Genomic DNA, 115,362 nt, shown 5'->3' with positions numbered 1-115,362 from the left:
TTGTGCATTTTGTCCTGTTCCACTCCAGGAATGCATTCCTTCTTAGGATTCATGTTAATTATATGCTTCACGCATAGTTTAACACTAATATAAAAAATGAGATTAATTGTAAGTTAATAAATATAAATCATAATTTACCTTTTAATCATGCTTTATCTTTTTACCCCATCCCTCATTCCTCCTATTCACCCTCTGTGCCTGGAACATAGTAGGTTCTTTACCATAGTAGGTTCTTTACCATAGTAGGTTCTTTTCTCATAGAATTATGAGATTAGGAAGATAGGAGTTAAGAATTTGATAAAATTTAGCAAATGTTCAGTCAGGGAGAGAAAATTAAATCCTAATTTGTACATATTGTGGAAGTCCCAATAACTTTGTCTCTGAGGGTGGGTAGAGGGAGAGAATGGCAGGAACCAAAAGCTTGCCAAGAAGTCTAGTACCACCTGGGCACCTTGGTCAAGTTGTTTAATATCCCTATGCTTCAGACACTTCAACTTGGGGGAACAATAGCACCTATATCACAATGTTGTTTTCATTGGATTAAGTTATTTAGTTTATGGAAAACTCTTAGAACATTCCTTGTTATATAATGATCATTATCTAAGTATTAATTGTAATTATTAAGGTGATGACAATCTGGGAACTATCATCTTTTAAAACCAAAGAAATGCAGGTTGGGTACAGTGGCACATGCCTATAATCCCAGTGACTTGGGAAGCTGAGTCAGGAGGATCACAAGTTTGTGGCCAGCCTCAGAAAATTAGCAAGGCTTTAAGCAATTCAGCTTGTCTGAAAATTAAAAATATAAAGAACTGGTGAGTGCGCTCAAGCGGTAGCGCGCTCCGCTCGCCTGGCATGCATGCAGCCCAGGTTCGATCCTCAGCACCACTTACAAACAAAGATGTTGTGTCCGCCAAAAAACTAAAAAATAAATATTAAAAAATTCTCTCTCTCTCTCTCTCTCTCTCTCTCTCTCTCTTTAAAATAAATAAATATATATATAAAGGACTGGTGATGTAGTTCAGTGGTAAAGCACTCTAGGTTCAATCCCTAATGCAAACAGAAAAAAAAAGAAAAGAATAAATGCAAGAAATATGAAGAGAGAGTGATATTGCAGACTGCAAACATTTGGCCATTTGAAAAATACATTTTTAGTGAATAAGGATGACTAAAACCAATAATTACTAATGTTGATTTTTCCTTTGTAATAAGTATTTTGCTAAAGATCTTTACATGTAAGAGTCCCTTCAATACTATGAGGTAGGCAGTATTTTGTTCACATTTCACAATTAACAAACCAAGCAAAGGAACCTGTTTAAAGACTCAGCTAATAACTGATGGAGTCAGTATCTTGAATCTGATCCCTGTGCTTTATTTTGGTGCTATGGTACATCACACTACTATTTACTTACTGACTGTATTGCCTGGGATGAAACAGGAAGTTGGGTGAAAGGAAGTTAACATTTCAGGTAATTCTGTGTATACTATAAAATTTGGATCATTGACATTTGTAATTCTGAAACAGTAGCTGAAACTAATTTAGAAAGAAAATTTTTCCATAATTTTTCAGAAGTATTGTCTTTTCTGGTCCTACTGGTCAACAATGACCTTTTTCCTAAGAGCACACTTCTACCCGTGTAGTGTAATTGATACCATTTGCTTTATGCTTAACCTTTGAAATGTACTGCATCAACTGGGCTTCATCCAGAGAAGCAGAACCACTGGGTTCATATATGTTCATTACAGGGAACTGGCTTACCCTGTTGTAGGAGCTGGATAACAAATCTCTCATTGTTGCTGAATCTGATGCTAGAGTTTGCAGTCCAGAACGTAAGCCAGCAGGAAGGGAAGATGGATATAAAGTGGAAGAGATCAAAAACAGGGTACAAGCCCTATACATAAGCTGGGACCCCAAGAAGACAGATGGAAACTCCTGTTAGTTTCTACTGTCTTTGATCCTAGGGACAGACAAGTATCCTGCAGAAGCCAAAACCTTCATCAAAGAGCTCACCATACACACCTGGCCCAGGAGTCAGAGACCAGTAGAGGAACCAAGGAAAGATAGAGCAGCTGGTACTTCATGCCCATGAGAAGATTTAGCAGTTCAGCCATAGAGTGTGTGTCTTCCTGTGGATTTTGCCTACTTCTTGTGAGGCCTGATCCATAGGTGTTTAGATTTTTCTAGTGATTTGTATGTTTTCACTATTGTGAGTATATTTTTCATTAAACTTTTAACTGGTAATTGATGAAATATAAGAAAGCTGTGGAGTTTATAGAAGTGGACTTCATAGCTTAACAAGTTTTCGAAACCTCTAATTCATTCTAATAACTTTTCAGCTTTTCTGCATTTTCTAGGTAGGTGACCTCATCATATGCAAATAATGATACTCTTTCTTATTTTCCTCCCACATTTTCACCTCATATCTTTGTTTTATTGCATTGGTTATGTTGAACAGTAAGAGTCCTCTTGGTCTTCTATGTATTTCCAGAGTTACCATTAGCTTTGCTATGTTTCCATTTCCTGTCCTGGCACTTATACCATGAGCTCCCGTCTGGTGGGGTATTTACTTTATGGAGAAAGCAATTTTCAGGGATTCATCATAGAGTAAATATGGCAGCTACCAGAAACTTAATGCACCGAGGAAGGGAAAAAGGCCTAATTGTCCCAACTCCTCCAAATAAAACCTTGAAATTATTTGTCCTAGTCATTTCTGCCAGAACCTCCTGCACTCTTATTTAACTCTGGAATTTTGTTAGGAATGCTATAATAGTAGCCTTCTATTTAGGGATTTGGGCTTATGATTTTTTTTCCTCCGGTAGTTTTCTGATTCCTTCAGCTTTTTATCATCTAGGAATTCTGACTCACTATCATTTATTTCAGTGGGATTTAGAGGAGAAGGAAGAGTGATATAAGGGAGTCCATCTGCATTTTGATTTAATCTCTTGCACCTTTCAAAACACATCGTTGTCTATCTATATTTGAGTTATAAGATGAAGCCAAAGCTTCCACTAATTTTCCACCTCCTTTCCAGTTCTTTACCAAAAGGAAGAGCTGTTCATCTGAAATAGGTTGGATTCCAGGACGCTGGTAAAGCCATGTTTATTCGTGGGCAAGTTACTATATAGTTATCCTTACAGAGAGCTTCTAAATGTAAGATGAAAACGACCAACAACCTGATATAAAAATGGGCAAAGGACATGACCAGATTATGCAAAAAGAACTCAAATGGCCCTTGAACATACAAAATAGTGCTCAACCTTTCCCCTAATAAGAGACATGCAAATTGAAAGTACTCAAATGCTGCTTCTTACCTATCAGCTTGGCAAAAATACAGAAGTTTCCCAGTATATTCTGTAGTCAATGTCATGATGATATAGGGAACATTATGTATTGTTACTGGAGTGTAAAAATGGTGTGATCCCTTTGGAGAGCAATTGGGCAATAGTTTGTCAAACTCACAAATTCAGTTTGACCCAGCAAGTCCTCTTTATGAACTGTATCCCACAAATAACACAATCAATAAATGGACAAAAGAACTACACAGACCCTCTCAAAAGAAGAAATATGAATGAGCAACAAATACATGAAAAAATGTTCAACATCTCTAGCAATTAGAGAAATGAAAATTACTGAGATTCCATCTCATACCAGTGAGAATGGCAATTATTAAGAATACAAGTAACAACAGATGTTGGCAAGGATTTGTGGGAAAGGGAACACTCGTACGTGGCTGGTCAGACTGCAATGTGGTGCAACCACTCTGGAAGGCAATATGGAGATTCCTCAAAAAACTAGGAAGGGAACCACCATTTGACCCAGTCATCCCATTCAGCATATATCCAAAATTTAAAATCAGCATACTACAGTGACACAGCCACATCAGTGTTTACAGCAGCACAATTCACAATAGCTAAGCTATGGAACCAGGCTAGATGCCCATCAACAGATGAATGGATAAAGAAAATATGCTCTATTTTGGAATGGAATGGAATGGAATATTACTCAGCCATTAAGAAGAATGACATTATGATATTTACCAGTAAATGGAAGGATCTGGAGAATATCGTGCTGAGTGAAGTATCTCTGAGTTATATGGTTAAATGAAAAAAAAAAAGCCAAACAGTGCATGATATGTGCTATGCTATGTTTGTATAAGAAATGAAAGAAATAGGGCTAGGGATGTGGCTCAGAACACTCACCTAGCACATGTGAGGCACTGGGTTCAATCCTCCACACCATATAAAAATAAATAAAGGTACTGTATTCATCTACAACTAAAAAAAATTTTTTTTAAATGAAAGAAATAACAATGTCCTTGGTTTTCATTAGAGAAAAACTGAAAAGCTACAGAAAAGACTGAGTTTCCTATGGATAATTGGGTTGGTGGCGAAGGGTGGAGTGCTATTTGGTGACAGGAGTGTTTAACTTTTCATATTGAATTGACTTTTAAAATTAGAATATAAAACATTATTTCTGTGATCATTGTTCCTACGAATCAGTTTGTACCCAGAAGAAAACACCTAATTCTGCTGATTGTATTCATTTTAAAGTCAAGACTTGAAACCCCAAGTGGGCCCTTGGAATTACAATCTATTTCCCTGGCAATCACACTCCCTCTCCTCTCTCCTCAAACCTCCTTCAAACCTTAGGGTCCTTCAAGGATAGCCTTGTTTCCTACTTCCTTGAGAAAAATGGTAACTCCCACAGATCCCCAATCACTCATTACCACTCTCCTTGTCTCCAGAGATAGCAAGTGTGACTGGATCAACCCACCTCATTCTTTCTAGCCTCTTTTTTTTTTTTTTTTTTTGGATTGTTACCTGTGAATGCATCCATCCAGAAACAATCTGTTCTGGTTTTTGCATATTATTGCTTTCTAAATGGAGGCATTCTCTATTTATCAATTTGTTCCTGATTTTTTTTCTCTTTCCAAAGTTTTCATTGGTACATTATCACTGTACATAATGATAATGGTATTTGTTGTTACACATTCATACATGCACATGATATAATAATATAATTTGGCCAATGTCACACCCTAGTACATCCCCTTCCTCTCCTGGTTCCTCTACTGATCTTCCTTTGATTTTCATTATGTTATTACTTTTTATTGTTTTGTTTTGAGGCAGCTTCTCTCTGTGCTACCCAGGTTGACTTCAACTCTGGATCCTCTTGCCTCAGCCTCCTGAAGAGCTGGAATTACAGGTATGAGCTACCACACCTGGATGTTCCTTCCTTCTTTATGTCTGCTTTATTTTGGTAAAATGTATCCACCTTACTGCATGTTGCTGTAACTCATTCATTTCCACTTTTAGTTATTGCTATAATTCAGACCTTGAATGTCCCTAAAGGTCCATGTGTTGAAGATTTGGTCCCCAACCCATGGCACTATTGGAAGGTGATGGAATCTTTAGGAATTGGGGACTGGTGGAAAGAAATTAGCTCATTAGGGACATTCCCTTGAAGGAGGTAGATATTGGAACCCCAGTATTTCCCTGTCTCTCTCTTTGCTTCCCATCTGTCCTGAGGTGAGCAGTTTCCTCTGCCATGCGCTCCCACCACAGGCCCCAAAGCCTGGTCGCCAACTGACCATGGACGGAAATGTCTGAAACTGAACGCCAGAATAAGCCTTTCCTCTTTTTCATTTGATGATCAGCTATTTGTTATGGCCATGCAAAGAGAATAATATAGTTTTTATCTCAATGAGTACATACACTACAGCATGATCTACTGTAATATAGACAAGCATTGGGGTTATTTCCACCTGGGGCTATTATAATGTTGCAATGAATATTCGTGGATATACTCCATGGCATATATGTGCACAATTTTCTCTAGCCTCTATAAGTCATAGTTGAACTAACAAATTATGAAGTTTACTTATCTTCAATTTTATTACCTGATATGAAACTGTTTTCCAAAGGGGTTGTATAAGTTAACATTTGCCCTAGCAGTGCATAAGAGTTCCTGTATTTCTACATCTATGACAATACTTGGTATTGCCAGACTTTTTAATTTTTGACAGGCTGGTGGTTGCCTAATGATTTGTCTTTCTTGATTGTAAAAGTAATGCATATTCACTATTAAATTTTCAGTAAAGTATACAGAAGAAGGTAAAAATGCTCTATAAAACCATCACCTAGAAGTACCCATTGTTAATGCTGTTGTATATTTTCATACTGTTTTCTTTGCATGTATTCCTGGTTCCTATGCACTATGGTTCTCAAAATGTGGGTCAAAGTGCCAAGAGGAACAGCAGTGAATTCACAGGAATATTTTAAATTTTCAGGGGAAAGAGTGGTGTTCTACGTCTGTCAGACACAACACCAGCTATCAGCTAAACACAATGTTTCGTGATTATATATTCCTTTTGAAGATACCATATCTCTGCAAAACTGGGTGTTTAGCAGTTGCTGTGATAAAAAGTGTGAAAATCAATGTGAAACGGGTAGTGAGGGTGGCATCGTCCAGTGTGATTCCAGAGTTTTGCAGTGCCCGGCACATATTCTTTAATTAACATCATTACAGTGGTTATGAGACAATAAAAATTTTTTCTTTCAATTTAAAAAAAAAAACAGCTACTAATCTGTTAGGATGCAACTAATTACTAAGTTAGTTAGACTTAACTCATTGATAAACAAAACTATAATGCATTTCTTTTGACCTAGAGGAGCCATGAAAACATGGCTGAAATTCTAGGGGTGCCTTGAATCTAGAGGGCTTGAGAACCCCTGTCATATTCATACTAAAAAAAAAAAAGAAAAGAAAAGAAAAAAAAAGAAAGAAAAGAAATTTGTGATTAGACTATAATACTCTATCTTTTAAAGTATGAAGTAATCTTCATTGTTATGAATGAAAGCTTTTTAAGGGGTCAAGAGAAGATAGAGGTATTTCTTACATTTTTTTCTATTGCCAAACTCCATATTTCTATTATAACTGCTTCCTTAAAAAGGTCTTGAATACTTCATGACCTTATGCCAGATCCTTTTAGTGCATGCTAGGAGCCAATTCTTTATTTAAAAAAGTAACTTTACTGTTGTCTTTTAAAAATGATAACAGCAGTCATTATTTTTAAAATTTTTTATAATATACAACTGTACAAGGCAAAGAGAAAAGAAAATCACTCTAGACTTTCCAACTGTGAAGTAATTAACATTGCTGACATTTGGTGGTTAGTCTAGACATCTCTCATACATTCAAACTATAAGGATAGAAAGTTGGTAAGTTTTTCAAAATTGAGGTTATCTATTGTAGTTTTCTAAAAGCAATTAAGTTTAATTTTACTTAAATTCAATAAAAATGTACCAAAATGAAAATGAATTGATTTATTTCAAGTGAGGCTTCTTCATGAGAGGTTATATTTTATTAAAATATCCCTCAAAATTAAAAAAATGAAATCATTTTAAAAGAAGTTAGAGTCTTGCTTACACTCCAAGTTTCTGTTTTTTAAGATGCTGGGGATCAAACTCAAGGCACACATGCAAAACAAGTGCTTTGCCACTGAGTTACACCTGTAGCCCCATATATTACAAATTGTAACCTTAAATGGCTTCTATAGATAGGAAAACAGAAAATTAGAGCACTTAAACTTTATCCCAAGGGGGAGCCCTTGCCCACTTAAAAAATAATTATTCTTATAGTGTCAAAGTTCACTGACATTTATATTCTATTCTGTAATCACAGTTGATTTTTCTACTGTTACATATAATTAGAACAAATAAAACAATTGATTTTGTTTCTTACTTATATGTTGCAATACCTTCACAATCCTGAATTAGTTTAATTCAGAAATCTTGAATCTTGATTCATGTTCTAGAACATCTTGTGTTCTTTTTTTTTTTTTTTTTTTTTTTTGCTTGTTTTTCAAAAAATAATCAGGGTTGTTACATCTGCCGGGTTATTGCATGTTTAAGGATATCTATCCATTGCCTTTATTTGTTATCTGAAGGACAAAATAATTTGGGGCTTTTGGATCCCTTCAGAAGTCTGTATACATTGCTATATTCCCTTCTAGAAAGAAATGTTACAATGTAACCAACCTTTTTTCTCCTTTAGAGATGATTTGCTATTTCTGCCCGAAATTCAAGAAAATGCCTTATTATTGGGGAAAAGAAATGTTACCAAGTTTTATCTTAGTATTGATTTTTTCCCCCTAATACAGAGTACCCATTCAGTTGTCAGACCTCATGTCATTATTTGTTCAAATTCATTTTCATCCATTCATTCTCTTCCTTTCTCTGAAGGACAACATTATATTCATTTGAATTACTTTTTCTGCCTTTCATCTTTTTATTATCGTGAAATATATATGTAAAACATAAATTGACCATTTTAACCATTTTGAAGCATTAGTTCAATGGCACTAAGTATATTCACAATATTGTACAATCGTTCATCATGCAATACAGTTCCAGAACTTCATCATCCCAAAGAGAAACTGTGTCCATTAACAATAATTCCCTGCTTTTCCTCTCCCTGATAACATCTATTCTACTTTCCCTATGAACTTGACTATCCTAGATACCTTATGTAAACGAAATCACACTGTATTTGCCCTTTTGTACAAATATCCTTGTATAAACCTGCATCTGATTTATTTTCCTTAAAATAATGTTTCAAGCTTCATTCATGTTGTAACATATATCAGAATTTCATCTTTTTTTAAGACTGAATAATACTCATTTGTAAGTATATAACAAATTTTGTTCATCCACTTAGCTGTTGATGGCCATTTGGATTATTTCAACCTTTTGGCTATTGTTGCCGCAGTGAACTTTGGTGTATAGGTTATCTATATACCTGGTCCCTGCTTTCAGTTCTTCTCAGCGTATACCTAAAGTGGAATTGCTGCAGCATATGATATTTCCATATTTATTAAAGATTCCACATACTATTTTCTATAGTGACTGCACCAATTTAACCAGAATGGTTACCTTTATGTTATGTAAATTTTGCCTCAATTTTTTTTTCTGAATGTTTTGTTCTATAGCACCCTATTCTGCCTCGTGGTTGTTATATTTTATATGAACTCTTTGAAGATGTTTTTGTCCCTGAAAACTCACAGTTTCTGTCTAGTTGCTTTCTCACATAATTGGCATTTCGGGGATATCCAATAATGCTAAATAGCTTGCTCACCTCCAAGAGAGGGAGATAATAAGCTAAGGCAAGGGCTGGTCACTGGGTGGCGCTCTGGTTTGGTTCTAGAATAGTCCCCAAAGGCCCAAGTATTAAAGGCTTGGTTCCTGGCTTGGCAGTTTTGGGAGGTGGTGGAATTTTTAAGAGGGGGGCCTTGTGGGATCTTTAGTTCATTGGGGTTGTGCCCTTTAGGGGAATAGTGGGGCCCGAGCTCCTTCTTCTTCCTCTTTCATATCTGGGCCATGGGTGAGCAGCTTGATGTGCTGCCACAAGCCCAAAAGCAATGGGGTCAAGCAGCCATGGACTGAAACCTCCAAAACCTTGAACGAAAAAAGCCTTTCCTCTTTATGTATTGATTATCCCAGCATTTGTTGTTGTTTTGTACTGAGGATTGAACCCAGGGTGCTCTACCACTGAGCTACACCCCCAGACCTTTTTATTTTTTGAGACAGGGTTTCACTAAGTTGCCAAGGCTGACCTTGAACTTGTGATCCTCCTGCTTCAGTCTTCCCAGTGGCTGGAATTGCGGACATGTGCCAACACGCCCAGACCCAGTATTTTTTATAGTAACAGAAAGTTGACTAACCAGCAGGGCTTTGAACGAGGAGCTCTGTTGCGAGTACTTGGTGGACTTTGTGTTAGGAAATAACCAATACTGGAATTTTAAATAATTTTCTTTTTGAATTGGTCAAATTCTTTCTTTTGGGTTTGTTCAGATTCTAAAAATCTCTGGCCTAGAAGTTGAAACATAGCTGTCAGTACTGTGGAAGCTGAGTCATAAAAAGAACAGAGATTTAGTTTTTAATATGAAAGCTGACACAAATATCTATTAAAAGACAAAAACTAAAAGTTACCTTTTTTATATTGACATTATTGCCCCAAATACTGTCAGCATACATTTTAAATTTTGAGGTATTTATTTTGTAAAATAAATACCTGAGATAGATACTCACTATAAAGACAAAGTGTATTAACCTAGATATACAAAAAAAGATCAATAATAATATTTTATATGACAATGAATCACTTTCCTGAACGAAGGAGGATATTGAATATAAGAAAGAGTAAAGAACATTCACAGTAGGAAAAATCATTTACATATTTAGAAACCATGATAAAGTTAACAGAGAAAACTATAAACTATATAGCTCCTTGGGGCAAAGGGTATATCTCAGTGGTACAGTGCATGTGGAAGCAGGCACAAGATCCGGTTTCAATCCCCAACACCAAAAGAAACCAACCAACAAACAAAAATTGTAGCCCCTTTCTTGATCTCCAATACGATGGTGTGATTTCTTGGAATAACCAAGATATCTTTTTATCCACCATGAAGAATGAAAACACTGTCCATATAACAAATGACATGTGATTATCATTTCAAGTTTGTTGACAGGTGATAATTCTTCTATTTTATCCACGGTCACTGAAAACTCTTACTAAAATTCCTGCTAAAAGAACAGCAATAGCCACAGCTAAAGCCATTCCACGATAGAGTATCAACTGTCTCACTGTCAAGACATCCCCAATGGTGGGCACTGCATATTGGTTGTTTTCTTCCAGTGACATGAGTTGGCTGATCTGGCTCTCTGGTCTGATGATATCAGGCAAAATCACTCCATCAGTTGTTTCTCTTTCAAGGTTTGGGAGATCTATTTGAAGAGAACAGTTGGGCATTTACTTAGGTACTGAGTTAAGGAAAAGGTCATTAGTGGAGATACATAGCACAGATTGAGCACAGGTTGTTTAAAAAAAAAAAAATGACCATTGATCCGGGCACAGTGGCACACACCTATAATCCCAGCGGCTCAGGAGGCAGAGGCATAAGGATCACAAGTTCAAAGTAAGCCTCAGCAACCTTGAGATGAGATCCTAAGTAACTTAGCAAGACGCAGTCTCAAAATAAAATATAAAAAAAAGGGCTGGGGATGTGGGTTAGTATATGTGAAATTACTTTACAAAGCATTTCAAAAGAGAGTCCAGAGTTGACCAGGCCAATTGTTATGGCTGAGACAAATTGTATTTAGTAAGAGAGTAGAATCTCATAAACTAAACAATGCTGCCACATTAAGTTTCAGTCTCTGTAAGGCAGAAATAGAGTATATTAGAAAATGGCCTCTACTACCTGTTGTGGTCGGTAGAGTCTCTTTAGTACCTTTTAGCCCAGCACGAATCTGTGCCTAAAAACAAAATCACATGAGTAAATGAAGTACAAATCAATTCAAGCTGGTAGTCTTTGATTAAAATTTCAATTTAAAGATACTGCTGAGCCACATCAATGTTTATAGCAGCTCAGTTCACAATAGCTAAGCTATGGAACCAACCTAAGTGCCCTTCAACAGATAAATGGATAAAGAAAATGTAGTACATATACACAATGGACTCTTACTCGGCCATAAAAAGAATGACCTTCTGATTTTTGCCAGTAAATGGATGGATCTGGAGACTATCATGTTAAGGTAAAATAAGCCAATCCCAAATACCAAAGGTCAAATATTCTCTTTGATGTGTGGATGCTAACACAACAAGGGGTAAAAGGAAGAATAAAAGTTCACTGGATTAGGCAAAGGGGAATGAAGGGAAGAGAGGGGGATAGGACTAGGAAAAACAATAGAATCGATCAGACACAACTTTCCTATCTTCATATATGAATACCCCACAGTGATTCTCACCATCAAGTACATCCACAAGACTGGGATCCTAATTAGAATAAGTTATACTCCACGTATGCATAAAGTGTCAAAATACACTCTATTGTCATGTACATCTGAAAAAACAAATTAAAAAAAAAACAGATACTACTGAAACTACTGCTAAAGTATTACAATATCTAGGATAGCCTTTCTTGGTCCAAAAAATGCCATTTACCCAAAGAACATAACATCAGGAAACCACAGGTTTTCTCCACATTGTTCAGCTCACCATCATAAAATAAAAAGCTGATTGTGACTACAGTTGCAAACATAATAGACTATTTATACATTGTGCCTCTTGTGTTCCTACACAAAGATAAAATGAATAAAAGCTAAAGGTAAATGTGTACATCACTGTCTAAAAGTATGGTCCAATTTCATGTCTGTATGCTCTATTCATTCAATATAATCAAACTGAGCATAGGAAAGATATACTACATCATTATTAGGCGAATCCAAAGGGATCTGAAACCCTTTGTGCAATAGCTGGTACATCTAAGCTTATTCTTGTGTCTCCTTTCTAAAAGTCCCTCCCCTAAGCCTGCCACCACCTCATCTCAAGCCTTGACACAATAAAAAGACCTCCCTGTTCAATCTACAGATACTCACATGGGTCAACACCACAACCCTCTTCCCCCAGTTACTTCCCACAGATCACATATACTCAACATCCTGCTTTGGGGTAAAAAATGGACAAAAAGTATTTTAAGAGAAGGCTGAAAAAAAGAGCTCATTGATATAAATAGGAAACCATATCACTAAGACTATTATACCAAAATAAGAATATTTCCAAGCAAATTCCCTTTGTTTTTTAAAGGTTAATCCCCTGGTTGGTAGAGTGGATCCCAATTCCGCTCTGAATTAAGAGAGAACTGTGCTGAAACAGACCTTTCTTCTGTCCTCTCCATCCCCCCCTGGCATGCCACATGCATTTCCTGACTCTGTGAGTCCTGGTAGCAGTGCTATTTTTTTCATTTTCAACCTTATAGATTCCTTATCACAGCATGGGATCAAGTAGATCCACATTTCTAAAAACCACACACAGACTGTTACCTGTTCTGCAACTCTATTCCAGTTTGTCCTCAGGATGTATATCAAGTAGAAAAGGGCTTGAAAGAAGACACAAACTATCAGTCCAGACCAGAGACCTGTGGGTATAAAATGAGCATAAGAATTGAGGTTTTCTTCAAGGCTGTTCCTATGATCATTACAATTCTTCCAATAATAGTCCATAATCCATAGATCAAACTTTCAAATTAACTTCCCTAAAATTTTACATGAGCATGGACCCTGGATTAGAAGCAAATCAACCACTGAGCTATTAATGGCAGCCAACCAGTTAACAATGCAAAACGCCTCCAAAACTGTTTGCTGTTTTATGTGCTGAGCTAACAAATACTAACTGCCTTTTTTTTGGGGGGGGGGAGGGGGCACCACGTATTGTTTTAAGGGCTAGAGACACAGAATCCAACAGGCAGACAAGGTCAAAGCCCTCAAGGAGCTTATACTGTAGTGATGGAAGTAAGATAATAAACAAGGAGTAAAATGTGGTGATTTTAAGAATGGCAAGTACCATGACAGACATTGGGCAAAGCCATGTAATAATGTCCTGCAGACAGAGCCTGAATGAGTGTCCTAGTGCTCTCTGAGATGGGGACCTGAAGAGTGAGGAGCAGGAAGAGAGATGGTTCAGGATGGCCACTGCAGGGTTCAGGCCCACAGGAGAAGGTCAGCTTGAAAGTCAGTTAGGAAGGAGGCTGGTGGCAGGGACGTAAGTGTACAGGAGAGGAGGTCAGAGAAGCAAGCTACCATGGGAGGATCCGATCCAGGGTTTACTCTCAATCTAATGGGGACCCAAGAAACTGCACCCATATTTGTTAAAACTGTGTGTGTTGGCACAAGGAGAAACTGTTTGTTAATTGCAGAATAATGGATTTTTGTAAAGTAACAAATTGATCACATTTAGAAATTTGTTCTTTATTTTTAAATCTCTATAGAAATGTTTGAGTAGAAGTTTAACACAGTGCTACATTTGAAATTGTTCAAATTATTAATTGAAGCATGGACTAGACTCCATTTCAAATTTCCTTTCAAAGGAATAGTATGTTTCAAAAATTGTTCTGGATACATATTTAAAGACATGCATAGCTCCTCAAAAGTGACTGGCATAAAATGTGTTGTATTCTGAGATGTTATAAGTTCTTTATGCCTGTTGACAGATTCATTATGGGTTGTCATTATGTATTTGTCAAGTTCATTATCACAAGCTTTCTGACCTCCACTCTCTCCCACACTTTTCCATTCTTTCCTTATGTGTAAATTTTCAACACTATATCTTCCCTTTATCATTTTTTGGAATAAGTGTATTAATCCCTGCTCTGTGAAAAGTCTTGGGTTTGATGAGACCATATGGCTGGGTATATGGCTACCGTTCCTTGTCTCTTCATACTCCAGGGCTCTTTCCTCTGCTCCAGAGAGGTGGCCAGGAATGTCTCAGAGACATCAATACCCAGGAAGCTAGGGTTTCTATAGTTTTCTCACATCACATCTCTATATAAATTCTACTGAGCCAGGTCTAGGCATTCCCATTCTTTTGAGAGAAATCAATAGCCTGAATATCCCTGAATGTCAATGGTTCCTTTACTGATACCCTGTGTTTTCTTGCTCTGAACTCCTGCAGCCAATAACTGTAGAGTTGGGTTTTTATTGTAGTTGTTTCGTTTTATTCACGATTTTCATTAGTTTTGCTGAGGAGTGCATTCATGGAGCTCTTCACACTGCCATGCATTTATTTTCTGGCTTTCAGGGTGCCCAGCTTTCTCCCTACAAATTTCTTAAATATTAACAGAAAGGAATTTATCAGCTATATAAAAGACAACTTAGGGCTAGGGATGTGGCTCAGGGGTAGAGCTTCTTGCCTAGTATTTGTGAGACACTGGGGTTTGATTCTCAGCACTGCATATAAATAAAAGAATAAGATGAAGTCCAGCAACATCAAAAAAAATTTAGGGGCTAGGATTGTGGCTCAGCGGTAGAGTGCTCACCTAGCACATGCGAGGCCCTGGGTTTGATCCTCAGCACCACATAGAAGTAAATAAACAAAATAAATGTATTGGGTACAAATAAAAAATAAATATTAAAAAAAATTTAAAAAGACAACTTATAGTCATGAGAGTTCAATATGAAGAAACTAATATTATTTACCTTTATAATAATCTAAGGATAAATATTATAGTATCATTTCTAATGGCAATAAAAAAGCATTTGACAAAATTATTAAATATTTGTTGAAAACATTCAATAAAATAGACTCCATAGGTACTTCCTGAACATAATAAAACACACACACAAACATACACAAAACATGTGTACTTCAGCCCCCAATACAGCAGAAACATTGAAGCATGATCGCTAAAGTCACAAATAAAACAAGACGTTCCACTGTTAACATAAAAATTGATTATACTACTAGAGGAATTACACAGGAAAAAGGAATCAGTGGAATGAAAGTTGGGGAGGAGATTTTTATAAAATTGAAATCATTTGCTGATGATGTGATTCTATGCCTGGAAAGCCCTTGAGGATAAACTGAAAAATACTGTACACAACAAGAGGAATTCAGAAGAGTAACAAGGTCCAACATCTACTTGCAGTTATTAACAGACTTCACATACACAACAACTAACAGATTTTATAATGAAGGAGGTTTATAATGAAGGAGAAGTCTGTTTTCTCTTGGTATAATAAAATTCCTGGAACTGGGTAATTTATAAAAGAAAGAGGTTTATTTTGGCTCATGGTTCTCAAGGCAAGATCCAAGCATATGCTCAGCTTCTGCTTAAATGTTAAAACCCTGAAATCTGAAACCCCCCAAACCACAATTGCCATGATAAAAAAAAAAAAAAAAAAGGCTGTTAGAAAGGGGTAGAAAGCTAAATTTTGAGGAAGGGGTTGGCCACATTTGGAATGACAAATGTATCATCTGTCTGTATGACATAAGCATTCCTTATCAGATTTTCCTAACTTCTAGCCATGCTTATGTGTTGTGTGGAGGACCCAGGAGTCCTCTACACGCACTCTTGTACAGACAGACCACAAATCTGGTAGGAAGGAACTGGTGACAGAACAGCAACACTGTTGGGTAATTGTCTTCTATTCCAATGGTTCACATAATTATTTTTTAACAAGTCACTAATTTTGCTGGCTTCTTCAGGCAAATGTGGCAAGTCATTAAAAGCTCCTGGAATTCCATCAGCTAGAGGGAATGCCAATAATGACAAATGGCTTTTTGTGTGTGTGTGTGATGGGGGGAGGTCTCATTATGTCATACATGTGACTTCAAACTTGTGGCCCTCCTGCCCCTTCTTTAATCCTAAGAAGCTGGAATTACAGACACATGCCACCACACATGGTTACATGCTGTATTACATGACCAAACCCTAACCAGAATTTGGCTTTCTCACACTATCACATAGCTCTCTTTTTTTCATGGAACAATGACCCAAACTTGATGAAAAACACACCTGAGCAGAAGCAAACATTTCTAAAATGTTCATCAGATAATGGAACACTGAAGCTATGAGTATCAGAGAAGCACCTATTTCATGAAAACACAGGTGACTTCCAAGTATTGGATGAACTGGCAGGTGGATTTCAAAGTCAGTTTCTAAATCTTTGGTGAGACTGTATTTATTCTGTACAGACAGAGATCTATTGGTACCATCTTGAGATGAATCTCAAGAGAGAAGAATTTCCTCAAGGAAGAAATGAGGTGTCTGGGGGCTGGGGATGTGGCTCAAGTGGTAGCGTGCTCGCCTGGCATGCATGAGGCACTGGGTTTGAGCCTTAGCACCACATAAAAATAAAATAAAGATATTGTGTCCACCTAAAACTAAAAAAAAAATAAATATTAAAAAAAATAAATGAGGTGTCTGGTAAAAAACAGAAGTTTCCTTGAGCTATATACTACCCTTCCCTTCCTTTGCAAGAAAACAGGTGCTGAGAAGTAACCTCTAAAGAGGGTAATAACAGGGTGTGGGAAATAATAGATGCTAAGATGAATGCTATTGCCACAGCCATGGTAAACTCCCAACTCTTTCTTTCTTGCAAGTGGGATAAATCCTTTGCAGATATGAAGGATATAGTGACACGACTCTTCAGGTTTGGGAGCATTGGGTGGTGCAGAGTCCTTGAATCTGAATGACTTACATATCAGCAGCTGGGAGTAAAGCCAAGACTTCTAAGGGGGAGAGAACAGAAGCATAGCCATCTATCTCCTGGCTCCTAATGAAGACCAACATCCAAGAGCAGAAAGTGGAAAAAATGTCAAAGCACAAGAGAGGAGTGAAAGCAAAGAGCAGAGAGTATGAAATTATAAGAGACAGGGACCTCGCTCGTTTCTTTTTATATCCCTAGATACTAACAGAGTACAGGGCCTGACATACAGGTACTCATGGAATGCTTATTGAATAAATGATGGAATAATGAAATGCAAATGAGTGAAATACATGAGAGCAAAGAGGGCAGATCTGAAGCCCTATAACCTGGGTTCAAATTCAGCCTCATCCCTTATTGCCTGTGAGACCTTTGAACAAATTATTTAACTTCTTCAGGCTTTAGGTTTTTTCATGCATAAAGTGAACCAATGGGATACTGTATATTTAAGAAACACAAAATACATAAAGAATGTAGCATAATTTTGACACATACTTTTTATGATTATTATCTCATATTCTATTACGTTGTCTCATACTGAAAATAAATATACTTAAAATATAGAAAAATTGTTAAAATACTACTGTAGAAGTTTATGCCAGAATAATAATGCAAAAAAAAAAGAAACAAAAGGAATGAAAATTAGAAAAGGAGTAAAATTATCTCTTCGCAGATGACACAATCATATATATAGAACCCTCCCCTAAAAAACTTAGATGTAATAAATGAATCCAATTGAATTTTAATATACAAGATCAAGATACAAAAAGATACAAAAATCATCCATGCTTTGATATAGTGTCAATGAGCAATGTGCAGAGAAAGTTGAGAAAATAAATCTAATTATAGCAGCATCCAAAAGAATAAAATATCTAGGAATAAATTTAGCCAAAAAAGTAAAAGAGTTGTACCTTTAAAACTGCTATCATTACTGTAAGAAACTGAAGACCTAAATAAATAGAAAGGTATTCATGTTTATAGATGGGAAGACTTAATACTGTTAAGGTGGCCATACTCTTCAAAGCAGTCTTACAGATTCAATGCAATTCTGGTCCAAATGCTAATGATCTTTCATGCAGAAATGGAAAACGTGATGATCAAATTCATATGAAATTAAGCCTTGAACAGCCAAAATAATATTTAAAAAGAAAAAAATCAGAGAATTCACACTTCCTGATTTCAATCCTTACTACAAAGCTACAGCAATTGAGGCAGTGTGGTACGGTCCTAAAGACAGACATATAGGCCAAAAAACAGATATGACAGTGCAGGAAAAAAAGCCCATACATTTATAGCTAAGTGATTTTCAATAAGATTGCTAACCAAGGTCATTCAGTGGAGAAAGAACAGTCCTTTCAACAAAAGCTGCTCATTCTTTCTGGGTGATTCTACCTGAGTTTTAGGCCTGATGAAACTACAGATGTTCCCTGTAGCTTCTCACAGGCCCTCCGTCCTTCTCTTCTGCCATACTTAGCCTAACAGAAATTGACTAGTTGTATAATTAATAATTTAATCTTGGGCTCATTCTGAGGACAGGAGCATGTTTATTTTGTCCAATACTGCATTTCCACTGTATTTATACAAAGGAGGCACTGAATATAAATGGGGGAATAATTTTTTCCTATTCCACAGGGCAACTTTCTAGTTAATTGCTTTATATTTCAAGCAGTTTATTTTAATATGACAAAGTGAGATTCAAAGTAAGTCCCTGAGGACTGAATCACATACCTATTATCCCAAGTTTAGCAGCAAACATCAGAGACACTCCAATTGGAAAACCAAAAATGTAGTAACCAATGGCATTCAAGATAGCACCAATCTTCTGTTTTCCTATACCTCTCAGCACTCCTCCGCAGGTGCCCTAAGGGGAGGAGAACCAACACCAACTTTGCAGTCACGCAGCCATCATCATATCAAGTTCAGAGTAGTGCATTAGTATCTCACAAGTCTGTTGTGCTCAAATAGTCTGTCTCAAAGCAGACCTCACAGACCTTTATGTAAGAGATAAAGGAAAACACTTCGCTTCTAAAATTATGATAACAGACTGGGGATGTCGCTCAGTGATAGAGCACTTGCCTAGCATGCAAGGGGCCCTGGGTTCCATCCTCAGCACCACAAAAATAAAGAATAAATAAAAAGAAAGAAATAAATTTAAGTTATTTTAACAGCAGCAACAACAAATAGAACCACAAAAACTTTACTCAGAAAAATCATCAGGTAACATAATTTAAGTTTCTTTTTATCTTGACTACTTGACTATCTTGCGAATCTGGCTACTCACAATAGCCAAATTATATAATTGCCCAGATGCCATCAATCGATGAATGGATCAAGAAAGTGTGGTATATATACCCAATGGAGTTTTACTCAGCCACAAAGAAGAATGAAATTATGATATTTGCTGGTAAATGGGTGGAAATGGATAATATCATGCTAATTGAAATAAGCCAGACTCAAAAAATCAGGAGTCAAATGTTTTCTCATATTGTCAGCTAGAGCAAAATAAAGAAAGAAAGGTGAGGAGGGGGTATGAGGAGGCTGGGGTGAGAGACATCATAAAGATACAGGGAAGATGAGTTGAGTGGAAGAAGATGGAGAGGGAGGGATTAGGAACAGGAAAGGGGGTCAGGAATATGGAATGAATTTGACAAAATCATGTTATATGAATATATAAATATAACACTGGGAATTTCACCTTTTTGTATATGTAGAAAGTACCAATCAAAAATAAACAAGTGAAAGGAAGATCAGTAGAGAAAGAACAGAGGAAGGGAGAAGGGGAGGAACAGGAACTGAAATCAAATTCCATGCATGTATAATTTTGTCCAAATGAACCCAACTATAATGTTCTAATTTTAAAAAATTAAAAACATTTGTTCTCTAAAGGAAAAAAAATAAATCAAAATAAAAATATTTTATAGTCAGGCATGGTGGTGCACATCTGAAATCCCAGTGACTTAGGAGGCTAAGATACGAGGATCACAAGTTTGAGGCCAGCCTTAGTAACTTAGCAAGGCCTAACCAACTTAGCAAGACCCTATCTCAAAATAAAAAAATTAAAAGGACTGGGGCTGTGACTCAGCACCTCTGAGTTTAATCCTCAGTACCAAAAAATTTTTAAAAATGATATTTTGTAAAATCATATACAAAAAAAGGATTTATAGGCTTCATTGATGGTATCTCAGCAGAAATTGGTCTAAAATTATAGCCAAAAAATATTAATGCAGTTGTGAGCTTCTTTTCCATACTCTTCTTACCACTTGCTGTGTTCAGTCACAGGCATCACATCTTCAGAGTAATATGGGAAAAATTCAAGAAATTCCATGGTGGGGTGGGGAGCAAGATGACAAAAGGGCCTAGGAACCATGAAGAATAATTGTTCAAACTGAGAAGAAGCCTTCAGGGGTGATTCTGCAGTACAGCCATAGATTCTTCAGATACCCATAGATCCAAAAAAGACCAAACTAGAGAAAGACCTTCTAGTGGGCAGAATTAATTTAAAGGCATCATGGCAGGCCTGAGAGGACTCAAGCAGGGGTCACCCCACCCCTTGGCTGGATGTCACTTAGGGCAGAGGAGGAGATGGAGAACTCAATCTCCTCCACCTTGTGAGGCTACACACTCAAGTAACTCATCTTTCCCTCAAGTGGCCCAGACTGCTTGAAGCAAGAGCTCACTCTTCTTAAAAATGAAATAGCAGATATTTATTTTTAATTAAAAAATTTAGAAACACAAAACACATTTTGTTATGTACTTTAGAGTAAAATCACTCCAAATACTCACTGCAAGTGCATCAAATAGATGAAAGGGAGCAAAAATCGGCATCACTTGGCTCACAAGGGAAATAATATCCCTGTTGGAGGAAAAGAAAGTAGTCAGTGACCTAAAAATCATAAATCTGACAATTCAGTAAAAAAAAAAAAAAAAAAAAAAAAAAAAAACAACAACAACAACAAAAAATTTCTTTTTGACAAATTAAGTATATAATAAAACCTCATTAATTCAAATTTTACTACATGGAATTTAGGTTAAAAGGGACATGGACTAAGCTGCCATTAGAGCATAATTCTTTTTTTTTTTGCAATTCAATTCTTATTACACATAAACAGCATAATTTTTTATATCTCTGGTTGTATGCATAGTATATTCACACCAATTCGTGTCTTCATACATGTACTTTGGATAGTAATGATCATCAGGTTCCACCATCATTAACTCCATGCCCCCTCCCTTCCCCTCCAACCCCTCTGCCCTATCTGGAGTTCGTCTATTCCTCCCATGCTGCATCTCCCTATCCCACTATGAATCAGCCTCCTTATATGAGAGAAAACATTCGGCATTTGGTTTTAGAGCATAATTCTCAAAGCTTCATTTATGAGGAAGTAAATATGGGGGTTGGGAAGAAAAAGCAGGTTTCAATCTGTGTATAGAAAGCCTCCTCTGTATAAAGGAGTCTTCCTCAAAAATGGAGTTGAAAGCAGTATTCATATAGGTAACATTTTTCTCTTCAGGGATGTCCTTGACTCTTCATTTATGAAAGATCTGCCTACAGCTTCTGCAGAGGACATCTTGGAGCTCTGAAGGCACAGCAGGGACAGGGTCATTATGAATGAAATTAATGGAACAGGCCACAGTACCCTCCTCTCCCAGAGAAAAGATTTCCTACTCTCTCCCATGAACCTTCACAGGAAGCCTGATGGTCATCCAGAACCACCAGATTAGGCAAAGCCTGCAGTCACTTCTCTCACTCAGAGGAGTGACCTCTTTGGAACAGACTGGTACGACTGCAGCCACCTAAATGTGCACTCCCTCCACTGATCAACACAATGATATGGTCTTTCATTTAAAAAATACAAACATGGCATTAATGCCCACCAGGAACTAAGGAAAATCAATAGCATATTTTTTTAAAAAGGAAAAATCAAAATAAGTATGATGACACAAAAGGAAGCAGGAAAAATGTAAGGAACTTGATAAAAAATTTTAAATTGTCATTACTATTCTTAGTGACATTCAGGAGCTAACAGTAGGGAGTTAAGGAAAAGGGAGCCATTGGGTAAAAATAATTGGAGATGAAAAATGTGAACAATAAAATTTTAGTTACAGACCAGAAAATGAATGGTCATGGCTAAAGACTAAATTCCAACTTGGAAGATAAAGTTGAGGAATGTCCCAAAACACAAAGAGAGATTAGGGAAAAGAGATGCTTTGGATTAATGAGTAAGTTCTATCATTTGTCTGAAAAGAATTCCAAAAGGAGAACAGAAAAATGCACAGGAGGGAGTAAATTTAAAAAAAAAAAAAAGTGCACAGCCAAGGACAAAAATATATGAAAGACTTAAAAAAAAAAAAAAAAAAGACTTCTACAAGAGAATGAGAGCCATATTAGCACTGGAAAGTCTACGATATCTCAGTGACATCATGGAAGATGGCAGAGAAGGAAGCTTAAGAATCAGCCTCTTCCCAAGCTACCACTGAACTGGTAAGAAATGTCAGAATCAGCCACTTCTGAACTCTGGAGTCCAGTCAAACACTTGCAAAATAAGAAGAGTGCTTGGTGAAGAGGCTGGTGAGAGCTGGTTGAGTCTGGCATTCAACAGAGCAGCTGTGTTTTCCCATTCTCCCAGTAGAATCTGGCAAATATTACCAGACCTCAGTTTTTTAGAACTCTAGAGCTGAACCGAAGGCGCTTTTAAGTGTCCTAATGGGTGCACTTATTCAAGACAAGTGGCTGAGGGGCTGGGGTTGTAACTCACATTCTTGTGTAGTTTTCTACTGCCAGGTTGGACAATAAGGGCCTTGTCCTTCAAAAGTCAGAGTTGAATGTTTTGATCTATCAGGTTAACTGAGGGACTGGCGCAGAGGCCCTTTGGACTGCTGTGCCTTCCCAGGCAGTGCCTGTCAAGGAATTTAAAGAGGCTGGGTGCCGTGGCGCATGCCTGTAATTTCAGAGACTCAGGAGGCTGAGGAAGGAGGATCACAAATTCGAGACTAGTCTCAGCAACTTAGCTGAAATTCTGTCTCAAAAGAAAAGTAAAAAGGGTTGGGGATGTAGCTCAGTGGCAAAGCATCCCTTGGTTCAATTCCCAGTATTGGGGATAAAAAAATCTTTTTAAAGAGAGCTTTCAAAAAAAATCCTCATCAGATCAAAACATTTATAGAAATCTCTTATGAGGTCATAGAGACTGTGTAAAAGCTAGTTTGGAAGGTTACCAAACAAAAGGACTGTAGCCCTCTACAAGCAAGAACAGCAATGCCTGGGGAAGAAAGACAATCTGATTGCCACAGTCACCTATTATAATATTCAAAATGTCTAGTTCTCAACAACAAAACAATTGTGAAGCATACAAAGAGAAAGGAAGAAAGAAAAGTAGAATCTAGCAAATATTATCAGACCCCATTTTTTTTTTCCAAACTCTAGAAATGAACCAAAGGCGCTTTAGGTGTCTGGGGTACTTATTCAAGACAAGCAGCTGAGGGGCTGGGGTCATGGCTCAGTGGTAGAGCATTTGCCTAGTACTTGTGAGGCACTGGGCTCAATCCTCGGCATCACATAAAAAATAAAATAAAGGTATTGTGTCTATCTACGACTAAAACAAATGTTTAACAAAAGTGGCTGAATATTGGTGAGAACAGCAGGCTTTGTGATGTTGTAACTTATCCTAATGTTTCCTGCCAACAAGGACACCTTGAACATTAACTGGTAACCCTGAACATTGACAGTTTATGTTCCATGACCTGAGGAAGAACAGCTGGCTCTTTTGAAGCCTTGTTCACAAAGCGCAATTATTATATCCCAGACAGACCACATGTCTGGTGGTTTCCTAGAAAACCCTACTTGGAAGGCCGTCTTTATTTCACCTGATTCAAACCTGCCCAGGGCTAAATTCAATCTTTGAGGGATTGTACATGTTGGAAACCTGTGCAGGCAAATGTTTCAGCTGACTCTGCCTCAGGCAGAGGATAACAGTTTGGGTTATAGGTGAGAAAGGAAGATTTTAACTCAAAATAAGGATGATACCTTATTGATATAATTGATACCAATCATTGCTAGCAAGTTCTTCATCACTGAAGTTATATAAGTATAAGCTGCAGGGTCTACAAAATATATTTTGGAGGAATCCCAGTATTAGATGGGTATTTACATTAAATAGCTCTTTGGATCTCTTTAATTCTAAGATTTTTTTCAAATCTGTCTAGGTTTTTTGACATTATGTTTTAAAATTTTCTTCTGTCAATAGAGGAGAGCCTCTGTTTGGGGAATTCTAATACATGGTTTTAAGGCCATTCACAGCCTGCTGATACTATCTATTTATTTTTCTTTCCAGTCTTTTCTATCTACATTTTATTTAGGATATTTACTATTGCTGTATATTTAAATTCCTTATTTTTTTCTTCTATGGTATCTAATGGGCTATTAATGTCATCTAATATTCTGTACAATTTGGTTTTATTTTGTTTTTTATATCTTTGATGTCTCACTTCAACATGCTCATATATTTCTCTTCTTTGTTTCATTTTGTTGTTCCTCTTCTACCTTCTTTTTTAAAAAATTTTTTTAGTTATAGATGGACACAATACCTCTATTTTATTTATTTTTATGTGATGCTGAGGATCGAACCCAGTGTGTCATATGTGTGAGGCAAGCGCTCTGCCACTGAGCCACAACTCCAGCTCTAATGAAGATATGAATCATAGTTTTAAAAGCTGTTCTAATATCCTTGTATAGGAGTAATTCAGTTTTCTGTTTCATTTCTGGGTCATTTTCCATTGACTGATACCTCCCTTCATTACAGATTTTAGTTTCTTGCTTCTATGTTTGCCTGGTCTGGTCATTTTTTTAGATTTTTTTTTTTTTAAGTTGTAGATGCACACAATGCTTTTATTTTTATTTATTTATTTTTATGTGGTGCTGAGGATCAAACCTAGTACCTCAGCCACACTGGGCCAGCAGCGCTCTACCACTGAGCCCCAGCCCCAGCCCTGCCTGGTCATTTTTAATTGACTGCTAGGTGTTGTAAATTTTACGTTGTTGGGTCCAGCACATCTATTCAAAACTCCCATTTTGTATACCCTTGAGCTTTGATGCAGTTAAGTTTCCTAGAAACAGTCTGATACTTTCAAGGTTTGTACTTAGGCTTGGGTAGGCAAGATCGGAGCACCTTTGAGACCTAGGACTAATTCTTTTCTTCTAGGCAACACCCTTCTGAAAACTCTACCAGATAGATGTCCTATATTGGGGCTGTTTCATTCAGCTGGTGGTATCACAAACTCTTCCTAATCCTTTATAAACTCCAGGGACTATTCTGCCTGCTCCTTTTGGCCCATTTTCCCTGAGTTATTTACATACACAACTCAGTGGTCAGCTCAAGATCTAGAAAGACCTCTGAGGATCTTGAAAGTGCTCTCCATGGAGCTCTCTACTCTCTGATGCTTTGTGAACTCCAATCACACCGCCCCCTTGAACTCCCAACTGTGTTTCTTCATCCTCAGGGGGACAGAGGAGCTTTGCCAGGACATGAAATGTCCCCACAAAAACTCATGTGTTGGAGACTTGGACCCCAGTGCAGAGGTGGAGCTTTTGGAAAGTAAATGGGTCACAAAGACTCTGGATTCATCCGTGGATTAATCCATTGGTAGCTGAATGAATTATTGCAAGGCAATGGAAACTAGGAAGTGGAACCTGATGAAGGAAAGCAGTTACTGGAGACTTGCCCTGAAGGGTATTTCTTATCCTCAGCCCCCTTCTCTGTATGTGTGTGTGTGTGTGTGTGTGTGTGTGTGTGTCTGTCTGTCTGTCTGTATTTCGGTTGGTTTTTCTGCTTGTCTCCCTCTCTCCCTCTCTTTTTCTGGCTACCATGACCTGAGCAGCATACTTCTGCCATGATGTCCCAAAGCAATAAATAGAGCCAAATGACCATGGACTGAGAACTCTGAAACTGTGAGCCAAAATGAACCTTTCCTACCCTAAGTTGCTTTTCTCAGGTATTTGTCACAGCAAAGAACAGCCGTCTGATACACCAGGGCTTTCCCCTTCCTGGCTTGAAAACCCTCTTCCAGTGAGCTGAGCCGATCGTGGCTTCTCTTCATTATATTTCCCTCTCAGGAATAACTCTTCTGTGCTGTCTACTGTCTAATGCATAAAAAACATTTTTAAAATATCTATTTTTTGGTCTAGTTTTTTGTTGTTTAAGGCATGAAGATAAAACCAGTCCCTGTTTCTCCATCTGACCACCTCCTTAGTCCTAAGATTTTTGTGAGAATACATTTATGCTTTTGTTTAAAACCATTGAGGTTGGATGAAACTGGGAGAGCACAACTTGTAAAAAATAAGTCTGAATTTCTTCCCAACCGGAACCTGAGGCAACTGGTACAAATTATTCAAACTCTCCATGAAAAAAGAATTTTTTTTTCCAGACTGGGGATGGAACTCAGGATTACAAGAATGCTAGGCAAGTGCTCTACCACTGAGCCACACCTGCTGCCCATGAAGTTTTTTTTTTTTTACTGAAAAGACACACCAGCATACCTTAAAAAAAAAAAAAAATTATTACAGAAAATGCAATACAATTGAGCCTAAGACAAAGTCAGTCATTTTTGCAAATACTGCCCAGAAAGAATCAGGCATGGGTACTGTCAGCATGCCCTAGACTGTAAGGTGCCTCTTTGGGGATGAGGATGTTACATGTACTCTTCCTGTATACATCTGAGCAAAACTCCACTCAGGTCTGATGAGTAAATGAACTGGGCATGGGAGGAGTGGGAATGGTTTTCTTGGGCTTTCTTCATTCAAACTCGTTCACATAATTCTGTTTCTCATTCCTGGCTGCATGAAGAGCTTTCCTATGAAATAAACTGCTATCCATCTCTCATAATCAGAAAAATATAGTGAAGAAAGAAAACCTAAAAGCAATGACATTTTTATCCATGAGTACATACTTGTCACTGGTGAAAATATAGGCAACCACATCCTTCAAAGCTGCTAGCAGAACTCCCAGTGCAAGTGCACAAACACCTGGAAAGCAAGGAAGAAGCCAACAGGAAGTGACAATTCTCCAAAGTGTGATAAATCCTAGGGCTGACATCTCACGGAAGACTCTCATCAATGATTTGCAAGGCTGAAGCAGGAGGATTGCCTGAGCCCACAAGTTTGAGGTAACATAGCAAGACCCCAACTCAAAAAAAAAAATTTATAAGGTGTCATTTTGCTGTCTATGAAAAGAACAACTAAGATCTGGCAATTCTGACTCCTTTTTCTAAGGGAGACTGATCCTCAATAAGACTTCAACTGCGGTAGTTTATGGATTAGGTCTCCTTGGACCTCTTTTCACCCTTCCGTCCCTTCTGCCATAGGAGAATGAAAATCAAGTCTCCAGCTTGGAAGCAAAAAGCATCCTTCACTAGACAGCCAAACCTGCTGGAGCCTTGACCTTGGACTTCCCAGTCTGCACTCTCTTACAGCAGCACAAACAGGCCAGGCCATCAGTGCATCAGAATCTTTTCCAACTGCTGAGATTTTAGGACACTGGAATAGCCAGAAAAGGTGATGGTCCAGGAACATGGAGAGTTAGTCACTTGGACTATACTATCCTCATAAAGTCTGACTGCATATGATAATTGCCTTGGAAATTATTTCAGTAGAACCAAGCAGAACATTATTTACTTGGCATGTAGTAACCGAAAATTATAATTAGAAGATTGACTTAACTCAGTAAATCGGAAAGAGCATAGTTGAGTGTATATGTATACGACTCAATTCGTTAAGATATTCTAATACATTGATTTTCACTTATCACACTAAATTCCTTAAAGACGCCAGGAGGTAGAAGCGCTTTACTCACTTGCACACAACAGAACAGAGGTACAGGAGCACCGAGCCTGCTCAGCATTCCCTGCTCCCAAAGCATTGCCCACTCGGACACTGGCGGCCACACCAAAGCCAAAAGGCACCTAGGAATTAACAAACATAAATCATAATTTTAAAAACCCCGAAAGTTCACACATTAGCACACTAGGGTCCATCTAGACTCAGCATTCTGGGTTCTAGAAATAACTATTTCATCCCGTCTGTGTAGTGGATGATAAAGGCTCAGCCTCCTTGACACCTGATTTCCTCACTGCAGCTTCACAAGTACCAGATGAGGACCTCTTAAGGAAGCCAGATTTGGGTGCAAAGCCCCTCCTTTACTGGCACAACACCTTCATCATCATGACTTAATTTAAGCTAGCTATGCTCTTAAATGTAAGATTTAACTTAATATAAATCATAAATTATTTATAGAATGGAAGGAACCATGTGAAAAACCACTTAGGACAAGAGCCTGGCACACTGTAGGAACTCAACAAATGTTGATGAAATCTGACTCCATAGCCCCCCATTGATGGTGGGATAGATGAAACACTCCATGTCTGACCATCCAGGCAGCTAGAATTTGCCCCTTCAAAGGCCAAAACTTTACTGTAATTATCAATTATGGAAATCTAATGCTATAAGTTTCTTTGCTTCTCACATAGACCATTCAACCTTCAGTCATTATCTTGCAACATAGTGTGCCTTCAGGCTATATGTGTAACATGGGTTGTATAGACAGCTTTGATTTTGGCTTTCATGTCTACTTTAGGAATTTATATATCAGCTTTAACTTCTTGTTTCTGCTACAAGCAGCATCCTCCCAACAACTTTCTAATTTGTTAATGTTTTGAAAACTAGCCTAGATTAATCTGTTAAGATTAAGAACTTGAGAAACAATAGATTTTGCTACATAAAACCATGTAAGACCTATGCCCTAAGTATGTAACCATTGGCTTTTCAGTTCAAGATGAATGTCAGGCTTACATGCCTGACTCCCTTCCCTCCCCAGACATCATTCATAGAAAATTAATTTCCATGCTTTGTAGAGAGAAATTTATTGACAACACTGTGAATAGCAAAACAGCTTTTGGAAGAGGGTACTAGTGCCATGATCCTGGGGTAGAACCACAGCCCAGAATACAACAGAAGGCTGGATCATGCTCCTTCTTCCCAGTGGATCCCTCAGGTTTTAAAGTCCCCGGTTCATCTTCGAGGCAGGGAAAGCAGTACCCAGGGAGATGCCACTGAGGCCCATCTGAGCTCCCTCCACACAGAAGGACTGGGATAACACAGAGAGGAACTGTGTGTGAGCTCCCTGTGTGCTCTGTATACCCAAAATCAAGCCTTTCTCTTTTGTTTTATGGAGTTGATGGACATGGGGCCAGGGTAGGACAGGAAGGTGAAGGTCAGACTACTTCTGCCTCATATCCACGCATTCATAACCCCTAGCCAGACACAGCAGCATATGCCTGAAATCCCAGCAACATGGGAGGCTAAGGGAGGAGGATCACAAGGTCAAGGCCCGCCTGGAAAACTTAGCGAGACCATGTCTCAAAATAAAAAATAAAAAGGCTTAGGGACACTGCTCAGTACCACAATCAATCAATCAATTAAAAATGAAGATGTCACTTGAGAGAGATCACCTTTGCACCTAGCTTCCCACTGGTCCATCCCATTCAGGACAAAGACCTGTTGGAGAAAAATCTCCAAGTCACAGAATGGGAATTCAATGCCAGCCATTTATTTTATGAATCCATGTATTCGCTCATTCGTAAGTATAAATGGTCATTAAGATCACCAGAGCTTTGAGGGAAATTAAAACACACATTCCTCCAAGAAGATCAGGATAAATAAAAGGCTACTTGACCTCAGAGGAAACAAAATTGATAACTTAAGGAGCAGAAAAGAATATTTGAAAGTTCAATTTAATATCCTCAGATACTTAAAGGTAGACTATAGACTTAAGTCATGAAGAAAAAGAAAGAAATTCTGGAATGATATCTGTGTAGCATGATAGAAAAAGTCTAGAAATCAGTGTATACAAATGAAAACAAGGAACCAAAGGGTCCTGGGGTGTTTAAGGAAGAAAAATGGATTCACAGGTAATGGTTTGTTTAAACCCCATATGATATTAGTAAGATGATGAAGGCATGTGCTGCTTTTATCAGTAAGAGAAAAGGGCTGTTAGAAATGCCAGAGAAATAAATAAAAAGCTGTACAAGAAAAGCCCTATCCTGCAGGCTGGGGTTGTGGCTCAGTGGTAGAGCGCTTGCCTGGCATGTGTGAGGCCCTGGGTTGGATTCTCAGCACTGCATATAAGTCAATCAATTAATTAATTAAAGGTCCCTCAACAACTAATAAAAACATTTTAAAAAATTCAAAATAAAGTCCTATCCTAAATAGTAAACAAACTAAAATATGACCAACTGATGAAAAAAAATCATCAATTTAATCTTTTGCTCATCAAGTTCTCTTTCCACAGTTGAAGAGTTTTGGTAACTATTTGGATAGCATTTCCTTCTCATGTGTTGCAAGAACCATCACTTGGATATGCGAATTATCATATTTATAAGAATCATATTGTTATTAATGTTGGTTTTTTCAGATGATCCCTAAAATATTAAAACATACAAGTAAAATGTAAGACATAATTCAAAGATTATAACCATCATAAAATAAAAACAAGAATATAGTAGCACAACATTGTGATTGAGACCAGGAACTCTGGAGCCAGGTCCCTGGGTTTAAATCCCAGCCAATTACTTCCTTGAACTAGGGTCCCTCTTCCTCATCTATAAATATAAGGATTCCATGAGTTACTATTTGTAATTTAGATTAGTGTCCATCTCATAACTTGTGGCTGGTTGTTAAATAGCTTGTGGAATTTGGAAGGCAAATGAGAAGAGATATGGAAAGAAACATAATGACAAAATATTCCTCATCTTACAATTCAAGGAGTCAAGATGCAGCATCTATAAAGTTGATAGATCAAGAAAAAGAAGCCTATGTTTATTATTTAAAGTCATAAAAGTAACCACTAAGAGAACTAGAAGAAAAACCATAATGTAAAGGAAGATGCTGTGGAAAAATGAGCTATATTCCTCATCTTTCTCAACAGAGTCTATAGTTATTGGGTAAAGGTATTAAGAAATGTAGGTCCAAAATCTGGTAACAATGATCAGAAAATGGTTAAGTGGGATGGCTCAGGGGAACAGACTAATAAGAGAGGACGCAAGTTTACTCTCACTTTTGTAAATTTCTGAACTAGGTGAACATATTATGTGTTCCTTAGTATGAATTGCTTTTATATTAATTTGGTTTCAAGAAAGGGGCTGAGGATATAGCTCAGTTGGTAGAGTGCTTTCCTTGCATGCACAAGGCCCAAGGTTCAATCCCCAGCACCACAGGGGGGAAAAAAAGATGGTTTTAAGAATATATATAAATTAAAATCTATGGGGGAAAAAAACTACTGAGTCCTGGCTTTCATTCCCACAAAAATAATTAATCAGTTAATTAAAATAATGTGAATAATTTGTTACAGATGCAATTGACAGAAAACTGATAATCTTCTGGTTATACAGACTTCATACCTAGTTAACATAAATATAGGCAATCTCACTGACAAAAATTAAGACAAAATGCCCACTTTCATATATCAAGTTACTAAATATTTTTAAATAATTGAATTGTTTTCTTCATTTTCAGATTGTTCACTGCTAATGTGTAGAAATGCAACAGAAGAGTGTGTATTGATCTTATATCTTACAACTTTGCTGAAATCATTTATTAACTCTAGTAGTTTAAGGTATATATGTTTGTATCAGATTCCTTGGAGTTTTCTATATAAAAGATCATGTCATTTTGCATATGGGGATAATTTTACTTTTTTTTCCTAATCTTTTTTTTTCCTTTCCAATCTGGATGTTTTTTATTTTTTTTTCTTGCCTCATTTTCCAAGCTAAAATCTCCAGCATAATGATCATTAGAGTTTTAAAATATTTAGAATCATATCTTTAATCATCTTGCTCTGTCTCTTATCTTATGTCCCTGAATACTGTGTCTATACCAGCCTCCTACTCTCTCCCCCTGCAATTCCTACACATATATAATGACCTACACCTTTCATACATTCTATCTCTCTACATGCCTTTGTTTTATTCTGAGTAATGTCTCTACATCTATCAAGCTCACTATTGATTCTTTTTAACTGTGACTAACCAACTACTTTTCATATCCAATATTAGATTTCAATGACTTTATTTTCTAATTCTCAAAGTTCTACTTGGTTCTTTTGCAAATATTGGGTTTTTTTTGTTTCAATTCTTTCTTTTATGTCTAATTATTTGGAACATAATAATTTTCTAGTCTCTTTCTTACTACTACATCATCTCAAAATCTGAACTCGAGTTTTCCTGTTTTATCTGTTAACTCTTGCTTTTGTCTTTTTTTTTAAAATAATTTTATTGTGAACTCACCACTAAGAAAGCTTGCTTTCCCCTGGGATTAATGAAGAATTACTACCCTCCTGTCTCTCACAAAAGGAAGTCTGTGACAAAACAGAGAGTAGGTAGTGGGTGCCAGGAGTTGGGGCTGGGGACGAGAGGTGGGGAACTTGATGGTGGATGCATAGTTTCCACGCTGCGATATGAAAAGTCTGTAAATGGTCACATAATAGTGTGAGTGTAATTAACATGCTGAGATGTAACACTTAACAATTAAGATAGTATTTTATGTTAGATATATTGTACCACAATTAAAAATAAAAATGTAAAGAAATGGGAAGTGTGTGACAGAGCAGATAGAAAAACAGATCTGAAGACAGAATTAGTAGATGTCTCCTGTTTATCAAATAGCTCTACTATCATCATTTAAAATCAGAAATAGCAGGGCATGGTGGTGCATGCCTGTAATCCTAGCAACTGGGGAGGTAAGAGGATCATGATGTTCAAAGCCAGCCTCACAAACTTAGCAAGGCCCTACATGATTTAGTGAGTCTCTGTCTCAAAATAAAAAATAAAAAGGGATGGGTATGTGACCTCCGTGGTTAAGTGCCCCTGGGTTCAATCCCCAGTACCAAAATACATACACACATACATATGTACAGAAGCAAAATCAAAGCCCTCCCCTGATAACCACACGTCCCAACTCTGACAACCAAGGTTAACATTTATGCAGAACTGTCTACCAGAGGAGCCTTTCTCTATTCTTTTACCTACCTTGAAAGTCTCAAATCTGGCTGTACCTCTTCATTGCTCCATGAGGTCCCTAATGGCCTTACCCCTAAACCCAGTGGATGTTCTCCAACCTCCCACTACACTACGTCCCAGTCTCCCTCAGCCGGCTCCTCTGTCTCTTTGGAGTTTCCTTTTGTTCCTGCCCTCTCCATGTTGGGCTGACTCCTGACATTCTTCATTTTTACTCCCAGCTGATCACATGAATACCCATTAAAATTTGTTTCACTTTTAAGATTAAAGAAAAACACAAGGAAACAAAAACGATCTGTAGTACAACTGCCCAGAGAGCCTCTTAATCTTTTAAAAACAAGAAGCAGCTGCTCACACCTGTAATCCCAGTGACTGGGCCCGTCAGCTTGGGACAGGTTGCTGAAACAGAGGTTCACAAGTTCAAGCCAAGACTCAGCAACTTAACAAGACCCTGTCTCACAATAAAAAATAAAAAAGATTGGGTATTTGGCTCCTCTGGGTTCAAGCACCAGCACACACACACACACAAAAAAGAAACAGACAAAACAATGGGAGTTTCCCAGTTTCCCATGTCTGTATGGGGTGGGAATATCAAAAAAGCATCAGAAGATAAGAGGCATTACCCTGCACAGCTGTGTGACTCTTCTCACTCTCTGCCTTGCATCCCACAACCAAACTCTGACCCTGGCTTTGACATTCTGCCTCCCCACAGACCTAATTCTTCCACTTCTCTTCTCTTTTACCTGGGCCATTCTAGCAGCCTCTTCTGTCCTTTCCACTCCCACCTACAATTCTTACCCTGAAACCAGCTTCTACACAGGCAAAGAATAGTTGTTCCTTGACCTGGGACCATAGGCCCTGTGTGCTCCCTCCAACTTTCTCTCAATAACCCTCAATAAGCCCTCAGCAATGCCAGGTACAGTTCCATCATGGGGCCTTGGCTCAGGCTGCACAGTTGACTCCCACCTGTGGGCTCCCCAGGCCAGCTTCTGTCATCCTTCATGTCCCAGCTTAAACAGTGACACACAGAGACCCTCCCTCACTACCTGATCTAAAAGGCATCTGCCTCTGTTTTCATGCATCTCAGACCATTTTTTTGCTTTTTCATGGTGCTTATCATACATAGATCATATTTGCAATGCTCATATTTGTCTTTGTTTATTTATTTATTTATTTCCTTCTTTATCTCTGTCTCCTCTCTGAGCCACAGCTACAAGAAAACAGAAGCTGTCTCCATCTCACTCACCATCCTAATCCAGCACTAATTCCACATTGGTTGAATGTATATGCCAGGTATCATGTTAAGTATCATATGCAGTATCTCATTCAATCTTCACCTGAAAAGTAGGTATTTCCCCCCGTTTTGTATAGGAGGAGACTAAATGTCAGGAAGGTTCAGTAAGGAGCCCATACCACATAGTCAGGGAATGCTATGGCTAGGACTCAACTCCATGTGTCTGGTCCCCAATCCATCCATGCTGTCTCCAAAATGCAATTCTCTCTCTCTCTCTCTCTCTCTCTCTCTCTCTCTCTCTCTCCCTCCCTCCCTCCCTCTCCCCCTCCCTCCCTCCCTTCCTCCCTCCCTCTCAGCAATGATGACGGCCCACAGGGTTCATGAAGTAGGGCTGAGTCTCACCCCGTAGGTCTTACCATGTAGGCTGCAGAGGCCAGTTCATAAATGACAGCCTGGGCTCCAAGCTCAGTCACATTAATCAGCCCTGAAAGGTTGACACATGCAAAAGACATTCAAAACTTCAATTAAAACAAACATGTTCCCTAGAAAACTAGGACCCATTTTAATTTGAGAGAAGCCAACCATGTCCCCAGAAGCATCATTTGAAGGTAGAATTCACTGTCAGATTGCTCCAAGGAGAACCCCAGACATCTTTTCCTTGGGAAGTTGCCAAGATTTCTGGCAGTTAAGATTGACATATTCATTTTACAAGCCTCTGCTCCACCAGGGAATAAAACATTGGGTTCAAAGTAGAAAAGGCTCCTAGTGTTGCAGGTCATTCCCAAGAGATGTGGGGTCATAGTGTGGGATGGGAAGGCAGAAGGGCAAACTCTATGCATAGCTGATAGGATCACTACTGTGTGCCACTGGGCACAACCCACTCTGTTACCTTGTCCTCTATTTGATCTATCATGTTACTAGTGATCAGATGGCTAAAATGAATACCAATGGCTTAAATCATCACAATTCAGTAAACATGCAGGTCATAGCTAAAACAGAGCCAAATCAATTATTCTGCATTTGTTAAGTCTTAAAAATTTGGCTGGAGCACATCAGTATTCAGGAGGCCAAGGCAGGAGGATGGCTTGAGTCCAGGAGTTCAAGGTCAGCCTAGGCAACAAAGAGAGACTTCAACAACAACAAAATAGCCAGACGCTTAGGAAAAGTCAAATGAAACACAAGGCAGTCCGCGGAGTCAGGAGAGCTGGGTTGGAGGTTTTGTTTTCCCACTCCATGACTCTTGGCAAACCCCTTGCCGGCTGCCTCCTTTTCCTTATTTACAAAGTATAGGGTGGGTCAATGGTGCTACAGTCCCATCCAATCCGAATTTGGTTGGTGAAAAGTTTATGCCTGTATTAAAAACCTCCACCACGAGAGCCTGATAAGATGGTGCAGGATGGAGAAGCAACACTTTAGTTTCTAGAAAAGCTTTGGAGATGTGACTCGCCAGGCTGGGCATAGGTGTCCATTGGACTGCTGACAGACCTGCGAGGAAAGTTCCGATCTCGAAGGTCCACCACTCGATGCACAGCATGAACATACTGGGAATAGCCAAGTGGATGTAGGCACCCCATTCCTGGAAGCACTCCCTCGTCCAACCTGCAGATCAGGGAACAAAACAGATATTTATTGTATTCTCTGATAATAACCATTCTATTCAGATACTGGCCTCTTCCACATGGTCAGAGGCTAGAACTAGCCTCAGTTCTCCAGCAAGAAATAAAGATGTCAAAAAGGACTAGGTTTTAAGATGGAAGGCACTACACTCTCAATGTTTAGTGAAACTAAAGTATGTTTATGCCCTATCATGTCATGAGCCATCCACAGGCTGTGTGTATGAACTATGTGCATTTGAGTTATATGAGGGGCATTGCATGCTGATTGGGGTGTGCGAAATAGTGTGCCTTTCCTCTTGCTCTGCCTGTGATTCCACACAGCACCTGAGATGGGTGTGACTTGCCAAGATGTCAATCAATTTGCCTGACCACAACACATCACCAAGCAAGACTCCAACTTTCAAAACCCTATCCCCTGCCTTATTTGGTGAAGAACATTCCATTGAAGCTCCTTTGTGTGTCCCCCCAATAAAATAAAGAGATCCGAGTGCATGCTCTCTTTCCAGCACTGACCAGCATGGAAGCTGACCCTTAAGGTCACAGAGCTGTCCTGCCCTCAATTTGAGAAACTCATGTCCATGTTTTGAGTGTTTTCTTCATCATTTTCTTAGCTTAATGTTGCAGCCAGCTCCTTTGAACCCAGCTCATCTCGTCAGCCTGGCCAGCTGGCGGGACTATCACCCATACATGCCACTCCTGGATATAAATGGCAAAGAAAGTTTTGTGGTACTCCATAAAAAATGTAGGCTACACATTGTACAGACTGTGGCTGTGGAGTGTGAGGGACAACAAGGAGACCATCAAGAGAGAACTAGAGAGGTAAAATTCAATAGATGCATACTATGGTTGAGAGCAAAACACTGCATACATATATGCCCACATGTATGTTTATTTATGTATATATTTGTGTGTGTGTGTGTGTGTGTTTGTGGTTGTGTGTGTGTGTGAGAATATGGATAGATCCCTCTTTTTTCTGAAAGGAGGTCCTGAGCACAAGCAGTCCTCCTGTTTCAGCCTCCCAACTAGCTGGGACTGGGTGCAACACCAGTGCACCCAGTTTTGAGTAGATCTTAAAATACATTTCGCTCACAAGCAATAAAAACGAAGATAGACAAAACAGAATGCCCAAATTAAAACTTTCTGTGCATCAAAGGACACAATCAGCAGCATGAAAAGGTAACCCACCGAATGGGAGAAAATATTTTCAAATCATATACCTCGTAAAGACAACTGGATGTCATAAAATCCATGACTCATAAATAACTTCTGCAACCCAGCAATGAAAAAAAAAACAATTTAAAAATGGGCAATGGATTAGAATAGACATTTATCCAAAGAAAATATACAAATGAGGGCTGGGGCTGTGGCTCAGTGGTAGAGCACTTGCCTAGCATATGTGAGGCCCTGGGTTCGATTCTCAGCACTGCATACAAATAAATAAAGGTCCATCAATAATAATAAAAATATTTTTAAAAAGAAAATATACAAATGGACAAGTACATGAAAAGATGTTCAACATCACTAGTAATTAGGGAAGTGCAAATCAAAATGAGTTATTACCTAATACTCAATAGGATGTCTATTATCAAAAAGAAAGGAAGAAAGGGAGGGAGAGAGACAGAGGGAAGGAGAAAGGAAGGAAGAAGGAAAGAAAGAAGGAAGGAAGGAAGGAACCAAAAACAAAGATTGGCAAAATTGTACAGAAATTGGAACCCTTGTGTACTGTTGGTGGGCATGTTAAAAAGTGTAATAACCATGGAAGAACAATATGCAGGTTTCTCAAAAAAAAATTAAATGAATTAAATACTATAAAATTAATTAATTGAAAAAATTAATGACCATATAATTCAGTAATTTCACTTTGGGGTAATTTTGGCAATTTTACCCCAAAGAATTGAAATTAATGTCATGAAGGAATATCTGTATACCCATGTTCCTAGCAGCATTTTTCACAATAGCCAAAAGGTGGAAGCAACCCAGATGTCCACTGACTGACTGATGAATAGATAAAAAAATGCAGTTCACACATTAATGGAATAGTATTCATCCTTTAAAAGGAAGGGAATTCTGACATGTACAACAGCATGATGAACCCTGTGCACATTATGCTAAATGAAATAAGCCAGTCACAAAAAAAGATCAATACCATATGATTCCAATTATATAAGGTATCGAGTGAGAGTACTCAAATTCATAGAGACAAAAAGCAGAATGGTGGTTTCCAGGATCTGGGGCACAGGAAGGGAGGAATGGGGAGTTGTTCAATGGGTACAGAGTTTCAGTTTTTCAAGATGAAAAATTTCTAGAGAGGGATGGTTCTATTGTTTACCTTAGTGGTAATCTGAGGTGGGTCCTTTGGAAGGTGATTGGGTCCTCAGGGCAGAGCTCTGGTGGATTAATGGACTAATGGGTTAGTGGACACATGGTTTATCTTGGGAGTGGCTTTGTCATAAAAGCAAGCTCTCTCTGGCATTCTTGCTCTGTGCTATCCTGTGATGCCCTCCACCATTTTATAATGCAGGAAGAAGGCCGGCACCAGATGCTGAGCAGATGCTAGCACCATGCTCTTGAACTTGCAAGCCTCTGGAACTATTCATTATGAATCATCCAGTCTATAGTATGCAATTAGAGCAAAAGAAAATGGACCAAAACATATGGTGTTGATGGTTTCACAACGGTGTGAATGGACTTAATTGCACTGATCTGCATACTTAAAAATGGCTAAGTGGTCAATTTTGTTATATATATTTTACCATAACTAAAAATATAAGCAAAAAGAAAACTGCTAAATCAGAAGTCAACAAACTTACAAACTTTTTCTGTTAAGGGTCATGTGGCAAAGACACGTCACATCATGGGCCAGATGGTCCCTGTCACAACTATTCAATTCTGCTCTAGAAGCACAAGAGCAGCCACAGGCAATGCATAAAAAATCAGATGTGGCTATGTTCCAATAAAACTGCATTTATGAAAATAGGCTACAGGCTAGGTTTGGTCCATGGGTTTGCCAACCCCTGTACTAAGTAAAAAAAAAGTTTAGGTTAAGAAAGAAATCTGAACTATAATATTATCAGGTAAATACAAATGTGTATGCAGGTCGAAAGAACGTGGCACAGTTTTCAAAAATACACATTGAAACAAATATCAAACAGAGAGAGAGAGTGAACTGAGACATGAAGGGAGAAATGTCCTAATGTGGGAGGGACAGAGGAATATGACATTGGTGTCCCATAAATTTGAACATGAGAAACTTAGCACTTTGCAACTGAGGTTCAGAGCAGGAGAGGGAGAGAAGGGGGAGAGAATAAGGCAGCATTGAACACACCAAGGAATTTCTGAAACATAAAAGATCAAAGAAAGGCACCAAGATCCAACTTGCCAATCACCACATCCAAAAACAATATGGTCTTCTCAGGGGAAAAAAAAAAAAAAAAAAAAGCATGAGCCTGGAACCCTACCCCATGCCCCAGATTTGAATATGGTAGTTTGATGGAAGAACAATACAACAAACTGATAGAAAAGGAGCCGCATAGATTGCTGGTGGCTATGGATGGTGAGAAGGGTAGGGGGGTCAAGGCATTGGCCCTAGTGATCAAAGAGAGTCAGGAGCCAGGAAAACACAGTTCCCTATCTGCAAATAAAGACAAGGCAGCCCTCCAGCGCTGGTGTCATGGGCACAAGCAAGCTGACTGACTGTCCTGAGCCATGAACAGAAAGGGTCACCACATATAGAAGAACCTGAAGTACAGTCATGGTGAGGACACCCTGAGCCAAGAGACTGCTCAGGCATAGCCCATTAGACCTGGGCAGGCACAGCCCTTCCACCAATGGTCAGGACATTGCGTATGACTCACAAGGAAGACAGCCCCTTGGAAGATAAGTTCACAAAGAACATCATGAGGAAATCGGACAAAAATCACAGTTTGAGATGGCAGGCCTCAACCAGACACTGGGCAGTAAGATCAAGTACTGTGTCTCAACACATATAAGGAGTCATTATGTGTCGGAAAGAATCTGCCAATTGAATTATAATATTTTAACACATCAATTGAAAAATAAAGTCCATTTTAGAGACATTAAGATATAAAATATATGAGTCTGAAAGTCAGTAAGTTACGAGTATAAGAAGTATGTTCCATGGCCCAGGATATAAACAAATAAGATGTCTCAGGCCAGGAAAAAGTGACACAAAACCAACAAAGAAGAGATTTCATCCCTAATGAAGTAGAAATACAACCGGAAATAAATTTTAAAATGAGCATTCTTAACATGTTCAGAGGCAAAAGATTTTAAAATAAGGATAGGTAGATATGAAAAAGAAACAAGTAAAAATAAATATGAGAAATAAAAATAAAAATATAAATTGTCAAAATTAAAAACAATAAATGAATCAGAAATTAGATAAAGACACAGGACATAAGCATTAGTTAACTATAACATGGAATATAAGGCTGGGGAGAAGGAAAAAAAAGGTTTGACATCTAGGAAGAGATCAGAGATGTGAAAATGCATATTTTAATATGTTATAGTGAGCATTTTGGTTGTCTGGCCAACCACCATGCCTCCTTTTCTTGGAAACTCCTGATTTTCTTTTGGGGCATGAACTTCCTTGAACACCACCAATACTGAGACACCTACCTTTGGATTTCCAGTTATATGAGCCAGTTAAGTAAACCTTTAATGGTTAAGCTCAGTTGAACTTTTTTTTTCTTTTTATTTCCTTTTATTACCTATTATTGAATGCATCCTGATATAATATGCATATGAGAAGTTTAAGAACAATCACAACCCCCAATGTAATCATTGATTGAATTAAGAACCATCAGTGGATACTAAGACCATTGGATGAAAAGTTATTGGAGAACCAATTAGTCAAATGATCTCCACCATCCTACAGATTGTATTCTAGTTACAAAGGACAAAATGCATATTTCCAGTGGAGAACTCTGGCTGTTACTGCCTCAGCCAAATGATCAAAACCAGTATTACTTGAAATTATATGCCTCCAGGGTGATGTAACAAGAACTCATCATTCCCTATGTACTTGCCCTAAAACTTCAACCTGAATCTACTCATGAGGACTTGAAGTACTTGCTAGCAAGGTCCTGGGTCCCATCCCCAGGCTGAGTGGAAGGGGGGAAGAAATAGAAAACACAGTGAAGAAACAAACTTATAGTTTGTTACATTCACACTTTTGTATTTATTTGTAGTGTGAAAATATTTGATTCATTTTATAATCATTATACATTTTGTATGTGTTATATTTTAAAACTATTTTTAATTATGTACTGTATTTTAAAAACTGTTTTTAAGGTAGCTTAAAGCATTTTTAAGACTGATATAGTAGACTTAAGATTTTAATTGAATGTTTAAAAGTGATACATTTGAAGTCAATGTTTAAATATTTAGGGAAATCTAAATTGTTAATTCTCGAGTTTTTATTTTCAGCTGTGCAAGTGCTGTGTGAATTTTACAAGAATGCTAATTATTTAAAGAATGTTAAATGGTTAGTAAACAAGTCAAATACACCAACCACTCCAAAAGCTCACTAAAACCAAAGGATCTATTAATCTGTCATAATTAACTGGATTTGCAGAGGATCCTTAAAATATGTATTTGTTTTTCAAAAACTACTTCCATATGACTTTTCTTCCTATGCCACTGAAACCAAGAACTGGGAGAGGGTAAAAAAGACATAAATTGATCAAGAAGATGAAAACCACCTTTGAACAGTAATTTAATTCATCCCTTCTTATTTAATTATTGGTAATTGGCCACCTCTGAAGAAGCCATTAATCTGTCTCACAGCTGGATGGTTTACTTATAACATAAAATAATTGAAATGGTACTCCAAAAAAGCTGATTTGTAGAGATTCAGAGTAGGTTAGTGGTTGTCTGGGTCTGAGGTGGGGAAATGGTTTGGCTGCATACTGTTAAGAAGAAGGTGTTTTGGGTGATAGATGTCCTGAAACTAGATTGTGACAATGGCTATATAACCCTGCAAATTTGCAAAAAATTCACTTTACATGAGTGAGTTTTATGTATATAAATTTTGCTTCAGCATAGCTGTTAAAAAATAAATGGATATCTTTCCTAATTTTGACTCTGAAACATAAATAATCTGAAACAACAATAGAATCTGGATGAAGGCTCCTAACGTTCAAATGTGGAGGCTGAGCATAGTGAAGCTGAGAAATTCCCTAAGCTTTCACTTATCCACATCTGCTTTTCTTTTATTAATTAATTAATTTTAATTATGTACATATTACAGCAGAATGCATTTTGATTAATTGTACCCTATTGCAGCACAACTTTTCATTTCTTTAATTGTACACAATATACCGTCACACACCTAGGGTAATGATGTCCATCTCAATCCACCATCTTTCCTGCCCCCATGCTCCCTCCCTACCCACTTTCTCCCAAATCTTCTTTTAAAAGTGAAAAGAGGGTTGGGATATAGCTCAGTGGTGGGGTGCTCGCAAGGCACACACAAAACCCTGGGCTTGATCTCTAGCACAGAAAAAGCTGAGGTTTAAGGACCCAAGCTTGTTCTTATTTTAAAACAGATTAACTTTGTTTTAAATGGGTATACAAAACTATTCTTACTGCAATAAAACTCTGATTAGTATCCCTCAGCTGGGTGCAATAGTACTTAACTATAATTGTAGTTACTTAACAGAATGAAGTAGTGGGACCACAAGTTCAAGAACAATCTAAGCAATGCCATTTCAAAATAAAATAAAAAGGGCTAGGGATGTTGTTTATTGGTAAATTGCTTGCCTACTAGTATGCATGAGACCCTGAGTTACTCCATAGCACCACAAAAGAGAAATTAGCCTCCCACTATTTCAGAGTATAGTAGATCACCCTTATGCACAGGGAATACATTCCAAGGTCCCAAGGAGGTACCTGAAACTGAAGATAGTACCAATCAATATACTATGCTTTCTCCTATACATACCTAGAATAAAATTTAATTTATAAATTAGGTGCAATGAGATTAATAATAATAACTAATAATTATGACAATATATTATAATAAAGGTTTGTGAATGTTGTCTCTTTCTCCCTCGAATATCTTATTATACTGCACTCACCCTTCTTGTTGAGGATATCTGAAACCACAAAGCAAAGCTGTATAATCCTTAATTGAGAAGTATTACTTCCATTGGTAACATGATAAAAAGAACATCCTTCTCATACATGCTTGAAATCTGGCAATATAAATTAGTATCTGAGGTGAATGTGTACAAATTAAGGAGTCAAAACCATTAGCATTTCCTCAGTGCTCCTTAGTTTTCAAATGTGACACAAGGCCACTATTTTTCTACCAAAATCCATTTCCCCATCTTTTACGGAAACAAAGACATCAAGTTTTAGAGACCACTTATACATTTCTTGCAATTTGGGATGGCCTTAAGGCTAAGCATTGGCCAAAGGGATAAAAATCAAAATTGGCTTAGGCAAAGTTCAGGGAATGTACTTAGAGTGTGTGGGTGTCCTATTTCTTCTTCCTTCCCACCAAATGAAATGTGATAGTAATGCTGGTGCCATCTTAGTCCATGACCTTGGGAATGGAAAATGTGGGTGGGGGCGAAACAAAATATAATGATAATATACTATGTTTCAAAATAACTATAAAACAAAATAAAATGAACCTCAAATCAAGATTTCCACTAATCTATACAGTGCCCCCACAGGTGCACACAACCCCTGGTGTGCAGTGTGACCAGAATGGGCACCTTTGTGATTGGTAAAGGAAGCAGCCCTGTGCTAGGTGCAGGGTGTGGCCATGGAATAAGGCTGGCTCCCTACTCCCATTCCAACTAGGAACCTCTGTGTGCTCAGCCAAGGACCCTGAAATTGTGGAGACACATAACAACCCTAGACAAATACCTCTGGATTTCTTGGAGGTACAAGAAAAATTAACACTAATCTTCTTTAAGAAATTGTTCGGGTTTTTTTCTGATATTTTAGGCAGAATTTAGTTCTAACACAAACTCTATGTGTAATGTTTAATTTCTTTCAAAAAATGGCAGATAAAAAGAATTTTAACATCTGTTAAAACTGGTAGTGCAAATTATGGATGTTTGTTATATTTTTCTTTATACTTCTCTCTGGGGTGTGTGTGTGTGTGTGTGTGGGTGGGTGTGTGTGTGTGGGTGTGTGTATGTCTGTACATATGCGTGCACATGTGAATGTGCATGCACTGGCATAGAATACAGGACCTTGTACAAGCAAGGCAAAGAGTCTACTGCTGAGCTACACTCCCAGCCCTACATGGCTTTTATTTTTAATTTTTTTTAATTTTTTTTTTAAAGAGAGAGAGAGAGAGAGGAGAGAGAGAGAATTTCAATATTTATTGTTCAGTTTTTTGGCGGACACAACATCTTTGTTTGTATGTGGTGCTGAGGATCGAACCCGGGCCGCACGCATGCCAGGCGAGCGCACTACTGCTTGAGCCATATCCCCAGCCCCCTACATGGCTTTTAAATGTTCAGTAATTTATGACTTTAATGATGCATTCTTGGGACCAAAGACAAAAGACATAGAATAAAATCAGATGCCATTTAAATTTGTGTCCCATCTGAACACTTTTCATAAGAAGACATACAAATGGCCAACAGGTTCATGATAAAATGCTCAGAATCACTCATTATTAGGAAAATGTAAATTAAAACCATGAGATAGAAGAGTTAGAATACCTTTTATTTAAAAAAATGAAAGACAACAAGTATTGGCAAGAGTGCAGAGAAAAGGGGACAAATATTTGTATGCTATTGGCAGAAATGTTGATGCAGTCATTATGGAAAAAAAGAGGGAGGTTCCTAAAAAAACTAAAAATAAAACTAACATATGATCCAGCAATTTTACTACTGGGAACATATCCAATGAAATTTAAATCAATATGTCAAAAGAATATCTGTACCCCATGTTCATTGTAATATTATTGACAATAGCCAAGATATGGAATCATATCTTCATGTCTTCAACCTACACATCTATTAATGGACCAATGAATAAAGCAATGTTGTGTGTGTGTGTCTGTGTGTGTGTGTACACATAATAGAATACATTCTTCCTTAAAAAGGAATAAAAGTCTGTCATTTGGAACAACATGAATAAAGGACATTATGGTAAGTAAAATAAGCCAGGCAGAAAAACAAACACCACATGATCTCACTTATATGTGGAATCTCAAAAAAGTAAATTCAGAAAAGTAGATAGCAAAATGATGGCTACCAAGGATGGGAAGCAGGAGGGAGAGAGGAGGAAGTTATTGGTCTGGAGACCACAAAGTTTCAGATTTCAGGAGGAATAAGCTTTGGGATCTACTTCAGAGCAGGGTGACTAGTCAATAACAATGCATTGTATCTTTCAAAATAACTAAGAAGTAGTTAATGACAATATACTATGTTTCAAAATAACTAAAAGTAAATTTTAAATGTCTTACCACAAAAATGTAAGGTGATAAGAGTTGTTAATCAGCTTGATTTAATCACTTCACATTGCATACATACACCACAGTCTCAAGGTGTACTCCATAAATGTAATGTAATTATGATTTGTCAATTAAAAATAATGTAACAAATTTTTTAAAAAATAATTAATTGGTATCCAGATGGACAGGAAGGATGTTTAAAGACCACACATTCCAATTGAGCAACAAGGATAAAGGGGGGAAATAAGAACTGCATAAGGGTGCAGGGCACCCAATGGAATGGCATGAAGGAAGGTGTCCTTAGAGCCCAACAGGGAGCTGGAGCAGTGATAAGAAAGAGGGAACTCCCTAGAACAGGTAAGACTGTGGTCAGATTCAGAATGGTCTAGTATTGTAAAGGTGATGCACAGATCACTTGAAACTCTAGAATAAGGATTAAAAGACAAATAGCTACAGTAATTTGTTAATGAATATTATAATATGAAAAGATACAATAGTAACATGGAAACATGAGTGGGAGTGGTAAAACGGAAGAGAGGTGTGATTGAAGTTGTTATCAGTTCAAAAAGGCTGTTATAACTAAAATGTTTCATGTTAATCTCCTGGTAACAACCAAGCAAAAACCTACAGTAGATAAACAAAAAAAAAAAAAAAAAAAAAAAAAAAATGAGAGAAAGGAATCATCGAAGCACAAAAGAAGACAGCCAGAGAGCAAAAAAGGAACAAAGGTCTATAAAAAGCCATAAAATAATTAACAGAATGGCAATCATAAGTTCTTAACCTACCAAGAATTACTTTAAATGTAAATGGATTAAAATCGCCAATAAAAAGACACAGAGTGACTATGCTCTATGATCCAACTATATGTTGATAACAAGAAACTCATTTCACCTTTAGAAACACTGATAGATTGAAATTGACAGGAAGAAAAAGTTGTGCTACCTGTGTGAAAATAAAAAGAGATGAGATAGTAATACTTATATCATACAAAATAGATTTAAGTAATAAACTATATAAAGAGACCAAGTCACTACATAAAGGTATCAATTCATTAAGAGGATATAACAATTATAAGTATATATGAACCCAACATTGGGGTACCTAAATACATAAAGCAAATATTAACATATCAAAAGGGAGAAATCGATGGCAATACAAGAATAAATAGTAGGACACTTCAGTACCCTACTGTCAACAATGGGTAGATCATTCACCCAGAAAATCAATAATGAAGCCACTGGACTTGAACTACACTTTAGACCAAACAGACCTAATACATAAAGAACATTCAATCCCACAACCAAAGAATATAAATTTTGCTTAAGCACACATGGAACATTATCCAGGATAGATCACATGTTAAACTACAAAACAAATTTAAGAAGCTTGAAATCATATCAGTGTCTTTTCTGACCACAATGGTAGCAAATTAGAAATCAATAATAGAAGAAACTAGAAAAATAAAAAAAATGTAGAAATTCAATGACACACTCCTGAATAACCAAAGAAACCAAAAAGGGAATCAAAATTATCTTGAAAGAAATGCAAATGAAAATACATATACAAAAACATGATGCTGCAAAAACAATCTAAGAGGAAAGTTTATTGAAGTGAAGTCCTACACAAAGACCTCAAATAAACACCCTAAGCTTTATACCTCAAGGAACTAGAAAAAGAACAAACTATGCCCAAAGTTAGTAAAAGGAATAACAAAGATGAGAACAGAAATGAATGAAACACACACACACACACACACACACACACACACACACACTAGAAAAGAGCAATGAAACTAAGACTTTGTTTTTTGAAAAGAAACAGAACTGACAAGCTTTGGCTAGACTAAGAAAACACAAGACTCAAATAAATAAAATCAGAAATGAAAGAGGAGACACATACCACTGAAATATAAAGAGACCAATTATTTGAAAGTTGAATAACTGAGAAGAAATGGACAAATTCCTAAAAACATAAAACCCACTAAGATGGAATCATGAAAAATCAGAATATCTGAACAGATCAATAACCTGTAAGAGGACTGAATCCGTAATTCAAAATGTACCATCAAAGCAAAGCCCAGGACCTGATGGCTTTATTGATGAATTCTATCAAACATTTAGGAGGAATTCTTCTTAAATTCTTCCAAAAACTGAAGAGGAGGGAATAGTTCCATACTTCATTTTATGAGGCTAGAATAATCCTGATACCAAATTCAAATAAACACATTACTATAAAAAAATACAGGTGAATATCCTTGGTGAATATAGATACAAAAATTCTTAACAAAATACCAGCAAACCAAATTCAACAGCACATTAACAGGTGCTCACCATAATGAAGTGGGGTTTATCCCTGGATATGATAAATACAAGTGACACCACATTATTACCCCAATAGATGCAGAAAAGATTTGATAAAAGTCAATATCCTTTCATTATAAAAACTCAATAGATTAAGTGTAAAAGGAATATGTTTTAACACAATAAAGCCTACACATGCCCACAGCTAAAATCATATTCAAATGTGAAAAGTAGAAAGCTTTTCCTCTAAAGTCGAGCACAAGACAGGTGCTCACCCTTGCCACAACCAAAGCAATGAGGCAAGAAGAATAAAAGGCAATGAATGAAAACTAGAAGGAAATGAAATCAGGATCTCAAAGAGCTATCTGACCTCCCATGTCCACTGCAGTATTTTTCACAATAACCAAGACATGGAAACAACCTAAGTGTCCATCAAGAGATGAACAGATAAAGAAAATGTAGTGCACACACACAGGAATATTATTTAAAAATTTAGCATCTGTGACTATACAGATGAATCCAGGGGACATTATTTTAAGTGAAATAAGCCAGATACAGAAAAATAAATATTGCATGATCTCATTTATGTGTGGAACCTGAAAAGTTGAACTAACAGAAACAGCAGGAGGGGAGTTACCAAGGGTTAGGAGGTAGGGGAAAGGGAATCATGTAGTTCAAAGGGTTCAAACATTCAGTTATAAAATGAATACGTTCTGGAGACCACAGGTACAACATGGTGAGTACAGTTAATAAAGATCTACTGTGCAGTCGAAGTTTTCCCAGAGAATAGATCTTGCATATTCTTTTTTTTTTAAGAGAGAGAAAGGGAGAGAGAGAGAGAGAGAGAGAGAGAGAGAGAGAGAGAGAGAGAGAATTTTTAATATATTTTTTTATTCTTTAGTTTTTTTCGGCGGACACATCGAACATCTTTGTTTGTATGTGGTGCTGAGGATCGAACCCGGTCTGCACGCATTCCAGGCAAGCGCGCCACCGCTTGAGCCACATCCCCAGCCCGATCTTGCATATTCTTGCCACACACAGAAGGGTAGTTGTATGAGGTGATGAAGATACACCAGCAATCATCTCACAAAATACATGTATATCAAAACATTATGTTGTACACCTTATGTATACTTTGTTAATTGCAGCTTAATAAAGATGAGAAAATAGAAAAACAGAAATAAAAACAAATCTAACATTATGCTTACCAATGCATTGCTAAATGCCCAAGGGAATTTAGCTAAGTCACAAATGGTTCTGATTATTTCACAGAGATTAGTCTACTCACTTGAGTTGATAAGACATAAATCAAATTTCACTTTCATACAACAGGATAATTTGCAAGAAAAAAACTAGGATTTTGTATTAGTAATTTTAATTTATTCTATATTAATCTTTTTGGGGGGGAGGCATACCAGGGATTGAACTCAGGAACACTCGACCACTGAGCCCCATCCCCAGACCTATTTTGTATTTCATTTAGAGACAGGGTCTCACTGAGTTACTTAGCACCTTGCTTTCACTAAAGCTACCTTTAAACTCTTGATCCTCCTGCCTCAGTCTCCCAAGCCACTGGGATAATAGGCGTGCACCACCATGCCCGACTTAAATATTAGTTCTCAAAACTCAATAGCTGTGAACAAAGCCACCTAAAGCTTCTATGAACAAAGCCACCTAAAAAAAAAATCACACATCACCCTGAAACTTTTATATTTTCAATAATTTAAACATTTATGTAATTTTCAATAACTTAAACATTTATGAACTCCTTGTGGAAAAAACAAAAATTCAGAAACCAGAATTACATCTACCTAAATATCAAGTGACATAAGGTAAGAAAGCAATGTCACCATACCTCCCCAGGTGTCGATGTAGATTTTTTTCCACCACACATAGAGGAAAAGAAGAGCAGACAGGAAGAACTGGGAGGTGGTGTTGGCCCAAGCAGATCCTCTGAAGGAGAAAAAGCCATCATTACCACTGAGTGGATCCTTCCAAGCATACACCACCAGGTGGCCCCTGACCAGTTTTGCTCTCTGGTGACAGTTATTAGATAAGCCTGGAGTTCTTGGGCTATCTTCTTTGGATGTTTTAAACACTAAATTCATTTATGATAGACTCATTTTTCTTTGCAGCAAGATTTGAGTTTTGTGGAATGACCCAATGTCACTAGCCATCGATTGGAAAATAAAAGGAGATGAAGACTTACCGTCATTCCTTGTGTTAACAGCCTTGATAAAAAAAAATCTGTCATATAATTTCTAAGATATAAGTAGTCAGAAAGGATATTTCAACCAGCAACTGTGTTCAAAATACTGATCCAGGTCATAGAATTTTATTTCCCAAGATAATAAACTTGTTTCTCATTAGAACCCAACCTTGGGGCATCTTCAATAGGTGACATTTTATCACCGACTGTGATAAATAAAAATGCCCTGTGCTAGCACAGGAACTCTGCCACCTTGTCTATTTTTGCATTTCATTCTAAGTTTCACCGTTAATCATTTGTCAAATCTATTCCTATATTTCTTCTTCCCTTACCAATCCTCAAAGTGCATTGACTATGTCTCTTAGGAGACAGTCTAGGAGACAGTCTCTGAGGTGAACTCCTAGGAGACAGTCTCTGAGGTGCACCTCACAGGAGAAGCTGTCTGGGTGGTCAATCCACTGTCCTCACCCTTGCCTGCTGGACTCTGACTCCCCCCCAGTCAATGCCTCTTTCAGCTTTTGAGCATAAGGTAGATGTCACATATGGGTTTTCACTAATGTGTTCTTATGTTCCGGTCCTCTGCTATTCTTTAACTGATAGCTTTTAACAGTAATAAATAGTTCCCATCGCTGTTTAGTACCCACATTATTAGCATCTGTACACTCACCTACCCATACAGAACTGAAAAGAGTCTCATAAAAAACACCCCCATAATAGTTGATGCACTTCATACTTTCTAGTCTATTTCACTTTATTCTGTTTAATTCTTAATATTTCCCTTTTTAAAAAGTGCTGGTCATGATCCACTAAAATTATTTTTCTTTATAAAGGAACACACTGCCCCGAAGTACCTCAAAAATATTGGGGCTTGGTCTGCACACGGTGGCATGACCACTCAATAGACACAAGTGCCAAGGCTGGTTCTGGGCTAGAGGTACGAGTCCTCAAGTGCAGGGTGGGCCACCAGGATGCCTACCAAGGGAAGCTCAAACTGACCATCTTTTCTTTGTGGAACCCTCATCTCCTCAAGCTTGGTAAGATGGCATTCGGCTCAATCTCTTAACACTCAGAGATACTGGGAGAATCCCTGTAGGCACCTGTCTCCCTCTGCCTCAGCCTTTAAAGTAGCAACTCCCTCCAAGCTAACACGACTTCCACACACAGCTTATACATCCATTCCTCCAAGACCCCTCCCTATCTCTCCACCTAAATAATCTCTACCACTCCTGCCAGAGCTGTCTGATCCCCCTTGGGGATCCCACACAGCAAGCCCTTACCTGTCATACAGATATGAACAATGACCACTAGGTGCTTGCTTACCTGATCATATTCCCTCTAAGGACTGCTTCACTCCCTGTATCTCCAGCCCCCAGGAGGGGAGCCAGCACACAGTAGACACTCAGTCTTTGCTGAATGAATAGGTTGCAACTTACACCACTCCAAGGTCCAGGGCATACATCAGGAGGGCGTTCATGCCCACGTTGACAATATTCGCTGCAATCCCAGTAATAACTTGGGGCATGATGATGCCCTGAAATCCCCAAATGGAAAATCATTAGTTTTTCAAAAACTAGTTAGCGAGGCCATTAAGGGAACAATCAGAGTTAAACAGGTGCCAATTTTAAATGATGGTAAAGTCACACAAGACTGGAATGGCCAGAGGCGGAAACAAGCAGAAGTGGCTCCTCTATTAGTGCAGCTTCTGGCCAAGCCAATGGAAGTTTTTAAGTGCTTCTAAAAGCCCTGGTAGGTCAGTTTTCAAATCAGACGCAGAGAGAGAAAAGAGGAGGGAATATTCACACGAAGAGCAAACAGGCCCCTGCAAGACATGTAAAAGAGAGAGCATCCGGGAGATGCTGGGGCCAAGCTGCTGGATTGTTCCCCAGGCGAGGATTAAGTTCTCAGGTGCAATGCACCCAGCAATGCCTGCTTCATAGCAGGTGTGCAGAAAATGTTCAGCCCTTTGTTTTATGGTGCCAGTTGCTCATTTCTTTGTTTACACTGCTCACTCCACACTAGTACTCAGATAAGCATTTTCTTTAGGTAAAACTTCCTCACATCCCTACTACCTCTGTATTTAAGCAGAGTAGACGGCTATCAAAGCAACAAGGATTCTGGCTTCAGTCAATTTTGCCTCTGTTTATTTATTTATTTATTGGATTTTTGTTTGTATGGTGCTGGGGATTGAAAATAAGGTCTTGTACATGCTAGGCAACTGCTCTACCACTGAGCCACCCCCGACTCCTGCCAGACCTTGACTTTATGATTAATGGCAAGCAGGTTGTTTGCCTATATGGATAGACTTGGAGGAGACAGTGAGGGGGAGCTCAGCCTCTGTCCCTACCCACCCACCTCCCACCCCTGGTGTACCAAAAGCATGGTGGACTCCATGTACTCTCAGGAAGGCGGCCTTAATAAATCCAGGTCCTCACCCTCTAACTCAGAAGCTTAGGGCCAGATCCCACATCAGATACAAAGCCAACACCAGCCCCTAGAAGAGTGGTTGGGTGTGGGAGCTACAGAAAGTAATAAGAGATGACCCAGAGGAACTAGACAGATTGACATAGGTATCTCTCTTGGGCTGGATGATACAAGGACCCACATCTCTCTGATAGAAAACTCCAGGAGATATGGAAAACAATATAGGAAAAATATGAATTACTTTTATTGAAGATATTTAATATACATTTCCAGTACTATAGAGTGAAAATATGAGAAGAATCAATACCTGACTTTGTAAATATCTTGTCTGCAGTTGGAACAGGAATGCTGCCTACAAGATTAAACAGAAAAACAAATACAATCACTATTCAGTACCCACATTATTTACTTCATTTATTGTTTTTGCAGTGCTAGGGATTAAACCCAGGGCCTCATGTATGCTTGGCTCTACCACTGAGCCAAATCCCCAGTTCCAGATTTGGTTTCAATAAGATATTTCCTCCTGATTATGTGATCTCAAACTCAGAAAATTAGAACTACTCTAATTAAATGCTAGGACACCCAATGCTATTTAGAACTTCCAGAGTAGATGAAAGATTACTTCCTAAAGAGCAGGAACGTAAATTGTAACTGACTGAAGAAGAGGCTAGTAACCTTGACATTTTGCATGGCTCCCCAGGGAGCTCAGGAAACATTCTGAATAATGTGAGATTAAATGGAATAAAGAATCAAGAAGGATTTTTTTTTTTCCTTCTTGATTTAAACCTAAACTGTTGGACATTAGAGTGGCACAAGTTCTGAGAATCAGCAAGGTAGGGAAGACAGGCCCAAGAAATAAATGTTGAACTTCTGTTTTAATAGTTCTTTGATAAATAAACAAGAGGTGGAGGAGGAAGAGGAACGTGCAGGGTGACACCCATGAGTTGCTTCAAATCAAACACAACAGCATTGAAACTTACAGGAAGAGCAGGAATGAAAATCATCACATAAATTTGGGCTATCCTGGAATAAACAACCAAAAGAGTCTTCTGTTAATATTGATAATATTAATAACTAATATTAATAATGATTTCTGGTCATATGTCTTCAAATTGAATCCACAGAGTATTTTCTAAAATTTAAAACTAAAAATAATTTATATGGGAGAAATTTAATCACAATTTGGATTAGTTTTCTGCAACCTACATCAACAGTGCTTGAGGCCTGTTAGATGTCTACTTTCTCAGCGGACTTTCCAGCTCCTTCTCAGCCATAATGGGGGACTGAACAGATCAAAATGAACTCAAACTTGAGCACAATTCAGAAGCCTTTTGAAAGCATCAGGACCACCTCACAGTGAGCAAGAGTCCTCTAGAAAGGATCCCACACTCCAGGACAACACCAGAGGCCATGCCGGAATTTATGTTAAATTGTATGTTTAAAAAAAAAAAAAACAACTCCAAAAATGAAAATGAAGACAACCATGTGGTATTCTACTTTTGTCAGGGGGAACATATTCTGTGCATTTGCAGGACACCAAAATAGAGGGACAATATAAAGGGAAATGGAGCCAAGGGCATGGCACCCTTATGCTGCTTCTTGTCTCTGGGTCAGGCAGTCCCTGCACCTGGGACTCTAGGGTCCACAGTCACAGCTTCCAATACCAAAGGGTTCAAGTCCATCTAATGAACTAAAAATACCAACACAGGTACAATGGCCACTGGACACTTTTTCTTGTTCTGCCTTGCACATGATGAGTGGGCTTTCTACCTGAGTTACACCCCCACCCTGGACAGCCACTTACTCTTAACCTAGGGATTCTGAAATGGAGAGACTGCTGACCTGGCCACTTCAGGGTCTTGTTTCAGGAGCAGGAGGAGGTTCTCGGTATTGATGAAGATGGCCCAGCAAGGGAAGCAACACAGCAGCAAGATGAGGATTCCTCTTTGAAGTATGATCCCAACACGTTTTAGGTTCTTGCCTCCAAAGGACTTGGAGAAAACAGAAAGAGTGCCACCGAATGCCACCGGCCAAGGCCATACTTCCAGTGGCCCCCTCAGCCCAGCAGTGAAGGCAAAGCTTCCGAGCACTGCCAATCAGTAAGCTAGATGGCCTCTGTGGCTTTCTATACCTCATGGGACAATTGGTCTCTGCTCCCAAGTACTGAGACTATTACCCGCCTTATAAAATCCACTATTCTGATATGGCCTGGTGAGAGCTCTTACTCTGTTTTGCAGAAGGTTGTGGTCCCCATTCACAAACAGCAAATAAAGGCCACTATGATCATAAACTAAATTTGTTGTATTTTTTTGTCTTTTGACATATTGAAGCCAAGCGTGCCATATTTACCATCATTAGCAGCATTGCATTTGACACATAAAGGGCCACAAACCATAGATGGATAGTTCTCCCCAGGCAGTCTCTATTAGGAAAGGTAATTGCCCCCAAAATTCTGTGGGCAAGGGGGTCCTCACCTGAGACATCAATGTGTCACAAGCAGAAGCTAAGCCAGTTCCAACTGAAATCCCTGTAACATTCACAACCTGCAAGACACAACAGGACAGTTGCAGCAGTGTCACCACCAAACAGCTCCCTTTACACCAAGGAACCACAGTGGGCTCAATTTTAGACAGCAACTCATAGTTGTATACTTAAGGTTCTGCATTCCAGATCAAATGGATGTCCACATGGTTCCTTGTCAACTAAACAAAAATGGACCTTCTAACCAAAGGACTATGATCACCCTGCATTGATTTGGAAAATGTAAAACCTAGAAAACGGGCTGGGGTTGTGGCTCAGTGGTAGAGCACTTGCCTAGCATGTGTGAGGCACTGGGTTTGATTCTCAGCACTGCTTATAAACAAATAAATAAATAAGATTTTTTTAAAAAAAATAAATAAAACCTAGAAAATAAGTTTTTTATGCAGCACATTACCATTTCCATATTAAAAGTTGTTAGTGCAGTAATTAAAATAAAAATCATAGAAGGGAGATCAGTAGAATAGAGCAAGTGGATGGGGAAGGGAAAAAAGAGAGGGAAAGGGAAGGTACTAGGAAGCAGATTGAGCAAATTATATTGTGTTCGTGAGCAAATATGGCACAGTGAATTCCACTCTTACATATAATCATAATGCACAAATAAAAATTTATAAAGTAAAAATAAAATAAAAGTTGTGGTTAGTGTCTAAAGGCCATGCCCACGATCTGCCAGTAAGATGTACATTTCAATATTAAAAAAATAGGCTTGAGGGTGTGGCTCAGTGGCAGAGTGCTGGCCTTATATGCACAAGGCCCTCGGTTCCATTCCCAGCACACCACATGCACACACAAAAATATATCTAAAATAATAAAAATAACAATAGCAAACATTTCTGAACATGGACCAGTGCCAAGCAGTCCTAAACCCTTCGCATATATGATGTTATGATCACTTTTCCTAATTTTTGGATAAGCTGAGTTACAAAGTTTCTGATACTTGCTTACTCAGATGGTGTGAACTGGAGCTGGGAAGTCTGACTCAGACCCCAGGCTTTAGTCCTCCAGTGAGAAACAGGACCTTACCCAGTCCCCCCACAACCCAGTGCACAGAGAGTAACCCCCAGATGAGGGGAGGAGCTTAGGTATGTGGTCCTTTAGATAGGGCAAAGAGGAGGGAGGGGAAAAGAAGGGGATGGGAGTAGGAAAGATGGTGGAATGAGATGGACATCATTACCCCAAGTACATGTATGAAGACACAAATGGTGTGACTCTACCAGAGACAAGAAAAACTGTGCTCTATGTGTGTAGTAAGAATTGAGATGCACTCTGCTGTTATGTATAACAAATTAGAATAAATAAATACATTTTTTAAAAAGAAGTAAACAAAGAAATGTGGTGGGGGTGGGGTCATGCAGTGAAAGCTTGGCCCTGTTCTTTTTTTTTTTTTTTTTTTGTACCAGGGATTAGCCCAGAGGTGCCGAATCACTGAGCCACATCCCTAACCCTTTTTTTAATCTTTTTATTTTGAAACTGGGTCTCACTCAGTTGCTTAGGGCCTCACCAAGTTGCTGAGGCTGGCTGTGAACTTGCAATCCACCTGCCTCAGTCTCCCAGGTCGCTGCGATTACAGGCTTGTGTCATTATGCCCAGCTTTGGCTTCCTGTCATACCACGTGAACTCTCCCTCTCACAGTGCTCTGACCATGAAGTCATAGACTTTATTGGGTTGTAGCCAGAAGGGCCTCACTGGAGCCAAGCAGAAGTCAGTGAATGTTCTTCAATTTCCAGCATTGTGATCCAAATAAACCTCTTTTCTTTCTAAAATTCCCAGTCTTTGGTATTTTGTTATGGCAAAAGAAAACAGACTAAAACACTAACCCCAGGAGGCCAGTAACAGGCCATACACACGGAATACCCAGTGCTTACCGGACAAGGCAAGAGCCAGGATCCAAATGAGATCCAGAGGGCTTATGACACAATGAAGACATGGACGTGAGGCATCAATGCCACAATGCTGAATTCCTCTAAACCCACTTCAGCCTTCCGTAAAAGGAAAAGGTGAAGTGTGCTAATTTCTGAAAAGGTTGTGGAGTTTTTTCCTTCGGTTTAGTTTTAGTTTTTGGTAAGCAGGCAAACTTTGTTGGCTTAGGATAATATTCTTCCTTCACGGCTCATGGCTCATCCCTGGTCAAGTCAGCTGGCCATAGAACTACAGTCAGAACCCCTTTGCTTCAGTTGTTACCAGCTTTTACTATTTTAAACTATTATTATGCCTCTTCCCTATCATGCACAACTTTATAACAAAAGATGGGACAAAAATTGCTACAGTGTCTCTCATGGCAAGTTGTCTAGGACACAAATGTAGTGTCCACTGTGTTAGAATCTATAAGAGAAATAGATGCCTCTATGCCTCAGTCTCCAGAGAAACCCTTCTTCCCTTGAATAAATGGTCCAGGTCATACCATCTGAGTAAGCAAGTATCAGAAACTTTGGATAAGATCACTTATCCAAAAGTGATCATAGCAAATAAAATAGTTGCTTCACTGAGAATCACACAAGCAAGGAGCTAAGAGTAGACCTGCAGCCAGTCTGGGGCTGCCCTTGCCCCCAGCTCCAGTCTCCCTCCATCCGTGTTCCTTCACTCCACTGCTACCAGCTATTTATTTATCTTTCCATAGTGAATGTATTTATGTCAATCAGCTCAAAGTCTTTGTGGAACATGTTGGAACATAAACAAATGTTCTTTCACTTAAAAGAATTTACCGATGTAAATACTTTTGTACTGCAAAAGTTTGACCTTATTTTTGACCTTATTGTTCATAAGGTCAATTTTTTTTTTCCTTTTGTGGTGCTGATAATTGAACCCAGGGCCTTATACATGCTAGGCAAACCCTCTACTACTGAGCATCAGCCAATTTTTAAAAAATGTATCTGGTTTTCATAAATAAAGTCATTGTATACTGTCTTCCCAGAAGTTAGTTACAATTTAATAACTGATTAAAAGCAAAGAATCCCCACCCAGTTGTCAAGAGCTGACAGCAGAGCTCCCAATCTACCACCTTATCTGCAAAAATTCCTGCCTGTGGAAAACACCAACCTTCCCACGGGTTGTCAACCATCTTCAGACCTTTCTCTAAAATTGTAGATCTGTATTTAGTCTATTTTTCTTATTTTTACATCAAAAACTAGGAAATCTTTTCTATTTCCTTTATCATTGGGTGGGATTTGGGATTTCACAGAAAGAGAGAAGAAAACTTTCTCAAACTACATACAACATTTTAGTTTAGTGTTCCCCCATGTACATTTTTAAATAATTTTAATAAGACAAATGAAAGAACAGGAGTCATAGAACTCTATATAAATATACAATAATGTTTTAAATCCTCACCATGTTACAGATGGAAATCATAAAAGGATGGGATTGGAGGTGAGAAGAAAAGACAAAGCAGGAGATGCCCAGATGAGAGTAATTCTCAGGGCAGGACACCTGAGCTATGTGTTTCTCTGAAATATTTGGTTGAACCAAATCTGTATGAGGAACCAAGCTGAGCAAAAATGAATGTAAGTTCTCAGATGGATCAGCAAGAGAGAGACCAGAGACAGAGACAGTGCATCCAGGGCCAAGACCCAGCAACCACAGAATATGGGAACATGAGAAAGGGTCTCTAGTCTTGGGAGGTCAGCACAGAGTCTGGCAGATGGAGGGGAATAGAAAGGATGGAGCAGGGTCCAGAAGAGGGGAGTGTAAAACAGAAGGAGGACAGGAATTCTAAGGAGTGATGGAAATAAAGTTAGGAGGGCTTGCTAGCTAATGCAAATTGGGGGTATAAAAAATAAAAGAGGGGTGCTGGGGGTGTAGGGGGTGCAGTTCAGTGGTGGAGAATTTGCATAGCATGTATGAGGTCCTGAGTTCCATCCCAGGACCACAACAAAAAAATTTTTTTAATCAGAAAGGCAGTATTTAGCAACTCCAGGGAGTAGCTTCAAACTCTCTGTGTTTCAGAAGTCCCTGTGTCTTCCAGTTGATCCATCCTGCAAGCAATGCTGTGCTGGAAGCCCAAGTCGAGGGTGGAGGTACCAATTTGGGAGACACCAATAAATAGGGGGCATTGAAAAAAGGAAGGGAGAGGGGAGGGGAGAGGAAGTAGAGTATAACTATCAGAGAGGTCACAGGTGAGCCAAGGTGGACCAGGATGAAATACAGATGGCAGGTTCCTGGGGGGCTAGGGGAGAAGAGTACAGGTGAGTCCTCGGGAGTCCCTGACAACTGTCAGAGCAAGTTAAATGGAGAAGTGGGAGAACAGAGGCTGGACTGTAATGGGAAAGAAGGAAATGAAGACAGAGTGTCAGCTTTCTGGCAAAGAACATAGGTAATAAAGGTTAGAGAGCAGCTGGGCCAGAGGAAGATGGATGGACAGGGATGTATTTATTGAAAAAAAAAAAAGGATCTTGATAGGTTTATCCTAATGGGGTGGTAATATATAAAGCTTAATAGGTTGGAGGAGAAAGGAAGGTTCCAGAACACAATGAAAGGTGAGTCTTGAAGGGGAAGGGTGACAAAAAGGTGTGGGGGGGTTGTGAAATGGGAGGTTAAGAGGTCAAGTGCTGCCTGTTTGGCAAAGTGCTGTGCAGGGCAGGGGGCCAGGTGGAACCAGAGGAATGAGAGAAGATGAAGGGACCCTGGCAAGGACAACTCCATGAGGTCAAGGGTAAGTAGGATGGGCATGGAGACTTGGTGGCTACACAGTCCAAGGGCTAAAAAGAGACTGAAAAAGTAAAGTTGAAAGTTCCTACTGTGGTCCACACTGAGGGATGAAAATGTGCAGAAAGAGGCACCCAAAGAGGACTCAGGGGTCCTGGAGACAGTGAAATACATGCAGGGAGGTCAAGGCACACTCCAGCAGAGAGAAGAGAGAGCATTCAGGGGCTGAGATCACTGACGGCCATGAGATATCATGAACAGGGAAAAGTGTAGGAGGCCCTGCCCAGAAATGAGCTCTGGAGGGAGTACAGGTTGGGAAACAGAGACAGGAAAAAAGCAGACCTCAATCCTGGCCTCCGATCATCACCCCATTAATACACACTCACATCCCATGGGTGACTAGGAGCAGAGAGTGGCCAGGGCTCTGCTGCCCTGTGCCATGCAGGGGCCAAGCTCATCTTTCCTGAAGAGGACACAGGGACATATATAAAAATCCATCTTCCTTCCTGACTTTCTGAAGGGCCAATCTAAACTTTCAAAGAAAGCAGAATAGATGTTCTGCACAACAGATCCGTTCACCAAATACAGTAAAGACCCCGTAAATAAAATGTGATTCCACGCATCCAGGGTTCCTCCAGTGAGACTGAATGAGAAACGTCTATAACCCTCCACAATCTCACTGTGCATTCATTCCCATCTCCTAGGGAGGACGCAAGGGAAAAAAAAAAAAAAAATGGAAGGATGGGTCTTCACCTTCTTTGAAAACCTGGATTAAATACAAGAGAAGCAGTTTTCCACTCTCACTAACAGACCCAGGAAGACATCTAAAGAGGTGTAATTTCAAGCCAGGGAGGAAGGGACACATTTCCCAGGGGTGAGACGGTGTGATCCAATTTTGTGAAAACAGCTTTGGTTTGATTTCATAAATTAAAAAAAAAAAAAAAATGCAGTTCTTTTCATTTTGGTAGATATGCCCAAATTTATCTACTTGTTACATTCCTCACAGGATCTGGTGCCTCTATAATTAGAGATCTGCTCAGAAAGCTTTGTCTACGTAGCTGACGCGATCTACTTCAAAACTAAAGATCAGGTAACAGTATCTGTAAGCAAGACCCAGATCCTCTAAAAAAGACACGGAGGACATGACACAATTTAAATTCTGAAGCTTGGCTGGGGCGGCGGGTGGGCGGCGGGGAGGGTAGTAGGTCCGTGGGAGAGCATCGGCCCAGTATGCGCAACCCCCGCACCACCAAAAAAAAATTTTTTTTAAATAAATAAAACAAAACAAATAAATAAAAATGCTGAGACTTTGTTGTTATCAGCTCAAATAAAAAGACGTAAACACCCACCGAGACAGCAAGTGTCACAGCATCCAGCTCGACTTTGCCCAGATGTCCGCAGAATATGGAACTGACGATGCTAATGAGAAAGATCATCAACTGTGCAAGGAACTGCCCGGGGAACAGAAAGGAAAGTGGAGTTTTACACCCACCCTCCCTCCCCGGGCTTCGCGCAGCCAGGTGGGAACGCGCTCGAGGGCGCTAAAGCAGCCCCAAGGGGCGCCCAAGCCTCGCGACTGCGGCTGCGGCGGCCGTCGGGCGGGCGCAGCGGGGGGCCGCCGCACTCACCACGGGGCCCGCGAGCGCCGCCAGCTCCGCCGCCTCCCGCCGCAGGTCCGAGGGCAACGCGCCCCGCAAGCCCCGCAGGCAGCCGCGCCGCCAGAGGACGCCGGGCGGTGGGAGGGCTTGGTCCGCGGGGGACTCGGTGGCGGCAGCGGGGACCTCCATGCCGGCTCTGGAAGGGGCTCCAAGCCCGCTCACGGAATGCGAGCGCGCGAGGCCGAGGCTGCCGGGCCCTACACCTACACCGCCTGGCAGGGCCCTTCCCTTCCCTGCTCCGCCCCACCCCGCCCAGCCCAGCCGGCCGATGGTCCACTGCCGCGGAGACCAGCAACCACCCCCCACCACCACGCCCAGGGCGCCCAGTCCAACCGTCAACACCCAGAACCCCGGGGGGTGGGGGTGGGGGTGCTTGCCCAGGAGGGCAGCTCTAGGATGAGGAGTTTCTATAAGGCGTCAAGACAGATTGCAAAAAGTGTGTGGAGGCAGAGTGGACTTTGTAATTCCCACATCCTCCACACCCATAGAACACTTTCGGGGGACACCTTTCTCCAGGCCGCAGCTGAAGGGATGTTCAGGCATTCCCCCATCCCCATCCACCGCCATCCTACGGTTCCCCAGTGTCTTGGCTCTGCGGGGACAAGGTACTGAATCTGCCAGCCAGTGTGGCTTCTAGTCAGTGTAGCCATGGCACCTGCAGCCAGAGGAACCTGTTATGGGGCCAAGGAAAAGGGCAGGGGTGTGAGACACCTCTAGAGCTCCAGGGGTATCAGGTTGGGGGGCACAAGGAGAGAGTTGAGGGCTTTCTAATAAAGAGCTGGGGGAGGGTCGGCCCTGTGGATGCCTCAGGCCCCCCAGGCTCCACCTGGAAGGCCACAGACACTGCACATCTTCTTCACCTTGGTGGCTGGAGAATGAGGATCAATTTAGGGACCCAGGAAGAATGAAGTCCTGAAGGCAGAGATCCCTTTTGATAATTCCAACCAAAGCAGGCAAGTTGGGAGGGCTGGGGTATGTGTAGCCATGTGGTAGAGCACATGCAAGTGCAAGATCCTGGGTTCATCCCCAGCAATGCAAAGTGGGGGGGGGGGGGGAATCAGCAGCTGGGTGGTTTTTATTAACAGTAGCGAACTTTTCTGATTTTGTTCATTATTTGTTCTTTCAGGGCACAGGCCAAGCCTAGTCATGTATCCATTCGAGTACTGTCCTTACTTAGTATGTAGAGGTTTGCTGAATTAGCAGTGTGTACTTAACACTGTGAAGGCTGTAAGAAGTAGGGTTACTACTTAATCTAAGGCCTTTATTAAAACTTTGTCATCTGACACCATCACCACTAGGAATTATAATTAACAGCTCTAAAGACTTGCCTCAATTATGCACCCACAGTGCCCGAGATCTGGGCCCCCAACTGAAGATTAACAATTTGCCATCTGCCATTGAATAATAATCTAAGACACAAAGAAAGATGTACTGTAAAATATATTTTTTTAAATAATTCACACAGTAAGAATCCTAAAGCACTGTTTATATGGAGTTGTGTCTTAGAAAACAGTGGGCAGAAGAAACATGGAAGCCCCAGGTGAATATGGCACACCGTGGTCCTTATTTAAGACAGTGAATTTTTCTCAAGCATCATCTTTCAGACATCACCTTGAACCAAGATAAACCGTTTACCTTCTTAGTCTCTCTGCTTCATTAGAAAAGTATATCTTTGTGTTCTCCATTCTTAAAATCCACAGACACAACTAAATTACATGATCTGAAAATGAACTGCCGCTGCTAAGCCTATGAATTATTTGTATGTAAGCTCAAAAGTACAGGTAGTCCCTGACTTAACACTGGTTCCATTTATGATGCTTCAAAAGTGATACACATTCAGTAGAAACTGTACTTTGGAGCTTTTCCCAGGTTAGCGATAACGCAGTATGATCCTCTCTGAGATGCTGGGCTATAGCAGCAAGTTGCAGCTCCCACAGCCCCACAATCACATGCCACCGTGTGCTGTGTTACTCACACTGAATGGTAGGATAGGTGGATTAAATGCACTGTCAACTTATATACACGTGGGGTTGGGGATTGAACCTAGACCCTCAAGCTAAGCATGAGTTCTATTACTGAGTTGCAACCCCAGCCCCAGCTTGTGACAGTTTCAATTTACAATGGGTTTGTCAGGAGGTAGCCCCATTGTAAGTTGAGGAACATCTGTATTCCTTGACTGACCCTCTCTCTCTTGGCACATCACTGAATTCTGACATACACTCTCACTAAAATCCCCAATAGCAAGATTAAAATGACGCCCAGGAGCAGGAGTCCTCGCCGTAGAACCAACTGTTGCACAGACAATTTATCATTGTTCTTTGGATGGACAGGTGAAGGTTGTTCTTGGGGCATCTGCTGGTCCAATTGAGTCTCATCTTTTTTTCCAACATCTCTCATTAAAATTTCTCCATGGTTTTCAGGACCTACTGTGGGAGAAAAAGGAACTTAGCTTCAAAGGGATTTTTTTTTTCTTTTTTGTTTGTATAAAAGGTGATGTGTACCCGTGGTAATAGCTGGGAGAAAGTTAATTCAGGAAGCAGTTACTACCGAGAATAAATAAAAGAAATCATACTTTAGCTGCTGGGCAAGAATGTTTAGAGGCAAGTTCCTGTGTGTGTAGGCAAGATTGAGGGTATAGGAAGCTGCTGCCTCTTTAAATGACTATTAATAGTTCTTCAAGTTGGTGTCTTTTTGTTTGTTTGGGGGAATTTTCAAGGTTCCAACACCCATCTAATAAGCATTTCAAAAAGAGAGCAAAGCAAATGGAGGGGGAAATAAACTAAGAGAAAAAAATTGAGGCTGTTCACAGAACTAAAGATGGGAATCTTCATATCTAAGGACCTATGAAGTACCAGGGTAAGGACTCACACTTTGACTTAGTCTCATGATGCTGCAGAATAAGAATATCCTAAAAACTTCCCAAGAGAAAAGTAAAATCTAATGGCACAAGAATAAGACTGGTATGCAACTTATCTTTTACTCATTTCTTTATTTTCGCAGTACTGAGGGTTGCATAAAATGTGCTAGGAATTTGAACCCAAGGCTTTGCACATGTGAAGAAAGTCCTGAGCTGCACCTCCCAGCCCTTTTTTTTAATTTTGAAACAAGGTCTCTCTAACTTGTCTAGGTAGGCCTTGAACTTGTTATCCTCCTGTCTCAGCCCTCTGAATAGCTGGGATTATAGGCCTGTGCCTCCATGCCTGGCTGGCATCCAACTTCTTAATAAACATAAGTAGATAAAGGTTGAAGATTCCTTTTCTGAGATGATTAGAACCAGAAGTGTTTCAGATTTCAGATTAGGGACGCTCACCCTGTATTGGAATGTTACATCCCCTCAGAGTTCTGAAAGAAAATAATTTTGAACACAATAATACCAACTCACATCTACAAAATGCTTACTCTGTGTCGGGTAGTTCTCAGCATTCACTTGACCCTCACAATAATAGTGTAAGTTAAGTACAATTATGATCCCAACTTTATAATTTGAGAAAGATTTCACTGATGGTAGAAAACTCAGACCAACTCTCAAGATAATTATAAAGTCTGGATAAAACAAGATCATCTTGAAGGCATCAGAGAGCTAACAGTGTAATAAAGAGATACCAGGGCAAGATCATGAGGAGGGTGTAAACCCAGAGGCACAAGCCTGGCTTTTGGGGCTGCTTTTGTGCTGTGAGTTTTCCATCTGGAACATGTGGCTCAGAGGCTGAGCAACACCAAGCAACAGTGGGCTGTGGTAAGCCTCTCTGTACTTGGACTTGAACTCCTCACCAAAGCGCTGCAATTAAGGACAAAACAGAAGTAAGCCAGCCTCCCATTGGCTGCCTATCATGTTCAGGTCAGCTGGGTAGTCCAGAAACCTCAATCTGTCAAAGTGCCCTAGATTGCTTATGAAATCCAGCATCTGACAAAAGCAAAATAAAATCCTATCTGGAACCAGAAAACTTTAACAGTGGCTGCTCCTTTTCAAGTTGCCCTTTGCCCTCTATTTGCCCTTTGCAGGGTCACTTTACCTCCCTATGCCAAGGTACCTAGTATTCTGAATTCTGAAGACAGGCTGTACCTAAATAAGTAAGATGTTACCTGCTCAATAATGTTTATTTAGATTTCCGGAACCCTGAACATCTGGTGACCTTCAAATAACATCAGATTGTATAACACCACTCCTCAGTCTTTAGTTCTGTCCGTCAACTAACACAAATATGTACTCTGTCATGAGGTTTAACTTGAAGAAAAGTAATATGTTTGGATAAAGAACTATAGGAACTAACCTCAGTATGTTGAGGTACATTGTGATGTTTCTGCCAGAGACGAAGGAAAAAGAAGACACAGGCCTGGGTGAGAAAGACCCCACTCAGCACAGAACCTTCTTGCCCTGCTCCTCCTTTGCCCTCAAGTTCCCCAAGGTGAAGCTTTGAAGACCATCACTCTCTCCATCTTCCAGGATGCCAGCCCTTGAATAAAACTAATTTCCTTCCAATCAACTCTTATCTCTTGAGTATTGGCTTTTGAGTGGTGAGCATCCAGACCTGAGCCCCAGTAACAGTTTTAGACCTCAAATGACTTCTAAAACAATGTCCAAATATAAAGTCTGTGTCATAATCAAAGATAAGCAGACACACAGACTAGACAATATGCATGAGAACTGAGGAAAAAGAAACCAAAAACCAGAAGTGATCCCTGGCAGACATTTAGCCATCAGAAAGTCCAAAGGGTTAAATTATAAAGGAGTGTTGGAGCTCAGGACATACCACCCCCAAAATGTGACTGTAGAAGACCAGAATATGCCATCCCACGTTTCAAGCTATTTTAAACTGCAGAAGGGGAGTACCTCTGAAAGGCTACCCTTTAATAAAAGAAGGGAGGATGAGACGAACTCTAGATAGGGCAAAGGGGAGGGAGGGAAGGGAGGAGGCATGGGGGTAGGAAAGACGGTAGAATGAGATGAACACCATTACCCTAAGTACCTGCGGGAGGACACGAATGGTGTGAATATACTTTGTATACAACCAGAGATATGAAAAATGGTGCTCTATATGTATAATATGAACCGTAATGCATTCTGCTGTCATATGTAGCAAATTAGAATATAAAAATAAACAAAATAAACTAGAAAAAAAAAGAAATCTTATATTAGTAAAACTATATCAAGAAGAAGGCAGCTCCTGAACAACTTTTATCATCTGAGAAACTTTCTACATAAGAAGATCATCTTTATTTTATCATGCATTTATTCCTCTCACCTTCTCTTGTGTAGCCAACCCCACCCCTAGAAGCCTCACACCCCTACTCCTTTCTGTTGTTCAAGAAGCAATATTAACTATACCCATCTGACCCTTCTTTGAGTCTCATTCTGTGGGATTCCCAAGCCTGTGCATGTAATTAAATATATTTTTTTTCTCCTGTTAATCTGCCCTGTGTCAATTCCATTCTTGGCCTAGCTGTAGAACCTAGGTGTGCAGAGGGAAACCACTGTTACCTCCTTTACAGTAACAAAGGACTAAAATGACTACCTGCCTAAGAAACTGGGAATGTAGAAGAATTACAAAGATGGACAGCAGAATAAAATAGACATTATTATTGCTGTGGGTATATACATGACTGCATGACCAATGTAATTCTGCAAATACATTCAGAAAAATGAGAAATTATATCCCATCTGATTCAAATGTATGATATGTCAATATCATTGTACTGTCATATGTAACTAATTAAAACAAATTTAAAAAAGAATTTAAAAATGGTTAACAGAATATAATAAACCAAAAGAGAGAGAGAGAAAAAAAAAAGAATTACAAAAATGACAGGAAAAAAATACATTTGTAGAATGTTCATCAGAAGCAATTGTCCAAACAATAACTTACTTAAAGCAGGTGTCTCTAATAAACACAAGAAACCTCACTAAAATAAACACAAATGGGTCAAGATATGACCCATGCATAGAATCTCCAAGTATTAGAAATATCTGTAGCCCAACACAAAGAAATGATAAATGTTTGAAGTGATGGATAAGCCAATTACCACTAACTGATCATTACACATTTGTACACATGTATTGAGATGTCACGCTGTGACCCACAAATATGTACAATTATTATGTCAATCAAAAAATGTATTTTAAAAGAGAAAAAAATGCCTATAGAATGGTTACAGAAATACCACAAATTAGCAAAGGAACTGAGGGCCGTTTAATCACTGTAGCCGTATGTCAATGTGTGGAATTGAAGCCAACAAACTTTACCCCAAAGTGGGCATTAACTGACTCTATCATTTATTTCTGAAACATTAGTACCTTATATCAATGAGAGTACACAGCAGTAAATTGAGCGAATGACCCCTCCAGTCCTACCTAGATAGGCCTAAGAGCTGGGAGCATTATATCATACCTGGGTAAACTGGATCTTGAGGGACAGCAGAATTCTCATCTGGGGCCACATTGACCTTCAAATTGGCATGTACTTGAGCCTAGAAAAATGAAATTCAAAGTTCACTAGTTGTTAGATAGTGTAGGTTTGACACCCAGTTTAGGAAAAGCCAAGCCCTGTTCCTCAATGGACATGTAAAGTTGAATCTTCTCTAGGTCATGGCTATAGAATCCGCTTTCATAAGAACTGAAATGAAGTCAGTGGGAGGGGGAAGGTTGGATGGACAGGTGCAGGGTGAGATGAAGGACCAAGATCACTTAGAACCTGCCCTTTTTCTTCACCTTCTTACTTCATCTCCTTTTTTTAGCCTCCTATTTCCAGACCTCACATTGACCCTGGAAAGGTGAAGAGAAGGAGGCACACAGGATCTGAGCAAAATATTTTGAGTAAACAGTAAACAGGGTTAGGATGAACTTTGACGCTTTCTCTCAAGTTTCCAATTCTATCCTGAAATTGGCCAAAGGTGAGATTCTGGCAGGAGATACAAAAATAAATAAATAAATAAAAGGAGGCTTGTATGTTTCTATTCATTGACTCCACAAAGAGAAAACAGATAAAGCCAGGGTCATGGAGTCCTTCGCTTCTGAAAATCTAGTTATAACCTAAAAATAGCATCAAAGAGAAAAGAACCTCCCAAAGCAAAAAAGAGCACCCCACCAGATCCTGCTTGTTTTCTAGGGAAGGAACTTTTTAAAAATTTTTTTTAGTTTTTTAGATGGACATAATATCTTTATTTTGTTTTTTTGTTTTTTTTTTTTTATTTGCTGAGAATCGAACCCAGTGCCTCACTGCATGCTAGGTGAGCGCGCTACCACTTGAGCCACATCCCCAGCCCCTAAGGAAGAACGTTTGCTGGGACATCCATCAGCATAGTTACCTGTTGACAGGCTTGTTTCCAGTTGAGACGAGCAATAAAGACGATAAAGCACACAGCTTGAGCGACAGTACAGATGATGATCCCCGCCCACAGACCTGGATGTGGAAATATTTAACAGAGGTGGTTAGCTCAGTGGAAAATGGCCACCCCTGAGAGGATGTATGCATCTCCTGTTACTTCTGCAGACCATGCTGGGAATCTGCTTCCATGGCTGAGGTGGGGTCCATAGTGGACCGTAGGACTCTACCTGCTCTCTTCTTGGGTTTCCAGAAGGCCAGCACCCCCTGAGACCACTTTCTGTGATTGTCACAGCAAAAGTTCAGAGGTTATCGCTAGCCATTTTTATTACAATGATTGGATATCAATAATAGTGCCAGTGACAAGAAAATTAAATTTCCCAGGACAAAACTTCTTCTGCCCTATGTTCCTCAAAAGAGATGAACGTTAAAAAAAAAAAAAAAAAAAAAGCAGAAATCATCATGGTCAATAAATGAATTAAAATATTTTTTTAAAAGAGTGAGAGAGAGAGAGAGAGAGAGAGAGAGAGAGAGAGAGAGGGAGAGAGAGAGATTTTTTTTTTTTTTAATATTTATTTTTTAGTTTTCGGCGGACACAACATCTTTGTTTGTATGTGGTGCTGAGGATCGAACCCGGGCTGCACGCATGCCAGGCAAGCGCGCTACCGCTTGAGCCACATCCCCAGCCCCCAAATTAAAATATTTCATTTTTAATTTGGCTGCTTCTAGTAGAAGCCTTTGATTTTGGATATTAGTTAGTTTACATGTTGGTCACCCGGAGATGTATTAAAAAGGAAAAAATGTAAGAAAAACCTAAGAATTATTTGTTCATAGTATTAGTCCTGGTGGTTCTTGTGCTCCACCAAACAAATCCGAGGAAGGATTAATGGCAACAGGAACAAGACTATTGGGATTTCTTGCTCCAGCAGAAGGGAGACACAGCACTAAACGAGAGACTGTCGAGCTAGCTCTTCAAAGGGAGCTAAGTTTTTATTCCTGTGCAAGGATGGCAAGGGTGGGCTAGATTCTAGGAATTTTAATTGGCTTTGGGCATATTTTCTAAGATTTTTTTTTTGTGTGTGTGTGTGGGTCTTTCAACCTTGAGGGAGGGGCCTTCAGTCTGGAGCAAATGTTACATCTTTCCCTATATAATCACCTCTGCCTTGTGATAAGGATGAATTGCTGGGACTGTGGAGAAAACACATGCAGATGGAGAAAAACATAAATCATGCAAGTAACAAGTTCAGGGTCCTTGGAATTTGCTATTTCAATGATGCCTCAATAGTTTTGACCTCTTTGTTGTTTGTTCTTGGAGAGTCATGGCAAAGGTATCCTGACTTTAGTGTTGCATCTGGTTTCTGGAGACCTATAAGACGGTTTGAGAGTGGGTGGAGAGGGAAAGGAACATACTGTGCTCTTAATAGCTAACAAGCCATGAATTAGTCCCTGGAATTCATTTGTTCCTGTGGGGCTCTGATTATCTCATCCCCTCCCCTCTCAAAGTTTTTACCACTTAACCTTAAGGGATGCTACTTTCCATGGGGGATCCCTGACTATACCTCAGTATTTAGGCTTCTGAAAGGGAAAGAAAGCTTTTTAGAGGGTGGCGGGGGGGACATGCTGGGGATTGAGTCCAGAGCCCTGTGCATGCTAAACATATGTTCTACCACTGAGTTACACCCCCAGCTGAGAAGCCATTTTAGAAATCAATGTTTGTATTCAAAAAGGTGCTTGTAACACCTGGATCCCATTTTACATTGGTTTTAAAACATTTTAACAGTTAAAAAACAAAATAATTTTCATAGCAAAATTCACCACACATTAAGAAGTAATGATATTCTCTACCCCCAGAGTTTCCTACTTGACCTCTACAGATTTTTCTGGAAGCTTGCAGGGGAGGGTTATGCACCCAGAGATGATTAGAAACAAAGAGGAGAAATTGAGTGTAAATGAATGATAGAGAAAGCCTGTTAAATCTCAAATTATTATACAGATTCTACCTAATGAACCTACACAGTGCCAGGCACAGTAGCGCACATCTGTGATTCTAGCTGCTCAGGAGGTTGAGGCAGGAGGCTGAGGCAGTTTGAGACCAGATTGAGCAACTTAGCAATACACAATCTCAAAATAACATTTTTGTAAAAAGGGAATGGGTCGTATCTCAGAGGTAGAACACTCCTGGGTTCAATCTCTGGTATCAAATAAATGAATGAATGAATGAATGAATGAATGAATTTAAAACCCTATATAAGGCATTGAGGAGATGCAAATAATGAGAGGCTTTGTCAATAATGAACTAAAGATAGAATCAAAAGCTCTAAGGTAGTCCATGGGAGGATGAATGTACAGACAGACAATTGCCAGGCTGGACATAAAAATAGAACTCTGACCCACATGCAGCAACCAGCCCAGGAAACTAACCTTTTATCCACAATAAGCAACCCAGGAAGGCAGCCTTCTAGAAACCAGACTTGCTGGAAGCCACTTTGGCATCTCTAGTGACAAATCAGAAAGCCAAACCATAACTTCTACAACAATCAATGCCAAATGGCCAGGCTTGGCTCATAACTGACAGCTTCCCTAATTTGGGTCCCTACTTCCACCTTCAGACAAATATATACCCCTAGCCAATCATGTAGTGGCCCCACATCTAGTCAGCCACCTCTAGCTCCCCCAGGCCAAGAACCTCCAATCAGGGCCACCTGAGCCATTCCTTTTACCCACTATAAAGCTCTCCCACTACCAGTGGCTGACTTCCCTGGGTGACAGGCTCAGAACACAAAGCCTTTACTTTTCTCTTTTGCTTGTTCTCGGTTTATTTCCACAGCTGTTCATATCCATGTAAGGATTAAGGGGGCTACTCTGGGTTCCCAGGTTCTGGAGGGGAGACTCCATGCAAGGTTTACAGCTCCTCTACTCCTCTTCACCAAACACCTTCCCACCACGTTTGTCAGGAGTGGCCAGTCGCTCTTCATTCACAATAGTGAAGTTAGTGACCACCTGCTAGTCCTATAATGGAGTAGTAAAAACAAGCCCCTCCTTCCTCTTCCAAATCCAGAGTTCCTAGTACACAGAAATTACAAGTTCACCTTATCTTCAAAAGAAAATAACTAGCTAGCTCCGGTCATAATTTGAAAATTATGAACTTGATTTCTAGTAATTTCACAATACATATTAAAAGATTTCTGTTTGACTCAACTAGGAACCCCACACAGGATTTTGGTTTTGTTTTGGTTTGGGGGAGGGGAGGGTACCAGGGATTGAACCCACTTAACCACTGAGCCACATCCCCAGCCTTCTTCTTCTTCTTCTTTTTTTTTTTTAATGAGATAGGGTTTGCTAAGTTGCTGAGGCTGGCTTTGAACTCACAATCCTCCTACCTCAGCCTCTCTTACCCCTGAGATGACAGGTGTGCACCACTGCACCCAGCCAAACAGTATAATTATTAGAATATCCTGGGCAGGACGTAGGAATTTGCATATTAGAAAGGCCTCCAAGGGAATTCTGAGGCTGTTACAATGTCTTAGGTTGCTCAGAAGAATCTGTGGTATTTTGGTATTCATCTGGGCATTTTGTACAGTTACACTGGGCACCCTACTGGGAGCAATATGACATTCTGAAACAATTCATGCTACACTTCCATCTAAATGGTAGGTGGGAAGAGTTGACTACAGTCCTTTCACAGTGTCCCCTTTAGAAATTCTCAAATCCCTCTACTTTGCACACAGTAGGTATGCTTTTACTAGATGAATGAAGTGGGACAAGTACAGCCCTTAGGATATAGAGGGATCTATATTTTAAAGTAAATTCCTCCTCTTCCAGAAAAGTTGAACTGAAAGAAGTAGAGAGTAGAATGACGGTTACCAGAGGCTGGGGTGGCCCCTTGGGGGTGGGGTGGGAGAGTATGGGGGAATTGTTGGTCAAAGGGTACAAAGTTTCTTGGGCCAAAGTGTGTGGCTCTGTGGTAAAGTTCTTGCCTAGTATGCATGGAGCCCTGGATTTGATTCCAAAAAACACAAAAGGACACAATGTTGTAGATTGACAAGAAGAATGAGTTTTAAAATCTACTGCACAGCAGGGTGACTATAATCAATCATACCCTACTGCATATGAGTAAATTTCAGATGTCTCACCATGAAAAATAAGCAAGATGGCAGGTATGTTAATTACTTTGATCTAATTGTATGCACATGAAAATACCACATGGTGCCCCACATATGCATACAATTGTGATTCGTTTTTAAAATTATAACTAGTGCATATTAATTGTACAAATAATGGGTTTCTTTGTAGCATTTTCATACATATATGTATGCTTTTTCAATTAAAATGATTTTTATAAAATGATACAATATAAAAAAGAATGTTATCTTTAGTATTTTATACTTATTGAATGTTTCAATGATAATATTTTAGATAATAGTGTTAAATAAAACATATCAGTAAAAAAATAGGTTCTTCTGTTTAATTTCCATTAACATTTTCATCAGTGAAGTCAAAGCCTGAATAATGCCAGAAACTCAGCTAAATAATTTTCTGCACCAATGAGTTCTGAAAATTCTATTCTTTGACCATCTTCTGTATTTTTAATTAAAACATTATTGAACTTGAGAAAAATGTGCTACACAATGAAGCACGTTGGACTGGAAGTTCTCTGTGGGTATCAGATGACTTCTCACCACCTCTGAGCCCGCCAAATACTAATAGATTAAAACAAACCATGCTTAAGTCAGTTACCACTTCACACCAAAGACAATGTTCCAGGTTTTAATATCATCATGTATTCACTGCCAATGCATTCCCAATTATTATTTTAGAAACCAAAGCTAGGCAGTCATATATTTCCCTACTTTAAAAAAAAATAGCTCTGGTAATTTCAGATCATGTAGATTCAGTTCTCTCCTCCAAATTCAGTAAGAGGATGTTATGGTTTAGATAGGAGGTATCCCCCAAAAGCTCATGTGTGAGACAAAACAAGAACTTTTAGAGGTGAACTGATTGGGTTACGAAAGCCTTAGCCTTATCAATGCATTAATCCACTTGAATGGATTAACTGGGTGGTAACCGTAGGCAAGTAGGGTGTGGCTAGAGGAGGTGGATCACTGGGTATGTGCCTTTGAGGTTTATATTTTGCCCTTGTTAAGTGGAGTTCTGTCTCTGTTTCCTGATATCATGCCCTGAACTGCTTCCCTCTACCACACCATTCCATTGTGATGTTCTACCTCTCCTCTGGCTCAGAGCAATGGAGCTGGCCGTCTATACACCGAGACCTCTGAAACTGAAAAGCCCCCAAATAAGCTTTTCCTCCTTTAATTGTTCTTGTCAGGTCTTTTGGTCATAGTGGAAAAAAAAAAAAGACTAAAAAAAGGGATAAAGAGATGTCTTGCCCCCACCTTTCTTCTGCACTGTCCACATTGATCCCCCCTCCCATACCCTATGGGAATACCCACAAGATATGGATAAGATATACCAAAGATTATGGCAGGTGGGAGGCAGAGGCTACAGAAGAAGGTAAGGATGATAAGGAGAGCGCTGGCCAGTTGCCATGCCCCTTGGTGAGCACAGAAGGGTGCTATTCTATGTCCTACTGGGTCCAGGTGCCATGTCGCTGACCAGCCACTTTCCCACTTCACCCCAATCTCTCCAGGATGCCACAGGAGGATGACCTTCCTTCTGTAGTTTCACTGCCAGGGTCTTGCCGACGCAAAGGGCTATCACTAAAAGAACAGAACAGATCTACAAAAGGGACATTTCCAAATGCTTCTTCGGTGGTCCTTGCTGTCACTCCTTTGAAGAAGTGAAAACTGGACGGGTAAATCAGGGAGAGGAGTAGAAAGGATATTTTGTTGTGCTGGGTATCGCAATGGGGACCATCACCTGCATGGGCAAGAAGGGCATGACCAGGCAGCCTTGGGCTCCTGGCTGAGGCTGGGGCTGGGGCTGGGGCTGGGGCTGGAGTTGGAGGCTACTGTGTGTCCAGCCCCAGCTTTCTCTAACCAAGGGTAGAACTGAAGTTGAAAATTCCAGAATTCCAGAGTCAAGTTTCAGTGTTCTCTGAGGGTCATTTCCTGGTCTGTAACTGCTCTGCCTGCCCAGATCTGATGGATTAAAACAAACCATTCTTAAATCAGTTATACTTCACCCAAAGACAACCTTCAAGTTTTGATAGAATCATTTATTGATTACCAGTGTATTCCCAATCATTATTTTTGAAATAAAGCTTACCAATCACTCCAAGCTTGGCTGCAAACATCAGTGCAATCCCAATGGGTAGACCAATCACGTAATACCCAATGGCGTTAACAATGGCTCCCACCTTCTGACTTCCAGTTCCCCGCAAAACGCCACCACTCGTACACTGTGGGCAGGTAACATCTCATCAGTGTGAACACTACTGCTGCTTTTGAAAGACTCCCCACCTCCCAAGCATGGACCAGATATTTCATGCCACTCAGACTTAAAAATCCATGAACATGTGACAATATCCTGCAGAAGGAACCATGACTAGTATTTCCTACCCTAACTCCTCTTCTCAGTTGAAGTTTACCATCATCAGAAGAAACACATAATGTAGATCATGAAAGTTCTTAAGGCATAACACTCACAGCAAGTCCTTCAAAGAGGTGGGACACAGCATAAATTGGGACCACCTGAGCCACCAGAGCAACGATGTCTCTGTTCACAAAATAAAGCACATGGTGATTAGTGGAACACAAATATGTGGGAGGGCTGGGGTTGTGGCTCAGCGGTAGAGCACTCGCCTAGCACATGCGAGGCTCTGAGTTCGATTCTCAGCACCACATAAAAATAAAACAAAGATATTGTGTCCATCTACAACTAAAACATAAAAAAAATATATATATATATATATATGGGAAAGGAGAACTACACAGTTCCCAGGTGGTGGGACTTTGCTCCTGTCTCAGTTCAGCAGCACAGTTCAGCTTTTGTCTTGCAGACATGGCCCACGCATTCTAGCCAATAGCTTCTATGCAGGGACAATTCTACAGGTGCTTGGCCCAAAGAAGAAGCAAACTGTATGTTGTAGGACATGACATTTTCTTTTCCCAATGCTGGAGATCCAACTCAGGATCTTGCACATGCTAGGCAAGTGTTTTACCACTAAGCTATACCCCCAGCTCTATCTTATAATTTTTAGGGGGAAAATTTTATTTATATATATAATTGCTAAATAAAAACAGACAAATGTAATTGAATGTAGTTGACCACATAAACCAATTCAATGACTTGGTACTCCACTGCCTGCAAAAACTAAAGCTTACATTTTACCGTCATCCTTCTAAAATGATTCCTTAGACCAGGCACTATGGTGCACCCCTGTGTTCCCAGCTACTCAGGAGGCTGAGGCAGAAGGATCCTAAGTTCAAAGCCAGCCTGGGCAACTTAGCAAACCCCTAATGCAAAAAAATAAAAAGAATAAGAAAAGAAAGTGGTTGGGGCTGTGGCTCGGTGGTAGAGTGCTTGCCTAGCACATGCGAGGCCCTGGGTTCGATCCTCAACACCACATAAAATAAAGGTATTTTAAAAATGTAAATATATATATATATATATATATATATATATATATATATATATATATATATATGTATGTATATGTATATATAGAAAGAAAAAACTGAGTATGGTGGTGCACAACTGTAATCCTAGTGACTTGGTGGGCTCTGAGGCAGGAGGATTACAAGTTCAAGGCCAGCTTCAGCAATAGAGTGAGGCTCTAAGCAACTTAGCAAGATCTTGTCTCAAAATAAAAAGTAAAAAGGGCTAGGGATGTAGCTCAGTAGTAAAGCCCCATCCTTGAATTTTGGTCACCCAACACCAAAATAAATTTTAAAAGTAAATAAATAAAATTTAAAAGTGTGTGCTGAGGATGTGTCTCAGAGGCAGAACACTTCTAGGTTCAATCCCACAGTGGATCAAGCATTACAGAGTTAAGAGTTAAGGTGCCCTCTATCGGAGCTGAAGGTATAGTTCAGTGGTATAGCACCTACCCAGCATGTGTGAGGCTATGTGTTTGATCCCCAGCATCACCAAAAAAATGAACAAAAAAGTGCTTTCCATGGAACCAAGGTTGGTAAGTTTTACAGCCATAGATACATTCTGCAGAATTATCCTTAGATCCTACAAATGGGCTCTAATTTCTAATGCTAGATTAGATGATTTCTGCCCCCTCCCCCAGAGAAGGAGGAGTCATAACCCAAGTGCTCTTTACCACTGAGTTACATCCCTTTTTATTTTATTTTATCTTATTTTATTTATTTATTTATTTATTTATTTATTTATTTATTTATTTTTGAGACATTGTCTCAGCTAAGTTGCTGAGACTGGTCCCGAACTTGTGATCCTCCTGAGTCACTGGAATGACAGGCATGTGCCACCGTGCCCCCTAGAGAGACAGATTTAAAAGCCCACATGTGATAGGAAGCAAGAAAAATTCTATCACTGACCTAGGGAGGGAAGAAATCCATCATACCCTTCAGTGGACTGGTCACAAATAAGCCCATATTATTGCATGACAATAAATATTTGTTACATGAATGAATAAATGTGGAATCTAGCACTGAACAAGATAATCACTTCTTTTTTTTTTTAAAGAGAGAGTGAGAGAGAGAGAATTTTTTAATATTCATTTTTTAGCTTTCGGGGGACACAGCATCTCTGTTTGTATGTGGTGCTGAGGATCGAACCCGGGCCCCACGCATGCCAGGCGAGCGCGCTACCGCTTGAGCCACATCCCCAGCCCAAGATGATCACTTCTTCAGAAAGGACAGGAACATAGTTCATTTACTAAAATTTAATGTCTGAATCGGGCAAATTTGCAAATGATTAAAGAAATCAAACAACAGGAAAAGGAGAGTGAGAAGCCTTATGGCCACAGTCTTCCAATCCACCCCATTACTACCCTGTCCTCCCAGGTAACAATTTTTTCTACTTTCTGTATTTGTCCAGTTTTAATGAAAATATAAGCAAATACAAATGGATAATCTTAATTTCTGTACACTATCACTTCACAAAAAGCATTCTGTACATGATCTGCATCTTGCCTCTTCCACCTATCATCTTCACCTTCCTATTCTACCAAAATATATTATTTTCAATGTGTTGTTCAATTCTTGCCTACTAATACTTTATTTTGGATTTTCATTTATTTTTCTTTTGGGTGCTGGGGATTGAATCCAGGGTGCTGTGCAGCCTAAACTTGCATGCTGGTCACACCCAAGGAGCACACCTCTGGCTCTTTATTTTGGATTTTTAAATCTATATTAATAAGTGAGAATGGTTTGATTTTCTTTTTTTTAATGTGCAAATTTTGTCAGATTATGGAGCCACTGTTATGTTTGCTTCATAAACAGAATGCTGAAATTCCATTTTTCTATGCTGAGGAATAGTTTAAACATGACTGGAATTTTATCTACATTTTGAAGATTGGATAAAATTCTCCTTTGGGACCCTCTGGAATTAATGCTTTTTTGGCATCTTAAGTTACTGTCTCTTATTTCTCATAAGGAAATCACCATGTTTAGACTTTCAATCCCTTTTTGGGGTAATTTTTTAATGTATATATTTTTCTAGTTGTTGATGAACCTTTATTTTATTTTATATGTGGTGCTGAAAATCAAACCCAGTGCCTCACACATGCTAGGCAAGTGCTCTACACTGAGCCACAACCCCTGCTCTTCTTGAGTAAATTTTGATCAATTATTTTCTTAGAGAATTGTCTATTTCTTCCAATTCTTAAAAATTCTCTTGCAAAAATAAAACGTGCAAACTGATTTCTCTCTTGGATTTTTTTTTTAAAAAGATGATGATTTGCAGTAATTCACTCCTTTCTTACTACTTTGTATAGAGGGACTTTCTCCTTCTCTCTCCTGAGATTAAACAGGCCCTGCTTCATTTACATCATGGATTTTGCTCATTTCAGTTGCTTCTTGGCTCCTTAGTGAGCAACACATTCTGAGAAACACTATTGTTAGCTGATGTTGCCATTGTGCGAACATCTCAGAATGAACAAACCCTACTACATACCTTGGTTAAATTGTGTGTGTGTGTGTGTGTGTGTGTGTGTGTGTGTGTGCAGTATAGCCTATTATTCCTATGGCTCCTGGGGCCATGATAAAGACAACAGCATGAGGTTAAGTCAAACATAAGAGAAAAGAATACAGTCAAGAGAAGCAAGGCCTAGGAGGTGCATGGGGCTCTGCTGACATAATATTGTTTCAATGGAAAGTTTTATAAGGAGGAGTGCATTCTAAAATAATGATTAAAAGTGCAGTGTGAAAAATACATAAACCAATAATATAAAGTCAGTTAATATAATTATCAAGTATTATGTAACATATATGTGTTCATGTTATACTTTTATACAAGGGGCAGAGCAGTAGGTTTGCTTCCACCAACATCACCACAAACATGTGAGTGGTGAAAGCTGTGGCATAGAGAGGCCATACAACAGGAATTTTCAGCTCTTTTATAATCTTATGGGTCATATATTCATATATGACCATATGTTGCACATGATAGTATTTTGATATTTGCATTTCCTGTGTCTCCTAATCTCAAAGATACAGTTTTTAAGTCTTTTTTTTTTTTTCATCCTTTTTCCTGCTCTGTGTGGTTTTCAGAAGTGGACAGAATGCAGTCCCCCACATTCCCAACAGAACCATCAGTGTATCCTGTATTTCCAGTAAAGTTAATTCTGATTCCCTCTGAGAAAAATGAGAACTATTTATGATTGCCTTCCCTACTCATCCCAAAATGGAAAATCTGTAATGCAATGGCAGAGGATGAAAAAAAAAAAAAAAAAAACCTATGGAATATAGAAGATAAATATCTGAAGAGTAAACTGAAAGTTTGTTCTGCCCACTCCAATGGCTTTTTGAAACCAGGAAGCAAAAGCCAACTTGTAATTTGGAATTGCTAACAAGGGATTCCAAATAAGAAGTACTCCCATGGTATTTCTGTATAGTTAGAATGTACCAGCTAGCCTCATCAATGAAGAAAGGAAAAAATCTGCAAAGCAGAAAGGTATTTATCACACTCCAGAATTCTTCAGCAATCAATCTAATACTGTGAATCCTTTTATCCCCAACCCTATTTTGTATTTTATTTAGAGACAAGGTCTTACTGAGTTGCTCAGTGCCTTGCTGTTGCTGAGGCTGGCTTTGAACTCATGAACCTCCTGCCGCATCTGGTCAATACTGTGATTTCTGAGACAGCTTATGAGTGAAATTTTGACTTCAATCTGATTTGGCAAAAATATTATGCATACTCTATAAATAACCAGGCAGTTTGGCAGATATAAAATGATTCATGTCATTGGAGCCAAGATAACTGTTGAGTAGCCCTAATCAGAAATATTATACCAGAAGTGTTCCAGATTATTTTTCAGATTTTAAAATATTTGCATATACATAATGAGGCATCTTGGTATGGGACTTAAATTTTTTTTTTTAAAGAGAGAGAGAGAGAGAGAGAGAGAGAGAATTTTTTAATATTTATTTTTTAGTTTTCAGCGGACACAACATCTTTGTTTGTATGTGGTGCTGAGGATCGAACCCGGGTCGCATGCATACCAGGCGAGCGTGCTACCGCTTGAGCCACATCCCCAGCCCTGGGACTTAAATTTAAACACAAAATTCATTGATGTTTCATAGATACCTCATATGCATAGGCTAAAGGTAATTTTTTTTTGTACCCTTAACTACTAAGCTACATTCTCTTTTTATTTTTTGATTTTGGGACAGAGTCTCACTAAGTTGCCTTACAAATTTGCTGAGGCTGGCCTTGAACTTGTGATCACAGGGTCCCGAGTCACTGGGATTATAGGCATGTGCCACCACACCCAGCCTGAAGATAATTTTATGCAATATTTTAGAGTGCCTAGATTTTGCCTGCTAGCTGTCACGTGAGGTGAGGTGTAGAATTTTCCACTTGTGGCATCATGCTGGTGCTCCAAAGGTTTCAGACTCTGGAATATGTCTGATTTGAATTTTGGAATGCTATAATCACCTGAAAATATATTCAATAGTAACAAAAAGCATTTTTTTTAAAAAAAAAGACATGACCATCAGAAGTGTAATACCACTACCAATACCCATTAAACTGACATTCTAGAATATAAACAGGTTTCCACATCTAAACAGTAGAGTTTCTGATCTTGCAAAAGACTCAGACCCATCCTGAGATGCATCTATCCCAGGCTCCCACCCCTCACGACAGCAACTCTTTCGCACAGATTTTACCTTTCAAGAAAATCCTGGCACTCACCGGTCAGTAGTGAAAATGTATCCCACGAGATCCTTACAGCTTAACAGCAGGACACAAAATGTTATAGCAAAGAGCTCTGGAGGTAAAAGGGAAAAAACAGCACAGTGAACAAGGAAACCCGAAGGACACAGGGGCACCTGGGTTTCATGTGCAGAGGCTACAGGCACTATGAGGCTCATGCACGGGACCAATGGGTCTAAGCACCTGTGACCAGCAGGGAAACCACAGAGGACTTCTTTGCCTGCTCAATGTTGCCAGCACCCAAAGCATTTCCTACCCGGACGTTGGCAGCCACACTGAAGCCCGCAGGGATCTAAAATGAAAAGGATGCCTACAACAACAAAACTGCAAATTGAGAACAAGAAACAGAGAAACAACTTGGTGCCTCATATCTCCAAGGCAAAACTTGGTCCTATAAGTTCTGTAACCTAATTTGCAAATGACCTTGGTCCTGCTGGGAAGCCCAGGGCTAATGTGGAACCTGGATCCTCAAGATAATGATGCTCATCACACTCTGGACTTTTCTGTGAGTTTCTGACCTCTGCCAGAGGAGGATCCCACAATCACAATCCTCCTCTGGGTATGGGGGAAGCGGAAGGGGATGAGCTACCCAGAGCCCATGCTAGTGTCTGTTCTGAAAGATCATCAAGAGATTAAGTTTAGAAGACAGAAATTTGGTACCAAAGGAAGTATAAGGAAACCGAATTGGCACTGTAGTTACGAATCAGGATTCTGAAGTCAGACAGCCTGCGTTCAAATCTCTGTGACCCTGAGCAAGTTACTTCACCTCTCTAGACCTCTGCTTTGCGATCTCAAGTTACTTCGACTTTCTAGACCTTCATTATTTTATCTGTAAAAAGGCTTCAGTCATGGAGCCTACCGGAGAGGGATACGTCACAAATGCTGTGCCCATCAAAGAACGTCACTTGCAGAATACCAAGCAAGGGGAACATCTAGCATGTCCACATGGTGGCACTCACTTACCATGTACACGATGACGGCTAGCTCATACACGATGGACTGAGCTCCCAGTTCCACCATGCCAAGGATACCTGGTGAATCAAGAAAGCTGACACCTTGCTTTTGGACAGATCTCCCCAATCCCCTGAACCCTACCCCCATTTTCACAAATCATCCCTATACAGACCACACAGGAAGCTCCCAATCTCGTAGGCCCACCACTCGATGCACAGCATGAGCATGCTTGGGATAGCCAGGCGAAGGAAGGAGGCCCAGTCCTGCAGGCACTCGAGGGACCACCCTGCAGGCACACACACACACACACACACACATACACATTTCCAGCATTATCTGGCCAGCGGGCTGAACTCAGCCCAAGGCAAAGGCTCATCCACATTAGAAGACAAAAGGCCGTTGTACCTCCCCATGTAGCTTGATGCAGTTTTCTCCCAAGGATGTAGAGAAAGAGGAGGAGAGCCAGGGTGAACTGAGCAATCATATTGGCCAATGCAGAACCCCTGGAAAAGACAGTCCCTGTAAGGGCAGGCACCTGTGCTTCACCTTCTCTAAGCCTTCCTCAGTGAGGAGGTAGCAATGCCCCTTGTTGTACTCTCTTCAGCAGGTTCCAAGGTTATCTTCCCAGGACAGCACATCCCTCCATCCCCAATAGGGTTTTCCAGAGTAGCAGAAGGAGGCTACACAAGGAACAGCAAGTGCCCACCCTTCTTCCCCTTGGAGAAGTCCCAAGAGGAGGCTGGACTCACATCACCCCAAGATGCAGTTGATGGAGAAACAGGTAGTTGGCAAGGGCATTGACAAGGTTAGCGGCAACTCCCGTCAGGATCTGGGGCAGAACAATTCCCTGGAACAAGGAGACAACACAGGCCACACTCACCAGACACTCTCCAGCTAGCCTGCTCAGCTGGGTGTCTATCTCTGGTGTAGCAGGAGGGGTTAACTGGGGTGCAGTATTAGATCCCTGCTACTCCTACCTCCCCACTCTCCCAGTCCCTCCTCTTGCTTCTCTTTCTAAAGCATGAAGTGAAGAGCTCTAACCACAGAGAGACATACGGGCAAGAAATGTGGAGAAAGCAGAGAGAAGAGAAATGGCTCATCTCCAAAGGTTCCAGGATGCAGGAGCTGACAGGTTTAAAAAAGGCACTTCTACACTGGACATTGTGTGAATGTGCAATACCTTCTCAACCAAAATGGGAATTCAGAAAAATCGACCAAAGGAGATCTTGTGAAACTAGTGTTTCTTTCTGGAGGTGTGTGGAACAGACTCTATCATAGCTGACTCTGAGAAACAGGGGCAGGAAAAATGTCCAGCCTATTTGGGTATTTCAAATGCAGACTTAGGGGCTAGGGTGTAGCTCAGCGGGGGAGCACTTGCCTAGCATGTTTGAAGCCCTGGGTTCAGTTCCTAGGGTGGGGGAAAGTAGCAAACCAAATGAAGACTTAGCACATGGACATAAAATAACATTTTATGGATGTCAAAATCTGTCCTGCCACGTAAGGATAGAAGAACAGAATACGTAGGCTGCAAAGACAAGAGGGAACACTATTGCTCCCAAAGTCTCATTGCTCCCATAAACAGGTCTTTCTTCTTCTTTTTTTTTCTTTGAATGACTGCTGCTTTCTTACACACTGAGAAATTTTCTTCTCAAAATCAAAGTCTGTAAGAAATGTTGCTATTTGAAATGATCTCAGTAAAAAAGAAAACATCCCACTCTTCCTTTTGACTTTAACACAAAAGCATCTTTCGGGTTGAGAGTGAAGCTCAGGGGTAGAGCACTCCCTAGCATGTCCAAGACTCTGGGTTCCACCCCCCTGCACCATAAAAGGAAAAAGAAAGTAGCTTCAATTTCCACCCCACGTGCAGAACTTCACATGAGTCCCTGGATGTAGTGGATTACATCCACCTGCCTCCTACATCCACCATAGCTTTACAGTTTCAGGAGGAAGAGGACCTGGGTCCATGTTACAGGACTTGATGCTGGTCCTTCACTCAGAGCCCTATTCTGTTCTAAGCCTACCAATCACCGCTTCCTTTAAATTTCACCTGAATCCCAGCCTTCTTCAAACTCATATTCTAACTCCTCTTCTTCATCTGATGAGACTCTCCATGACTCCTCTGATTTTTCTCTCAATAATGGTTGGAAAAACCGAACAGGTTCATCTCTGATGGCTTAGGCTGAAGGGGCCATGACAAGAGTCTTCTTTGAGAACCACTTACATAAACCACTTATTCATCAAGAAGCCCCTGGTTAGTTTTTAGCCGGGGAGCTTACGATCAGATTTACATGTGAGTCTGAAGGTAAAATCAGCATTGTGGTGTCGGATGGACTCAGAGAAAGACTGGCAGCAGGAACACTTAGATTCTACAGAAATGACAGAGAAGAAATGGCAAGAAATGAATTAGGTGGTAGCATAGAGGAGGGAGAGGGGCAGGTAGCACCTATGGGACCAGGTGACTGAGCAGACAGATGTAGGAGGAAGAAAAAAGAAGAAGTTACAACCAGGCGTGGTGGCGCACACCTGTAATACCAGCAGCTTGGGAGGCTGGGGCAGGAGGATTGCGAGTTCAAAGCCAACCTCAGCAAAAGCAAGGCGCTAAGCAACTCAGTGAGACCCTGTCTCTAAATAAAATACAAAATAGAGCTGGGGATGTGGCTCAGTGGTCCAGTGCCCCTGAGTTCAATCCCTAGTACCAAAAAAAAAAAGTTGTTACAGGTGTAACAGAGCCTATGAAAGACAGATTACAAGGAGAGAAAGTGGTGGAGGCCATGGATTGAGATGGTATCCAGGCAGGGGAGGAGCAGGCTTGTGGGCAGGATGAAGAGGTCGTTCGTATATGCTACATGCATGGGTCTCCCAAAGACAGCTGGAAATATCACCTGGAGGTCAGAGACAGATGTGGAAGTTATGTGCACACAAATACTCAAAGAGGTAGCTCCGTCAGAGAAAGTCACAGGAGACCCAGGGAGGTCACTTTCCTACCTGAACATTTAAGGATTGCCTAGGCTCCTCTGTTCTCTTCCTCCCCTACGCCCTCTTGCAGATTACGAAGTCTCTCCATCACAGCCAGTTGCTTCTTTTTGTTCTACACTCAACTACTGACCAGGCTTCTCACTAGGGAGGGCCCCTGAGAGAGAAACTTTGGGGTAAAGTGCCATTCCCTCCTCTCCGATGGTCCCCTCCATCCCACCTGCCCTCTCATTCTGTTGAGCGCACCATGATCACATGTCCTGCTGCTCCCACAAGGCAATTCTTTCTTCCTCACGGACCTTCATCATCCCACCACCTCCATAACTACCTCATCTCTGCTCTGCTAATTAGCTTGTTTCCCACAAACTAAAGCCCTCAGCAGAGAACATGAGGCTCTGCTCCAGTAGCCCCTGGGCCAGCGCACCCTTCTAACGTCATCATCTACAGTGTCCCCCAACACTGCAGCCCCACTATCTGGGGTACCCTTCCCTTGCTTTCTCCTTAGAAACCGCTCATGCTCACCATAACTCTGTTCACACCTCTGACCCTCCTCAGCTCAGGGCTCCTACTTCTAGATCCCACATATTTCTGAAAAATGGTGTTTTCCTACCCACTGTCCTCACTTGACCAAATTAGGGCCTGAGGTTAAGGCCACCAAGAATGCCGACTTCTGGGTGGTTGGGGATGAAACTCAGTAGTAGAGCATTTGCCCAGCATGCACAAGGCCCTGGGTTCCAGCCTCTCAGTCTAAAGACAGTTTGAGTATATAATTCTAACATTTAAAGATTGGAAAAAATTTTTACTTTTTTTTAATACGGTAATGTTCAATTGAGATCATGAAGAAGGTAGGCAACTTACTCTTTTCCTTCTCCTTTCCCTCATTCTTCACGTTCCTCATGCTAGGAAAGCCTGCCTGCCTGCCTGTGTGATGGGGATCCACATCCCAGCCCCCATTTACCTGGATTGTTCTAGAAGCAAGTCCATGGTCGTACATCAAACACTGGCATCATGAATCCACACCTACCAAATCAGGCGACCATTCTGGGACCTTTGGCCACTGCTGTTAGCCACATATGAAAAGTCCTGACTAACATTAGATGTCATTAAAATTGAAGCTTTTATGTCCCCACAGGGGAAACTGGGGGCTTTCAGACGGAATCGAACAGAGAAGCTGGCTCTCTGGAGCCAGACAGGTCATTTGACCCTCATTTCTCTCCAGAGAGTAGACAGGCCTGCACTCTTCCTTCCAAGGAGCCAGTTTAAAATGTAGAGCCAAAGAACACAGAGTGTCCAACCCTATTTTGCCAATGACAATATTTCCCAGTGGGAACTGGATGTGAATTTTCCAGAGCCAAAAATAATGTTTGATTTCCTTGATATCACTTAGCACCCCTCTCCACATCAAAGTCCTGGATGCACAACCTTGAAAATGTCCCCCACTCTGGGGTCTCTGAGTATGCACAGGGCCCCCATCTCATTAGCCTTCCAAAGGAAAAGAACTGTCCACATTACCTGGTTGAGCAAGTATTTAACTTGTAATATATAAAGAAAGGTTGCCTGCAAGAGAACCAGAGGTGGATGTTAACGTTGTGGTCTGGCCACACATCAGTGAGCGGGGACCCACGGCTGGCTTGTGCCGTAACCAAGACCCAGCTGCCCTCTGCCCCCACAGGGACCCACCAAAGCCTCCCTCTAAGCACAGGGGCAGGAGCAGGGCATTTGTGTGGCCAAGGAGTTTCCACACATCTCTTTTATGGATTGATCCAAGCAAACCCCCATCTGAAAAAAGGAAATGCAGTTTCCTTGGTACATCAAAAAGATATTCTGAGGATATTGGGAGGTAACTTGGAGGGACCCTTCCTTATAAACAAGGCTGTTATCCCACTCAGTGGAACGATGAAAAAAAATCACATTTTTAAAGATTTTAGGGTAGAACTGGAGGTGCACCTCAGTGCTAAAGCATTTGACTAACATTGTAGGTCCTGGTTCAATCCCCAGCAACTCCCGCCCCACCCCCAACTCCTGCCCCCCCCCAAAAAAAGTGACATAAAAATAAAATAAAGGACTGGGGATATAGCTCAGTTGGTAGAGTGCTTGCCTTGCCTGCCAAGGCCATCCCCAGCACCACAAAAAAAAAAAAAAAAAAAAAAAAAAAGAAAAGAAAGAAATAATCAATTGGGCTGGGATTGTAGCTCAGTGGTGGAGTGCTTGCCTGGCATGTGTGAGGCACTGGGTTTGATTCTCAGCACCACATATAAATAAACAAAATAAAGGTCCATCAACAACTAAAAAAAAAAAATTTAAAAAAGTAAAAATAAATAAAATGAAGCAGATAAACTAAAGAGCACAGAGTTAGTTATGAGGACCAATGGATACTATTACAGGCTGAACTGTGTCCCCAAAATTCACACTGAAGCCCTATTCCCCATGTGGCTATATTTGGAGGTCTTTAAAGAGATGATTGAGGGTGTTATAGTGGTGCCCTAATCCAATAGGATCCATGACCTTATAAGAAGGCACTAGGGGCTCTGTACACAAGAGGATGACTAAGTGACTTGGCAGCAAAAGAAGGGCCATCCACAAGCCAAGGAGAGAGGCCACAGAGGAAATCAAAACCTGCTGATACCGTTACCTTGGACTTCCAGGTCCCAGAACTGTGAGAAAACACATTTTTGTTGTTTAAGTCCCCCAGTCTGTGATATTATGTTGTGACAGCCCCAGCAAATGAATCCATCCACACTCTCCAACTTAACGACCTTAGCTTTGATTGTTCATTGACCACAGACAAAATGGGTGTCAAACATTAACACCTACTTAAGAGTTGGGTGGGATCACACTCTGTCTCCTGAGTGTGTCTCCACAAAAGGTCTAAAGGTCAAAGTGATGTTCTCAGAGGTTATGAGGTGGGTAAGACCTCTGGGGGTGGGGGAAGAAAGTCTGAATTTTTCTCTCTGGATGATCCCACAAGGCCCTGAAGCTACTGGAATTCAAGAAGGTGGCCTCCTGGAATGGAGTCACCGCCCCCCAACCCTGGTGTTTCTTTGAGATGAAGTTAACATTGGCTGCGTCCTTAATGGGTGGGATTAAAAGCACACTTCTGCAAAGGAGCCCACGTCACTCATGAGAATCACAAGACTGAGCCAACACATGGGGTTCACAGGTGTCCCAGCTACTGTTCACCCCTGGACCTCAAGGATGGAGCTTTTGAGCCCCTTGAAAACTTACAGGAAGAGCTGGAATGAAGATCATCACATAGGTCTGTGTGAGCCTATATCATGAAAAATAAGAAACCATGAGAGAGGCCTGTATTTCAGGAGAGGCAGAACAGAATAACCCAAGCTGCTTTTTGCATCCTTGGTTCTTCCTAAGTAAATGGACTCAAACCACTGCAGCGAATGGGAAAACTGATACATAGATCTTTGTCATCTTATAACCCAAATTACCTTTCTTGCTTCCTTCAAGCCTAAGTCGAGGACAGGTGTGTTATGGTTTGGATGTGAGCTGGCCCTCCCAAAGCTCCTGTGTTGCTGTTCAGAGGTGAAATGACTAGATGATGAGAGTTGTAACCTAATCAGGAGATCCATCCACTTGATGGATTTATGATTTGAAAGGAATCCTGAACTGGATAGCAACTGGAGGAGATGTGGCACTGTGGCTGGAGGAAATCAATCTCCAGAGGGGGGGTGCCCTGGGTGATTATATCTGATCCACCTGGCTCCTCCTTCTCAGCCACCATGATCTGAGCAGTCATAATCCTTTAAACCTGTGGGTCTCAAACATGGCAGCTCATTGGCATCACCTAGGAAGCTTTTTTTTTTTTTTTTAATATTTATTTTTTAGTTGTAGTTGGACACACACCTTTATTTTACTTTTTTTTTTTTAATGTGGTGCTGAAGATCGAACCCGGGGCCTCGCACATGCTAGGCAAGCGCTCTACCGCTGAGGCACAACCCCAGCCCCACCCGGGAAGCTTTGAAAGCTACTGGAGGCCCCGACCTCACCCTGGACCAATTAAGAGTCCTGGGGCTGGGGACCAGATGCTTGGGTTGAGGGTTAAAGTACCCAGGTGATTTTAATACCACCCTCCGTCACAAGTCACAGATCATTGACTACCATGCCTCACGGAGGATGTTTGTAAAGCGAATTCCAATCAAAACTCTTTACCCTGGAAGTCGCCAGGAGAGAAGGGGGTCCAGATCTTAGAAGCCAGGTGTGGAAGGAACTAAGGTGGGAGGGGTCAGTCAAGGAGGGCTGGATGCTCATCTTGGTATTCAGCCTTGTCCCTGCCTTTTGTAATTCCCAGAGGGTGAGCCTGCCTGGGTAGACAGTCCTTCTGCAGGCCACCACGACATAGCTCATCTTACCTGGACACATCCGGGTCCTGCCTGAAGAGCAGCAAGATGTGCTGAGTGTTGAGGAAAAGCGCCCAGCAGGGAAAGCAGCAGAGGAGCAGAATGAGCATGCCCCTCTGTAGGATGACCCCCACATACTTCAAGTTCTGGCTCCCGTATGTCTGGGGTGTGCACATCCAAAGCAAACCCATTAGCACAGAAATGGCACATCTTCGCTGTCCCCCCAAAGCCTCCCATCATACCTCATAAACAAACATGCCAGCAGAGAGACTGTCATATTCTTTAGGGAGAAGGTGACCATGGTGAGAAAAAATGAGTAATTTTAGAATGTCACTACCCATGAGAACCATCCCGGGGGATATTTTTAAACTGATGACAGGATCCCACTAAAGTTACTCTAGATTTAATTGATCCAAGGTAGGATACCAAGTAATGATAATGTTTAAAAGCTCTCCGTGTGATCCTAATATGCAGTCAGAGTTGCATAACCTGGAAACTTGTTAAAAATGCAAATTCTCGGGCTCCATTCCAGACCTACTAAAGTGGAAACTCTGGGGTCAGGGCCAGTGGTGTGAGGAGCCAGTTCCTACTGACTTACAGAAGCCAAACTGTGCGTGTCTCTTCCAGTTTCATGTTCAGTACCATCTCCGTGGCAGCTTCAGATTAGCCAGAGGGAATGTTTACACAAATACACATGGTTCCTCAATTTAGGAATGGATCAATCTAATTTTTCAACTTTAAGATGGTACAAAGGGGATATGGGGTCAGTCCGTGGAAACCATGCTTTGAATTTTGATTTTGGATCCTTCCCCAGGTTTGTAATATGAGGTATGATCCTCTCTCTTGGTGCTGGGCAGTGGCCGCTAGCCATCGCTCCCGGTCAGCCCCACAATCATGAGGGGAAACAACTGAATACAGTGTGTTGTGTGGCTAAGCTAGGATATTTGGTAGATTAGCGTGCTAAATGCATTTTCCACTTCAAATGTTTCCAACCTGATGGGTTTATTGGGATATAATAGCACAATCAATTTAAAATATCTATATATGAGTCAGAATGTTCCCCTCCACCTCCTCCCTCTTTCCCAAAGAGAATGTGAATATTAATCTACACCCCTAGATAGGGCCCAGCAACCTGTGTTTTGACAAACCCTTGAGGTGATTCTGATGCAGGCCCAGGTTTGAAAACTACAGGACCAGTAACTCAAACGTGTACCATGATAGAAGGGACTTTTGCAAAATATTCACTGTTTGGTCAAAACAAATAAGGTAGTCACACAGTGAACACTAGTTCACAATGTTGAAAGGAACCCAGCCACATTTCAAATTTAGCAGGCAAGGAGAACTGGAGTCAACTGAGTGAGAATGCCACAGAATGAAAAATCTACTGTTGCAGATTTTCTCATCTGTGAGCACACATCACTCTCCTTCTTGCTGATGGGGTTCTGCCATCTATACTTAAGAGAAGATGTTGGGGGCACTGAGAAAATGTGACCACTTCCATACCTGGGAGATGAGGGTGTCACATGCAGAAGATAAGCCATGTCCCACTGAAATGCCGGTGACATTGATAACCTGGAAATAAACCAAGGATAAGACCAGACATTGTTAAAGAGGAAAGAAAGGTAAATTTTCTATGTTGCTGATCAAAGCCAGCCAAGCTCCTCCGTCAGCATTAACAAGCCAATCTAATCACCTTGTTAACTCCCCAGAACCCCTGCTCCAATCTATTGGGCCAGATTAAAGGACATCCACACAAGATCGGAGAGGGATGCAAAATCTAGGTCAGAGGTCGTTACCCAGTGTTTTTGTATTTTAAGTCTTAGATATTTTGCTCTCTAACTTCAGGGAGTCATGAACCCTTCTTATGGGAACGGAATGGGGCACTAGCCATTTGGGATCAGTCCCTTGCTCAAAACTGTTGGTTGAGACCCCCCTCCCCCCAATGCAGAAATCCACAATCTGCAATACTCTAAAATCTGAAGCTTCAGGACTGACAGGATGCTCCAAAAGTGGTCATGTGTTATCGCAGCAGGAGAAAAGGAACACTGAGGGTTTTCATAAACCTCTGCTAGGAAGTCTTGTACGTACTGCAATTGCAAGTGTGACTGCATCCAGTTCCAGCTTGCCCAGATGGCCGCAAAACACAGAGCTTATGAAACTGATCAGGAACATCATCAGCTGGGCCAAGAACTGGGAACAGAGGGGAAGAGGAGGAGAGATGAATGCCAGCCATCACAGTCCAAGGTGGCTTGGTGCCCTCCCCCAACCAGCTCCAGTGGGGGGTAAAGGCACCCAACGTTTAGAGAACCACTGCTAGCTTCCATAGTCCAATGTACGATTTCTGAGGGCCTTTTTGAAATAGCCAAATGTTTATTTGCAATCACTGGGTCAAAAAACCCATTAATTTTTTTTTTTTTTTTTAATTTTAATTGAAGCCGAACTTGCTAGTACATGCCTGTAATACTAGTGACTCGGGAGGCGGAGGCAGGAGGATTCCAAGTATGAGGCCAACCTGGGTAACTCAGCAAGATCCTTTCACAAAACAAGAAATAAAAAAGGGCTGGGGATGTAGCTCAGGGGTGCAATATTTACCCACACCCCTAGATAGGGCCCAGCAACCTGTGTTTTGACAAACCTTTGAGGTAATTCTTATGCAGGCTGAGGAGATTCTCATGAAAGCCCTGGGGTTCAATTCCAAGTACCAGGAAAAAAAAAATGTTTTTAATTGACACATAATAATGATACATACTCTGGGGTACAGTGTGATATTTAATATAGTATTACATTACCATGTAATGATTAGATCAGGGTAAGCGGTGCACCCATTACCTTCAACCCTTATCATTCCTTTGTGTTGGGAACATTCAAAATTCTCTACACTAGTCATTTTGAAATATGCAATTAATTGTTGTCAACCGTAGTTACCCTACTGTGCTATAAAACGTTAGAAGTTTACCTCCTATCCAATAGCACCCCTGTACCAACAGGTCATCCTCTTTCCATTCCCCCAGAATCACAAGTTTAAGAACATCCCAGTCTTTTTGGTGTTATTTTTCACTTCAGGTGCTCGTGCATAGATCACATTAAATTTCTTCAGAAGTTTTCAGAGTGGCTTTCTTGGATAACCTCTCTGTTCCTTGTTATTCCAGATTCCTAAATGAGAATTCTCCTGAAGAGAATATAGCTTTCAATGGCAAGAACTCACTCCAGTCAGCATGACGTTCCACAATCAGCAGGGCCTAAGGTAGGAGTGAGATCATTCACTGAAAGGCCAGTATGATCTGGGATCCCTGGGTGAAATGCTACTGGTTGTATCCGAGTGTCTCTGTCTCTCTGTCTCTCTATGTCTATGTCTATGTCTCTCTCTCCCTCTCTCTCTCTCTCCCTCTCTCTCTCTCTCCCTCTCTCTCTCTCCCTCTCTCTCTCTCCCTCTGTACTGGGGATTGAACCCACAGGCACTTTACCTGTGTTTTTTCATTTTTGAGACAGGGTCTCACCAAGTTGCTTAGAGCCCCTCTAAGTTGCTGAGGCTGGCCTTGAACTTGCAATTCTCCTGCCTCAGCATCCTGAGTCTCTGGGATCATAGGCACATGCCACTGTGCCCAGCTACCTATAATTCTGTAATTCTACAAGGCTCAGATATGAAAGCAAATTCAGTTTCGGGACTATTAAGCTATTCTTCCTCAAAATTCCAGTGACTATTAAGAATCACACAATGCTTGGTCACTTATATCTTGAGGTTAATTTAAAACCAGTTCATGCTAGACCCAAGCAGTCCAGGATCAGATTATTCATGTCTTATGTCTCTCCAAGAGGGAGGTTCATTTGAACCCCCTCCCTAGGAGAAGAGAACAGGCATCTAAGGATTTGCTTGCCTGCCTCACAGAAGCCCTTCCAAAAACTGATGCCAGGGATAGTGACACTGTTGATTCTGCTCCAATGCTACCTCTTATAGCCTTTCAAGGGCTTCCAGTGACACAGCTTTTATTTCTGGTCTCCACACAAACTGTGCCAGCCCTTTAGCCATCCCAAAATTACTGTATTAGTACCTGATCAGGTCCAGAGCTGTAACAAGGTGACTACTCTCTTTCCTTTCATCCCTAGAAACCACATCTAGAGAGACCATTTCCAACTCCAGTGATTGGCCAGACCTTCAAAATATGAATGGCCATCTTCTAACCGTGTGTGTGTGTGTGTGTGTGTGTGTGCGCGCGCGCGCGCGCGCGCATGCATACCCAAGTCTTAGGAACATATCTTTCTTGCATCAGCTCCCAAATCCAGACCCTCTCTCACTACCACAGAAATCAAATGTGAATTTAATTTCCAACAGGGCCTCTTTCTACTGAGCAGAAGGAAGACTTTGGTATTGCACAAGAAAGACAAAATAAGACAGGAGAGAAATGGAAATGGAGGAGAGGAGATGTAAATAAAAGAGGTGGGGACCAAGGGTATGGCTCCGGGATAGGGGGCTTACCTAGCACAAGTGCTAAATTCAATCCCCAGCACCACAGAACAAAGAAAGGAAAAGACGTGAATAATCTGATTCTGTAGACTCTAAAGCTTGAGCCAATGGATTTCCATAGCCTCGTGCCAGGACACAGTGACATGATTTAGGTGTTGTCGTTTCCCTTACAGATGTTCTCTGTGGTTTCATTCAGTGGTGTTGGTGGCTATTTAAATTGTGAATTCAGATAACTTCAAAGGTCTTAGGTCACCCAGCATCATTCCCCAATCTTTTCAGATGGCTGTCCGTGAGGCCTTGGTGCCCAGAAACCATAGCAAACTGTCAGATTCACGGAACGTTTTCTGTTTTCTCCTTTCCCACAGAACTTCATGTTTCCACTGCACCGTTCCCTGCCTCCTTATTTTTCATGTCTTCATGTGAAAAAGGCTCATTCTCACCTATCAACAGGCCTCTGGAGTGTAGCCGAGATTTTGCTATTATAAACCATACTGCTCCGAACATCTTTTCAGCTGGGTGGGGATGAGGCATTTTCTTAGGGTGAGCGCCCAGTCCAAGGGTAGGAATAGTTCAGATGTCTCTTATAAAAAATGTCAAAGAAAGTTGAGCACAGTTCAACTGATCCAGTGAGACACACCTTCAATGTCAATGCCAGCTAAAACTGTTCCTTTGTGAAGGCCGCTGCAATTTTGCTGGGGTTATGGTAACAACCCTGTTCTTGTTACCCAGGTCAGGCAGCCAAACCCAGCCAGCCCATCCTGAGCCTCAGTCCCAGGAGGGACCGAGTTCTGGAACTTAGATTTACTAACTACTCCTCAGATTCTGGTTTCAAGCCCTTTGGGTGACTCCTAGCCACAGAATGTGGTTTATGTACACAAAGGCCACCCAGGGAGCAAGGTGATAAAAATGCTTGTGTTCTGGCTGATTTTGACAAACTGATTTAGGAGATAAGGGGGGCTGACAAATCTGCATTTTAATATATCCTCCACCCTACCCCCATATATAGCCTATACACAGGTGCTCAAGGATAACACTTTGAGAATGTTCTAGACCCTTGGGGGGGGGGGGGGGAAACATGTTGCTATGCCAGGGAACTCACCAATCCTGGACAAAGTTTTGTTGCCCTAAGATATCTCAATGCTGCCTGAAAAACGGTGAACTGAACTGGCAGTGGCTCAGATGGAGTCAAATGGACAATAGAAATTGTGAAGAGTAGGGGCTGAATGTGTGTAGCTCAGTTACAGACCTCGTGCTTAGCATTTTCCAGGCCCTGGGCTCAAACTCAGTGAACTGCTCAGTGAACTGTACAAGTCCTCCTGAAGGACTTCTCTTACCCCTTCCCAGTGGGCCTGAAAGTCCACTCTTAGCAGCAAAAGGTCAGCACAGAAAAGAATCTGCAAAGTCACCCCAGACAGCCTCCTTATACACGAGAAAGCTTCAGTCCAAAGTCACCTGACCGAACGCATAATGTCTTTTCAGGACAGCTTCTTTGAAACTCAAAGTGCCTGGGTGTGCATTAACCAAACACCATTGCTTCATTCCTACCCAACGGAACCCATGGTAGAAAAGGAAAAGATGTTGCAGATTCAGGAACTCAGCTAAGTGGGATTTGCATGGTGAGCTGTAGGGACACAGCAAGTAGTCAGGAAAGGTACCTGGAGGCAATGAGTTAACATTTGAATGATGAATTTTCTAGGCAGAGGGACTGAGTGTAGGTAGTGGGAGGTGGGGGCTGAGGCTTCCTAGGAGAAGGGCAATGGAAGACCGTGAAAGAGCTAAGGCAGGAGGGTTTGATAGAGATCAGAGCTCAGAGGGACTTTCAGGACCAAGTTCAGGGGTTTGAGCTGGGGCTCAGAGCTCAGATATGCATTTGAAAGGGACTTCAGAGCTCCATGTGGAATAGTTTGGGCACCATGAGCTAGAAACTCTGCTTGGAGCTATAGTGGTCCACTGAGAGAGTGGGAATGTCAAGTAGATCTCTCTGAGAGACATCAGAGTGCTAAAACCAAAAGCTTTCAGGAGGATGGGTTGGAAGGGGAACTGGAAAGGAGAGAGGGAAGGTCCTGGGCCCACCTGGGCTTCTGTCTGTTTAGCTCCCACCAACACTCAATACTTCCCCACATCCTTTCACTCATCCTTTGATCTGTCTGGAAGAGGAACCATCTTCCCCTTCCTGGTTTTCCTCTCTTTTGGCCTGGATTGTCTCCTGTCCCTTGCAACCTTCCCTGCTGAATCTGATATATGTCATTAATCACTCCCTGTCAAGTATTTTCCTATACCCCCATGACATTTCACATTGTCAGCCTGCATTTGTTTGTTTGTTTTTTTGTCTTGACTCCAGTTTCATCTGATGTCACCCCTCTGCCCAGAGCTATCCCTGTATCTTCTGCCCTGAAGCCCTAGAAGTTTCCAGAGCTCTTTCCCAGAAGTTTGGACCTAGGCATCCTACCTCTCTTACATCACAGTCCATGCCCACAGGGAAATCCATCTTTGGGGTTATTTTTTGAGGACTCTAACAATTCATCTTGGTTGGAAGATGCTAATCACAAAAGGAGAGCATAGTTGAACGGCCTGAGGCTAGGTATTTGCAGACTACCACTTTCCATCCCTGGGCAAATACCTGCATTCCTAAAGTTTTCAGCAGGATAAAATGAAGAGCATCTTTTGAGAGGTGAACCTGTTCATCTCCCACTCTCTCCTTGGCCTTCTGGATTATTCTTTCTTCAGATCAATAGGAGAGTATCTTGGTAAATCCTAATGCTCCCAAGTGTCAGGAAACATGAGAGGTCTGGAAGGGAGATGGTGAATAAGAAAGAGGAAACACACACACACACACACACAGAGGCGTGCCACACTGGCCATTCTACCTATTTTACAGTAGAGTCTTGGAGAAGACAATATTGGACATTGACCACAGGGGGAAAAGGTTTTGATCTCCTATACCTTGCCCCTTAGAAAATAGGAAACTTAACAACAGATGGGAATAGAGATGGAGAGGCTTCAAGACGGGATCCATATACTGGTACCAGAAGTCTCCAATCTCATTTTTGCAAAGCATTCATGGGCATGTACATAAAAGAATGGAAGGGAAAATCCCAAATTATCTCTTGACAGTGTGATCTTAGAGTATTTTTCTTCTGTTGGTCTTGGGTTTTTTTTCCCCCCCTGCAATGAGTATGTATTGTAATTATAATAAACACAATCATGCACATGTATAGGTGTATATGCACACAGACAGAAAGGGGAGCCCCCTTCAGATCAGTCTAATGCTCATCCCTGAAGATCCAAGGAGGTCTCCTAAACCCAGGGCATTGAAACAGATTGAATTTGGGGGATGCCTTCTGGAATGAAATTCAACTTCCTCATGATGAGAACAGAAGCCATGGGTCTGCCACCCCATGGCCTAACCAGGGTGGCCAAAGAAGCTGAGGATGGAGACTGCCCCCTGCTCTGGCCTGTCTAGCACAGGCTAACTAAATCGGCACATATGTATTTCCTTCCTTTCCTCCCATTCTGCCCCCTCTTGAGGCCAACTAATTCTACCTATGTATACTACCTGGCTTTGGTTTCTATAAATTTTAAGGGTTTCGGTGGGACCTGAAGGGAGAAGGAATCTAGCTGCTTCCCCTCAGTTTGATCAAACTGCAAAAAGTTCACTTTCCTTTTTTCCATCTTGTGCCTAGTTTTTACACAGGTGGGTGGCCCAATCCAACCGGCTGGGCTCATCCTCACTTTATGGATGGATAAGTGGGAACTAGAAATGCTCAAATTCACAAATCCATTTCCTAACATACTTTGGAAGAGATGGAAGCAGGTGTAACAGGGATCCTCTTTTGAAGTTGCCCTGATTTCCTCCTCCCTTTGCCCTTTCATCCCCCCATAATCCTTTCAGAGAAAAGAAAGCCCACCTAGAGGTTACAATGTTAACCAATGTTAACTGCTAAATCCCCATCCCCTGCCCCCTTGCAGTACGGAGATTCAAGCCAAGGGCTCTCTAACACTAGGCTACATCCCTGTATCCCTGTATTTTTTATTTTGAGACAGAGTCATGCTAAATTGCCCGGGTTAGCCTCAAACTTTCGATCCTCCTGCCTCAGGCTCTCAGATTACAGGCCTGCACCACCATGTCCTCTAAATATTTCTTTAGAATTCTAGAACGCTGAACATCTGATGACCTTTGTTTAGTGCTCCTTCTGTTTGGATCTATGTATCAACTAACAGGGAGCATGTAAATTCAAAAGGAAAAGAATGGTAGCAGCTCACTGACCCCAGGATTGGAAATCTACTGCAATGTTCCAGAAAAGAAAAAAGAACACACAGACAAAGAAGACCCCGCTCAGCACCTAGCTTTCCTGCCCTGTTTCTCTTTTCTCCTCCCTATAAAAGCCCTTTGGGCCCCCTGAGAACCCCTAGATGAATCTTTGAGGGGATAGCTCCTCTATTTTCTCAAGAATGCCAGCCCTTGAGTAAGCCTGAATCCATTCTACCAACTCTCAGTTCTGTAATTCTGGCCTTCCAGGGGCAGATAGCCTGGACCATTACTTCCCTCAGTACAGGGAAGTAAAGCCCAAGTCTGGAGTTTCCAAAGTAGGAGTTCTTTCCTATCTACCAGGAGCATCACAGCCTCCTACACACTGGGTGGATTTTCATTTCATTGCTTTATCCTCCTCATGATTCATACTGCCTGCACACGGCAATGCTGTCAGTATATCCCACAAACCATGGGAAGTACCATTGCGGGAGGCCACACCTTTCCATCTTAGCCAGAGCAGGTGCAGAATGTCTACGCCTTAACCAAAAGTGTATTCTCGTTAAACATACACTGACAGCTTCTGGTCTAGTTGAAATGGCTATCCTACCCCACAACTGGAACTGGCAGAACATAAACAGGATTACTTGTTTTGTGGTTCTTACGATTTAAAACGCACATGCGCGCACACACATTACCTTTAAAAGAAAGAGACCTAAGCAAAAAGCAAAACAAAACAATCGAACAAACCACACACAAAAAAAAAAAAAAAACAGATAAGAACTTCAACTCCAAACAGAACCACGTTAAAAACTTTTTTTTTTAACACAATTACTGGTGGGGAAGGGAAGCTGGTGCAGGATGCCTTTGCAGAGGTTGATTCCGATTTCCAAATATTTTCAGAAGCCTAAATGCAACAGGGACAATTCGCCTTCCTCTTCCATGCCTCAGGATAATTATCTGGATACCGGAACTACCGGACTTAGCCGCTAGTTGCAAAGAAGCCAAGTTTTGGGTACTTTGAAGTTCTAGTAACTTTTGCTTAGTTCTCTGAAAATCCGCGCTCACTGAAGGCACCCAGTGGTGGGGGTTGGGGGGGGACAGTTTCTTTCGGGGCACAGGTTCCCGCTTCCCAGGAGGTACTAACGCAGGAGACGGGAGCCGTCGGCCTTGCGGTGCCTCCTATTCGCCCAGGAGCCAGCTGTGCCCAGTGGGAGGGTGCAGATCAGTTGGCAACCAGGGCACCAGCGGAGACGCGGAGGCGCACAGGCGCCCTCCGGGATCTCCGCACCCTGGGAAGGTAGCGCCCACCCGTTCCCCGTCCTGCGGCAAGTTCCCTCGGTCCCCACCTCTCCCAAGTCTTACGCGGCAACAAGGGTCACGGGGCCCCCAACCTGCCTGGACTAGCCTGCAACTGGGGCCACCTGACTCACCGCGGGGCCCGCCAGGATCAGGAGCGCCCGCAGCTCCTCTCGGAAGTCGGAAAACAGCAGGCAGCGCAGCCCGCGGCGATCAGAGGTGGTCTCCGGGCCTACCCGCCCGGGCGCGGGTTCCAGGGGAGCCTCCATGTGCCTGGCGCGGTGCTGCCGGGGAGCGCGAACACTGGCAGCAGGACCGCACTGGGCCCGCCCCAACTCCAGTCCCCGCCCCTGACCACCACCCCCAGCCCTCCCAGCGCCTTACTGAGTGCGCTGCCAGCCGGTCCGCGACCTTGGACCGGCTCCTTACACCCCAACACCGGGGTCATAGGCCCCCAGTCTTAGAAAGGCTGTGAACTCCGGCACTTTTTGGAGATCCGAGTTTGAAAAGCTCTCAAACTAACGGAAAGCGCTCCGGGGGTGGGAGGGCAGATCCTCCGAGGCTCGGACGTTGGGACGCGCTGTGGCCCTGCGTCTCTCCTGGGGGTTTCAGAGTCTGAAGTTTGTGGAGTGGAAGACCCGAGCTGGCGGACAGCCAGTTGTTCGGGTTGGGCGCTTTGGGTGGTTGCTGTGCAGCTTGCTCTCAGCGCATATGGTTTCCCATTTGGATTCTACATAACTTCTATTCTACCACCAGTAGTTCTCTTAAGGAACTTAGAAACGATCAGGATAAAGCTGCAAGTTGACATTTTCCAGTTTGAGTTCGCTGGTCTTAGGTGCTTATCCATCGGCCAGAGGTAGGAGTAGCAGAGGCTGCTGCCTTAGAAAACATAGGCAACTTGCCTCGCAGACCTCAGTTTCCTCAAAATGATATGTACCTGCCAGTTATGAGAAATGATTGGGATCGTGCGGGTGGAGGGCCTGATCCAGTAACACGTGACCCCAGCCTGGCACTCAGTCACTGCCTAACAAACCTTAGCTACCAAGTCCAGGATGATTTCTGTTAACAGGCAAAATTCCTTCTGTTGTAAGTGATCCATCTTGAGCAGAGAAACTAGGAAAACAGAAATATGTTGGCTCATGGAACCAGAAAGTTTGGATTCAGGGATTTTTAAAACAAGATCAGTAGTATTTTCCCTTTAGCCATCCTCTCTTCCTCTCCCTTGCTCTCCACACCAACTGTGATTCACTCTTTAGTTTCTTTCTTCCTGAACCGGTGCCCTTGCCTTCTCTGCAGGTGATGGTGGCCTCTAGTGCCCACATTCCTATCTTACCCACCCTGTGGGCCAGAAAGTAAGACCCTTCCTGCTTTTCTTCTAGCTCCAAAGTAACAAATACAAAACTTGGAGAAAACTTAAATCAACCCTGCTTAGGTCTCTTACCCACTTCTGGAACAATCGCTCTGGCCAGGAAAAGAGGATCTAATGTTTGGCAGCAACTGAAACATGCACTGAATTCTGTACCAAAGGGTTGGATGCTATTCACAACTAGTTAAGCGTCCCACCAGAATTGCATGGAGTAGAGAAGTTTCCCAAAAGCTATGAGACCTCATAGATAAAAATGTTAGGATATAGACTAGATCTTTGGTCTCTGCTATTGTATTTTTGTTTGTTCTTCTGGTTTTATATTTTATTACTGCTGTGGTGCTCAGACCTTGACCAGGTACCTCCACAGCTGCTTCTCAGTTTCAGGTCCTCCTGCTTCATGACTCTGAGGCACATGACACACATCTTTTTGGTGTAGATCCTGGGGTTTAAACTTCTTGCCCTTGTAGAATTTCCTGAGGTTTTCTTTCTGAGTCTGGTTAATGACGGAGAGAATATAAGCAATGTGTTTGTGGATTGCTCTCATCTTGGAGAGCTTGGACTCAGTGCTGCCTGTCACTTTGGGGATGTGCAGCTGGGACAATCCTGCCTTCAAGTCATCCAGCTGTTTCAACAGCTCCTCTTCCTCCTTGCTGAGAAGATCCTGAGCCTTCATCTTGACATGGCTGCACAAGCCTCTGCTGCTGCCTGCTGCCCTCTGCACAAAACAACCAGTGCTATGATTCAATAGCATCAGATTTTGGATCTGGAATATCCCCCCCCCCCCAAGACTCATGTATTGAGGGCTTGATCCCTCATGCAGTGGAGGAACTTGTGGGATTAATCCATTGAGGCATTCATAGCTGAATGGACATATTGGGAGGTAACACAAACTGTAGGAGGTGGGACCTAATTGAAAGGAATGGGTCCTTGGGGGCATGCCCTTGGAGACAATAATTTGTTCCTGGACCTCTCTCCCCACCCTCCTTCTCCTTCCTAGCCAGCATAGGGTGAGTAGCTTTGCTCAGCCAGGCCCTTCCACCATGATGTTCTACCTCACCCCAGGCCCTAAGCAATGAAGCCATCCACTCATGGGATGAAATCATAAGCCAAAATAAGTCTTTCCTTTTGTAAATTGGTTTTTCTCGGGTATTTTATCACAGTGATGATAAAGCTAACTAATACAAATGGGAAATCCTGACCAATGTAGTAAGTCATGAAACAGAAATGTAATGTATAAATATAGCAAAAGAAGAAGCAAAAGCCTTACTTACAGACAATCCAAAGACACCCAGTAGGGGGAAAAAGCTAATAGAATTAATAAAGAACATTGGGGATGTAGTTCAGTGGCATTTGCTTAGCATGCCAAGACTCTTGGATCAATCCCTAGCACTGGCAAAATAAATAAATAATAACACCAACAACATTAACAAAGGTGTTTAATAAAGCTACTTACAAGTTCTTCAACAAATACCATAAAAACAAATATTATCAGCCTTTTATTTGTTGGCACTTACATATTTTATATATATTATTTGTTTTATTTGTTGGCACTTATATAAAAACATTTTTAAAGGGAATCTCTTTTACAACAAAAATTCCTGGCCCTCAATCCTTAAATGTGGGCTGTACACAGTGACTTCCTTCCAAAGAATATGGTACGGAAAGGGAGTAAATAGCAACTTCACAACAAGAAAACTGACAGACATAACTTCAGCCAGATGATCAAAGTTAATATCAACTGTTATGCATCATATCAATACCCATGTCCCCGGCTTAGTTTCCTAGGGCTGCTGCAACAAATCACCACAGACAGTGCTTGAATCAACAGAATTTTATTCTCACACACTTCTGGTGACCAGAAATCTGAGGTCAAGGAGTTGGCAGACTGGGCTCGTTCTTGGAGGCTCAGAGAGAGAGAGAGAGTTTGTTCCATGCTTCTCTGGGGGGCTGGTGCTTGCCTGCAACTCTTGCAATTCCTTATTTTGCAGCAGCATAATTCCAATTGCTGCCTCTGGCATGATGTGCTATCTTTTCTGTATTTGTCTCTGCATCTGTTTTCTCGTCACAGCAGGACATTAGTCATTGAATCAAGAACCCACCCTAATCCGTTTGACCTCATCTTAACTTGATTACATCTGAAAAGACCCACTTCCAATAAAGTCACATTCTGAGTTTCTAGATAGAGATAAATTGGGGGAAGGGAACAATCATCAACCAAGTACACTATTCTTGGTAGGATATATAGAAAATAATACTTGGCTTGTATGGTCTTCTTCCCCAAAATTCATAACTCCAAACTAATCAACAGAAAAATATCAGACAAATCCCAACTAAGAAACAGCCTACAAAACAAACAGTATTAAGGACTGGGGTTGTGGCTCAGTGGTAGAGTGCCCATCTAGCACATGTGAGGCCCTGGGTTCGATCCTCAGCACCTCATAAAAATAAATAAATAAAATAAAGGTATTGTGTCTATCAACGACTAAAAAAAAAAAAAAAAAAAAAAAATTTAAATGACCAGCATTCCTCAATTGGTCAAGGTATCAAAAACAAGGACATTTGAAAAACTTCGAAGCAAAAGGGAGTCTAAAGAAATAAAATAATAAAATGTAGGATGGTATCTTAGAAGAAACCTTAAAACAGAAAAAGGATTTTAATAAGAATTAAGGAAATTCAAATTAAATATGGGCTTTAGTTAGTATTAATGTGTCAGTATCAATTCAAATCCTGAAAGTTATTCTTTCAATACAACCAGAGAACGTCTTCCAATTGCTGGAACAAACAGTTAAAAAAAATTAGCTAGAAAATCCTATTCTTGGCAACAGGTAAAATTAATATAGAAATGGGTTTTTTGGAACACTTTCATGTTTTTACTTGCAGAGGGCAGAGAACCATGCTTATAGCTTTTCTTTCACTCCCTCCCCTCCCTTCTTTTCTATTTTCGTTGTTTGTTGGTTGGTTTGGTTTGATTTGGTTTTGTTGCAGTGCTGGGGGTAGAACCCAGATCCTCACACATGCTGGGCAAGCTCTCAACCACTGAGCCTCATCCCCTGCCTACTTGTAGCTTATGAATGTCATCCGGGGACTACATTTAAGAGGAAATATTTTATAAAATGCATGTGAAACTGTGTGGCCCGTCTCTGTGTTTGGTGTTCTCATATTTTCATTTCATTAGGATTGAAAGAATCAAAGTTGAGTGGAATCAGGACACAACACAAGCAGACACCCAAAATAAGGTCTTCAGATAATTTTAAGAAGAAACGTACATGGTATTTATTTATAAATTTTCGAGAAGGCTTGAATTAGGAGTGCATGATGTTCTTGAAGACATCCAGTATTTTCAATTAATATATTGGGTTTTAGTCCACTTCAATTTATCATATCCTTTTAAAATTTAATAAGATGATTCCAAGAGGGTGTATTCGATAATTCAAAGAGTATAAACAAATAGGAGTAGGAAAAAAAAACTTCAAAAAGGAAAGTGATAAAGAGGGCAATAATTCTATTGGCTAATAAATTGTTTTTAAAACAATATGCAATTAGCACAAGAGTAGAACAATTAGAACAAAGGAATGATACACTTCCAATAAACAGATATTATCCACAGGCCTCACCTCTAATTAGAATCTAAATTATGTTGAAGAACCATTGAAATCAATGAAGAAAGAAAGGATTCATTCATAAATGGTTATAAAAAAAGGAAACTATTTGACTTGGAAAATATTGGGGTGTTGATTGACATTACATTATATCTGCAGATTTATTCAGAAAGTCTGTACCTCATTAAAATACTAAGTCAACTGGGTTTGGGTGTTCATGCCTGTAGACCTAGGTACTTGGGAGGTTGAAGCAGAAGATCCCAGGGGTTGGAGTTCGACCTGGGCCATCTAGCAAGACCTTCTCTCTACAAAACAAGTAAATATATTAAAATAAAATAAAAATTTAAAAACCAAGTCTCTTCTAGTCCATCATATCCCTTGTCCCAAGCTATCTCCTACTCCCTTAGGTGGGTAATTGATTGACTTCACTGATGATATTTGATAAGTAGTCATTATTACATTCATATGTGACTCTTATTAAGAAACATTTTTAAATTCATGTTTGAAATGAATTTTATCAGGTTTTTTTCGTTTTTTTTTTTTTTTTTTTTTGTATAATCACAGTTTTCTTTTCTTTTAGCACGTCAATTTAAGTTCAGCTTAGATTCCTAGGGTTTAAGAATCACCAATTCCTGGAAGAGACTTCCCTTGATCACAGTGACATGTGATGTTGGATTTAGGGCAAACATTTTGGATTAATGGCTCATATTTTATTAGACATAGAAGAATCTGTGCTCACAGGCAAGCCTCTTTGAATATGTGCTCACTCTATTTTTTCAGCTCAGGTTAGTGAAGTCATATAAAACCTCATAGATTCCGTCATAAAGATTTCTGTTTTTATATTATGTATTTATTCAAAGACCATACGAATGATTTATTCCTTGAATGATCTGGGTCCTCACTGTGGCAGTTTTGAGCTGATGAAATGTTTAAAAGGTGGGGCCTAGTGGAGGTCATGGGGCATTGCCCTGGGAAGGAATTAATGGTGTTCTCACAGGACCCTGGTTAGTTTCTGCAAAAGAAGGTGGTTTTAAAAAGCAAGTCTGACCCCTGAATCCCTCAGGCTTCATGTCTCACTGTACAATCTCCCCCTCTTGCATGCACTTCCACCAAGATGATATATCATATATACCCAGAAGATTCTCACCAGAGAAGAATGGTGTAGACACCATACTCTTGAATCCCCAGAACTGTAAGCTAAGTATACCTCTCTTCTTTGTAAAGTTCCCAGTCTCTGTTATTTTGTCGCAGAAATGGAAAGTAGACTAATATGCTGGTCTGTTAGGGGTTTGTGGAGGTCTTTGTTTGTTTGTTTTGGTGCCTTTATTTTGATTAATGTTTATAGACTGCTATAATAAACTACCACAAACTTAGACCTTGAAACAACATACACTTATTCTCTTGAGGGACCCAAAAAGTCAAAGTCAGAAAGAAGAGATGTGATGACAGAGCAGAGATTTGAATGTATTATTTCATTTTCTGTGGATTTCTGGAGGTCATAGGGGAGAATCTGTTTCCCTTCCTTTTCTTGCTTCTAGAAGGACCAGTATTCCTTGGCTTGTGACCTCTTCCTCCATCTTCAAAATATATCGCTTCTTCCTAGGATCTGGATATAGTTTGAGGGTATCCCCCAAGGGTTCATATGTTGGGGGCCTGTCCTTAGTGTGATGATGTGAGAAGCAGTGGAACTTAAAGAGGTAGAGCTCTGCTTCTTACAGGCCCACCAGCCAATGAAAGAGAGAAAGAGAACATTATAGAGAAGCTATGAACAGACCATTGTAAAGGGCAATTTTCTATTGCTGGCAAAGTGAAAGGTTTTTTTTATTATTATTATTATTTATGCACATATCAAAAGAACCAACTTTTTTCCCCACCCTGGGCAGTGAGTGTTGAGGATTGAACCCGGGACCTCATATATGATAAACAAGTACTTTACCCCTACATCCCCAGCCCAAGAGAACCAACTTTTTCAGTTTTACTAACTTTACCCACAGGTAGTAAAGGAAACCAAAACCCTCAAAACTAACCAACTGGTTGAATGGCACGTATCAAAGGGCTGTTCTCATTCTAGGGAGAGAAAAACACTTTTTTGTATTTTTGACTTGAGCTCCTACTGGTATCCAAACAATAAAAACAAAACTGAGGATCCCAGGAGGTATCAGGATCCCCAAGATAAGCAAACAAGCAAAAAACCCTTAAGAACCAGAATTCCTATTGTCCACTCTCAATAGCGACCACTAAATGGTCCTGTCGTGGTCAAAACCCCACTGATGGGAAAATAAATCTCTGTATACAAGTCAGAACCAAAACCAGAAATAAGACTTGGCCAAGAACCAGATCTAATCTAGAAAGTAAACCAGAATCAGAGCCAGCAAATGCATAGTCAAAAAAACAGAATCACCGAATATCGAGCTGAATTGCTTTATGAAATTCATCTCTGTCTAGGCAGAGAGACCCTGAAGGGCAGTTTTCTTGGCTCTGGTAAGTAAGTACCTCCAGCTGCTCTCTTGGTGGAGATTTCAACCATCAGCTATGGAGGGAAGAGCCAGATAGATGCATTTTAGAGAAGAGGAGAATGTTATTTACATAACAGATTGTGAGATCAATTTCAGAGAAAGGATTGCCAAATAAGGAACTATTATACGTTTTTGGAGGGAAAGCAAGACAAACAAGAATTAATAAGGTTCAAAAATCTACCTGTTCAGACAGGGTTTGTGGCTCAGTGGTAGAACACTCGCCTAGAACATATTAGGCACTGAGTTCAATCCTCAGCACCACATACATATAAATAAAAATCAAGTTATTGTATCCACCTATAACTAAAAAAAAAATTAAAATAATCTGTCCATGATATGGCAGAAAAAAAACAGCAAAATTTTTGTATGAAAATCATATTCATATAGGTTTTAACACATCTTCGGATTAAAAAGTTAAGGAGAAGGAGCTTAGGTCAGAGAGTCAACAATTTCTAGAAACAATTCAAGTTTCACTGCTTTGGGTCTCCAGAACTCACACAGTGACCCTGGGTTTTGGTTTGGTTTAGTTTGTTTTATCTCAGGGTCCAAAGTGTTGTTTGTAATCTTCTACCTGTGGAATGTGGCATGTGCTTTTAATCACCACACAAGAGTCAGATTTATTTCACAAAAGAGAGTACAGCCACAGCCCTGGATGACCATACCCTGGGCCTTCCTTCCCACCGAGTTCTTATCTTTGGCCTAGGACCTACTACTTGCTGAGGAAGGGGTACTAAATGATATAAAAAAAAAAAAAAAAAACCTGCCTCCCCCTCCCTTCATGAACACTTGACTGATATTCTCTTTATTCTTGGAGCTTAAATATTCCCCTAAATTTTGACCAAGAGGTTTTCCTTCACTTCTTCCCTGAATCTGCTGAGTCTTTTATCTGTACTCTGCTGAGCGAAATCATCTTCTCCGACTAGGAAACAAACATTGATAGAATAACTTGCCAAAGTGCTTTCAAACTCACGTACCGCTGGGTCCAAGTTTCCTATTATGTTAGTCATTAATTATGTTATATTATTGGAGATGGCGCTCTCGCAAATACCTGAGATAATCATATTATAAAGAGAAAAGATTGGTTTTGGCTCAGTTTGGGAGGTTCTAGCCCGTGGTTAATTGGCCCCATGCTTTTGGGACTGATGAGGGAGCACATCATGGTGGAGCATGTGGCAGAATATTTCCCTCCCTTCCTGGCTAGGATATGAAAGATAAAAAGGAAGATGCTAAGGTCCCACTATCCACTTCAAGGGCACACTCTCAATGACTGGAAGACCTCCCACTAGGCCCCACCTCTAGCTTCTGCCATCAACTTAATAGCAGGAAGCTGGGGACCAAGCTTCTAACATATGGGCCTTCCGGGCATCCTTACCCAAACTGTAATACCTATGCTATTCACAATGTCACCATAAACTTTTGTTTTATAAGGGTGAACAAGCTATTTAGCTACTTTGGGTGCTATTTTATATTTTTTTAATTGTAGATATATATATCTCTAATTAAAAAAAATATATATATATATAGCTTTATTTTTATTTTATTTATTTTTATGTGGTGCTGAGGATCAAAACCAGGGCCTCATGTGGGGGAGGCAAGCGCTCTACCACTGAGCTACAACCCCAGCCTGCTATATTATATTTTTAATAAACTGTACTTTAAGCATCTATCATGCACTGAAATGGCTTTCTGCAATATATATTGTGATACTGTGGTACTCCTGTGTGTTAGGGTTTAAGTAGAGGGGAATCTGAATTTCAATCTTATCTCCTTCCTTCTCTTTGGAGATTAATAACCATGTGACACACATTCCTAAAAACATGATTGCCTCCCAAGGGAAGCATAAATAATGCAAAGTGGCAAAATCAACACAAATCTAGTTCATGGGCAGGTAAGTCTAGCAACCTGGATGTCCCAAGTTGACAGCCAGCTTGATTATAGTGAGAAAGCCAATACCTTTGCCCTGAATGTCTTGATGTCTTCAAATGGTCTTGTGGACTGGGTTGGAGAATGTGTGTTGGTGATTGGTTCATGTTCCACCCCTTGAATCTGAGGATGAAGCAGGGTCTGCCAGAGGGAAGGAGATGGGAGGGAGGAATACTTTAAAAAATCATTATGGACTTCTTAATTCTAGTTCATGCCAGGAACTTAGAAATCACCACTTAATCTTTAAGGGAAAAGTTGAGCAAACTAAAAATTCAACAAATCTTTTTTGAATATATCGGACAAGTGAGGTCACAGGACCAAACACTGACCCCCTGAAAGATGAGACAGACTGGCAGACAATCACAACTTACCAGAGGAAAAACCCCAAAACAGAAAATTTTATGGGAACTAGCATCAGGGAGTGGAAACCAGAGCTGTATCTCACAAGTAGCTAGAGGCCTAGTATAGAGACCTCCACAGGACACAGGCATGCCCCCCGCCCCATAATTTCATGAGTTTTACCTCCAAGAGCCTCACTCGGTTCTCATGGTGATTATTCTAGATAGGGAAGAGGGGTGGGAGGGAAAGGGAGGGAGAAGGGGAATAGCAAGGATGGGGGAATGTGATGGTCATCATTAGACAAAATACATGTATGAAGATTTGAAGTTGGTGTCAACATACCTTATATACAAACAGAGATACGAAAAATTGTGGTATATATGTGTTAAGAATTGTAATGCAAAAAAAAGAGTACATGTATAATGGCATAATTTGGCATGAACATACTTTATATAGAGAGTTACAAAAACTTGTGCTGTAAATGGGTAATAATGAGTGTAATGCATTCCACTATTGTCTTGTATGTAAAAAACACATAAATAGATAAATCAAAAGAAAAATTCCTGTGTGTTCCTGGCAGATGGAGGGGAAGATGAACAATCTTGATAATTCCAAGGCAATGCTGTTCTACACAAAGCCTGACTTCAGGAGAAGCTCTTTAACCAGAGCCTAAACTGCTGAGTTTTTTTCAGGAACTACCTGACCTGGAAAAAGAGAAATACCTAAAGCTATTCCATTCTACTTATCCTGTCCCACCTAACAGGTAGACACACCTGTGAAGTTTACAGTCCAGGGGCATGGTTTACCAAAAGACTAAGACCTAATCATGAGACTCTAGAATAATTCTATTCTCCACAGTACCTACCACTATCTTCCTAAAGGCCTATTTATTATATTTCCTTTATTGTTGCTGTTTTGTTTTGTTTTGAAATACTGGGGATTGAATCCAAGGGTGCTCTACCACTGAGCTACACCCCCATGGATTTTTAATTTTTATTCTGAGACAGAGTCTTGCTAAGTTGCTGAGACTGCCCTGGAACTTGTGATCCTCCTGCCTCAGCCTTCTGAATTACTGGGATGTCAGGCGTGCACCACCACACCTGGCTCATCACGTGTCCTTTTCCCACTACTTCATGTCCAACTTTCAACAACAATAAAACAAAACATTACAAGGCACACTAATTCCTTTTTTCTTAAATTTGAAGAGGTTGAATAAGCATTAGAACCAGAGTCTGATGTGGCAAGAATTTTGGAATGAATCGACTAGAAACTTTTTAAGATCATGATTAATATACTAAAGACCTTGAGGAACAAAGTTAGACAACATATAAGAACAGAAGGGCACTGTAAGCAGACAGGTGGAAATTCTAAGAAAGGGTTGGGGGGGAAATACTGGTGATTAAAAAACAGACAAATCAACAACACTAGAACAGAGATGTGAAATTCCTCTCCAGTCATCAATAGTCTAAATAGGGTGAGGAATCTCTGAGCTTGAGACTGTGACACTAGAAACTGACAAAAAAAGGAAAAAAAAAAAAAAAAAGCAAATAAGGCCAGAAAGAAAACAATAGAATAATATCTAAGACCAGTAGAACAACTACAAAAGGTGTAACATGCCTGTAAAGGGAACACCAAACAGAAAGGAACAGAAGCAATATTTGAATCAATAATGACTAAGAATTTTCTCCAAATTAATGTGAGACACCAAACTACAGATCCAAGGAGCTCAGAAAATACCAAGCAAATGAAAATTAATCTTACCTATGGAGAGCAACAGTAAGAAGGATATCTGACTTCTCAGAAACCATGCAAGCAAGAAGAAAATAGATTTTAAAGAAAAATATTTAAATGTTGAGGGGGAATAAAATCCACCAAACTAGGGTTCTACACCCTGAAAAAAATATTACTCACAAGTGAAGGAAAAATAAAAACTCTCTCACACAAACAAACAAACAAACAAACAAAAAAAGGAATTTGTTGCAAGTAAACTTGCCTTACAAGATATGTTAAAAGAAGTTCTTCAGAGAGAAGGAAAAGGATATAGGTTAGAAATTCAGATCTACATTTAAAAAAAAAAAAAAAGAAGAGCAATGGAGAAGTTATATATATGCATATATGAAGGTAAAATAAAAGCTTTTTCTTAATTAAAGAAACAGATAAGGGTTTATAAAAAAATCTTATTGAAAAGCTTATTTTTCATTTATTAAAAAAATTGTAGCAATGCCTAGCATGCACAAGGCTGGGGGTTAGATCACAACATGCAAAAAAATAAATAAATAGCAACAATGTATTTGACCATGTAGCCATAAGTATGCTAATGTGTAAGTGAAATGACACAAAGGATAGGATAGAGGAATTAGGATTATTTTGTTGTTATAAAGTACTTGAACTACCTGTGAAGTGATTATTATTTGAAAATGGTAATGTATACGGCAAAGTACTAGGGCAATTACTTAAAAAATAAAAGAGAAAGAGAATAAGAAGAATAGCTGATTTGTTAAGAAAGGAGAGAAAATTCTCTATTTTATGTAAGTGGAAATACGTACTACTCGTGTTTTGTGCGTGTGGCATCTGACATCCAGCATTATCCCAGTGGTGAGATTCACCCACACTGCTGTGTAGTTAGTTTGTTAATTCTCACTACTGCATTGTCATCCACCTTATGGATAATGCCACAACTAATTCATTCACTGTTCTGCAAAGCAACATTTGGCTTCTTTCCAGTTTGTATCTATTATGAATAGTGCCTCATGAGCACTCTGGTCCACATCTTTTAGTGAATGCACATACACACATCTGTTGACTAGGTATGAAGAAGTACATCCCTGGGTCCCAAAGTTTTTTGATCAATTTTTCCAAAGCATTAGTTCCCATTTATAACCTACCAGGAAATTGTAGGAAGTTTCCATTTGTGTACTTCTTGACCAACACGCATGGTATTTTTTCATTTTAGCTTTCCAGGTTGTGTGTGTGTGTGTGTGAAAGAGGCGGGGACATTATATTATAATTTTAATTTGCATTTCCCTGAGGGCTAATGAGAAGTCATCTTTTCATGGATGTATTTTGTCATTTGAATATCCTCTTTTTAAAAATCCAAATCCAAATCTTTTGTTTATGTGTCTGTTGGGTTGGCCAAATAATGCCTATGGGGAAGAGCAAAAGACCCCACCTCAAGTATACCTATAAGGGATATTTTGAATAGGTTCTTCAGAGAACATGCAGACCTCTGCAGACACAGGAATGGCTCTGAAAAGCTGTTCTTCATTAAAAAAAAAATTTACATCTATCCACATTAATAAAATAACCAGCAATACCCGTGGAGTTCTCTCTCTGAGATTTCCATAGTGCCTAGCTCACCATTGCTCTATTTGATCCTGTCTCCAGGATTATTAATAATAATGACATCCATAATATTACGATACCATTACCCATTTTTACGTAATAGCATTTCCCTTTTGTAATAGCATTAACTTTGCCTTATTCCATGGCTGTGCCGAGAGCTCTCAGCCATTATCTCCACGCTCCCAATGTCTGACAGGGAATTATTACTCTCTTTCTGTAGATGGGTTAGTTTAGATTCAAATGGTTAAATAACTTGCCCAAGGCTAAATGGCAAAGTGGCAGAGAGGTGACTGGAAATTACTTCTGCCTGATTCTAGAGGCAGAGAGGAAATAAAAAATCATAATTTAATATCAGATACTTAAGAGACAGGAATACCCAACTCTGTGCAGTTGCTCTTTGCATGCCCCATAAATGCACCGTGAGCACCTGCTGCCCCCAGGAATAAAACATTCAGAATGAATAAATTCTATATTTTCAAGATGGGAGAGGTCGTAAATGAAGAATATCATCTCTGAATCTCCAGAAGCAGCTTCATCCCTAGTTTTAATGAGACTCTATCTCAAAAATAAAAATAAAAATTCAGCCTGTTCCTTCTGTTAGAACGCACATTGCTATGGTCTCGATGTGGTTTGTAACGCAAAGATTCATGTATTAGAAGTTTGGTCCTCAGTGTGGTGATGTAAGAAGTGAGGTGACCTAGTAGGAGGTCATTGAGGGCACTAACCTCAGAAGGAATTAAGGCAGTTTTTGTGGGACCCTGAGTTACTTCAGGAGAAAGCAGGTTCTTATAAAACCTGAGCCTGATCCCTGAATGGTTCTCTGGCTTCCTGTCTGGCCATATGATCTCCCTTTACATTCATACTCCTAACATTATGGTGGCTGCCAGGAGATAATGGAACCAAGAGAGACCTCACCATAGCCAGGGAGATGCTGTTTGGATTTTTCAGCTTCCAAAACTGTGAGCTGTAGACTTCTTTTCTTTTTAAGTTCCCAGCCTCAGGTATTTCATTATAGTAAAATATATATATAATAAACATATATATTATCCTATTGCAAAACATCTAAGAAGAGGCACTGGGTAAGATCTTCAAAAGGCAGAGGACTCAGGCCACATTCAATGATAAATCATCCCTATATTTTAATTAAAAAACAATGAGATGGCTTTCAGATATTATTTTTTCCCTCACATTCAAATTTTACTTCCAAGACTTGCTAAAAATGGAATTTAAAGAAGTGTAATGCTTCCAGTGTGCAAAATAAGGCAATCAAATAGCATGCAGACAGGTATAACACTTATAATATAAACAGTTTACATAATATGTAACATTCAAAACTAAAATTCTACCTGATGATTGTCCTGTGATTCCTAGCCATAAAATATTGATGTTATTTGGTAATATTTTTCAAAAAATTTTTCTATTCGTTCCTTTTCCATCTTTGCTCTGCTCTGGACAATTAGCTCAGCTTTTTCATTCTCCATTCTCTCCATAGCAAGTTTTGAGGGCATTTTCAAACTGGAGTAGATGTATCCCAACACGGCAAGGCTCTCCAGGTGACGGGGGTCATTAAAATAATTCTTAAAAGAAACTGATGTACCTGGATCCTCAAAATTCTTGTTCAAACTGCCCTGCCTCAGAAAGAGCCTTCAGTTGAGCCTTCTTTTTGGTTTCTTTTGCATTCTCATCTCATTGTCACCAAAAAAGCCACCTTCTCAATCACATGGCATCTCACTAGAGAATATCACCCAGGGTGTAAAAAAATTCTCAAACACCAAAGAAAAGGGGCAATTTGACAACGTGAAAACCTTGCAGTCTAGTTGTGCTGTTTGTATCAACACGGTGCTAATAATTCCATCCCAAAGAAAAATCACTAACACCAGGTGTGGTGGTACACATCTATAATCCCAGCAGCTCAGGAGGCTGAGGCAGGAGGATCACAAGTTCAAGGCCAGCCTCGGCAATTTAGGAAGGCCCTAAGCAACTTAGCAAGACCCTATCTCAAAATAAAAAGGGCTGGGGATGTCAGTAGTTGAGTGCCCCTGAGTTCTATCCCTGGTCTCAGGATAGGAGCACATTATAATTTCCAGTTTGTATTTGTATTTTTGTGGCAGGAAGCATGATAGCATGGTAAATAAGTGACTTGAAGCAAATTTTCTGACTGTTAAAGAAGAGTTTGTTCTTATATTTTTTAAATGGATGGCAGTATCAAATTATTGTGGTGTTCACACGTCATTGGATATATTTAAAAGAGTGATGTAACCGTTTTATTTTAAAATGTTACTACATGCAGGGCAGGGGATGTGGCTCAAGCGGTAGCACGCTCACCTGGCATGCGTGTGGCCCGGGTTCGATCCTCAGCACCACGTACAAACAAAAGATGTTGTGTCTGCGGAAAAACTAAAAAATAAATATTTTGAAAAAAAATAAATAAAATGTTACTACTTGTAATGTGCCAGCCCTTGAAACTATTTTTAATTATGGTGACCATTTTATATGCTCACATGGCTACAAGTTTTCTAAAAAATCTTTTAGGTGTAACTCAAGCAACAAAGTTTACTAGCACCATTGGAGAAAAAAAGATGTTCCAGGTGGCCTCCTGCTTTTTCCTGGGTTTACCACTTGCGGCCTCTGCTGGTAATCTTAATTTTTTTTTAAACTGGTAAAACTCTTCTTTTGTTCTCTTTTTGTAATTGTGGTCAAAATCCCAGCCCCAGGAAGTCCTGACAAGACCAAAGCTGCCTGTAATGGCTTCAGAGGATGAATTTGGTGACAATTTGAAAAATCTGTACACAAACACGAAATCTCAGGGACAAAAATCTGGGTGACAGCAGAACACTTAGTCTAAGTTTTAGGGAGATTTTTGTTTGTTTGGTTGTTTTTCCGTTTAGTTTTGTTTTGGGTTTGGGAGTCTCACAGTGTTGCCCGGGTTGATTTTAAACTCCTAGGTTCAAATGATCCTCCTGCCCTCAATCTCCTGAGAGACTACAGGTCTATGCCCTGGAGTCTGGCTCTTAACCCATGTTCTGAATTTATGTTCTCTTCCTTCACTGACTGATCAAATGAGCTATGTCTTAGCCTTGGAAATATCAATGACTTAAGAAGAGTAATAATAATCACAACACCAGTGTCTGTGTTTAGTACATGCCTCACACTGTTCAAAATGCTTTACATAATTCATTCCCTGAATTCTCTCATTTGCCCTGTG

General features: G+C 40.4%; 2 protein-coding genes and 1 pseudogene across 2 annotated transcripts; all 3 read right to left on the bottom strand.

The window, feature by feature from the left end:
* Positions 1–10,546: 10,546 nt before the first annotated feature.
* On the bottom strand, positions 10,547–61,287 carry LOC143410565 (multidrug and toxin extrusion protein 2-like). The gene is made up of 17 exons (XM_076871419.1): positions 61,129–61,287; positions 60,850–60,951; positions 54,796–54,864; positions 54,164–54,312; positions 53,302–53,344; positions 52,629–52,673; positions 51,334–51,431; positions 49,547–49,644; positions 35,816–35,929; positions 34,747–34,814; positions 27,882–27,990; positions 26,980–27,055; positions 20,824–20,893; positions 18,769–18,901; positions 12,880–12,974; positions 11,259–11,313; positions 10,547–10,785 (listed from the first exon to the last, which is right to left on the bottom strand). Exons 1-17 carry the CDS (start codon positions 61,285–61,287, stop codon positions 10,547–10,549), a joined length of 1,722 nt encoding a protein of 573 aa, XP_076727534.1.
* LOC143409852 (KRAB domain-containing protein 5-like) lies at positions 14,193–14,369 on the bottom strand (annotated as a pseudogene).
* A 1,256-nt stretch (positions 61,288–62,543) lies between the features above and the next one.
* LOC143409520 (multidrug and toxin extrusion protein 1-like) lies at positions 62,544–99,368 on the bottom strand. Its single transcript, XM_076869849.1, has 17 exons — positions 99,207–99,368; positions 91,151–91,252; positions 90,566–90,634; positions 89,075–89,223; positions 87,936–87,978; positions 86,223–86,267; positions 82,487–82,584; positions 82,143–82,240; positions 81,910–82,023; positions 81,747–81,814; positions 80,967–81,075; positions 80,763–80,838; positions 75,083–75,152; positions 74,703–74,835; positions 68,461–68,555; positions 67,545–67,623; positions 62,544–63,584 (listed from the first exon to the last, which is right to left on the bottom strand). The coding sequence occupies exons 1-17, from the start codon at positions 99,339–99,341 to the stop codon at positions 63,358–63,360; spliced, it is 1,710 nt and encodes a 569-aa protein (XP_076725964.1). The 5' UTR covers positions 99,342–99,368; the 3' UTR covers positions 62,544–63,357.
* Positions 99,369–115,362: the final 15,994 nt, after the last annotated feature.

Source organism: Callospermophilus lateralis, chromosome 11, assembly GCF_048772815.1.
Source record: "Callospermophilus lateralis isolate mCalLat2 chromosome 11, mCalLat2.hap1, whole genome shotgun sequence".
Classification (NCBI taxonomy): domain Eukaryota; kingdom Metazoa; phylum Chordata; class Mammalia; order Rodentia; family Sciuridae; genus Callospermophilus; species Callospermophilus lateralis.
The sequence above is the reverse complement of the archived record's forward strand: the minus strand, read 5'-3'. Positions and strand labels throughout refer to the sequence as shown.

Excerpts from the sequence above, each read along its gene's own strand:
- LOC143410565 (XM_076871419.1), bottom strand. The coding sequence starts at position 61,287 with ATGGAGGTCCCCGCTGCCGCCACCGAGTCCCCCGCGGACCAAGCCCTC. Across the intron at positions 53,345-54,163 it reads CAAGACCCTGAAGTGGCCAG|GATAGCCCAAATTTATGTGA; the intron begins GTCAGCAGTCTC and ends TGTTTATTCCAG. Across the intron at positions 49,645-51,333 it reads GCCCTGGACCTTGGAGTGGT|AGGATCTGCTTGGGCCAACA; the intron begins GTAAGTTGCAAC and ends TTTCTCCTTCAG.
- LOC143409520 (XM_076869849.1), bottom strand. The coding sequence starts at position 99,341 with ATGGAGGCTCCCCTGGAACCCGCGCCCGGGCGGGTAGGCCCGGAGACC. Across the intron at positions 87,979-89,074 it reads CAGGACCCGGATGTGTCCAG|GCTCACACAGACCTATGTGA; the intron begins GTAAGATGAGCT and ends TTCATGATATAG. Across the intron at positions 82,585-86,222 it reads TTAAATACTTGCTCAACCAG|GGAATTGTTCTGCCCCAGAT; the intron begins GTAATGTGGACA and ends TCCTTGTTCCAG.